The following is a 132,551-nucleotide window of genomic DNA, read 5'->3' as shown; positions in this document are numbered from 1 at the left end:
AAGCCAAGCAGGAACAACAAACAAGACAATAGAAGGAGCTGCTGGGCAAGTCCCGACATGCAGGGGAAGACAGTGTACAGGGAGAAATGTGTGAGCTTTTCTCATCAAATGTCCATACATATGTATCATTCTGCTTTAAATTGATCCTTTCCCCCCCCTTTCTTTATGCTAAGCTAACTAGCTGCCGCCTCATATTTACCGCACAGACATGAGATTGGTATTCATCTTCCCATCTCAACTCTCACCAAGAAAGCGGATAAGCAAATTCAAAATTCAAAAATGCAACAGGTCGGTACTTGGAGTATCTTCACACTAGATGGGGGTGGTGAAAGCAGTAGATTCCAAAATGCCTCGTCAGGATATTTAAATGGGCAAGTGTCTGTAGTCAGTTTGGTTTCCCAAAACCGTCCAATTAATGGGCAGATAGTGATACCATGTGACTTTGTTTACAAGCCCTGGTCTCAAACTCAAATCCAAGAAATTGCACTTCCCCCCCATATGGTTCTGTGCAAGGACAACATGCAGGAGTGTTTGTGCCCAGAGAAGAATTCTGGCAGAGTGGAAGAGTATTTTAATACCAGGTGCAGATGTAATCCAGATGAATGCAACGGTCTGCAAAGGAGGTAAATGTTGATATCAGGTGAGCAGATGATTTCGTTTTTCCACTTTTGTGCGCTCCACGGCACGCTGACAGAGAGCCGAGCCGCTCTGTAGAAGAGCTGTCTGTCTCTGTGTGTTTAATTGGTTTGTTGGGAGGAATTTTAACTGAATTCCAGTTGGGCTTCATCTCAATTGAATTGTGGCCGGGCTTCAGGGGGCGGAGCAGCAGCAGCAGACGCAAGGGAGGGTGGGAAGGAGAGAGAGAGAGAGAGAGAGAGAGAGAGGGAAAATGGTTTGGCTCTGGAGCCTTACAACAAGCTCCAACAGGAAGTCATTCAATGGGAAAACACACACCCAGAACAAAACAACCATGCACAGACACACACATATGAACACACACGTGTGTGTATACAAGCCAAAACACAAAAGAGAGACGGCCAATTTGGAATGCATTCCTCCTCCTCCTCCCCCCTGCATGAGTCAGTGTGTGTGTGTGTGTGTGTGTGTGTGTCATTTGATGGGCCTTCAGTAGACTGCAACAGCATCTCAGCAACAGATGAGTATCAGGTAGAAAAGTGAGAAGTTGAAGAGACCGAATGAAGAAAAGCCATGTGGAGGAGGACATGGTGATGAGGAAGGGGGTGAAAAGAGAGAGAGACGGGGTCAAAAGTGGGGTTTTCATGTAAACAAACTGCACTGCCCTCGGGCACTTTCTGTGCGTGTGTGTGCGTCCTAATTCTTTTCTCACTTTGCCAAATCCTTAAAGCGGTACGCCACTTCTTTGGGACAGTAGGCCGATGGTCAACTCCCCTGTTAAAACACAGACACTTAAATGATCCACGTGTCCTCGGCAGACTGCTATTTCTGAGCTCCAGAAAACTTTTGATGCCACGGCTTTGAGGCGAGCCGCTCTTTTGATAGATTACAGTTGGATTCATCGTTTGTCCGGCTAATCAATAAATCTCAACTATAAAACTTAAACAAATTCCAAGCAACTCCCTGCGGTTCAGCAGCGCGGCGCATTTTCTTTGATTCCCATCCAACCGAGGCCAAATTGAGTCATGCTGCATTTGACGTGGATTACCTTCAGAGTCCCAAGAGTCTGTTCTCAACTTGTAAAAGAAAAGTGCGTGTACGCCGGCTTTGGAATCATTTGCAAGATTTGGAAACACTGCCTTTGTACCAGGCAATCAAATGCCTTATTTCTTTTTTAAAAGTTGCATTTAGCAAAATTAAAACAGAGTGAACTTTGAGCTGCAACAAGTTCTTATTTTCTCATGTTTGGGACATCGGCATGCTTAGGTGTTATGATGGAGCCCAGGAGCAAATGATCGTCTGCCTTAAAGCTCTAAATTATTCAGCTATACAAGTCATTAATCGTCATTATGACACTAGTCAGTAAATAAGGTCATCGGGAAGACGTTCAGGCAGTCTTGCTTTGCTTTTGTGGAAGAAAAGAGGAAACTATGCCGTTTCTTCAATGACTTTGTGACAGGTTGGGGTTCAGTAGAGGGATCCCTTGGTGACAGTATTATTAGACGATGTGAAGCCTGTCTCACTAAGCAGTGTTGGATAACTGCACCGTGGGGGCTGCAATTAACAACGGCCTGTTATCGCTGATTAATCCATCGGTAAGTTGCTCGTTTTGTCCGACTCGTAGTTCCAACAACGAAAGATGTTCCGATTCACAAGGATAGCAAACGGAGAAACGCAGCAAATCCTCACATTAGCAAAGCTGGAACGAGACAGCGTTTCACATTTTACCTCAATAAACAAACTGAGATGATTTATGAATTATAAAAATGCAAACTTACAGCTAATTTTCTGTGGATCTGCAATCAAATGACTGATTAACGATTCAGCGGTCCCTTGATGTGCAGAGAAGAAGCCTGAGCCCAGTGACGCCATACTACAGCATATTTATTTAAACAGTCATTTATTAACGAGGACTTACTTGTCTTCCGCAGCATTTATTTATGGATTTGGCAGCATATCTGAACGATTGTTTTCATATTCCTGTCCCGTAAGGCTAACTGATTGAAGATGGAATGCGTACCGTCTCAACCATGGACTCATTTTATTATATTGATGTTTAACAATGGAGCATCTTTGACATCGCGTCCTCAAATACAAAAGCATTCCTGCAACTATTCCGAATCCACATCCCTCCTCTCCCAGATGTGTTCGCTCTCTCCATCTCGCCTCCATGAGTCACATGTTGATGTCGGTGGGCAATAGCAAATAGACGGGATTGAAATATACACAAACAAGCACATGTTTTTGAGTGTTCGCACACTTTATCGCCGGAGTAACCATTTCCTGGGAATTCCCTTTAAGAGGGAGAGACAGAGCGAGACAGTGTGTCTGAGACTGAGGGAGGGCATGGTATGCACTGTTTGCGTGACAAGACCCTTCTTGCTAACCCAAACACACACACACACACACACACACACACACACACACACACACACACACACCACTGCAGTGTGAAGCTCTGCTGCTAATAAGTGGTTTTACATTAAAAACTGGTGTTGTCCATTTTTTTGTTTGCGTGTGTGCAAGTACCACCAACACCTGACCTCATATCTGCAAAGTGCACCTATGATGAAAGCCATATTGGAACTATGGACTTCTATGTGCAAGAATTCGATGATCACCACACGCACACACTTGCAACTGTTGGAAGACACAGGCCTTCAGTCAGTGCCAGATCAGTCAGCAACTCGGTTAATCATTGATGGCCGCTCAGACACACACACACACACACACACACCTTCTTTCTCTGTCGAGGAGATTGCAGAATGGCCCTGCACTCTGCCACAGAAAACCCCAACACACACACACACACACACACACACAGAATAATTATGGTTGCTGCCGATATGGGCAGGCGCATGTCAGGGTTGCCAGACAGACCACCACAGAAACACAGTTGGAAAAATGGAGCCGTAGGAAGAATGAAATCCTTTGTGTCGACATGATTTATGTTGTCATCGAAACAAAAACAACAACGTTTAGCAACTTTTAACAAAAACATAACTTCTTTCAGCTCACGGTGTGCTCAAATCTCTCATATGGAGACAGCTTCTGTGGGATTCCCACTCAGACAGGTGCTTTCTCCACTAACCCGCTGGGGGGGGGGGGGGGGGGGGGGGGAGTACAGGAAGAGAGAGAAACAGCAGGGTGAAAGAATGAGTCTGAACTGAACCTGAGCCCGAAGAAAACCGGCTTGACAAGAATGCAACACAACACACACACACACACTGATGCCTGCTAGTATACAGGGGAGTTTTCTACTAGTCTCTGATTAACGCCGCTTGCACACATAGTGGGCTTCTGTGTTCGGAGCATTTTTTTTTTTTTTGGTGAGGCTGTGTGCACACACCTGCACACATTGTCCGTGTGTAACTTTCACGCACGCGCACACACAAACACACACACCAGTCTCGTGTGTCCCTTCACAACAGTGGGCCTACACTGTCAAAAGCAGGTTGTCATGTCGCGTGTCGTCTGTCGCTTGTCTTTTAGTCAAAGCCGATCACATCAGGAGGAACTTGAAGGAACTTTTTTTTTTTTTTTTAAGTCAACAAACAAAGATTTGGTCTCACTTGGAGGCTTTAAGAGCTGTCCGAGCATTGGGACACGTTTCATTCTCACCTCGTCCCATTTGATGAATTTGCCCCCCTTCTTCAGCGCTTCGTGGACGGACACGGGTTTGAGCTGCAGCGCGTGGACTCCCGGCTTGGCCCCGGCCATGGCGAGGGACTCCCTGCCCGGGTGCCAACGCCTAAACCCCGGCTACGGCGACTCCTTTGGAAGGCACAAAAAAAACCCCACTCTTCCGTCCTCCTCTTCCACCCCGGAGCGTGTTCTTCTTTTCCGGGGAGAGAGTGAACTGCAAGTGCGCGGCGAGAGGGAACTTTTTTTTGTTCAGACCCTGACCTCAACAGTTGGGAAACGTCATCGAGAGTTTGAAGAACATGAGGAGTAAAATCCAGAGAGAGAAAGAGAAAGACAGGACTGAGAGTTTCGGCGCGCACCGCCGCTGTCTTGTCCGCGTCCACGCAACGCGGTGGCGCGCCTTCAACCCCCGCTTTTTATTATGAGCTTTGATTGTTATATTTGTTTATTTATGCCGAATCCTTCAATCGCGCACTTGAGCCCGCAAAGAGATCCCTTCCTTCCTTCCTTCCTCCCATCTGGTCGACCTCTCTCCTCTCCTCTCGCTCTTCCAAACTTTCTCTGCTTCCTCCCTCTCTCTCTCTCTCTCTCTCTCTCTCTCTCTCTCTCTCTCTCTCTCTCTCTCTCTCTCTCTCTCTCTCTCTCTCTCTCTCTCTCTCTCTCTCTCTCTCCTGTCGCCTCCGACGCGTTTCTTCTTCTCTACTCTCTTCCCTGCATGTTTTCTGTGGGGGGGGGAGAACAAAAAAAAAGAGAAGATTCCGAGAGGAGAGAGAGAGAGAGAGGGACGAGGGCAGCGTCAGACAGCGCTGAGTGAACGCTCGTGAGAGAGCAGGAGGGAAGTCAGAGATTGTGTGTTTTAGGGTGTGTTTTAATTCAATTCCTCTGACTGCCTGTCCGTCCGCATGTTTCCTTAAATATACAGTGTGCATGTATTGTCATGAACACGATTGCGTCCGTGTATTCTTTTGTCTGAAATAATGTTTATTTCCCCCAATAGTCTATTTGCTCATCTACCCACCCTTTATGTTGACTTCATCACAACTCCAAATCTCCCTGAACTTAAAGGTGCGCAGTGATTTAGTATTGTGCGTTCATAAAGTTTGGGGACTTGAAAGAGGCAGCTTAAAAAAAAAAAAATGAATTGTCCAATTGAAAGCAGCAGAGGCTGAGATATCCTGCCTTTTTGAACCTCAGAAGACAAGCTCCGAAAGTCTTTCATCCACTCCTGGTAAACGTTTTTGCCACTTTGTAAGACAGGCTTTCAGTTGGACATTTGTCGCCTCCCAACCCAAGTGGAGATGACCTTTTGTGACATTACGTGGGGTCATTTGCTTTTTTTAACTTTGTAAAGCTTTTCTGGAGCCAAAGAGGACTTAAACAACTGTTTTAACTTCCCCTCTATACATTGACCGTGATGTGTAAAATGTCCCCTTTAATGAGCCATCTAGTTCATTGTAACAGTATACATCCACAGACTGGCAACACCACACGACAGCCAGGACTAATCTAAGGAGGCACAAGAAGATAAAAGGCTTCAGAATGTGGGGGGGGGGGTTAATTCTCAAAATGTTCCTGTTTTATGTGATGAAATACTAGATACCTTCACCTCTTCAGGCATCGAAACACCCATGGTTTAAAAGAACCTGTGAGCAACTCTTTGGTTTCTCTGAGTCTGTAAGGCCTCGATGACGGGACACAAGAAGACGCTGCTGTTTTAAAGGGAGGGTGGAACATTTTGGGAAATATGCACATTGGCTTTGATGGCGATAGACGATAGGATGAACAGCACTCCCGTGTCTGTGCGCTGAATGTGAAGCTAAAAACAGCTGCTGCTTAGCTTAGCATTGCTTAGAGGCTGGGAGCAGGGGACAGTAAGACAGCTGGCCCGGATGAAACTACAGCTGTGTGTTTAAAAGTAAAGCTCCTTATATGTTTTGCATGTAAAATCTTCATCTGTAATCACTAATTTAAGATGTCAAACAAATGTAGTGGAGTAAAAAGTAGGTATAACATTTCTCTCTGAAACGTTGTGGAGTCGTATAAGGAAAATTAAAACAGTCGAGTCAAGTGCAAGTTCCTCAAAACAGTCAAATATAATTATAGGTTGTTTTTGCCTTTAATTGCTTGCAATTGATTTCCTTGGTGTTGACAGTGACAGATTGCATGTGCCAGTAATATTATTAAAAACATGGTGGCAGTTATTAGAAATACACAGTAATCAGTTCAGAGGTCGTTCTGAAGCAACAGGGTGCTACTCGGCCAGTCAGGTTGTGAGAATAAGGCTACATTTTGGAACTGATGATGTTAAATCTGCAACCGATACAACCGCTGCAAATCATTTAGAGGGGTTCGGAGGAAAGGTAATGGAAGCCACTGGAAGTCATCAGATAACTGATCCGTGGTATCGTGTTTTAAGGAGCGTGAGAGCATAGTGGCTGCACAGTTCAATCCCGTCCAAATCCCGCTGCCAAGCAACATTGGACTGCTCATAATAAAAAAAAAAACACCCTACAGAGCAACTGATTTTTTTTGGCAATTGTTGCCATTCTCCAACTCCCTAACTACACCCGGCAGGAATGTCTGCTATGCTGCAGCCCGCTGACTGACTGATTCAGTGGAAGGTGCTGTGTTTTTCCTTGACCAAAACCAAGAGAATCCAAAGGAATCAATCAGAGATCATCCGTCATGAACAGAACATTTTAAAAAATGCTGGTGTCAGCGTTACATACACACACACACACACACACACACACACACACACACGACCTCTCAAATGACAACAAATAAATGATGGACACATGCATTCTTTCAACAGTGCAGCACACATGCATAAGAAGGGATATTGTGTTTCTCTGCTGCATAATAAAAATGCACACACGCTACCTTTCCCCTCCATTCAGACAAATTCATTTCTTTTTAGCCGGACGGCATGATGTTGAACGCTGCGTTTGAAGTGCAGGCACCTGTGGTGTCAATAGACGGCCTCCTCCCTCCATTCAGCCCTCGTTTTCTTTCTCTCGCCAATAAGACCGCCCTGTGGTGAGGGTGCTCTGGTCTTACTCTCTAGAGCAAAGTGCCGTATGACCTGAAATCGATCTCACATGTAAATGAGTTATAGTTTGGCTCTGTGCTTTTTGTCAGTCAGTCCACTACTTAATTCCAGACGCTGCTCTGCATACGACGGTTTCTCTGGTTTCCCCTCATGTAAACACTGTCAGCTCTATCACCACTTTTGTCATAGTTTGCACTGTTAGCACGGTTAGCACTGTTTGCCGAGAGCCACCGACTCTGCCATTGCCATGTTGAGAGCCAATAAAAAATACCCCCAATCTTGTGTAAAGCACCTTTAAACGACCCCCTGGCGTATAGCACCACCAGCAGGTTAATGTTGAGTGATGTAAGAAATTTGAGTAAAAAACTGTAGTTAGTAGATATAATAAAAGTGTTTAATAATTCATAATTAATAATTCATAGTTAGTCATAATCATAAGGGTTTTGAGAATGCATAATTAAGATAAACATAAACATAAACATAAACATGCAGAAGCATGAAGCTTCTGCCAAGTTGCAGAATACACTCCTGGAAGGTAGCCAATAGCAATTGAGATAGACGGAAGGGGAGGTGTGTCGAACAGGGGTGGGAGGTTTAATTCAAAGTCTTTTTTCCTCGCTCTCTCTGACATGGCCCCCGGACGACAGACGTGTTTTCTTCACCGGAGGAGCCGAGTGAGGTTTTTGCAAATGGGGTTTTATTGTTTTAATATTTCATAGGAGTATATACTCCAATGTATAACTGTAATCGTACTTACATCAGTGGAATTAAATTCCTTATAATTGTAAACCAGTCTTGGTAGCGTTATTATTGCAGCGTGTCGTCGGCAAAGAGCAGACACATGTGCTCCGGCCTCCTCTTTGTTGTGAGGTAACTTCTACCCTAACAGTGACGTGTCCTGATAACTATTCAATGGCATGCCATGAAACAGCTGCAGTGTCCTCACAAGCCCCCCCTTCATAGGACCACAAAAGACAGGGATAGAAGCTGAAAGAGGACACGCAGACCATGAGGAATTGTGAATGAGACACAGAAAAGAGGACGATTTAAAGGGAATGTAAGGGGTATCGATAAATCACGGGAAATATAACTGGAGCGAATGTAAGATCGAATCATGTTTCGGTATTGACTCTTTTGTGTGAGTTTAACGGGATCTTTCCTATTTGCTGTGTCACATTCAGGAAAATACAAGTGTTAGAAAGAAGGAAGGTCAGTAAGAAAGACGGAAAGCATGAAAGAAGGAGGACCGGGGTAGAGCTCGGAATGAGTATAGGCTGTCAGAAACATTGTCATGGCCTGTTAATAAAGAGGGTTATGAAAAGAGAACAAAGGGTGACAACAGAGGTTAAAAATGGAACAAAGTGAGGGAAGAGTTTGCAGAGGAAAGGAAGACCCACAACCATATCTCTCTCGCTCTCTCTCTCTTTCTCTCTCTCGCTCTAACAGCCAGATCTTTCTCTCCAACGCAAAGCCATGGACTCACAAAGACACATTGTATAAAGACACACAGGCATATTCACTGTCTTGCCACACACTGCCCCCCCCCCCCCCCACACACACACACACACACACAGAAACACACACATAAGCATGTACAGTACACACACTAGCTTTAATAAGAAAGGCCTGGCTCAGTCAACAGCAATAAAAAGTTGATGAGATTCCTCTCCGCAGCGCTGCAGAGATTTTTTGGGCCTGAAGTCGCTGACAGTTCACTTGAGACCAACCCCATCATGTCTCCATGACACCGTGCGGTTATTGTCTAGAAAAGCTATCGCGTGGGCTCGTGAGCAAAGTGATGATTACGGTTTTCCCCAGAACAGGCATTCATATACAATGGATAGTTCCATTCATCACTGTCCACTCGGTCCAAATGAGTTGAGCTCCTTCCCCTGCAGCCTCAGCATGCTCCAAATGTGGGACTGCACCCTGGACTTCTGCTCCTGCATCACCGTCGCGTCTGCAAAGTGATCCTGTACTGCCATCCGGTGGCTGCACGGTGACACTACCGTCCCCTAAAGTGGATTGTGCAACAGTTAAGAATGTGGACGCACTAGTTTCAGCTCTGCATCTCCTGTGCTGTGAGAACCATGGGTGTGTGTAGCCTACCTGTGTGTGTGTGTGTGTGTGTGTGTGTGTGTGTGTGTGTGTGTGTGTGTGTGTGTGTGCGCACCAATCACAGCGATCTGCGTTAAGTGTATTTGCTCAAGTGAATCCGGGACAAAGCCATTGTGTGTACAATAGCTGAAGCAGGACACTCGAGCACATTTGAGAGAGACTGATTGGGATTCCAAACTGAAAATCTGTAAATAAAATGCAAACCATAGAATACAATATGATGGATTCAAATGATGTCACAGTACGCCTCCATGGTGACTTCATATGCTTGTGTTTTGGCTTCATTTTGTTCCGTGCATCATGTGATATATGTCAGTCAATAGTTCCACTTGATGTAAGATGCTCTGGATGTGTTGATCTGACTTAAGTAGGTCTCCTGGAGTGTAGTTGACTCTGACCTCGAGAAGAGCATGTGTTTATAATCATAAATAAAGTGTCGCCTTATTCTTCCCGAGTAGCTGCAGATCAGTGACAGGCGTTAGTATTCATGAAGCTTTCTGTGTAAACAAATAAAGTGCAATGAATGGCCAGAAACAAATGAACTGATGTATGGATAAGTGAATGGGTGCAGGCCCAGGGGCCCAAAGTGTCCTCCTCCTCCTCCCCAGCCTTCAGCTACAACATGTTACTCAATGAGCCACGTAACAACCAGGAAGAGACTCAAGAGGACGACAGAGAATCCTATAATACCAGGAGACACATGCGTGAGCCCAGCGGCCCTTTGTCACGAGATCCGCCCATGAGTGAGCTCAGTGGAAAGGGCTCAACAGTTCCCCCCTGTGGGTGGATGACTTCCTAAACGTCTGGCTCTTCTGTAAGAGGCAAAGGAGAGAGGTCTGCATTACTGAGAGCAGTCCCCCAAATGAAGCGTGTGTCCGTCTGTGTCCGTCTGACATGAAGTGGAAACACCCAAATATCACAAACAGCTCAAGTCCACTTGTGCAGATGTGCACAACTAGTTTGCGTCCGCATTTTCTTCTTTTACCAGGTGACACATTTGTATGTTTTTGTTTTTTTTGCACAATACTGACTACAAGTCTGTCTTGTGTGAAGTGTGTGTTCAAGTTACCGTGTGTGTACGAGTGTGTGTTGTCCTGGCTGTGCTTACTCAACTGTAAGTTTCATGCTCACTGAATTATTCAGGTTTCTTGTTGCCATGGTTGTCTCAAACAACACACACACACACACACCAATATGAGCATGTTGACAGATGTGAACACCCCCATACACGCTAAAAAGGAGAGAGAGAGGAGACATGAATTAGCTCCCTCTCTTTACCTCCCCCTACACCTCACACTCCTATGATTATTAAAACTCTTCCTATCAACCGGCCCAGCCGGTGTGGGGTTCCCTGCTGTGACAACACAATGGACAGACTGTGAAAGCTCGGGACTGGTTTCCTGTTAATGGAACACTTCCAGTGTAGTTTTCTTTTTCAAATCTCTGTTGAAGCTTTCGGATGAAACGTAAAAGTTCCAAAACTGAACCCAAACTAGAAAATCCAGCTGCTCCAGCTGCTTTCCAGCTGCAGCAGCGCGTGTAACATCAGGAGAGAAAACATTGAGCAAACATGGAATATTTAATCATATTTTGTGTACACTGTAATCTTATCTTTTCATAAACTGTGAAATGTAGGTGTGAAATTTTGTCTGTGTACACTTCACACATTCCAGAGGAGACGAGTGTCTGAACTAGTCAAAGCAGCATCAAATACCATCTCAGGCCCCTAAATTCTAACGAGCAATTTGCGCAAATACTGGAATAGTGAGGAGGGGTCACACGCGACAGTTAAGGGAAAGAGGGGGTGAGAAGGAAACGAGAAACAGGGGGAGTGAAGATGTTTTCAAAGTAGGAAGAGAGAGGGAGAGAGAGAGAGCGAGAGAGGGAGAGAGAGAGAGAGAGAGAGAGCGAGAGAGAGAGAGAGAGAGAGAGAGAGAGAGAGCGAGAGAGAGCGAGAGAGAGCGAGAGAGAGCGAGAGAGAGAGAGGGAGAGAGAGAGAGCGAGAGAGAGAGAGAGAGAGGGAGAGGGGTGTGATTTCTCTTTGTACTGAATGAGGAGTTGAGACCGGCGCTGCTTCTGCTCACCTCTCTCTTTTTTATATAAGCAGAGTTTGCATGCTGTAAATAGCCCAATAAGCCGGTTAACGTTACACTTTACGTTTCACGGTAACCGTCGGTCCCGTTTGTTTTTGTGGAAGCGATTTTTGGACAACAAAAGCATCAGGTCCAACGTTGTTTCTTCGGGGGATTCCAAGTCTCACATTCATCAGTCGGGATTCTTTCCAGTGCGGAAAAGCGAGCGGCCGCGCGTCCACAGACCGCTTCGACTCCTTGCTGTCGCCACTTCCACACTTCCACATATCCGTGGGGGGATTTTTTTAAATTTGTACAACCAAACCGAGCGATCATGGCTGCTGTAACAAGCCCGGAGACGAGCCCTCAACCCCGGGTGTATTTCCAGACGCCGGGCGGCACCACGGAGGAACCGGAGATCCCCGTTCGGAAGCAGGGACGCGTAACCGTCAAATACGATCGTAAGGAGCTGAGGAAGAGACTGAACCTGGAGGAGTGGATTATCAACCAGCTAACGGACCTATACGACTGTGAGGTAAAGACCCGAACAACATAACCGGTCTCACAAAACCCGATCGAACGTATCGATCAGGCGGCTCTGCTAAGTAATAGGGCTCCGTAAATCAGTTGATCAGCTCCGGGGATTGTCCGTCCGTCCAGTCCGAGAGCAAACTGTTGATAAAGAAACAATTACAGGCCCTTTGTCATTGCTTTTGGCCTAGCCTCGCGTGTTCTACAACCTATAGGATCTGGGCCATATGCTAGGATGAGGTAATGAAGATGGCAAACTAGGAGTGAGAGGAAGCTGAACATCAGCTGCAAGAAACAATGAATTCATGTCAGACATTTCTACCAGTCAGAGTCAGATAAAGCCGCTGTGGTTTTACTTCAGTCCCCCTCCACCCACATGCACAGGCTAAATGTAGCTGATACAGCTTTATTACCTGATGAAATAGACAGCCTCTGCTGTTCTCCCTTCTGATTGGCTGGAGCTGTTTTAAAGCACACCTGTGAATTATTTTAATAAAGTCTTAATAGCTTACTGGAAATCATGCTTTTGTCATTAAAGACATTGTTTGGCGGCTGTTTGGGGTGGAACAATTATCATGTTTCTTTTTTTTTTATTATAAAATATGGAAATTTAAAAAATGTGTGGCTGTGTCTTTGGTTACACTGTGGCCCCTGGTGCATGCGGGAAGACATGAGGGCCGTGGTGACGCATGGAGAGCCGCGCAGCTCTAATGTAACCCGGTGGCGGCTGTGGGTGGAGCTGCTGGCGTCGGTAGTTGGTAAACTCATGTCAACTCTACTGAGCTGGCATTGACCCACATTCTATTCCCAGTAGTGCGAGGAATACAATGACACAGGCAGGCGGCTGGAAGACAATTCACACATATTAGCACAAGGTCAGGCTGGTCTTTGGGGATAAAATGTCATTTAACAACAGCCTCTTCTGGCTGTTTCCACGTGTGCACCTGGAAGTCCAAAATGCAATCCACTGACAAACTATAACTTATTGTAACAATATTATTACAAGCCAATGTTAAACAAGAGCGTAAATCAGTTTCCAACCCTCCTGGAGTGCCGAGGAGGGTCAGACACCGATACCTATCTCATGTGAAAACCAGATTGCATCGCACTTTCATTGATGATTTTAACGGCGGTTACTGGGATATCCCGTGACATGAGGATAGTCATAATAAAGTAGCAGGGATACTACAGAGGCTCACGTGCCAGCAGAGGCGATTAAATGGCCTGGAGAGGATTTGAAAATCAATGAGCTGTGATTGTGTGCCAATGATGGCTTCAGAAGCTATGGATTAAAACCTTGCAGAGTAAAAAAAAAGAAAAAAAAGGTAGATTTTCAGGAGAAAGTAGGACTGTGTTCTGGGTAGACAGTGGACAGGGATGAGTATTTCTCTCTCTTAATGAAGATTTTTATTCGTTCACCCATCTCTCATTCACTCCACCTTTCAGTCATGCATGTTTTAATGCACGGATGCTTTATTGTTGTTAATTATCTGGGTTTTTTTGTGGTTTTTATGCCCCACAAATGCATGTTGTCGCCATGACAGTGAGCCTGAGATTGTAATGATTCATTATTGTCAGATCACAGATACAGATGGGACATGTTGATTTAATTCCCATTTTTTTGGCCGCATATCACTCGTTCATCGCGAATGGCGAAGCCTATTTTGTGCTTTTCCATCCACAGTGTTTCCCCCGGCTTTTCATTGTCCCGATCCCGTCTCTGCCTCGGCTGTGATAGACAACAAAGAGATTAATTTACAGTCGGTTGGCTGATGGAGACACATTGGGCTCATTTAGACGAGATGGGGAGCACGTGCTGCTAAACAGTGTAACTGGAGAGGCAGCTTGAGGGAGCAGAGTGGGAGAACCCTGTTCGATGTCACAAGACATGGAGAGATATGTTACTCCTCTTCTTCCACCTCCCTGTGTCCCTCTTTTTTTAACCTTTCACTCCTTTTCCTGCCGTGTCCGTCTTTTTGTTCTGATTCATGCCGTATTCCACATTGTCATTCCCGCCCCCTTCATTATTTCCCCTCTCTCTATTTCTCTCCTGTCTTGGATGCTTATTTCTTCGAATAATAAAACCGGCATGGAGTTTCTTCAACAGGGAATTCATAATGAGCTATTTTCCCCACTCATATAATTCCTTTAAAACATGCTACAAGCAGTCATTCCTGCCAGACAGCTTGTCAGATATTCATCCAGCAGCTCAGTCCGTCTATCAGTCACAGTCGCTGTGGGTAATAGTGAGGAGCCAAGCCTTGATATGGCTCCATGGCAACGAGGCTTCAATGTTTACGTTGGTTAACCACACAGTGGGAAAAGAAAGGTTGTGTCCATTTGGTGGAAGAAAAGCTTGGTGAAATTATCATTTCCCAAAAGCCCCCGTTTTCATTCTTTTCTTTCAATGCAGGATTATAATTCGAGCCATTCAGTCATTATATTAGCAGGGCCTTTGTCAATTCCTGCAGTCGGGTGTTAATGTGGCATTTGCATTGCTGATGAAACACACCTGGTTTCGACAGGCTGCTCAGTGATAGTGAAGGGGTGGCTTGAGTTCATCTGATATAGCGCTCTGGGGGTAATTTAGACAACAAAGGGTGGGAACCGCACCGCAATAGAGCCTCCAAATCCTCCAATTCCCACTCATCGCACAGGTTATGTTAGAAACCCAACTGTAAACTGTATTAGGTGGAAAACATAAACACTGAACCGCCAGGAAGTGTTTGGATTGAAGGGCGTTAGGGTGTTTCTTTAAGGTTAACTGCCTTTTACGCCGTCTTTGTTGTTGTTGCGCCTCCAATCTGGCTCTGTATGCAAGGTGCTAAGTGACTTCAGGGACACTCTAGGCCTAGGGACAGAGAAAGTGTGTGTGTGTGTGTGTGTGTGTGTGTGTGTGGGGGGGGGGGGGTTACACTCGTGTCCACAACGCCACTCCTTTTTTTTTTAAATGATAGAATTTCACACCAGCCCTCGCATCATTTCCATGGCAACTGTGCTGTTATAATCTGAATTTGTCAGTAAAGACTCGCACTGCCTCAGTTTGCGTTGTTGTTTTTGCAGCCAGTACTCTGGAGCTGACCAGTAGCTACATAGTTAACAGTGGGGCGAGTGGGCGGTCCAATCCCCAAACTCTAGGGCCCTACGTGGCCACACACACACACACACACATAAACACAGATGGGGATACGAGTGAGAACAGAGGCAGGATTGGTGAACAGGAATGCAATAAAGGGGGAAGAGAAGGAAAAACAACTGGAGGGGATGGCAAGAGGAGAAGGAAAAAGTATCGGAGGAGGCAGGGATTTCGGAGTGTTCTTCTAACACGTGTCCTCTGGCACTGCTGTGATATAACAGGAGTGCTCATAAAGTCCCTTTCTTTTTTGACTGTGCTGAAAACAATCCAGTGACTTCTGACTTTTTTCAATCTGCAACAACACACAATGAAATAGAGCAATAAGAAAACACGACATGCTCATCCTGGCATGTTTGTTTCAGTCAGTCATTCCGGTTGACGGCCACAAATGCACAAAAACACACACCACATTTGCTTAAACCTCACACGTAAAGGTCTGAATACCAATCAGCATTACCCTGTTGCACTCGGTGTGCGTAAGAGGGCGACTACAAAGAGCGGTTGTTACACAGCGGGAGTGAAAGACTCCAGTGTGTCTTTGTAAACCCCCCCCCCCCCCCACACACACACACACACAGACACGGACATGCACACATCGTGTTAATAGCTTACATGTGGTTCTACGTACTGAACAGTCCTTTTCCTGTTTGATGTGGGGGGGGGTGAGTCAGCATGTACTGTAGGCTGACCCACTCACTGACCATGTGAGCCTTTTTTCTGAGATGCGGAGTGACGAAATCAACCGTGATGGAGACCAAGCGTGCATTTTGGTGAGAGTGTGAGCAAGATCGGAAGCGCCAGGCGAGCGGAGGCCTGGATGAAGAGAGAGAGAGAGAGAGAGAGAGAGAGAGAGAGAGAGAGAGAGAGAGAGAGAGAGAGAGAGAGAGAGATGTGAGTCATCCAGCGGAATGGTTATGCATGTTATCAAAGGAAGTGTGTGAGAGTCATAAACACATGGTTCATAGGAACATCATAGACAACATTAGCACACAACTTTCCCCAAAAAGTGTAATCAATGCACACCTGTTGATTCACACACTCACTCTCTCACTCACACACACACACACACACCAAATTCGCACAATCACTTTGAAGAGTTAAAGGAATGTAATCAACACACTTGTGGGGGACATGTCTGTCAGCCAAGTTGTCTTTTTGTACCTCAGGTTGTCAAAATACTCCGTAGTGGGTCATTTCTTTCAGCGCAGTGTTTAAACATCCTTTTAACAAAATGGCCTGCTTCAATTCCAAGAAAGCAACAGATCATGCTCGTCGCCTGTCCCTCATCATTTATTCCAGTGCGTAAGCACGGACGGTAAACAATAAGCGAGCACCCACTGACATATTGTGAATATCTTTGCGTCGACGTGACTTTTTCCGATTCTTTTGCTGTTGCCGTCCGCCTCTCTGTTGTTTGTCACAACCCTTTCGGCCCATGTGCTCCGTCACGTGTCAGCCAGCGTGGCCCGCTCATCCAGTGCTGATCGTCTGACACCTTTGTTGTGGGACAGTTTACAGACTCGAGAGCCAGTTATTCATACACATCTTCCTGCTTAAACAGCTGTGTGTGTATCGTGTGTGCACATTTAACAGCCGTCCAGTAAATACTCAAGCCGTTAAGTTCTTTGTTTCCATAAATATGACTGTGATGTGTTACAGACCCCTTTTGCTCTCCTGCTTCTTATTTTCAAGCAGCTGCAATGCCGTTTCAGACAAGCACTGTTCTCGGTCCTAACCAGAGTGCTGTTCACTGTCCCTTCATGCATTTGAAGACTGTACAAATGCTTTTGATAGCCGTCCTGTGAAAGCTCCCGCACCCCGAGGATGTTTTTTAAAGTGAGAATGGGTACAATGGTGACATCGTTTGGTACACAGGCCAGTGTTCTTACTATACGTGGCTCCAGGGTGTTGTAGCTGTAATAATGCTTTTAAATGAGATGAATATGAGGTTTTTGGTTGTTTTATTTTAGTTTTATTCGCCTGAATGCAGAGACCATGTTGAAATAATAAAAGAAAAGCCATTGTCCCGATATGCAGCAGTTGCAACAAGAGTTGGCAGCAGCTTTGGTCTGGAGTCGTTATAATCGTGAAGTGTCTTTGTAAGTAAAGCCAACTGCCTGCAGGTTGGGTGAGGTAAGATCCACTCGGGAGGGTATTTTAGTCCCACGAGGTGCAGTAGAGCCAGTTGAGCTGTTGGTTAACTGCAGGGAAGCATGTGTCAGTCTATGGCTTTAGTTACTGTCTCTACCTCATTGTAAGCCAATAACAGACTGTACAGTAGCTGCGCACAATGTCTGTCCTGTTAATACCGTATTCAGAGAAGTTGATGGGTCTTTGGTCAGATTGGTTGTTCAGGGCTGTGGCACTCGGTTAGCAGACGCCGATTGTTAGGACGGAGCACCGGTGGCATGTTGGCCTCGTATGTCCGCCATGATGTCACCGCCGCGTGAAACCGAACTTGGTTATCGCAACGTGGAAGTCATGTGACGGGATTCTCGTGCGATTAATAAAAGTGCTCTGGTTTGAAATGTCCTTGGGAAGAAACGGATGGATGAGAGATGTGTGGACAGATGGACAGACAGCTGGGAGGCAGACAGACACATAATTAAATTCAAATTATATTTTTAATAGATTGGCAATAGAGATGACAGTCAAACTGATGAATGGAGGAGGAGGAATACGGTCCCTTCTGTTATTTACCATAACATATTAAAATAATGATTGATGTGGTTTGATATTGTTTAGTATCAAAACTCGTATTTTAGCTTTCCACACTCATCGTTTGCTCCATGTGTGACACACAAAACTTTGAGACACAAGTTTATTTAAAGTTGCATTTCATTGAGAAGAAAGGAACAACTGACCATGTTTGGGCAAATAGTCTGATGAAGAAATGACTGAGTCATCAGGGAGGGAGTCAGGCTTTTACTCACTCACTCACACACACTCTCATTATGTTGGAATTAAGAGCATTAAATGAACAAATCAAGTGCCATGAAATCCTAAAAAACAGTTTGATCCTGCTACTGAACAGACTTCAGAGAATAAATGATTTGCCTAAAAGAATAAATCAGTTCGTGAAAGAAATGAATGACGATGTTGGGACATCCACTTTATTATCAGGGTTGTTGTTGCTTCAGACCATGTCATGTCATGTCTCTTTGTCTTGTTTTTGTTTCGACGTGATAATCTGCCGGAATAATCTGTAACTGACCCAATATGGAATTCAGCCGAAGCCTTTACTTATTAGCGTGTCGCCAGTGTTCAAGAAGTCAGAGGTTGTGTTGCTGATCGATCTGTATGAAAGCATTGTAACGTTGTCTCATCCCTGTAGTCTCAATAGTGGCAAGAAACATCTCAGCAAAGCGGGTGAAAATAAACGGACGAAGTATTTCAATAGAACTTGAACTGTAGCGCGTTAGGATTGCCAAACACTCCTGCCTGAAACTACCAGAATGACATCATAAATCATTCAATGAGCAAAGTGTTGGGCCCCTTTCATTGTCTTAGTAGTGTTTGCCAAGAGTGACATAATAATAATCTGCTGTAATCCTTAGTATGCGCTCTTAATCTAATCTGCACGTAATCTCATGTTTCAGTCCAATTGTAGTGGTCATGGCTTGTAGAGGAGGTGTGTGTGTGTCTGTGTGGCCTTTCTGCATGTTGAGTTTTTTTTATTTTTACTTGTTTGCTCTCATGGTAATTAACAATTGATGGTAAAACTGGAAAAATCAATTCAGAGCACCTCAGGCTACTTATCTTTCTCCAGTGTTCCCAAGATGCACACGCACACACACACACACACACACACACACACACACGTCGATATCAGTCGGCGTGTGAGTTTGTGGAGCGCCGTCATCTCAGAAATCGCAGAAAGGACAGGCTCAAGAGGAGACGTGGAGGGTGCAAGTGGGCAATTGAGATGCTGCCTGGATCACGTATTTCAGACGAATGCACGAGGCATCTTGTAATTGGAGTGCGCTGAAGAGAGAGAGAGAGAGAGAGAGAGAGAGAGAGAGAGAGAGAGAGAGATGTTTTGAGTGAGGAAAGCTGCATTGGTTTATGCTTCACTATAGCTTCACTACTAATACTACGCTTATGCTGTGTTAAACAGCAAATGGACAACCATTTTTTTGCTCATTTGGGGGAAAATTGGGCAGCAGCGGCAGCGGCAATCTGTTGCCCTGCCGGCACCGCCCAGTACAAGTCTTCCCGAGGCTGGTTGTGACCCCGAGGGACCAGCCGGAGTGTTTTCCCCGGGCAGGCTGCAGCACAGACATGTCCAGTCAACACACACTGAGCCACTGAGGCATACAGTCGGGCCAAGCAAGCCCGTGTGCGATTCATTCAACCGTACTGCGAGCAGATAGGACTTGAGGCAGCTTTTGGAGGGACTAAGGTTGGATGAGATCGATTTTTAGCAATATGGATGTGTGTGTGTGGATGTGTGTGTGCGCTCTGGCGCCTAAGCATGATCCATGTCTATTAGCAGCTCTAGCTTTAGCTAACCATTTTCTTCTTTACAAGATATATTTATATCTTTCAACTCTACTAATGCTAAATACAGTATTGATGATATTGTTGCCTAATTACAGTGTAAGAACGACTGAAACTCCCGCGCTTGCGTCTTAACTACAGTTATGAATGTTTTCCTGGCAGCAGATAAAAGTTGCGTTCTGTGCACTTGGAGCCTGTTTGGTTTGGCTCTCTCCTGTCAGAAGCAACACACACACACACACACACACGATGGCATGCCCACATCCCTACCACCAGACTCGGGTTCCCTTTACTTTACATGAGAGAGCCGTCAGATAGCAGGAAGGCTGCCGAGTCCGAACACATGGAGGCTCTGGATGTGCTCAATGAGGGACATGTTTTTAAGAGAACTAAAACATTTAGGAGCTACTTCCACAGAGGTGCATGTAGAGTTAAAATATATATATATATCTATGACGGATAAAACAATTAAGCTGTATTCACTGGTCTCCATCCTGGTTGCAAGCAGGCTGAAGCGGTTCGTTCAGTTCGACTGTTTCGCCAGCGGCTCTTTCTCTTTTGTTTTTCTTAAGATTCAAAACAGGACATCGTATTCTTCCTGGGAGGAAGTACATTCAACTGATTTGCAGCGCAATCGAGATGACGATCAGCCACACAGACACACAAACGAATGGTGCACAATAACACACCCATGTGCCGTTACATGCCCACTGCAGACTGGAGTAAGTACATGGCATTGTATTGATTCTGGATTGTTGTAGTTTATGGTTTATGGCTGTGTGTAAAGGCCACATATTCATTTAAGCACCACTTACATTAATTGCACACACACATTCCGTCAACTCCGTCCTCAACGGATTCTGTTAACTCTCACCACACACACACACACACTGTCAGCCGGCCACTTCCCACAGATATCGCTCTACCTCCCCTCCCCCTCGCTATCTCCCAAGGCCACGGGGCCTGACAGGAAGTCGCTGTGCGTGCTGGTGTTTTTAACCCCTTCTTCGCATCAAGAGAAGAACAGATCCTATCTTATGTTCTGGGGGTCACACGTTTGTGTGAGCCAATCTGCTTCTGGGGGGGGAAGGAAAAGGACGTGTTGGAGAGGGAGAGCCAACAATGTCTGTTGTTCAAAGAGCTGCAGAGTCCTGATAAGCAATCGGGTGAGGGAGACAGAAAGAAGATGGAAAGCAGCAGGCGACGACTGACACAATGCATCCCGAATCCCCACACCCTTGTCGAAACCCTCTGTGACGCCATCGCTCTCATTTCCTCTCTCGTGTTCTCCCGTAAGTGGCCCGCAGCAAGGTCCAAACGCTGTGAATGGCTCTGGTGCAGAGTGATTTGTAGGAGAGCAGTGAGCGGTGATGCCAACCAGACAGGAAGGGCATCAAAGGAGACCTGAAGATAAAGGGACAGAGGGGGAGAGCATGACAGGAAGTGGGTTCGAGCCCAGTATTTTTCCACTATTGCCATGCTGGGTTTTATCCCGTGTGTGTGTGTGTGTGTGTGTTCATCAGATGATGGAAGACCAAATTAGATCAGTCCCAAGGGTGTCATGAATTACCACCTTGAGATGGCTTGCAGGCAAATGTATGGCTCAGTTTCAACTTTAAATATTTGTTGTTATTTTGACAATGAAGGGGTTTGGCACCTTCTGTAGGGTCCTTTATTTCTGAATCACATTCGTATTGCCTGCAGATATTTGCACATTATCGATCAGCACATCCTTAACTTCTCCACAGTCTTAAGTTCGGGAAAGGAAGATAAACAATGACAAATAAATCACAAAATGCCTCCGTCCTTTCGTTTAAATCTTTCAGCTCCATTTGTTGCTGTGACTTTTATCCCTGATAATAATTTGTGGCTCAATCCATCGGTGTTTACTGAAGAAACAGGCCTGAGCACGCATACGACGTGTGAATTTGAAGGTGTGCTTATCGGCTCATCTGAGAGGCTCTGCACCCTGAGTCAAATATAATTATGTGAATCTTTGCAGAAGCACGTTGTATCCAGAAGCCAATCTTTTTGAACCTGAGCAATGCACGGATATGTTTTTTTTTTTTTATGTGGGTTAAACAGGACCACACTTATCCTTAGCATTGCACGCTGTTCTGCTACTATCTCTTCTCTTCCGGTTATCTCTTTTTTCCACCGGCCTTCAGCCACACTTCTGTTTCACCCTCCTCCTTTGTTCTCTCAACCCGAGAGAGCCCAAAAACACACACCGACAGCCAAACCATCTCAGCTATGCCTGTGCTCACACCGCCTGCAGAGTGGTCGTGTGAATCTGCAACTCGTCATTGTCGGCGTTCGCACATATTTTGTACCTGTGTCGCGGTGCCAAGTCGACCAGCGTGGGGTAATAGATTTAATGGACTCGCTCACCCACTCCGTTATGCAAACACGTCGAAACACTCAGCAAAAGCACTCTCCTGCTTGGACTGACCTCGATACGGTCAACACAGAGTGGATAGAATTGGAAAGGAGAGGCACATGGTGTTAGCGTAGCATGTCATTTATTAGTGTAAATTAGTTCCATGTAGATCGCACGTCAGCCTTAGTCAATAAAGCGGATTAGCAAGTAAAGATCATAAAAGTAGGAGTAAATGTGTCATAAAGGAGTCTGGTTCATTCAGTCAAAACAAACTTGGAGTAAGTGGCGACATTGTTCGGCGCCACGCGGCCTACTTTTCCTACTCCATCCTCCTTCCTCCAGCCTGCCTGCTCCAGCCATCGCTTCCCTCTGTCTCTAACCTCCTTGCCCCCCCCCCCATATCCTTCATCCCTGCATTCATCTCTGATTTGAAGCCAGAGTCCTGTGAAATCAAATCAGTCTAAAATAAAAGCCGTTGCCACGTGACGTCTCGTTCATCACTTCCCTTTCCAGAGATATTTACAGAAGCCACGATGGGCCTTTTTGCTGTACATACGAGGGCACTGACCTACTTGTGTGTGTGTAGCTTGTTTTGTCCTGCGAGGAAGCTGTATCTGGTATTTGGAATCGTATTCGCAAGCTTGTCAGGAAGAGACTAATTAAATTCAAGGACCACAATAAAAATTGGGTCTGCATGCTAGTTTGTTTCTCAGAGGACGCTAGTGGTTCAGACTGAAAAGGGCAGACATCTTGCTGACATGCAACATCAACAGAAGCACGAGGGGAGTGCTCAACGCGACGGGATGGAGCTGTGAACATGTTATTCACGATATAGTCACACTCAGAAGTCAAACATCACAGTCACGGCTTTAAATACGCGTGGGAATTATAATAAGAGGAATGGATTATTCATTGGTGATCCTTCATAGGGACAAACTCATGAATAGACCCTTTTACAGCCGACCTCACTATAAATATGCGACCGCATGTTGGCAACTGGACGTAGCGTTGTCGCCCCCAGTCATCCACACGAGACAGCAAGCTTTAAACGTTGAATTGAAAAGCGTTACCAGCATCAAAATGTCTGGTTGTTGCATGTTTTGGGGGATTTAGAATTGATATTCCAACAGCGGACTCCCGTTCTACAAAATTCCGACAGGCTCCCGGCCGCTTCAGAGCAACAGGTGTTGCAGTTTATTGAGCGACCGTGCTTACCTACGTGTTCTTTTCGTGTTTTCAACAGCTGCCGTCACTTCGCGCAACCACGGACACATTCGGCGGAGAGCCACCAGTTGACATGGTCGCTCGCTAAAATGCCATTTTCCTCCAGAGCTATTCTACATGTTGACTTCCACTGGACTGTTGACAGGCTCATGTTTGTGGGTCAATAAAGTCAAAACTCTGAGTCCATGTCCTTCTGTACCACGGATAATGTAATTGGAAGCATCTAGTGACTTGCTTGCTCGTGATTTCTCGCTGGTGTAACGTTTGCCCACTATATGCTCATGTCGTCTACCCACTCGCACTCTTCCGTACTTCATCGTTGTTTACAAACAGAAGTCATTTCCTGTGGAAGATCATTCCTCCAGTAAACTTGAACGAGATGTGCAATCTTGTAGAGGTGCTGAAGAAGTCTCCTGGTTGATTTGCCTCTTTTGAATAGTTCCACACTGCGCTGCTTTGTTCGCCGTCCTGCGGCGTGTGCCAATACCTTGTAGGCACCTTTCAGTCCAGATCACATCTGCGGCCAACAGTAAAACCCCCTCCAGACTCCAGACTAGTCCAGTCAGTCAGTCTGGAGGATTGTTTTGGGAATCCTCCCTCGTGATTCCCTGCTTTCTTTGTGTCTCCTCTCTGAAGCCTGTCTTCCGGCCTTTTTCAAAATCCCTCCCTCCCTGCTCTCCCTGCTCTCCCCCTCAGCTGCTCCCTCTTCTCGATATGCTCCTTAACCTCTTACCTTCCTTCCTCTTTCCGTTCCCTTCCCCCCCTTTCAGATTTAACAGAGCGTCTCTCAAATTATTTCCAAGTAGCTGTAGCAAATGGAAGTGTGTCGCTTACGCTTTTCAGGAGCAATCCGTGCGTTACATTTACCTTGAGACTACGTCGAGGAGACAGAGTAGAACTACACTGCTGTTAATGTCAGAAATGAATTGTTCGGGAGTTAAAAATAATGTCGATTTATTCTTTTATCTTGAATGCGCGGTTCCTTATCTATTCGTTTCCTTTGTGTTCTCGCCTTTCTCACGTTGTCTGTCGTAGCTTTCTTTACTAGCCGCACATGGAGCCCACATGTGCAGATCAGTCTTTGTGTCAGACTTCACTCCCTGTGTGTGTGTGTGTGTGTGTGTGTGTTAGCAACATACATAGCCAGTATGTCTGCAGTGTAAGAATTCGTGCACCTTTGTGTCCGTCTTTCAGAGCTTAAATTTGGAAATTCTGTAAGAGACCAGCTTGTGTCTGTGTGTGAAAGAGTGTTAATAGTGCACCATGTGTGTGTGTGTGTCAGTATTTTTGCACTTTTTTGCCGGCGTTGCTGGTTTCAGCTTGTGTGTAATGTCAACCTGGGTGTGTGTGTGTGTGTGTGCGTTTCTCTGCTGACAGTAAGTCTGGTTGTCACCTCCAGTCTATCTCACACACACACAGGCTGTCCTGCTCAGAACTAAATCCTCATACCCCGCCTTTTACACACACACACACACACACACACACACACACACACACACACACACACACACACACACACACACACACACACACACACACACACACACACACTTATTAATGCTAATTTTATAATTCTTTAATCCATGTGTGTGTGTAACAGAAAGGATGTGTGTGATGTTAAGGGGGGAAAAAAAAGTGCCATTTGGTAAATGTGACACACAAATGTGCACACACAGCATGCTGTGCCTGCCTGTCTGTGAGAGTGTGTGTGTGTGTGTGTGTGTGTGTGTGTGTGTGTGTGTGTGTGTGTGTGTGTGTGTGTGTGTGTGTTGGAGTAGGGGGCAGTTGGGCAGGTGCAGAGACAGCTGGTGTGGGCAACTCTAACCGAGGGGGAGGACGAGAGATTCCTAGAGAATGACATGAATATAGGGTAGCAACTGAGCTGCAAAAGAGGGGGAAACGAGTGTTTGTACGAGAGTGTGTGTGTGTGTGTGTGTGTGTTGCTGCCAGTGGTGAACCGCTTTGATAGCACACACTGAGCTAGTGTGCTTGAGTGGCACAGATGGAGAAAGAGAGGGAGACCAGTGAAGCACTTTCCATGGAGCGACTGATTAATGAGAAGAAAAAGTATTGATTAGCCTCGTGGCGAGAAAGGGAAAGAAAGGAACGAAGATGAACTCACAGCGAACTCAGTTTCTACTTTCACTCATTTACTGAGCCGAACATCTCTGAGCTAGAAGGCAAGAGTGCTCTTAACCTCCTTATTAGAGGGCAGCTTATCAGTATCAGGCCTTAATTGCGTTTGCTTGAATTAAAAGTCTGCATTTTCATTTGTTTCAAATTGAATTACAAGCCACATTATTTTGAGGGGGATAAAGTTGTTCTCTAACTTTCCCTGCAGTTTCTAAACATCAACGCTGATTCAAAGGAGCCAATTCTAAGATCTGCAGCGGCGTCTTTTCTCTTTAGACGGGACAGTCAGCAGTTTACGGGCCAGCTTCCAGCAATGCACTCGCTGCAGATATGAGCTGGCGTCAAAGCAATGCTTCCACGATTCCAAAACACAGGCTGACATTTGACATTGATTTGTCGACTGTGCGATAAGCGAAAGTGTTTCACTTGCTGATACTTGTGTGTAAATGAATGCACACACAGAGTTGAGTGTGTGAGTATTGGACATATATACACACACGTTTGTGCTCTTCTGCTGTCTTCACTGTTACCTGTTCATGTTTCCGTCTCCTTGCCTGTTTCTTTGTCTCTCTTCTGTCCCCCGTGTGCAATGCTACGAGGTGGACGGACGGCGCCCTCTAGTGTTCACATGCAGCCGGACAGAAATGCCAGTGGCATTGCAGACAGCCGCATGACATAAACACAGGGAAAGAAACCCTCATCAACCGTTCTATTCTTAGCCCATGTCCAATGAAAAGAGGTTGACTGATGGGTGTGTCTTAACTTTTACTCAACTTCATGCCACGTGCTACAGGAGGAGGCCATCCCAGAGCTGGAGATAGATGTGGATGAGCTGCTGGATATGCCCAGTGACGTTGAGCGGGGAGCCAGGGTCAAGGTAAGGAAACCAACATGCTTATGTCAAAGCGTGCAAGGACACCCACCCACGCAAAAGACAAGATACATATTCAGACTGTCTTTTATCGTTTTACAGGACTTACTGGTTGAGTGTTTTAAACCTACTGAGGTAAGATTTTTTTATCTCTCTTCCATCCTCCTACCCGCTGACACTTCACCCCCAGATTAACGCACTGTGCATTTTTTGTATTTCAGAATTCCCCTCATGTGTTTTGTCCCTCCTGTCTCCCCGTAGGTCTTCGTCTCAGAGCTGCTCGACAAGATCCGAGGGATGCAGAAGCTCTCCACGCCTCAGAAGAAATGATGGCGTCCTTCCTCTTCCTCCCACATCCCCCCTCCACCTCAGCCCTCACCTCTCGTCTTCCTACTGTGCTTTCCATCTTAATATCAGTTGTTTTCTTACATTGAGTATTTTCATGAAATACTTCAACTAAACCTTGTTTCCTCTTTTTTCGATACACCCTCCGCTCTAAACCCCCGTTCCTGTTATTCCCCCTCCTTGCCTGGTTCCGGCCTCCATAGTTCGCTTTTACCCTTCAGCGAAGAAGAAGAAGAAGTAAAGAATGCATAATAGCAAGCAGGGGAAAACAACAAGTGAGTCATTGGTCTTTATCCAGGCACTCTCCTTCTGTCTCTTTTTCCACTCCTGCTCCTCCTTCGCCCTTTGTTTGGCTTCACTCCTCTTCCTCATTCCGCCCTCGTACCACCCTCCATCTGTCTGAGGAGGAAGAGAAGAGGAGCAGAGACGAGACGAGACCCATAATTACCGAGAGATGGGCGGCCGCGAGGTGGGAAGAGGAATGAGAGTCTGCAACAGCCAAGAGAAGGGTGGAAGGGTGAACGGCGGAGTTGGAAACAGCCAATCAGCTTGGAGCAGGGCCTAATCATTGCGTTTGTCTCGACCAATGAGATTCCTTATTTGTGAGGGGGTTATTAAACTTGTCCAGCTACCAACCACGGTTCTTTTGATACTTTCTAGTTCAGTTTGAGGGCACGGGGATATTCACTTGACTTTAGTTTTTCTGTAACTTTTTTTTGTTGGGGGCGGGTCAGTACAGTCGGAGACATTTGCTACAGTGGTGCATTTAAAGACTGTCCTTTTTTGTATGTGTGTGTGTTTGTATGTCATTTTGGTAAGAAAATCTGAACCTCTGACCACGAAGAATAATGTGTGCTACATCTTTAGTCCAACAAAGGAAAATTTGATCCCTGGAATTAGCGGTTGAATCTTAAAATAAATAGTATGTTTGTCTTTCCTCAAATGCGTAGTGCAGAGTCGTAAGAGCGGCTCTTTAGAAGCCTACGCTGTCCAGCCTGCACAGGCAGACGTCTGTGTGTTGCTACATGCTACGTGCGCGTGTTGCTACATAATGTACAGCAACATTCATAATAGGAGTGTTTTTCCTGGCCTGTATATTCTGCTGTTCTGTTTGACAATTCAGATTTTTAGTGTAGGACTGGTTCCTGTTTTGTTTTTTTTGGATGCATTTTGTCACACACACACACACACACACACACACTGACAGTCCGACAAGGGGACCCAGAACAAAGCTGCCTTTTCTTGTTTCATAGCCCCTTTCTATGGCAGACGTCATTTCAGAGCAGTCGCACGTGGGAACTGAAAATGTCTTTGGAGCTCCGTGTTGGTGGCAAGACTTTGTAATGTCCTCTGCCTGTCAGTAGACCCACCAATGAGATGTCTGAATGGGAGGGATTGAGGCCACTGTTTTACATTGAAGCTGTCTAAAAGCATTCACCCTTCCTTTTTCTTCTTTCTTTCTCTCACTCACACACACACACACACACACAGGCCACCCTTGGGGGCGGAGAAAACGGAAACGTATTAGAAAACACAGCTGCCTCTCACGCAGATGTGCGCACACACACACACCAAGTGCTGAGAGAGAAAGGGGGAGAGTGGAGAGAGAGAGAGAGACAGGTCCGTTGCTGTCACAAGATCTGTTTCCCTGCCAATCATCTCTGAGAATAAGCCATCTGTGTCTCATCCCGAGCCAATCGGATGAGAGACTGAAGCCAGCCGGCCTATTGGAGAAGCAAAAGCATTTGCTGCGAGTCCTGTGACCAATTGTGAACACCTGCGGTGGCAGCAGACCTCCGCTGTCCGTCTCCTTCTCTGTGACTGCCAACACACACACACACACACACACTGGTCCATTTCTATCTTGCTGCTCTGTCATTACTCCCCGGCATCCCCTCTTTCCTCCTCCTCCCACCCATTTCCATCCCTTTTGTCCACCCTCCCTCCACCCTTTCTTCAGTTTACTTCCTTTTTGGTTTTTTTAAAACAGATGTTGCCTTAGGTATTATTTATGTTACACAAACCAAATAAACGGGAGACATTCATTTTTAAAAAGGTTACGCAAACTGCTAAACGCGCGCGTTACCGAGCGTGTGGAGAACCTTGGATTTTCTGTCGCTCCTTTTCTTTCGTTTTTGAAAAACAAAATGGGATTGTTGTTTTTTTGTGGGTTCTTTTTTTTTTAGAAGTGAGTGTTTAATACTTAGGCCTTGATACAGTGATTTTGATTCGATAAAACAATGTTCTTTACATTTACCATTTGAATACTGGTCTGTTTTTATTGTGATCATGACACTTCTTGATGCCCCGGCCTTGGATTACCACGTAGTAGAACAAAAAATCCATTCAGATACATTTTGGTGCGATTGCTTTTGCCCTCCTGGTGGGGTTTCCAAACCGTTGGCTTTTTTTGGAGGCATCGGATTGTACCAGGCAAGCTCAATCAGTAGGTGAATTTGAGTGGATTTTAATTCCTAAATCCGGGTTTGGATTATATCTTCTTAGACTGTTATTGAGAAGTCTGGTTTTTTTTTTACTGTTGGGGAAAATTGCAAAAAATATATATTCCGATTATCATAATTGAGGCTAAATACAAGAGCTAAACCATGCAGATTGAAGGAGCGGAGATGTTTTTTGGACAATGATTAGATTAAACCAACAAACAAATGTAGCAATATCAACAACAGGTCTTGTGTTTGCCCAATTTTGTTACACTTTTATGCAACTTTAATAAAAACATGTAAAATGGACTTGTTTGTCTTTGTTTATCGTTTGTCAATTCTCTGATTCAGAAAACCCAGAGAGCTGATACAGATGATTGACAGTATATTAGCTTGTATTTAGTTCAATCAAGCCTCTAAATTTGATGTTCGTTAGTGCGTGCTTTTTTAATTTGTAAATATATAGCAGGTAAATCATTTAAACTTTTAACAATGCCTCTGTTCCATTAAGTGTCCCTGAAACTCAGTGACCAGCATACACAATATGAGGAAATGGAGTGCAGACATAATTAATGGTATTAGTTCCACCTGTTTTCCTTCAATGACATGCCAAAATGTCTGCCATAAAAAATGCCTTTTGTCCAAATTATGTGAATTCCACTATTATCATTTCAATGGCTCTCTGGACGTTTTGTGTTACGTTGGTGCCATCTTGCGGTTGATTGCAGTATGCATTTATATCACGACGCAAGAGTGGGTCTGTATATTGTGTTCTAATTACAGGGTGGTTAGATGGAGAGATAGAGGGGCACTCTATTGATCCCGCAAGGGGACTTTTTTTTTTGCTACAGCAGCATTTATAGGTACAGGGAAATTGTAAAGCAAAGCAATAAAAACAGAGTAAAAATATTAAATATAAAAAAGTAAGAATGATGCTCAACACCAGTAGAATGATGGCTGAGTCTCATAAGCTAATGATGCTTCCAACAGTCAAGACTTTATACAAACTCAACTAAAACGATACACATTCAAAATGTGTATCGTTTTAGTTGCGTTTTTATTTCAGCCTGTAATCATTGTATTTGTTGTAATGCATGTGTAATATGACCTGAGAAGTCTGGGCAGCAGCATTATATTATATAGTATATTATATGATATCATATTTTACGATATTATATGAGTAATATTGAGATTGAGATTGAAAAAAGGGAGCTACGCGGTACTTTTTATAAAGTCCAGCCTATTTGTTAATTCTGATAGTTAGCAACACTAAACTGGATTATGATTGGTCCACTAAACCTGCTTTAGCGTTTTGATTGGACACGCGACGTCTGGGGGGAGGGGCTCCTGTCGGTCATCCCGGGTCCTGCATTACGGCTCGACGCTGATTGGTTGGATTCGCGGGTTGTAGAGTCCGGCAAAGTGTCGAACTAAAGACTTGAAGTGAAGAGGAAGTACTTTTTTTTTATTGGAAATATAGAAAATGATGCTTTAACTTTCTAGTGCCGAGCAGCGGGAGAAGGTGAGCAGACTCGTGTGGTCACTGTCATGTCCGGTGAAAAAGAGGGTTTTCTGTTTACAAACAGCGTCGCCTACACGGACGGATAACGTTACTTATAATCCATGTACATTTGGAAGATACGGTCAGAATGAAAGCTACGTTGGCGGTGCTTCAACGTACTTCCTGGCATTTAAACGCTGATTATATTGTTAACTCCCAAACGCACAGAGAACATATTCGTGAATGAATCAACTTGAACGGTGTTCACAGTGTGCGGAGTCGTTTCGTCGCTGTGTGCTTTCAATGGTTAGCTAGTGATGCACTTGACTTCACGGTGCTTTTTATGCCGGTAATTTGACGTGAAAAGAGGCACCGAGTCTCGTTAAATTAATTTGGGGTTGTAAGTAAAAGACACCGGAGGTATAACAGCTTCGGACTGAGTTCGGCTCGTTATTTTTAGTGTAAACACCGCCGTCGAGTTCATAACGTTCACTGTTTTACTGTATGACATCACGGAAGCTACCAGTGGTCAAGAGAGGCTCAACTGAAACAGCACTTCCGGTGGGTAACAAAATAAAAGTCCTGTTAATGAACGTAGAAAAAGTTGATAGAAAAAGTTTAGGCTCCGTTTGGAGTTATTTTCCATAACGCGCTACTAACAGCAGTGTGAGGTGAATAATTTTAATTGTGTCTTTTTTTTGCCTTCCGCCAAACAAAATATTTAAAATGTCCCGTCTTGTGCTGTTTTTCTAGTTTGCTTGACAGATCCCCGGAAGTCACACGGCAGCTCGATGTGCCACGGGCTTCACAATGTTATTCTATTCAAATTATTTTCCAACTGCACAGTAAGCTACAATCCACAACCAAACCACGGACACGTCTCTGTTTTACCAACAGAGTTGTATCCCTTTGTCTCCTCTCTGTTCTCTTCTTTGTGGCTTACTATAATCAACCCATCTGCAGTGTCGTCATTCGTCAACATCGCCCATATTGAGCAAAATAACACAAGTGAATGATAACAGTGTGCAGCAGAAGTGAAAGCTAAAATAGCTATTTTAAACCTATTGCCCACAATATTTCTATATTTAGTTATCTGTCATTTTAAATGCGAGTACATTTACTTCTTCAGTCGTGGATGCATAAGATGTGTTGTTTATAGTCCAAGTATTGCAATTGTGATACTTTTGACGATAAGCCTTTTTACATGTTTCTTTTGCAAATTAGGACATGAGACACCTTTGCAGTTGTTCGTGTAATTTTTAGTTAACTCTTAAGAAAAAAGCAAAATAAATAAATTCATGTAATGGTGCTATTTAACTTAGAATATTTTGACTTTTGGTGGTGGGAAACATGTTCATACAGAACCAGAGACCTCACCAGCATTCAACAAATACACAATAATGTGTAAATAAATGAACAAACGTCAGAACACATGAGTAACCCAGTTTACCAAATGACAATCACTGATCAATGAAGCAGCTCAACAAGAGAAGGAGAGGTCAACACACCGTGGTATAGTCTGTGTGTGTCTCTGCATGTGTCTCAGCCAGCCAATGCCCGCCCAACCCCATGTGAGGGAGCCGGAGGAGGAGATGGAGGCAGAAGGAGAGTCGCAACTTCCCGAGGCCAACGGAGAGGTGGAGCAACCGCGAGAGGATGACAGAGGAGGAGGAGAGGACACCATGGAGGACAGCGCAGAGGAGCGGGACAGCGACTTGGACGATAGTGAAGATGAGGAGGAGAGTTCAGGTAAAGCGAAGTGAAATGTTGTCTGATTGAAGGCAATGCCACTTTTGTTTTTTCACCATTTCTGTGTCTCTCCCTGTCCTCTGTGAAGAGATGGATGATGAAGACTGTGAGCGGAGGAGAGGAGAATGTCTGGATGAGATGCTGGATCTGGAAAAACAATTTCAAGAGCTGAAAGACAAGTAAGTGGAAACAGGAGGGGTGAAGAAACTTGACACAGCGTCCCCACCCGGTGTGAAGAATGGAAGGAAAAGAAAGAACGGAAGACTGACTTCACCGTGTGATTGCAGGTTGTTTCGGGAGCGGCAGAACCAGGTGAAAGTGAAGCTGGACGAGGTGCTGACAGGGAAGGCTGGAGAATACAGAGAGCCACTGGTCGCACTCCAGGAAAGCATGCAGATACAAACACAAGTGGCTGGTAAGTTAAAACACACAAGGACGCACTGCAAGTCACTTTGACCACAGTGGAGTGATGCTCACAATATGGGCCAATATTAGGACACACGGCACAATGAGCAACATGTGTTTTCCAGCAGAGATAATCGTGTGTCGGGTATAGACAGGAGTTTCCTTAATTTAATTCAATGTGGCTTTCTTGGCATGGAAGTTTAAAAAACAAAACGAGATATATATATATATATATATATATATATATATATATATATATATATATATATATATATATATATATAAAAAAAGATAGATAGATAGATATCAAGTATTTTTTTAAATATTCTCAATGTCTCAACTAGCATGATACAACACCTGGCCACTGGGTGGGGCTGTTTAACAAACATTAACCTCTGTAGCAGAGTGAAGGGAGTTAGGAGGACCCACTGTGCTATGTGTAAATATAATCTACGGATTGAAGGGTGAATGTGGTATAAACTTAGGGAATGTCTTACTTCGACACATAAAATAATGTCTTGTTGGTAAGTTACCTATTCTGCCAATTTACAGTTCCTTTAGCTGTGTTCAATAGGAAGCGGTCTGTGTCGGGCATCTTGAAATCTTTGCTTCATTAGTGAGTGGGTGTTAAATTACAGCCAGTAATACAAAGGTGGTTTAAAAGATTGACATGCAGTCAAACGCGATAATAACAAAATAATCTAAAAGTCGCCCCACTCTGTCTTTAACTGCAGGAGTGTACAGAGAGCTGTGTCTCCAGGTGATCCAACACAAGTACGAGTGTGAACAACAAGGAGCAAGGCAGCACCTGGAGGTAATACACACACAAATACACTATGTACTGCACACGGACACTCGCACAATGCTATTGGAGAAAATCACTGCAAACCTAAAAACTGTGTCTGGATTTCTGCCTGCGGGTTACAGAGTGAGCGGACGCTGCTGTTTGATGCCATGAAGTCCGAACTGCTGGAGAAGATAAGAAGACTGGACGAGGACAGACAGAATATAGACATCACCTCGGGTACAGGCGACAATGTCATCGGTATCAGTCTTGTTGATTTCGAAAAAGCTACCGTATACTTTAATTGCCATTACTAATGTTTGGACAAAACACTGTTGATATCTTGCTGAACATTAGAACCGTGGTTACATACATTCTGCAAAGTTACGAGATCAATAAAAACAGTGGGATGTAATGAAAAATATATTTTCTTATCCCAGAGTGGAGCGATGAGATGAGGGGCAAGAAGTGTAAAAGGAAGAACCTGCTGAGTGGGTCGGAGAGGAAAAAGAAAGTAGCTCTGGTTTCAGGTAAAACTTCACCTTTTCTGATTTATTCGTCACCTGCCGACCTCATCGTTCTCCCGTCAGCTTCTATTCTGACACAAGCAGTATGTGTAAGTCTATTTGCCTCCTGCGGACAGGCGGCTCAACTCGACTCTCTCTGTCTCACAGGGCCGTTCATCGTCTACATGTTGAGAGACATCGACATCCTTGAAGACTGGGCCGCCATCAAGAAGGTAAAACATGAGAAGCTATTTCAGCTCCCACTTTTCTTCACCTTAATTGAGTGTAAGTAAGGTCAACACTGAAATTACACTCAGGTAACCAGCTAAATGAATCATAGTTACATATATATTATGGTCAATTTGTCTCCGTGTGTTTTTCAGGCCAAAGCAGCACTGGCACCATTAAAGAAGAAAGTTGAAAGTGAGTCTGCCCGTCCACTCGTTTGCATGAATATACAAACTCCATTTCTTTCTTCCTGTAAGCCCTTTCTCATTTTCTCTTTCAGAACGGTGATAACAGGAGGATCTAACTGAAGACCAGCGGCAAAAACCAAACTTCACACACACATTCCCAGCTACTTCCACGAACAGTGTTGTCTCCACGAGACCCAGAAGATGGTTGTGTTGTTATTTTCCACGCTTTTGACCCTCAGCGACCGACCACCCACCCGACTGCTTGTTTGTTATCTATTGCTATTTAAAATAAGTTCTTAATGATGTGACAACCATGTATTTATAGAATGATTTATAACGGTAATTAAAATTGTAATCTTTTGTGACACAAGGTTTCGCGTGTTCTTGCAATCGATTCCTGCTCCAGGTTTGCAGGCTGTAAAAACGGGACCACAGCCAGGATTTTACAATTACTGACGCCCACCTAAAAAAATGTTTTGAACTTTTTTTAAATCACACTATATATATTATACAGGAGTCCGCTCAGCAGAATGGCCCCGAGTCTGGTGGACCTCTCACTTCTGCCAGGCTCAGAGCAGTTACACTATTAGATTAGATTTGACCTAATTATAACTTGACACAAATACATCACTGACTGGAATGATGTCACACGCTCACCACACAAACCACAAACATAGCTGGCACTAAGAAAAGAAAAGTACACAGATGCAAACTACCCAACCACAGTGAGTGATTGGACTCTGAAAGACAATGTGTGACCATAACCACAGTCTGGAAATAGAGAAGGACAGGTTCACATTTTCTAACACAATGTCAAAACTACAGAAATATTAAATTTGAAAAAAGACCTGAAGTCTGACAGAAAGGGCGAAATCCCCCCTCGTTCTGGAGGAAAAGAGTGTGCAGTGTTGGCCTGTTATCTGGAGGGATTAAAGGTGTTGTTGTGGGCTACTCACCTGTCTGGACCTCGTTCTGCGAGCCTCGTGCTCCTCAGTCTGGTCCAGCTTCTCTGCTCGTTCATTCTAAAAACACATAACCGTTCCACTCAAGCCTCTCTGGTCCTGTTATAACCAGTCCCGGCTTCTCTGTCCCAGTTCAACATGTTTCCAACTAAATGAGAATCCATAGTGACACCAGGGACCATCCTTAAAAAACAGCAAGGCCCCACACACACACACACACGTCACTGGAGATATACAAAGTTGCAAAGTTCCGAAAATAAAAGCAGAAGTCACTTCTGAAGGATCCGCCATTGTAGCATGTAGCATGTAGCATGTTAGCTAGACACAGCTAACACATGTACCTGCACGGGTGTTTGATTTGCGTCACTTAGCGCGCTCACCTGGTCGTGCAGTCCACCAGTGATGTATTAAGGCAGATGCAACATTGTTTTAGTGCGCCAAGGTACCATAACTCACAAGGACGTGATATTTAATTTGACTGCGGTGGTGTTGTTGTTTTTGTACTATATTCACAAACTGCTGGCACCCCACTACCCAGGCTATTAAATGAAGACCGGGACACGTGCCTGAGCTGTGGCGTAGGACACATGCGCAGTGCAGTAACTGGAGCTGCGATGTCGGAGGGTTACAACAGATGGCGCTGGACATGAAGGTGTCTGCTCAGGCGCTGTCTAGGTACTCTAATTTAATTATGTCTCACCCACAAAGAAGGCTACTATGACAATCTCCCTGCAGACGCCTCAGTGACATTAAGCAGTCCTTTGCACAGGTGCAGACCAGATTTCACTGCGCATGTGTTGTACCCATAGACTGTAGGTTCTACCCCATGCACACATGTAATATCTAGGCACAGCTCCAGCACTGGGGGAGAATCTCAACTCCTGACATGCACTTCTTCATAAACTGACCGGAAAATGTGGATAGACAGGTACTAAGAATTGGTTAAGAAAAATAAAAATGAACCGAAATTCTGTTAATTGATCATTAACTTACATTTAGATCATACGGTAGAACAGTATATCTGGAGAGATCACTTGAAGCTCTTCAGGCACATCAAGTGGCTGCAGGATTTTCTGTACAGTGAGTGTGCAGAGATGGTTTTTGGTATGGTTTCTCTCGTGTGAATTATTTGATGCGTCCTGAGACATCCGCGATGAAGCTCTTCCAGCAGAGCCCACAGTGGTACAGTGTTTGTAACCCACATGGAGCGTTTGCCACCCTTATCGCATCTGTACGGTTTCTCTGCCGCACACCAACACATCGGTGGGATTTCAACTCTGCCTGCAAAGTGAAGCTTTGTCTGCGGTCGTCCCCTGGTGTGACTCCAGTGATATGACTTCTGTTGGTCTGGTCGCTTGCGAGACCGTTGTCTCTGTAGCAGCACTTCCCTCACTGGCTGCATGTACAAGTGAGGCCTGTCTTAATTTTCTCCAAGGTGATTAGCTGAGAAATTATTCTCCTTCTTCTTAATAGTGAATTTGCTGCTGTTCTAGGTGACAAGACTGGAAAGCCTTTCTCACACAGGTTGCATTGGTATGGTTTCTCTCCTTTCTGAGAGAACTGGTGTGGCTTCAGTTCAGACAGCTGGCTGAAGCTCGTCTTGCGGAAGCTGCAGTTGTAGGGTTTCTCCCCCTTGTGGATGCTGTTGTGTTCTCTGCTGCAGCACGAGGCTAAGGCTGTTCCCCCCCAAGGGTCACATTGGTACGGCTTCTTCACTGTTTGAGCATGCAAGCAATGCTATTTAACTAGAAAATGCATTTCTCATTTAGAGATTGTACGATGTTTTATCTTTTACAGCTTACATCATTTGTTAACAGCATTAACAGCATTCCAACAATGAGAGAGAAATACCTCTAAAGATCCCTAAGACCTGAATGACTGTATGAGAGAGACACACAGAGAGAGCGAGGGAGAGAGGAGTGAGTCTGTGTTTATCAACATCACTAATGAAGGAGAAGAAGAGGTGCGACGGAAGAAATAGAAGTTGAATAAAGAAACAGGATAACAATAGTTGGAATGCTGTTGTTGGAATGCTTAACAGCATTCCAACAATTACTGAGCTGGTAGCAGGACGGCTCTTTAAGAGGAAAAGAGAGACAAACAAGACGAGAGGAGAAACCGTTCACAATAGAGGAACACTTTTTCGACAACAAAATCAATAAAATAGGAAAGCAGGAACGGCATCAAACAAAGGCAACAGGGGGGAAAAGTTAACATGCATGTAACTGCGAAATGGAATTATTAGAAGAATGCGTAAATAACTGATTACTAAACACATTGAAAACACTTTTACATACAGTACTGGTCCCAGTTATATGATAAAGCTGCGATGATGACGAGCCAGGTTCTTTGGAAATTCTATTAAACAATATTTTACTTGCTGAAATGTTTTTACTGTAGTATACGTACTGAATCAAAATGTCACATTTAGGGAAACACATATTTGACACAATTAGACAAACTTTTATTCATACCATGTCAACACAAAGGGAGAACTTATGCTGCAGAATAGCAAGAGACAAGCATGTATTTGGACGTGGTTTATTTGACATTAAAGGGGAGAAAGAGGAGAGGGATTACATTATTGTGCATATTCACACGTGTATGTTTCACATGCAGCAAAAAGGCTAAGAAGAAGATGAAAGAACTGTCAATATCGATAAAGTGCTTTTTTTCCAACCATTGCTCCGACAAAAGCAAAAAGTAACTATATTCTGGGAACTATAACTATAAACTCTTCTCGTTTCCTCCTGAAACCTTCTCTCTTTCTCTCCCCTCATCCAGCGGTTTCAATGAGCGCCTGCATACCAGTTCATGACGTCACCACCCGCCCCCCCCCCCCCTCTTCCTCGTGTCCTCACAGATACCTGCTGAGTTTGCTCGCCTGCCCCTCCCTGGCTTCGAAGGCTGATTTGGTGTCCATCAGGTCGTCCAGCTGCCGGCGGATGTGGGCCATGTCGAGCTGTGCGGACTCGCACTGCTCCCTCAGGGCGGCCGACTCCACCCTCAGCTGCGTGGCGGCCGTGGACAGCTGCTCGCTGCGTTCCCGGCACTGCATCTGCATCCTCTTGGCGTCGCTCAAGAGGGACTCCACGCTCACCGCCACGGATTCACACTGATTGAGAGACATGTTCTGGACAGAGGTAGAGGGATGGAGGTCAGAGGTCAAAACAGGAGCTGAACATCAAACGAGGATTAGTTCATGGACCTTTAAGCAGTCAGATGCTTGAAAACAGACTTAAATACATGTTTGTATTACTTGGCTGTAAACTACAGCTATCCTGCCAACAGCTACAGTCAGAAGTCCAGCAGATCACCAGGTTTGATCTGTAGAGAGTGAAGTAGCTTAAAGAGGCTTATCACGGTTTAGCTCAGTCTACAGTGGCCACTGCTCTTGTCCCTTTCCTACCATCAGTCTCTATCAGTGTTTCACTCTGTTGTTTCTTCTTCGTTTGTATCCACACAGACTCTTTTTCCGATCAGTAGCCCAATATAACAGGATGGGAAAAGGTCTTACCAGACACTCCAAAGTCAAATTAATCACAAGCTTTGTGGTTTTCTTCTGAGACTCGAGTGTGAGAAAGTCCTCAACGTTCTCCAGACTTCTCTCTCCTCTCAGCTGTCCTTTTGTGTCGGTTGGAAATTGACTTACAGAACCAGCGAAGTTCCTCCCAGAGTGCTGCTGTCTTCCCGATATTCTTCTATTATCACTTTCCGTTCTCCGTCAGCATCCGTCTCTCTCTCTCTCTCTCTCTCTCTCCAATGAATTTAGTCTTCTACCTTGCGGCTCAAGATAGGTCAGTTAATCCACAGAGATTAGACAGTTAAGGAAAGAGAGGAGTCATGTCGTAATAGCAGGAGTAAAGTCTTTATTTTGACCTGGTAACTGCTGGTGACACTAGTTTGTACCTTGTTCTGTTTCAAAATAAGAAATAAAATCGTTTTTTGTTGTTCATTTAGAAATATCTTGAGTCTGGTGGCCAAACAATTGTTCTATATTTCAGGGTATGCAGTTACAATACCAGTGCAAAAATTGACTCTTCTTAATGTATATTCATAATCTTTATTTTGAACAATAATACCAATATCATTTTAAGGGCTGACTTTATTTTTGGGCTTGCTGATATATTCTGAACTCAGAACTACCTTTAGTTTTGTCATAAATTCCTGCTGTTCATCACTTTGATGGGATGGCAGAATAAATACAGTATTCTTGTTGTGATTAGAACTTATCTCATGTTGTAATCTCTTTCTGTCTTTTGTGTAGAACCATGAGAATCAGACGCAATCAGCGTCTCCATTCACACATGAAACAAAACATGACAAAGGTACAGGTGAGTACTTGTTACGGACCAGCAGAGGGAGACACAGTTCAACACTAATGCATCAAGAGAAAGCACATTTGAGTCACTGTGTTTTAACTCTTTGGTTTATTTGTTTAAAAAGTGGCACCATGTGTCAGGTAAAAACCAGCCTTGAATTATTGTCACATAACGTTTCGAGCCGTAGCAAGTGTTTCTTTTTCTCACACAGTTAGACTGAACTATCTGAGATCACATGACAATTGGCCTCAATGTCAAATGAAACAATTCATTATAAATAAAGAATAAAGATACAGACGTGAAACTGCTGGGCTCATCGTAGAGACACAAAGCACAAACTTCTGAAATGGTAAAAAGACAAAAAAACATTCATCAAAAAAATAAAAAGTACCTGCAAAAAAACACTCTTCCATTTCTGGTGATGTAAACAGAAACACCGCCTGAATGAAGAAACGCACGTCTGTGTGATCCAGTGATCACACATTTGACGTGGCTTTCGTGAGTAGATGTGAGTAACGGGAACATGTCAGCAGGTCAAGCCTCTGGATCTTGTGGTCAAACAGCGGCTTGAGATGGAGTTCTATTCCATTGCGTGTTTCTGTAAGTCCTCCGTGTCGCCCGTCCTTCATTGTGGCCTTGCGGGCTGGTTGAAAAATGGCTCCGTCTCTGCGTTGCGGGGCAAGCGACGGCGGCCCCGCCTGCGTCTGTGCCCTCCTCTGATCACCTTTGACCCTGAATCCTCGAGCCTCTGGACGATCACTAACAGCAAGATGATGAGCCAGAGGAAGAAGTTGACCCACACTGCCGTCTGAGGGGGGGGGGGGGGAGTCATTTTAAAGTCAATTTGATGTGTGTGAGAGAGAGATAGACCCGCAGTGCTGCAACTAAAGCTGCGTTCACACCGGTCGCGTTGATTTTTTGACGCGCGTCGAGATTACATACAAAGTCTATGCACAGACGCGATGAGACTGGTGCGCCGCGATTTTGCGATGGCGCGGCGCGTTGGACGTGTTTCTGCGTTGGACGCCGCAAAATCGCCAACGCGCGAGTTGAAATTTTTCAACTTCTGCGAAATAATCGCGTGACGCTGTGGCGCGATAGCCTATCAGCGTTGAGTTGCTCGCCCTGTCATCACTGGCTTCCTGCCGTTGTTGAATCAGGAAATAAATCCTGTAGCCGTCTGTGTTCACCCAGAGCGCTACGATACCTCATATCAACAGAGACCGGACCAAACTATGTGTATACATGTGTGTGTGTGTAAACCATACGGTACAAACAATGAATAGACGCTGCCGTATTTACGTCTACGTGACGTTATTGAGTGCTGGTGGAGCTGCTACGATGTTAGCATAGCCTAGCACCGATCCATCAGAGCTCCATTGAGAAGACCAGTAACCTACAAATCGGTATCATTACGTAGTTATTTCGGAGTCCCTTTTTGTCGGAGAAGACAAGTACAAATCGGCATCATTACGTAGTTATTTCGGAGTCCCTTTTTGTCGGTTTATTTTCCGTTGAATCACAGCCAAATCAGTTTATTTTGTGTTCCTACAGCTGTAGTAAACAGCGACCTGTGGCTTGCTAGACACAGTGAATACAGCTCGATACAATCCACGGAGCTCCTCTGAACAATATTATGAACCAGACATGACGGCGTTTGGCATTCCGATGTTTGAGGGACTTCCACAACACGTACAAAGCAGCAATTGTCCTTATTCCTTTCATGGTTGACAGCGGAAAGAAATGGCGGCCAGGTGAACGGCTTCCAGGACGCGATTGTGCAGTGCGTCAAAAAATCAACGGGACCGGTGTGAACGCAGCATAAGTCTGAAAAATAAAACTTCTAAAACTTTCCACGAAGTGTGTCTGTTTGTGTTTATAGAGGAAGATCTTAAGTATCAAACACGACCTTTCATTGTTAAAGACTACTTTATTACTCTGTCGTATATTTTTACCTAAGGAACCAATCTACTTCCTGTTTACACCGGCACCCACCTGCATGCCCGGTGTACGTGAACAGTCACGTGATATTCGTTTTCAGACGTTTTAGTCTGGACGGAGGTCATTTTGAAAACGATGCTGAAACGCTGCGTGGATGGAGATCGTTTTAAAACAAAAACGTATGAGTGTGGCTGTGGCCTAAGTGATACTTTACAGCAGCCGCCACTATATCAGCAAGATCATTTTGTGTTGTAGATGAATAAAAGGGAACGTTTGAGCTGAACATGAAAATATTGTAAAATGTATTTTCCCTAGTTTGTAATCACAGTAGATTGGGTATGTTGACTGGTACTTTGTCAACATAATGAAAAGAGTTATGAGAAGTGCATAATATATCCATTCAAGACATTAAATCAAACACGGAATGAGTCTTACTGACCCCGGCATCGTGTAGACCGATGTAGAATCGTCCCCCTCTAATCGGACTGACCCATTTTCTGGTCTGGGCCTCCTCACAGCTTGCGAGACAAAAGATTACATGTTAGAAAGTGACAGATATTTCAGTTTGAACGCATCTTTTGTGTCCTGGTAAATATGTGTCAACAGCAGCTAAATATATTAAGCATCCACTTAGATTCCAAAGTTATACAGTTAGCCATCGGTATATGCATTTATATGCCAAGGGAAAAGAGTGTGTGTGTGTGTGTGTGTGTGTGTGTGTGCCACCTGGTGATGTTGGGAACGCTCTGTATGACCGAGTTGCAGAGCGAGTCCCGTCCGATCTTCACCACGCACCCCGTGATGAGCAGGAAGAAGAGGAAGACGCCGCTCACAGCAATCATCAGGTTCATACGCATCCGCCCCCTGTGGAGAAGAGAAGGGACAGAAAGGAAAATTAAACCTCTGAACAAATGAGGAAATTAAGTCAAACGCACATATGACTGCGTTACAACAGCACACCTATGGCTCATGTTCTCTTTTTGATCCGTTTTTGATTCTACTTCAATGTTTTTTTCCGCCTCCTCACCAGCTCTGCAGCGTGTACTGTTAGACCTTCAGAAACGCTATTCTGTCCGGATTTTAAGTCTGGGTTGAGTTTCCCTTCATGCTGCTTCACTGTGTCACGCCAACAAGAATACAACTCTGGCCAATAATAGATTTAATAAGCAATATTACAATAAGTCAAGCTTTGATAGTTGACAGTTTGGCATGTTGTGGTATTGCTAGAATTGGGTCTTTGTTTTGGTAGCAATCTGCAAAGTGTTTTTGTTGGGGTGCACGTCTTTTGTACACGCATTTGTAGTACAATTCTTTAACACATGAATACCTGTAGTGGGTTAAATGGGTGGAGAAATACCATATGGGATATTGGTATCAGCTTTAACATCATATTGCGTTGCTATTTTGAGTGGCAACATTGATGTGTGCCAAATTAAAAAATTTGCATCAGCTTAGATATTCTTGCATGAAAAGCCGTGTAACATAAGCTTCCACAGGGCTAAGCAGTAGAGCTGGAGAACAAGATGCTCACAGAGTTATAAAGTAAGTTTCACAACACGTGCCACTACCTTGTGATTTCCCCGCACATGCACAACGTGTACAGCCAGTACAGAGTCACAGGGAAACACACCACTACTACCATGACCGATATGGTCGTCACGAAGTAGCACAGAGACGGGGAGCTGGGCGACTCGATCCCGATAAGGCCGGCTTTAACATTGTAGTTGACAAGTCCATACAGCATGCACCGGCCTCCAAAGTTACCCTGAGAGACAAGAGATTTTATTTTGAAATTTCAATTTGGCTCCATTTACATGCAGGCTAATAGTCTCATTTTCATTACATTGTTTCAATAACTTCATATTCGTTACTGGTGGAATTGCAAAAACTAAATAGAACACACACACACACACACGAGCTGCAGCATCTGACCTCTATAAAGAAGTAGAGAGAATAGTTGGGCACGAGGATCATCTGGTCACATGACGCCTTTCTCAATATGTGTTCTTGTCTGTACTTGTGAAACGTCATCAGTCTCAGCCCAAAGTACTGTTCCTATTCGAAAGTCTGCATCGAGCCAAGCACGGTCCAAATGCCCGGATGTGGCTTGCTCTGCCCATTTTACCGGGGATGCATTGGAGGTGACTTGTGTGTACTTGGGACAGACAAATATCCCAGAATGCATTTGCACCAGCAACAGGGAACAATAGCGGAGGAGAAATCATACAACTATATGTATACACACCATTTTATGTATATATATATATATATATATATATATATATATATACACACACAATTATAGATATATACAATAATATGTATAATCATATAATTATATATATATATTCTTTTTTTATTTTAAATGAAAACGAAAAAATCAGGGTTGTCATATTTAGTTTGATTGTAAAAAAATACGTAACAGTAAAAAACCGGATTAAACTCATTAGCACCACCAGCTGAGGTGGAATTGCAGACTGACTACTTGTGTCCTCCCGTCCTCGGGATTCTGGACGTTGAGCCTCAACAAATGAACTTGTGGGCGTCTGTAGCCTCATTCTCTCTGAGGGACTGTAGTGTGTTTGATGAGGGAAACGTACTGAACGTTGTGATGTTTAGCTCGATCCTTGGCTGGGACGTGTCCTGTGTCGAAGTGTCCCTGAGCAAGACACTGAACCCCTGCCGGCTCCCCGGGCGCCTGTCATGGGCAGCCCACTGCTCCCGATACAGGGATGCGTCAAATGCAGAGACAAATGTCCCCCTTACCGGGACGAATATAGTAATAGAAGGAAAAAAAACAAGAAAAAAAACACGAGGGGGTGTGTCCGAGACTTGCAACAACACTCACCATTTACAGAGAAACGAAAGTCATGTTATTTTTAGTTATTTATCTGATTGCGCTCTGGTTTTGACAGTGACCGATACGTAATAAGTAGGCAATAACGCAAATAAATCAAAAAACGTCGTTAAGTACAGAATTAAACAGATGAAAACGTGCCACTGTCTCTTTGGTGAAGTTGAAACTTTGTAGCACCAACACGCGCACTGGAAAAGTGAGTTTATCCGGAAGAGGGTTGCGATAAAAGAAGCACAAAGATGAAGTTAGTTGATTCATTTCTGGGTGAAGTCACCTGCACTATGGTGATGGATGCGGCGGTAACCATCCCACAGAAGAAGCTGCTGGCGTACAGACCCAGCTCCAGCAGCAGCAGCGGCAGCGCCATCGTCCTGCGGGTCAGGCTCCTGACTGAGAAGAGACCCGCATAAAGGCAGCCACGGTAAGAGGAAATGAACTTCCGGAGAGCTGGGTTTCAAAATAAGATCCTGCGCGCAGTCGCAACGGTCCCTTTCCCTCGAGTCAGTGCTGAGTTGTGAAACAGCCGGGGCGGACCAGCGTCAAGTACGACTGGATAAATCAACTGAAATCTCCATTAATGTTTTATATTAAGATAAAAAGCAAACAGAATGATGTGATTTACAAAAAAGGAAAATCAAAAACTCCAGAAAGTGCCTACCGACTTAAACCGTGTCATATGTTGCAAAAATGAAAAAATAAATTTTGAGATCATTTTGAAAGAACTGTCGATATCGATAAAGTGCTTTTTTTCCTTCCATTGCGCCGACTAAAGCAAAAAGTAACTAGGCCTACATTATGGGAACTATTTAAGTCGACCCCAAATCTCTCCCTTGAGTCTCTCTTCTCTCCCCTCATCCAGCGGTTTCAATGGGAGCCTGCATACCAGTTCATGTTGTCACCACCCGCTCCACGCTGCCACGGATTCACACTGATAGAGAGACATGTTCTGGACAGAGGTAGAGGGATGGAGGTCAGAGGTCAAAACAGGAGCTGGACATCAAACGAGGATTAGTTCATGGACCTTTAAGCAGTCAGATGCTTGAAAACAGACTTAAATACATGTTTGTATTACTTGGCTGTAAACTACAGCTATCCTGCCAACAGCTACAGTCAGAAGTCCAGCAGATCACCAGGTTTTAAACAGAACATTTGATCTGTAGAGAGTGAAGTAGCTTAAAGAGGCTTATCACGGTTTAGCTCAGTCTACAGTGGCCACTGCTCTTGTCCCTTTCCTACCATCAGTCTCTATCAGTGTTTCACTCTGTTGTTTCTTCTTCGTTTGTATCCACACAGACTCTTTTTCCGATCAGTAGCCCAATGTAACAGGATGGGAAAAGGTCTTACCAGACACTCCAAAGTCAAATTAATCACAAGCTTTGTGGTTTTCTTCTGAGACTCGAGTGTGAGAAAGTCCTCAACGTTCTCCAGACTTCTCTCTCCTCTCAGCTGTCCTTTTCAGACTCAGACAGTAACTCAAGGGGCTTTAGGTGACGATGGTGGAAGTGTCGGTTGGAAATTGATTTTCAGAACCCACAGAGTGCTGCTGTGTCTTCCCGATCCTCTCTCTCTCTTTGTTAATCCACAGAGATTAGACAGTGGAAGTGAGATGAGTCATGATGTATTGGCAGCAGTAAACTGTTCATGTTGACCTGTCGGGTCACACTAGTTCATGGCTTGTTCTGTGTGAGGGACCAGGGTACGCATAAAGCTGGGAGAGCAGGTAAAGTGGGACAAATAGGGATTTTATTCACCCAAAGTATGTACATTAATTAGGACGGGTAAAAAAATCAAGGCAAAGTGACAAATCAGAATAACTATATAAACTTAACAGACTTCCACGAAAGTCTAAAGCCAACATCATCAAACAGAGCTTAGTTTAAGACAACATAGCGAGTGCTCGTCTGAACACGGTGTGATGCAGCTGCTCAGTCTTTTGCCAGAAGGATGCCCGGCTGCAAAGCACTGACAGGAAAGTGAACACTTTTATCAACCGTAACTTAATATTACTTGATAGCGTGCACTCAATCTAGAAATATAAAGCCAGTCAAAACAAGTGTCTTTATGTCTCGCATCATAATTTAAAGAACAGTGAAACAGTTCACGATGCCTGGTTGATGGTTCGACTAGTGCAGCCGCCACATTCTGTTTCTAAATAAGAAATTCAGTTGTTTATTTAGAAATATCTTGAGTCTGGTGGACACACAATTGTTCTATATTTCAGGGTATACAGTATGCACAATAATACCAATATAATTATAAGGGCTGACTTTATTTTTGGGCTTGCTGATATTGTCAGATTCCTCGCTCTGTGTGGTGAAACTGATCATGAATAAATTTCACAGGCAGGTTCAGCTGTCCGGGACAAAACCAGAAACAGGCTTCTAGAGGAAGGAAAGGAGCTAAAGCAAAGTAACTACATTTAGTTCCGTCATAAATCCTTGCTGTTTATTACTTGGATGGGATGGCAGAATACATACAGTATTTGTGTCCCTTCAGTGTTCATACAGCCACAATAATAAGATTATGTCTCATGACGCAACGTACAACTTTATCCAGATACTCAGAAATAATTGCCTTTGTTATCGTAAGACTTTCCTCCATTCACACATGCAGCAAGACATGACAACGGTACAAGTGAGTACTTGATACGGAGCAGCAGAGGGAGACACAGTTCAACACTAACACATTCACAGAAAGCACATTTCAGTCACTGTGTTTGAACTCTTTGGTTTATTGGTTTAAAAAGTGGCGCACCATGTGGCAAGCAGCATCACTTCAAACTGTGTGGTGAATACAATGTTATTGCCGCCGTTTCGAGGCGTAGCAAGTGTTTCTTTTCCTCACACAGTTAGACTGAACTATCTGAGATCACATGACAAACACTTTGAGAGAAAAATGAAGAGAAATGACAATTGGCCTCAACGTCAAATGAAACAATTCATTATAAATAAAGATACAGAAGTAAAACTGCTGGGCCCATCGTAGAAACACAAAGCACAAACTTCTCAAAGGATTTTAAAAAAAAAGAGAAAAAAAAAACTTTTACAAAAGGACACATGTGCCAGTCACATCAAAAAATACAAAATCTGAGCACATTAAATAAAAAAAGAAATGGCTGAAAAAACACTTCCATTTCTGGTGATGTAAACAGAAACACCGCCTGAATGAAGAAACACACGTCTGTGTGATCCAGTGATCACACATTTGACGCGGCTTTCGTGAGCAGATGTGGGGAACGGATACATGAACATGTCAGCAGGTGAAGCCTCTGGATCGTGTGGTCAAAAGTTGGCTTGAGAGCATTGTTGGTTATGAAAACTCTTTACCTGACCAGGTGCCAGAGTGGTTAAGGCGACGGACTCCATTGTGCTGTGCTCGCGTGGGTTCGAATCCCATCCTCATCAGGGTGCGATGAATCTTCTATTATATGAATCTAAGAGCCGCAACACCCTAAAGCAAACTAAGATCAAACTATTGTAACTACTTGCATACAATATCTCACAGTGTGTTCACTGGACAAACCTGCAAACGGCAGCGTAGTGCTCACTAAACGCGTTTACCCTTTTCCCACATCTACTCCCACATTGTCATGCTGTGCTCGCGTGCGTGTTTCTGTAAGTCCTCCGTCCTTCACTGTGGCCTTGGGGGCTGGTTTAAAAATGGCTCCGTCTCTTCGGCCCTCACCCCGGCGTCGCCGAAAAGCCCTCCGGCCGGCCCGCCTACGATCACATTTGACCCTGAACCCTGGCGCCTCTGGATGATCACCAGACCCCCGATGATGAGCCAGAGGAAGAGGTTGACCCACACTGCCGTCTGAGGAGAGGGGGAGACAACACGTGACACACGGGAGGCACATGAAGCTCTTTCATCTTGAGTCAGAGCAGTTAGTAATGGACACACCCTCTATATGTAGTTTGTAATCACAGTAGATTGGGTATGTTGACTGGTACTTTGTCAACATAATGCAAAGAGTTCGGAGAAGTGCATCATATATCCATTCAAGACATTAAATCAAACACGGAATGAGTTCTACTGACCTCAGCTTTGTAGAGACTGTTGTAGAATCGTCCCCCTCTAATCGGACTGACCCATTTTCTGGTCTGGGCCTCCTCACAGCTTGCGAGACAAAAGATTACATGTTAGAAAGTGACAGATATTTCAGTTTGAACGCATCTTGTGTGTCCTGATAAATATGTGTTAACAGCAGCTAAATATATTAAGCATCCACTTAGATTCCAAAGTTATACAGTTAGCCATCGGTATATGCATTTATATGCCAAGGGAAAAGAGTGTGTGTGTGTGTGTGTGTGTGTGCCACCTGGTGATGTTGGGAACCTTCTGTATGACCGAGTTGCAGAGCGAGTCCCGTCCGATCTTCACCACGCACCCCGTGATGAGCAGGAAGAAGAGGAAGACGCCGCTCACAACTATCATCATGTTCATCCACATGTGATCCCTGTGGAGATCAGAAGGGACAGAAGGAAGAATGAAACCTCTGACCGAATGAGGAAATGACATGTTTGCATCAGCACCATATTCCTGTGTGTGATCAATAAAGTTCATCATCTAAAAGTCAGCTGTCAAACGTTGATATAACCCGAGTTGAACAACAATTCAAGTTGTCTGAAAAGCCGTGCAACATAAGCTTCCACAGGGCTAAGCAGTAGAGTAGGAGAACAAGATGCTCACAGAGTTATAAAGTCAGTTTGATGACACATGCCGCTACCTTCTCATTTCCCCGTCGATGTAGAACGTGTACAGCCAGTACAGAGTCACAGAGAAACACACCACTGCTACCGTGACCGATATGGCCGACACGAAGTAGCACAGAGACGGGGAGCTGGGCGACTCGATCCCGATAAGGCCGGCTGTAACATTGTAGTTGACAAGTCCATACAGCATGCACCGGCCTCCAAAGTTACCCTGAGAGACAAGAGATTTTATTTTGAAATTTCAATTTGGCTCCATTTACATGCAGGCTAATAGTCTCATTTTCATTACATTGTTTCAATAACTTCATCACTGGTAGAATTGCAACAACAAAACAGAACGCACACACGAGCCGCAGCATCTGACTTCTATGACGAAGTAGAGAGAATAATTGGGCACGAGGATCATCTGGTCACATGACGAGGGGAGCGCACATCCACGGTCACGCGCATATTTTCCCATGCCCGCATTTCCTGGTTTAATCGAAGAGAAAGTGGACTTTTAAGCCTTAAAAAAAGAACCTCGTCTTTTTTTACAAATCATTTAGACAGCAGCGTAAAAGGAGCGCAGCTAATTACATGAATGGAATGTGTGACTTTATATATAGTATAATATACTGGAGCCTCATGCTCTCTGGGTGTGTTTGATGAGGGAAAACGTACTAAACGTTGCGATGTTTTTAGACCGACAGACTTGCAACAACACTCACCATAGACAGGCAACCAGGATAAAAGTGCGTGTTTTTTCGCGCTCTGGTTTTCACAATTAACGATACGTAAAAAGTTGGACATAATTATGCTGTTGAAAATAAAATAATCTGAAAAAATTATTTTGATTTCAAATTTTTTTTTTTTTAAAACAGACAACTTAAATAAATGAATAAACGTCGTTAAGTACAGAATTAAACAGATGAAAACGTGCCACGAAAGAGATTTTTCTTTTTGTCTGTCTCTTTGGTGAAGTTGAAACTTTGTAGCACCAACACGCGCACTGGAAAAGTGAGTTTATCCGGAAGAGGGTTGCGATAAAAGAAGCACAAAGATGAAGTTAGTTGATTCATTTCTGGGTGAAGTCACCTGCACTATGGTGATGGTTGCGGCGGTAACAATCCCACAGACGAAACAGCTGGCGTACAGACCCAGCTCCAGCAGCAGCAGCAGCAGCAGCAGCGGTAGCGCCATCGTCCTGCGGGTCAGGTTCCTGACTGAGAAGAGACCCGCATAAAGGCAGCCACGGTAAGAGGAAATGAACTTCCGGAGAGCTGGGTTTCAAAATAAGATCCTAGGTTAAGTGCACAGAATGGAAGTAAAGGGGAAGATAATCAGCATTTATTGAAGAATGAGTTGTAGAAACAGCCAGGGCGGACCAGCGTCGAGTACAACTGAATAAATCAACTGAAATCTCCATTAATGTTTTATATTAAGATAAAAAGCAAACAGAATGATGTCATTTACAAAATAGGAAAATCAAAAACTCCAGAAACATCCTACAGACTTAAACAGTCATATGTTGCAAAAATGAAAAGAATAATGTTGAGATCATTTTGATCCCCCACAACTCACCTGTCTCCTATTTGCGCAATGTACCAAATGCCACGCTTAGATTTTTACGCACAAACTGTTTGACTTCCGGCGTTATTTCGGTACTTTTCCGTGGGCTTGACTCAGTTCTCTCTCACAGCTCAGTTAGCAAAAGTAGTTTGATTCCCTTCTGATTTACTTTCAATAAGCTACTGCTTCTCCTGAGCTCCACCAGATACGCTTATACATGCGTACAAACCGTTCATTTGTCACACCGATGGGCTGTGGAACTTCAACACTGGCTGTCATACAGAGAAATTCTCTCCGGGTCAGGAACCAGAACGATAAACATAACGCTGTGGGAAGCAGAAAGAAGGGCTGATGAACGGATGATCAATCTGCTTTTTAATGATGTAAATGTTAAAGATATTCACGATAAAATCCTTTAATCCACGATGATAAACTAGCGGCAGTTTTACGCACATGTAGTTTGTGTGATACTTCCCATTTAGTATTTCATCAGGTGGCAAGACTGAGTCAAAGTTTGAGCTACTGCAGGATTTAAAGGCATGTCGGCCAGTGTGTGTGTGTGTGTGTGTGTGTTTGGCTGCCAGTGGCACTCAATTCAATGCTTCAGCAAACCTTGTGACTTAGGTCATATGACCATGCAATTCCTGTTCTTATAGTCGAGAGAGACTTGTCATATGATGTAAAAAAAAAAAGGTTCTGCAAGTGAAATAAAGCTAGATGGAGTTTCCCTTCAGAGCTAATCACTTTTAGTTTCATGTGATTTACACAAATCTGCTGTATACCGTCTGTAGTTCCGCTTTAAGTTGCCTGTCAATGTAAATCATAAATAGATAGCAGCGAACAACAGCGAGAGCATGTTGATAGTTAACGGCTGACAAAGAAAATCCCAAAATAACTTAATTAGGGAATATTGGCGTTTATATGTGTGCTCTGTGCAACCTCTTGCTTCAAAATGTCAAACTAAAACTAGTATGTGGAGCCTTTGTCCAGCTTGTTGGTCAAAGAACAGGAGCTCTTTCTGCAAGACTTCTGTGGTTTGGATATATTGCTAGCATACCAAACTGTGTGTGTGTGTGTGTGTGTGTGTGTGTGTGCTGTCTCAGGTGGCTAGACTTAGTCCAGGGCTGAGCCTCTTACAAAGCCATCATCCAAATATTAGTGTCAGTGTGTATGTGTGTGTTTTAGTGTTGTTAGATTAAAGGCTTAAAGTATGATGGTATTAGTGTTGGCTAACAGGCCCTGAACACCAACGAGAGAGCGAGAGAGCGAGAGAGCGAGAGAGAGAGAGAGAGAGAGAATGCAGACATCACAACACAAGCCTGGTATCACTTTAATTCACTGATAAATTCAAACACCCAAAAATCACCAAAGTCTGCATGAGGCACAGATCTAAATATGTACAGTATAAAAGAGAAACCAATGAAAGCAACGAGAAATAAAAGGGATTACAATACGAAATGTAATGCAAATATAGGAAACATGCAGTTGAAAACACGTCACGAATAGTTTACATACTCTGGTCTCACAGAGGCGTGATTAAGCTAGAGGAGGACTTTATCTGCAGCTGTCAATCAACACTTTTTTATGAACAGAAACCGCACGTTTCCTCTCGATATAAGAGTCATGATGTACAGTAGACAGAGTGAAAGTTACTGCGATGCCTTTGGGAGACGAATGTCGATGTATGCTGACTGTACAACCGGCTTATTTAGTTTAGCATCACGTTAAAGGAATACAAAAACAGAAGTGAATATTTCAACAACAGCAGTACATCAAGGAAACAACAAAACATTCATTTGTACGATTTGAAATTCAATATATTGTCCCTCTTTGCAGAATTTTAATTACATTTTCATTACATTGTGCCATCATGTACAAAAGTTATATAATAATGCAATATTGAACAAAGAGATGGATATACAGGCAATAATACATCCACTGACTGAAACCATTGCCCCGGTAGTTTTCTAAAATAAGGGCAACGTCATGTTTTAAAAATCTTACAATAAACCAAAAAAGCTACAATATATAATTAACATTAATTACGATTGGTCCTCACGTTCTCTTTAAATATTTCCCCAGCCTGATTTCTTAAGTGGGTATAAAAAAACAACAACTTTGGATTAATGCAAACATGACAGCTTTCTGTTGGTGGAGAAAAAAGAAAGAGAAAAGCGTCCTCACAGCCAGGGAAAATGTGTTTAAAATGTAGAAGCTGTGGGGTGCACTGAACAAACAAGGTATGTCTGACGCTCCAGAGAACACAAGGCAACAATAACCGCTTCTAGCAAACAATCATATTCAACGTTTTGACTGGTCTCTAATGTAAAACGGCTTCCTCTGAAAGAAAGGAAGCTGGGTTTTTAAAACGCTGCTCACAGTGAAGGTGACGAGGAGGAAGATGGGGCGACTAATCTAAGTACTTCATATAAGTGCTCAGGTTGTTGGCTCTTTGTCTGAAAATATCTGAAACGTGTTACAGATCATATTATAGTAAATGATGTGTTTGTGTGGTGCCCATGCTTGGTAAACAGTATATTTGATCACTGAGATAGAATGCATCTTATATTTTCAGGTGAGTGAACGACGCTTGAAGCGGTGCCAATCTCACGGCAACACACCACGCGCAGCAAGTATATGCATATCTCCATGACATTGTCACTAAAATCAGTCGGTCTATTGCATCTCTGTGGCTGCAGCGACTTTGTTTTCACAAGTCGGCTGAATGGTGAAGAATGTTTGGAGAGGGAATTCCTGTCCTGCCCTGTGTTCATTCAATGGTACGGTCACGTTCTTCAATAAGTGCAGTCACAAGACTCCCATCACTGCACTGCTATGCCTGTGTGTGTGTGTGTGTGTGTGTGTCCATTTAAGCATGCATGTCTTTACCTGGAAACTATGTGAAACAAAATACATCCAAACGAATGAATTATGAGTGAACCGAATAGTAGAATTGAGTGGATTTCCTCGTGCCAGTTCTCACAGTGTGGGATTGTACGGTTTGTGAACGCTTTAATAAAATCCCCTTCTTTCAGTGAGTTTGTGTTTTGTGCATGCATGTGTGTACATGTTACCAGATGAACGGGATTCAATTATCAGCCAACAGGACAACCGGGCAGCCTGAAGGCATCTGGGACAGGACTGTCGAGTTTACAGATAATCTTATATATCCCTTTCTTCCAGCAGGGGTCGCTGTCTCTCCCAGTCCAAATGGCGGAGTGAAACTCCCTCAGAGCCACATCTGATACCTCGATGAACCTCTCTGGCACCTGCAGACAGAAATGTGAACGTCAAGGGATACAATACTTCAGAATATGCCTTGATATTTCCCTGATTCTCCTGTTGGATACAACCCCTACCATTTCATAACAGTGCATTGAGTTTGTAATAACAGTATTTTTTTGACATCTCATTCTGTTGTAAATAATAACATTGATGATGACTCTACTCCGTGAAGTCACACTTAGATATGTCTGTGCACACTCTGCAGCAGTAGCTCCCAGTTTCAACCCGAGCACGAGACTAATCAGCCAGTCAACTCCAAACAGCTGTGTAGTGAAGCGAGCACTTGTTCAGATTCATAATGAGCTGAGTGGATTCTCTTTCACTACTGAGGGGGTTTAGGGTTTCAGTTTTGGCCAAGCCTCGAATTTGTGAAAGACATCAAGATTTTATTTCTTAACAGTGTTTCATTTGTTATCATAGAGAGCTGAATAATTGTCCGCATCTTTCTTTCCAAGCACAGTATCGCCTCCTGTATGGCGATATCTGTCATCAATCATTAACAAGTGACAGGTCATCTTAAACCCTGGAAAACATGGCCGGTTAGCTCAGTTGGTTAGAGCGTGGTGCTAATAACGCCAAGGTCGCGGGTTCGATACCCGTACTGGCCAAACATTTTATATAAGAAATGTGAGACGATTGGGGAAAACATTCTAACTTTGTCATAAATATGACGTATTATGTAACTCTGTATAACAAAACCATCCTCATATGTTGTTGTAAAATCCTTAATATTACATTGAAAGTACTGTGAGTAATCCTATCAGTGAAGTAATTTCATCACAATGGACCTTGCTCTACCTCCAGTTTAGAGCTCAGTTTGTGAGTTCAAGTTAAAATACTGCCTTCACTTTGATCTATTGCTTATTGAGAGTATCAGTACTGGTTATGGAGGGATTGTCTTTACAAGCAAATATAAATATACATACTTCTGTAGGTTGCATACACTTGAAAAACAGTTTCCAAATTGTAAAATGTCCTAAATGTTATGTTACTTTATACTTTCACTTCACTACATTTCAGAGGGAAATACTTTTTTTTAAAAGTATTTTTACTTCACTTCTTTCGCTGTAACCAACCATTTTTGACATTAACTGAGGTTACGAGAAAATCCACAAAGGATACATTTTTCTAACCATTGTGGAAATGTTATTGCTGATATTATAATTATTTTACCAATATTAATATTATTGCATTCCCATTCATTCTATTTATCCCTGTGCCATAACGATTCACCACTGTAATCGCCATTTTACATCCAAGCATGGCATCTATTCATCTGTAACAATATCCGTCATCCATCACCAATCATCAGCCAATCACAGGCGATCCTAGACACTGAATTATATGGCCGGTTAGCTCAGTTGGTTAGAGCGTGGTGCTAATAATAATAATAATAGCTCTTATACTGTGATTATTTAAGACTAATGACAACCAGGAGAATGATTAAAACACAACAACTTCAGTTTCCTTTTCAATCAATGAAAATAAAAGAGATGGTATGTCGAAATGAATCCTCACAGTAGTTCGGTAACAACTTATAAAAGTGCAATATTTTCCATCTTGTTGGTATTACAATCTTCAGCAAGGCATTCCCTGACATCAAGTATGTCACACAGCTCTTATCCGACAGACACAAGTCCTCCTGCATCGGACAAACCAAGGCCATGTCATTATAGACAGCAGTTACGGTTTGAGATCTGCGGTTTGTATATTACTTCATACATTATGCAACAGGGATGACTTAACATAAGTGTAACCTTGGGGCGCTCCTGTGTTTACAAAAACTACTCTAACTATTGCAGTTAAAGAAAACATGGAGGCAACCAGACTCAAGGTCCTTAATCTATAAAAGACACACTCTCCTCACCTGGTAGACGTTACTTTTATTGTAGTGCATGTTCAGTATGCGGTAAAGCTCCGTGTCGCGGCCCACTCGCAGCTGACTCTCTCGGCCCAGACGAGGTGCACCGTCCCTGGATCACAGACGGGACGAACAGACTCGTTTACATACACACTCACGACGTAAACTCGTGTTTATGATGCATAAATCAGTGTCAGCTCATGTCAAAAAAAATCCGGCGGCCACATGCTAGCTCCTATTAAAAACCACAGTCAAACAAAAGTTTTGCGGCACAATGAGTTTAAGGTGAAGCGGTGCCAACTCAAACCAACCGGGTGAGAGCCTCGCGGACAGCCTGACGTGCAAAGCGCTCCATCTGGATGTAGAAGAACTCTCTGAAGTTACTGAACCATTTAATCATCTGGGAGGTCACACAGCGGTTGAACTAGACGGTGGACAGGAAACACAGCAGGACAGGATGTGAGCAAAGTGTGCACAGCAGGCGAGGGGTGCTTATTAAAAAAAATAATTTAACACTAATAATTCATATTATGAATGAGAGTTCAAAGACCAGCTTTAATCAGTGGCTCAAAGAAAGAGAGGGATTGTTATGGTGCTTCATAAAGGAACGTGTTAATACTCACAAATTAATATCTAACATATGAGAGCAACATTTAGCATTGTCTTTTCACCACAATACCACATTGCTGTTATTTTTAATCGTAAAGGTTACTGTTACACTGTAAAATATCCTCCCTCTGTGTATTTTTGTCTTCAATGACCAAACTGAAGTGATCCTTGCCATGAAATAATCTTACTTCTATGTTGATGTCACTAATGTTAAAACATGAACATCGCCTGATGTGTCATCATCAAAAGTTGAGCCATGACACACCTTGACATCAGGGAAGTAGGTCTTGAGCGTGTTGGAGCTGGGATAGCGTGCGTAGAAGAACATGAGCTTGGCTTTCTTCAGATGGCAGGGAGACAAGCCCTCCTGGGTGTATACATGAGGCCAGTTAAGGAGATACACATGTCCTTTTACACTCATGAACAAACACATATCCCTCCCTCATTCCTCCCCCCTTTGCTGACAAAAGGATATTCCCCCAGCAGTCAGGTAGAGGTCTCCTCCGTCCATCCCTCCTCCTCCTCTCATTCCCCCGTCTCCCCTCATCCCTCTCTCTCGGCCTCCGTGAGCGTAGCGCGCCAGGGAGGGGTCGAGGTGACCGAGCAGGGAGAGCGGCGGGAAAGACGGGTGAGACGAGGGGTGAGAGGAGAACTCCAGGAAGGGGTCGGAGTTCAAATAGTCCTTGCGGGACGGGGGGAGGTGGGCCAGCTGAGGGTGGTGAAGGGAGCGGGAGAATAGCTGCTGCATGGAGTAGTGGAGCAGGGGGAGAGTGAGCGGGGGAGGAGGCGGAGGGGGAGGAGGCGGGGGCACGGGGAAGGAAGAGGAGGACGAGGAGGAGGAGGAGGAGGACAGGTGGAAGGAGGAGGAGGAGAGGTCCTTGGGTTGGGAAGCGGGAGGCAGGAGTGAGGGGTGAGACAGAGGGGGAGGGCGAGGTAGAGAAGGGTGATGAAGGGAGAGGTTCGGGTGAGAGGGGTTGAGGTGAGCGGAGAGAGGCGGGCCGAGGAGTGGGTGGGCTTTTCGTATGTCAGGTGACCTTTGGATGACCAATGACATCGCCAGATCTGTCGGCTCAGCGAGATGAGGCGGTCCAGGAGGCGGGGCGCTCCCGTTGCTCCTTTTCTGGACCTGCTTCTCTCTTTCGCCGTCCTGCCTCCCCGTCTTTTCCTCCTCACCTCTCCCTTTGTCCTCCCCTCTTCCTCTCGTCAATAGCCCCATCCACACTCCCCTCTCCCTCCCGCCGTCGTTCCCCGTGTCGGACGGGAGGAAGGAGATGGCGGCGGGGGGAGAGGAGGGAGCGGCGTCCGTCGTCTCGGTGTAAAGGCGGAGAACTCGGTCTATGACTCGAGCCACGGCGCTGCCCAGCTCCACCTTCAGCGCCTGAGCGAACTTCTGCCCTCCCTCCTCACCCTCGTCTTCCATCCCTCCGTGCCAATCGCCCCTCACCAGCCCGCCACAGTCCAACCACAACCCCGCTCCCTCCATCACGCCCTCCAAGTGCAACCCTCCTCCTCTTCCTCGCTCTATACTCCCCTCTCTGTCTTTTTGCCTCTCCTCCCTCTGTTTGTGGAAGTTGTCAAAAGGGGAAACGGAAAGAAGGGAGAAAGTTTCCTTTTCCATCTCTCCGCCATCGATGTCCTCCTCATCATACATCCCTTCTGTGATGTCCTCCTCCTCTGTCATCCCAGTATCTCCTCCTCCTCCATCTCCTCCTCCTCCTCCTCCTCTGTTTCTGCACCTCATCTCCTTCTCCTCCTCTGCCATGTGCTTTTCCCCAAAGGCCCTCCACACCTTCTCCTGCAGGGCCTGCAGTCTCTCTCTCGCCTCCTCCAGCTGTTCTTTCAGCTCCTCCCTCTCTCTCCTCTTCCCCTCCCTCCCTCCCTCGCGCCTCCTGCCTCCCACCTCAGCTTCTCCGTCTCTCGGCCGGCTCTCTAGCTTCATCCGCTTCACTTTCAGGACGTCCTGACTCCACTCGGCCGCGAGGGCGGCGTCGCTGTGCCTCTTCTTAACCCCCAGCAAGCCGTCCTCCCCCTCCATCACTCCGTCCTCTCCTCCGTCCATCCCTTGCTCCACCTGTCCATCCCTCTCTCCCCTGTCTTCCTCCAAATCTCTGTCTTCCAGGTGTCTGTGCGTGCTCGCGTTGAGTTGCCCTCCAATCCTCCTGGGGGCTCCGCCTGGCTGGAGGAGGTGGTGGATGAGGGGGAATCCGGGGGGTCTAAAGGCTGGAGGAGGGCGCCCGGCACTGGGCAGAGGGTGAACTCCAGGGAGATCTGTGGAGCTGTGGGTGGGAGCAAATGCGTGCATCTGGGGAGCGGAGTCATCGAAAAGATCTGTGGGGGAATCCATCACTGGGGAGACAGAGGAGGAGAGAGGCAGACAGAATTACTGCTTTTGCTGATGTGCAGAAGAAGGGGGTGGACCAGAGAGAACACATGAATACAGTAATTCAGTCGGGTTCCTTTGGGTTCATATTAGAAGAACAAAACAAAGCATTGTGAAGGTGTCACTTTTTTCACTATTTTAGATTTTTTTACAAACCAAACAATCCATCTTTTAATCCAAAAAAAATCACCATTCATCTAGAATAAAAATTATCATTTTCTGCCTAAACAACAGTAAAACCCTTCCTCTATGTTAATGCATGAGCAATAATAATCTGATGATATATTATAATTCAGTACTTTAAATGCAGTTTCCATATTACACTTAAATACTTAGGTAACATTTCAATACAGGACTTTTATTTGTATGTTATATTATTCTTACTTTTACTTCAGTATAAGAATCTGAATACTTTTTCCACCACTTTTGTAATTTCAGTGAAAGGACCATTGAACTAGCTTTTAACACCTAAGTGCACTTTAGGGCTTATGTTATCTATATCACTTAGAAATCATGCTCCATGTTTCTGTTTGGCACTTGTGACGACACCGTGTTTTTGTTTTTTTATTATTGTGTAGACTGAGGAGTATAAAAGTGAGAGGCGGAGGTCCAGCAAAAAGATGTATATGGATTACATAGAGCTGCAAAATATAAACATTGGGACAGTTTTGAGTACGTTTAGCTATAAGCACATAGAAGATGAATTTCCAAACGGTCCAAACAGTTCTTCAAAGGGTTGCTATTCCCCTCCATGGCTTCCTAACATGTCATAGCAGGAAACAGTACACTGCGGAACTGACCATGGAAGTCAACAGACTGTGGGCCGGGGCTATGCGCTGGTGCTGCAGTGGGTTAACATCTGGCTCACCATCTCTGTTACGCATTACTTGTCGTCAAACAATTTTTCCTGTTTCTCTCAAATGTGTGCTGAAGCACAAACCTCGTAAAAACACTAAATGGAGGGGCGTGATGGTGCAGGACAAGGACCTTGGCGAGGAGCACAATAACAAAACAGGAAAATCTATTTTTTGAAAAAGCTGGAAAATAATGACCTGAGTAGGTACTCCTGCATGAACCTTCCTACAACACCTGGAAACGCTAGAACAGAATAGAGAATGCTGGGTTTGTGAATAACAGTACATCTCACTGTTTAATCCAGATCAAAAACACACATCTCCATTCCTTCTTTTTTTTCCCAGTACGTAACCTCCTCTCCGTCCCGAAGCCCCTTTCCCCCTTTTTCCTTCCTCTCTATTCCTCTCTCGTCCTCTCTTCCTCTCCCTCTCTGTTATCAGTGCAGGCAGCTTGTTAAGTACTGTTTGATCAGAGTGTTTACCGTCAAACACTCACACACACACACACACACACACACAAAAAAAAGAGAAAGAGGCTTGAGAGAGGGCTGACAATGGTCAATGGTCCTTGGGGAGTGAAATAGAGTGAGAGTAGCATATATGTATCTGTGTGTATCTGTGCGTGTGTGTGCGTGCGTGCACGTGCCAGAGTGTGTGTGTGTGTGTGTGTGTGTGTGTGTGTGTGTGTGAACAGCAGTCCTACTTTGCATTGATAACACCGCTAATCCACTTCAGATGGATACACTACCGCTCACTGAACAGAAAGATGGATGGATGATAAATGGACAGATGTAAGGACGGACTAAAGGAGGTAGAGGAGGCAGACAAAATGTGAACACAGACCGTATTTAGCATTTTAGGCTTTACTTGATTGTCAATGGTTAGAATAGATATAGATCGATCGATAGATAGATAGATAGAGGGATAGATGGATAGTTGACCAGTGCATAGGTCCCTCGGTACAACATGAAGGGAATAATCCTACTATAAATAGCTAAATATCAATTATTCAAATGCGCTGTCCTCTCTACTATAATACAGCCCAGATGGCGAACCAGTAATGCGCTTATATCAGGGACAGATTAGCTTTTCAAATCCAACGGAAAGCTGCATAAAATATGAACACTGAGCAATGAAAATGAAAGCTATTAACCACTAGATTAGACTTAAGAATGGTACACTGTTGGACTGCTGTAGCTGTCACTGGGAAAACTGACAAGCGAGGGAACTCACACTGGATAAAGCACACACACACACACACACACACACACACACACACACACACACACACACACCATTACTGTAAATAATGTTGTAAATTCTTATCTGGGTGTATATGTTGACAGCATGTGTTAACAGGAAATTATCATATAATCCAACAGGTTATCCCTCTAATTCTCAAATATTAGGCTAGACGGCCTACTGCATTCAAGCGGTTGACATTTACTCAAAATTATAATTTTGTGGTGAAACTATTGCTTTATATAGCCTACCGTCATAGGGTCTGTGTGTTTTAACAAAAACTAAAATGTCTGAAATGTACAGTTTTAAAATAGATTCAATTAGGAGCAACATTATTTGTGTCGATTGTTTTTGTTTTTATTTGACCTGGCTTACACAGGTTATACGACTTTGTCCTAAAAAAGACATATATGTAAAATATGTTGCTGAGCCTTTATAATGTTTCATCTATCTATCTATTCATCTCTCCCTCTATCTGTCTGTTCATCTATCCATCTATCTATCTATTCATCTATCTATTCATCAATTCATCAATTATCTACGCTGTTCAAATAACGTTACTTTGAATAATTTATATAATGTTTGAAGCCACCGCGTGGCAACATCTGCCGGTTCTGCCACGCGAGAGGAATCCGCTTTGACCATTTGGACGCACGAGCTGTCAGTTTATCCGTGTGTATGTGTGCGCGCGCTCGTGTCGCGTCCTGTGACTAATTGGCAGCGATGGACTAATGTCGCAGTGTGAAAGGAAAAAACAATAAAACACACACAGAGCGAGACCAGTAGAGCAGACACTCGTAGCTTATTCAACGTGTAAAAAATGTCAAACAATATGTTGTGTTTGAAGTTTAAAAATGAACTTACTCTCAGTCACAGAGAAGAGCTCCAGCGGTGTCCGTTCCCCCCTCGACGCGTTCCGCTCCAGTGGCCGTTCCTAAGTGCTCTCCCTCGGTCGACTCTCTTCAGCTGGCACCCGGCGGGCCTCGGACATCGGTGCGGGCAGAAAAAGAACCAGCGAGTTTCCGGCTTTTTCCTGTTCCCCTCCGCTCTATTATTTGTCCTTTGTTCCGCAACTCTCGCAGTTTTACTCTCACGCACCAACCAGCCTCCTCTTTACTCTATAGTTGTGTCACTGTGCAGGTTTTTTTTTCTCCCCCTCCCTCGCCAATCCATCTATATCTCTGGTTGGCATCATCCTCACGCGCTGCTCCCGGTGTGGAGTAGCGCGCGGTGGGCGGGCGGCCGGGCTCGAGAGCTGGCCACTTGACGGTCCGGTCCCTCCCATGTTGGCATGACCCCGCCGAGAACGTGCACGCGCACGCACGCACGCGCACACACACACACACACACACACACACACACACACACACACACACACACAGACATACACGAGAGAGAGGCTGGTTTAAATGATCAGAAGTAATGCTAACTGATTTCAAATTAATGGCATTAGCTTTTTTTTTTGATAATTCATGATAGCAACAGTTTGTTGCAGATGGCTTCTTAGCACACATCCACAGATTGGAAGTCTACCTTGACCAAGAAGACTGAAGAGCATTTTCTAAAGGCCTGTAATGCTGAAACCACATCACAAAAGTGGAGTCACAGATTTGTTTAGTCTTTTTGCAGCATATTCTCAGCTACACAAGGTTACAGTGAAAGTCATTCATTCACAGTTTTATCTCATCACAGGAATTTTCTTTGAACGCCACACAGAACGGACATCATCACACAGTTTGTAACCATATGAGCTTTATTCAATTTAACAGGTTCAAATTACAGGTTAAATATATTCGAATGAACCTACTGTAGACCAAATCTGATTACAAAATAACCTGTAAACAAAAATACTTAATTTAAGTTTAAAAAAATGCACCAAAAAAAGTGATGGAAAATTTGGTGAATTTAAAAGTGCAAATATTATGTTGTATATGAGCTGCCATCAAATTTACGTTCAGCTTTTGATGTCATATTGTTGAAATTCAACCATGTGTTGGACTCTTGATGACTGACAGTAAACAGTAGTGTGTGGCAGTATTGTGAGAGTAAATGGACCATGTTAATCACAGCCTTTCAGGTGCACCACACATTTCTTCTTTTTATTGAAGTCTCATCTGAACTATCCGCAATGATTTACCTCAGCCTTGCCGCTTTCATCGCACGGAGACATTTAGTTTCCACAAAAACATGAATGTAGATGCCTGACCTTGGGCAGCAATCTGTTACCTGTTGCTGGGAATGTTGCCCAACCTGAGCCTCCAAACGGAGACCATGGGCCAGTTTATAACTTTGTTCAGCGATACCTCCTATTATCTCTTTTTGAGAAAGATGTATTCTTCTCCCTCTCTCACTCTCTGTCTGTCTCATCTCGCTTCTGTCTGTTTTCTACTTCTGATTAAAAATGGTTAGGCACTGACTGAAAGGTCGCAGTTGTTATGGAAACGAGGCTGGTAACAAAAGCTGGACACGGGTACAGAGGGAGGGGGGGAGTAAAGAGAGAAAAAGAGGGAGATGTGTCTGAATAAACATGCAGAGAAGAGGAGAGGGTATATGGAAAGAGAGAAAGTGAGTCTGAATAAATAAAAACATATGCAGGGGGAGAAGGGCGAGAGACGGCGAGGTCACGGAATGATGGCTCCACCTGCAATAATAAATAACAAAAGATAATACCAGGTTTTGTCATTCTGGGAAGCAGAAGTGTGTGTGTGTGTGTGTGTGTGTGTGCGTGTGTGTGTGTGTGTGTGTGTGTGTGTGTGTGTGTGTGTGTGTGCATTGGACAGAGTGGTGGACTGGGAGAATGCAATTGATGGATAATACATGGATCTGCTGCACAGGCTAGAGAATACTAAAAAGCACAAATTGTTCACAGAAAAGCCTCCCAAAAAGCCTGAAATTGTGCGTGAGTGTGTGTGTGTGTGTGTGTGTGTGTGTGTGTGTGTGTGTGAGTGCGGTAACGTCATCTCTCCGAGGGCTCGTATTATGTTAACCACTTAGACCAACATCAAACACTCTCTAAATCACACACACACACACACACACACACACACACACACACACACACACACACACACACACACACACACACACACACTTCAGTGCAAGAGTGAAGGTGCCAGCCATATAAATAGGACGTCCCAGAGCGAGAGATATAAAGAGAAAGGGACTGACAGAGAGAGAGAGAAAGAGAGAGAGAGAGAGAGAGAGAGAGGGGATAGATTATAAATTCAAAGGGGTGAGAAAAAGATTGGGGGAAGAGTAGAGTGAAAAACTGAGAGAAATAGAGAGGGCAAGAACAGGAGGGGGTGAGGACGGATAGATATGAAAGGATCAATAGATGGCATAAAGTGTATGTTCATTGATTTACGTACAGGGAGAGAGCAATGGGGTGAGAGGGAAGGGGAAAGAGAGCATCGAAAAAGCGGGGAGCAGAGAGAAGCGGGAATAGGGGGGAGGAAGGGAGAGAGAGAGAGGGTGGGGGAGAGAGTAAGCCATAATAAAGAGGAAGCAATAAACAAGTCAGAGCAATAACATAAAGCAAGGGACTATGTGAGCGATAGAGGCCTAATTAAAGCTGCATCGATCAATATATTTCTATCACCACTGGGTCAAATGACTATGTGTAATGTGAAAGGGGTCGCTCATTGAGACAAACCCACACAGATTCTGTGGTTCCCCTCAGCTCGCAACTGTATCATCGTATAATCCACGACAGAAGACGTTTCCCTCGAAACGCAATTCACAGCACCAATAAGGCAACTTTAAACAAACAGCACTAAGTATTTCAATGTTTTTGTGGCCCACCCTCGATTACTACATCCACATTTGATGTACATATGGTAATCTTCTTTGTATTCTTTGGGACCCAACCTGAATTACATTATCATTTGATCATGTTTGAGCAACATCGAAGCAGCCAGAGGCTGAGATATCCTCACTTTTAGTCCCGAGTGTGGGACATGCTCCAAAAAACTTTGGATCCTACATTTCCCACAATGCAACTCGACAGACACTTCTCGCCCCCTAAAGGCCTTCTTGTTTGAAAAATCCCACCCAAAGTTTGCAATACGGGTTTTCTGAATAAAGTTTCGTCTCAAGTCCTATAGTCAAAATATCCCTGATGACATCACTACGACGTCATTATTTTTTCAGACTTTGGTCTTCAATGATTAAACTGTACTGTTGATTTACTTCATTCAGTTCTATTAGGATGATTTTGGCGAGACTGTTCACCGAACAATACGGCCCTGATGTGAAGTGAACGAAACACAAAGAGACACATGACATATGTGAAGACTGACAACAACAGAAAGAGACAGACAGGTTGGAGCAGAGCACGGGGGTGAGACAGAAAGAGAATGGGTGTGTTTGTGTGCGAGGGAGATGGGAGTGCGAGAGAGAGACAGAAGTGTACTCAAATAGCTCAGGGCAAGGTGACACAGAGAAACGAACGGACAGAGAGGGATAACAAGCTCATAGAGGGGGGATTGTGTGTGTGTGTGTGTGTGTGTGTGTGTGTTAGAGAATGAGAGAAAAAGGAAGAGACAGAGGGGGCGGAAGGGAAGAGGGATAGAGGAAGTTGAGGGAACAAAAACAAAAGCGGGGAGAGAGTGTGTGAGAGAGTGTGTGTGTGTGTGTGTGTGTGTGTGTGTGTGTGTGTGTGTGTGTGTGTGTGTGTGTGTGCGTGCGTGTGTGTGGACAGCCGAAGGTGTCAGAGTGTGCTGTTTGGCTTAATGATGACCCACTGGGCATGTAGGTCATAACGGTTTGTGTCTCAAAGCCATGACTGTGTGCATCCATTAGTGTGTGAGTGTGTGTACGTGTCTCTCTGTGTGTGTGTGTGTGTATGTGAAAATAGAAACTCACTAGACACACGCATGTAAAGTGGGTCTCTTAGCATGCGTTTTAAGAGTGTGTTTGGTCAGAGGTTGGAGAAGCAGTTTTTCTAGCTGTTAGGACTCAATAGATACTTACACACACAAACACACACACTCACACACACACACACACACACACACACACTCTTGTGCACCCACACATGCTGCAAAGCCAGTTGGCATCCGCACACCAACAGCTGCCCTTCATGTCATACATGCACATGTAATGCACCATGCATGGCACTAAATTATGCACAAATACATACACACACACATCTCTTTCTTTTGATCTCTCATGACAACACACATTCGCTCGCTCCCACACACACACACACACACACACACACACACACACACACACACAGGGGGAAGCTATTATGCTCTCAGGCTGGAGTGTTTTGATGGTATAATTGCAGTGACCAGTGAGGAGAAAGAGACAGAGGGAGGGATGGAAAGAGGGATGGGGATGGAGGGAGAAAAAAAGAGGAGTGCTGACACTCTCAGCATGCTAATGTTGCGTGGCTCTACCCCTGATTTCATCCCTCCCTCCCTCCCTCCATCCGTCTCTTTGTCTCTCTATCTTCTCTCTCTCTCTATCTCACGTCCTCTGCATTTCACAGGTGCAGCACTACAAAGCGGGAGAGATGGAGGGAAAGGTAGAGAGGTGGAGAGATGAGAGGAAAAGAGGGATGTATAACAGGATGGAGCAATGTTATCTCTTGCTTTTCTCTGCCATCCCTCCATCCTCTTCAAGCTCCCCACAATGCTCATAACAAAGCATGCACAAAAAAAAAAGAGGTACGGGAGGATGAAAATAGAGGAAGAGGGAGGGTCAGTTTTTCCATCCCTTCAACAATGGAGGGATGATCTCTGCTTATCCTCTAATCACGTCCCTTCTTTTTTCCCCCTCTCCTCCGTCCTCTCTCGCTACCCCTCTTCTTCTCATCTGGTGAGAGAAAGGGTAGCCTTTTCCTCGCGCCGGCCTCCCTTTTTTTTGTTTTTGTCGCCTCTCCATCTGTTTGTCCTTCCAGTCCTCCCTCCATCCCTCTCTCCTCTCCAGAGAAGGGATTCTGCTGCATGGCACTGATCTCTTCCCGCTTTTTCGCATCCCACTTCCTCTCCTCTCTCAATCAACCCCTCTCCTCTTTTGCGTAGATAGGCGAAAGTACCAAACTTTTTAAAGGAGGTTAGTCTGATTCTTGAGGAAATTGTTAAAAAGAGCAGATTGAAACTCCTGCAGAAGACATACAAAAACAATATGGTCGCCTATTGGGTATGATGTATTCAGGTAATCAAAAAATGAAATCCATTACTGCTCAAATGTATCTTGTAACTATTCTTTAAAGAGCTACATCATTGGGCCTGGAAGGAGGACATATATAGTGACAGGGAATTGTGGGAAATAAAGCACAAGTGCAACAATAAATAGCATACACAACTATCAGTAATGGCAAGATAGCAGCCGCTCTGATGGAGACGTTTGTGATGTTATTTTCCCGACAAAGTGAGTTATGAGTCACATCACCTCTTCAGCTGTCCACTTAACAGCACTGGAGGGCTTTCATTCAGCACTTTGCTTCAGCACATTCAGTGTTGTGTAACATAAGGAAAAGAAAACACAATCAGTTCGCGTTTCATATCAGGAGCCGTCGACGAAGTTCATCCGCAGTGCGAGTCCTGTCCTGCAAACAGCCTGTTTTAGTGAGCGCTAAGCTTTGCCGCTGCTTTCGCCGTCGAAATTGCTCAGCTGAGGAAAATGAAATGTGAGATGTAGCTGCTCTACGGGTGGAGAACACGGGGAATGAGGAGTCTGTGCACTGGAGCGTAATTGATGCGATCTAACATCAAACAGCGCCTCTCGGAGGTACCGCCTCGCTACTGCAAACCTTCAGACCGGCAACTCTTCTGATACTGTTGAGCAGCCGCTGTGAACCACGGAAACATTCCACACTTATTTTGACCATCTGATGATGTAAAAGAAAACAGAATATCTTACAGACTTAAATTAAAATCATATTTATTCATCATGACATTGTTTGTGCAAAAAGCAAACTGTATTTAACAAGAACACATTATAAAAGGAGGGTAAGAATCACACAAGAGAAAGAGATGAAGCATTATATGTCCATTTCCGTTTACAGTTTCGTTATATTTATATTTTAGCAAATCACACATTTTTCACTCCACAAAGGCAACTGAAGTAGCAGTCTGCTGTGTAGTGTGTACCTCAGGAGTGTGTGTGTGTGTGTGTGTGTGTGTTGGTATGTCACGACCCTGAGCTTCTTTGTCTTTGAGCTGTCTTCATGAGTGTGAACGGTGTGAATATAAACGTGCGTGTGTGCATCTAAGGGTCCTGTGGATGTGTGTGTGTAGGCGTGTGGGTGTGTGTGGGCGAGGAGTGCCTGTCGACCAACATCTCCGTGTGCTTTAAATACTGGGCCGTCCTTCTCATCACAGACTCCCTGCGTATCAGATCTTGGTCTCCTGGACAGACAGACAGACAGGAAGACAGACACATAGACAGGAAGACGTGAGGGATTATTCGCAGAGTATGACAAAATCTTCCCTGAACCTTGTTATCTAACAATTGAAACAGCAGCGCTTAAAGAACAACAGCAAGCCATCGAGGATATTTGCACTGAAATAGTTTCCTGGCACAGTGGGATTCGAACTCATGCCCCCGAAAAAGACTTACACCTTGATCCAGCACTTTGGAACACTCAGCTCCGCTACTTCAACACCAGATCAAATTCGCTCTCGTACAACTCATGGGGGCAGGTGGGCCAATGTTTCCACCGGCCCAAAAATAGATGTGGGACACATGTTGAAGGCACAAAGTAACCATAGATAACCCAACGTCACATGTTAGCACAGTACACACATACTTATGCTCGTCTGGGAAGCTAATTTAGATCTGTGACTGACTGACTAAAGTATCCCTTTGTATTTAATTATCATGAGTATCAAATATAATAATAAATGATATTATTTTTGGCTTTAGTTTTTAGTTACACTGCGTCCCTCCAAACCTCTCTAACCCGTCACTGTGCATTGTTAAGGTAGTGAGGCGAAGGTAATTAGCGCTGATGTCTCATCTTTTCTTCTTGTTAAAAACAAAAAACTGGAAAACATTCATGTATCTTCCACTTCATATCTAATCTTTTATTCTATAAAAGTAAAAAAGGAATCATCACCTGAGAATCTGGGTCTGGAGATGTTTTAGATTATTTAACTGCGCATAATTCATTACTTTTGTCCTAGAATAGTATAAAATCAAAACCTCTACTCTGTCTTTCATATTTACTCACTGCCCAATTGTCTATGACATGGTACTTCATACATCATGATCTGCATTTTTCAATCACAAATCAGAAGTTGGAAATGACTTCTTGTGTTGTGCTTTAACACAATCAGCATAAATCCTTCAGCTTTGCTCAGAAAGCACCTAGAGCTGAAAAACAAAATCACTGGCAGCGGTGGGATTTGAACCCACGCCTCCAGAGGAGACTGGAGCCTTAATCCAGCGCCTTAGACCGCTCGGCCACGCTACCCATAGAGCTCAGTGACCACTAGAGACAACTCAGCGAATAGGTTATCCATTAATGACAAACTAGATTTACAGCAGGGCAACAAACAGTTCATCTTTGCTAAAGCAGGAGAGTAAATACGGGAACGAAATAGCAATGTTGATTTCACAATGAGGTCACTTGCTGCACATGCTCAGCTGTGCGGTGTCCTCTGGCCTGCGTGCGTATCAGCTGTGTACATGGCATTTGTCAGTGTGGTGACGTGTGAGCCGCACATCAGAGTATGTAGCACAGAATGAATAAGGTATACAAGATGTAGGAGTTAAATGCACGATGCGATTAACTTATTTGCACACAAAGCTGGCCTCATGCCTCATGCAGGAATGGGCACGACAGAGTGCATTCAGGTAAAGAGCCAAATTGAAATGGGTGAATTGGACTGTGAAAGTGCTCCAGTGCTACATGCTGAACTGAATACTTTAGCACCACCCTATCTCCTCACCCTGTACTCCAGTGATCAGGATATCCACCGCCGTCCTGTATGCACGAATGGCAGAACTGAACTCTCCCTCCTTCTCCCTCCGCATTGCAGCTGTCAGCTCAGCGGCAGCTTGGTTTAAGTAACCCACGTCCGCTCCGTCCAGACTGGTGGGCGGCAGCGAGAACAATTCTGAGTGGTCTCCGGAGGAAACGGATTTATCTGCAATGGAGAGAGAGCGAGAGAGAGAGACCAGAAGAAGTTATTTACTCGTACAGAAATGCAGAGCAAAAACTGTGGTTTAAAAAAAAATATCACAAAAAAAAAGGGGGGGAAAACATTGTTTGGTTCCAGCTTCTTACACGAAATAATGTGCTGATCTAATATGATAGCCAACGTAAATATTTTGGTTTTGGGGCTGTTAGTCGAACAAAGCAAGCACCGTGTAATAGTCAAAGCGGGCTCTGGAAAATGTCAGACATATTATAGCTAGAAACGTACCAAAGACTGAAGAAGCAGGCGGTAATTAGATTAAGATAGATTTGAGAAGGCTGTGAGCAGTGGTATTGTGTTATGTGTATTCATTCACATGTATGTTCACCTTGTTTGTAGCAGGGATCAAAGACAGCCAAGTCATTATCGGTCAGAGGAGGTGGACGTTCCTCTTTTGGGGACGGGACTTGCTCTTCTGCCCCGGAGTCAAACAGTGAATCAAATTCTTCCTGGGACTCTTGTGATTGGCGGTCTCTGGCTGGGCATTGGTCAGGAGACGGAACTGGAGGTGGAAACATGGACCAAAAGGACAAAACAAGAATAATAAGGAAAAGAAAAGTACACATCATTGTTAAATGTTGGCTGTTTCTTTGTTGTCTCCTCCGTACCTCTGTCATCCAGCTCTGCATCGCAAAGCTCCTCTTCTTCTTCTTCTTCTTCGTCTCTCGGAGAGCCTCCCATCTCGCTGTAAGCCTCAGCCGCCACCTCCGGTTCTCCCACGTCTAAGCCCAGGTTGGTGCCCAGGTCCTGGGGTAAGGTGGGAGCCTCCCTCCCAACCTCCTCCTCCGCTGGTTCACAGTCCGAGTCCCTCCGCTTGGGGAGGGGGATGAGCGGGGGAGGCAGAGGCCCGGCAGAGGACAGAGGGGGGGCGTCCAGAGGCCTCGTGACTTCACCACTCTGAGAGCGGGGAGGGAGAAAGAGAGGAGAAGGTGGTAGATGTAGGAAGACAGCGAGAGAGGGAGGTGGATAGAGAAAATGAAAAGGAAGCGAGTAACACTAGGACTCTTGGTCCGGCGTATTTGTTTTGTGTTTCACTTCCTGTATGTGTGTATGTGAGTGCGTCTCACCCTGAAGAAGTCCTTGAGCTGTGGACTGTTGTAGAGTGCAGGTATGTTGGTAGTAAACAGAAGCATGGCCTCGGTGGCATTCCGCCTTTCTTCAATCACGGCCTCCTCAAACCTCCCTGAAACAGAGGCAGAACATTTAATAACGACAATGTGGATGAGGATGCGAGGACTTTGCATGGGACACACAACAGGTGGAAGATAAACTGGGCAACCTTACAATGTTTGTTTTTGGGGGAGACTTTTAGATGCGTTTGTTCGAATTGATTGTCATTTGTCAGGATATAGTTCACAGTGTAGCACAGCAGCTCAAGACTCACAGGAGACTGTCTCTTGGTATTTGACTCAACTGCGTTGCTGCCTTTGCGGTAACCGCCAAAAAAATGAGGTAATAGGCCGAGGGGAAATGTCACAGGAGTCATGACGAAACGCTAAAAGCTGCCAAAGTAAGTCCTCACCACAAATGACTGAGAGGACACTGAACAGGACAATTCTCTGGCAGTGTGACAACGTATGTAGCGTGGAATGAGTTATTTCTGATATTTAACAACCCAGTTAGTCTTAGCACTTGGCCACCATGCTGGAATTGGGAGCATCTACAATGCACCGCCATCTTCGCCCCCGTACCAAACACTTGCGCGCGGGGAAAAGACGGAAACTCCTCCTGTCGTCTGAACAGGTTCCTGTGAGTGTAGGCCAGCTCCCCGTGGAGCTTCTTCAGCTCGGAGAACCTCCTCCACACCACCACCTCCTTCACGTCTTCCGGATGACGCTTGGACACAAACTACAGAGGACAGAGGAGGACAGGGTGTTTCACGAAACTGCATGTTGATCATCAAGTTTCAAAAAGTCATGGATCAGTAGTTCTGCGCAAGTATGTTTGTGTATAAATAGAAGGGTTAGGGTGATAAAGGCTCAGGTCTGTGAAGATGTGGTCTTCATATGGATTGTGTGTGCAGACCACGGGGCATTAGTGTGGTCATGCTGGGCTGAAAACACATGAACTGAGTCACAAGTTCGCCCCTGCTACACCGCCTCAAATAATAGGCTCGTTGTGTGTTCATCTCTCTGCCTACAGAGCCTTTGTTTCTTCATGACTAGCAACGCTACTGATGTTACTCACTTCATTGTGTTGTAAACCAATAACAGTACGAAGTCTGACCGAAGAGCACGACACGCGAAACAATGTTTGTGTATTGAAGAGAAAGAAAACATGACAAACCACATGAGCTTAATTATGAGTATGAGTGACAACGTAAGTATTACAACGTCAGCTAAAGAGAGATAAAGAGTGTACACCAACCCTCGCTGTCACTTTGTACTCGGTGTGTCCCTTCTCGTGTGTGCGCGGGTCGGTAACGGTAAAGAAACGGTAGTATTCATCTTTGGGTTTTCGTGACATGTCCGTTCTCGGTGGCGACAGAAAGAAAGAAAACAAGCAAGAGTGTGTTTCAGTGGCTCAAAACACAAGTGTCAACGCTGCCGCTGCTCTGTTGTGATTCCTCGCTCCCTCCTCTCCGCTCACTTCCTGTCTGGTGACGTTGACCAATGCGTGACGACGTTCTGTGGCGTCAAATTCAACGTCAGTTTTTTTTTATTTTATTTTGTCCAATTTAAAAATATTTTAATTTCTTATAATCTCATTCTTATTAATAGTAGCAGTAAATGTTGTAAAATGTTATTATACATATATGAGGTACAACTAAATATTTACTATTTAATTATTATTTTTTATTTATTTATTGAAATATTTACATTTTTATAATATTGACTCTTAAGTTGCAATATTATTTTCGAACACTTTTTTTTACCTAATTAATGCAGTTTATTTATTTACTAATTATTTTCCGTCACTGAAATCTTCAAAGTAGCATAAGACTTCTTCTCTTTTAGTCTGTGTGTTTTTGCAATTCAGGTGCTGTTGAAATTAGGATCATCTCTTTGCAAACAATAGCTATTATTAACATTTTAATCAGACAGTTATTTTATATCATCCACTAATATGGGTAAATCGAGACCAACGAATCAAGCCCTGACACATTGCATTTACCAGTGTAATCAGGTGTAAGAACTGTATTTAAATATCTCTGAAATAGACGGATAGAACGTCAAAATGCTTGTTTAAATGCCACATGAAATTGAAGGTCTATGTTTGAGTACAGAGAATTAATGTAAAACCAGTAATTACCTCCTGAATGTGTGTGATATAAGAACGATGGTTGATTTGAATGGAAGTCAAAGTCACAAAAATGTGCAAAATGTATCATAATGTGTAATCATCAGTGCTGTCTTTGCACCACTTTTATTATCAATGTAGGAACCACTGGAATCCTGCAGGGGGCACTAAAGCTTCATATAATGTACTCCACTAGAGTGTACGAGGGACTTAACAGCAAATACATCAAATATATATTTTAATGACTTTTGTTTGATGATACCTTTCTGATGTTGATCTGCATTCATATCGTCTCTGTGACAAAGATGCTAAATTAAGAAGCAAACATGAAGGTCTAGACTAGAGGCCTTACCCTGTTTGAGACAATACAACAAAGAGAGCAACCACAGACATCACTGTAACGCTGAGGAAGTTCCTGCTGTGCATTCAGCAAACCTTTCCCATGCTGTGATACATTCCCCAGCCCTTTCTTATCACACAATCGTTTAGAGATCAAAGACACTAGACACTATTCCCTTTACTTTATGAATTAATTATTGATTAAACTACTCCTCACATCAGCGTTTTATGTTGCCTTGAACGAGATGCAGCCTGAGTTCACACCCAACAACTGGAGCTCAAAGGTCACTGGTGCTGCTTTCTTTTCCGGTGATTGCCTGTTAAATTGAACGGAACACGTGTAGCACACACAAATGAGGGAAATGTTTGATTTGAGATAACCTGAACGGCTGGTTTGGCATTTACAGGCGAAAACCTGACAAGCTCATTTGCGGACGCAAAAACCGCTTCATGTGTGTTCAGCCTACAGCTTTTATTTACCAGTGGTGGAAGTACTCTGACTAAAGAAGTGTAGCCTACTGAAGTACAATATACTTGTACAATACTGTATATACATGTGTACAAGTGTAAATATTGTTCTTTTTACACATGTTTTTGATCATTTAGGTTACTCTGCAGATTCAGATTAATAATACTAAATTGTTTCATCAAAGGACACGAGAAATTCACAAGCTCCTCCCAGCTGTACATAAAGTAATTCAATTAAAGATTGAAGCCATGAAATGATTATATTGCAGTTATATTCTGAAGTGGTAAATCATTTTACTGACTGTAAAGAACATTCTGAACGCAGGACTTCCACCAATATTTCTGTAACATGACACAAAGAGGGGGATAGGCGTTGAGTTAACGTTAAATGGGCGATATAGGGATTTATAAATAGTATATAGCGCTGTCGCTTTGCCACGGTAATATTGTCAAAATAGCAGAGAATGGTTTCGATCCATCGACCTCTGGGTTATGGGCCCAGCACGCTTCCGCTGCGCCACTCTGCTCGTACGCATCGACAGACAGAACGAGCATTTCATCGCTGAATGGAACTGTTTGGTATTCTTCTCACGTGGACGTGCGTTCTTACACAACGTGCGGCCATTGTTTCCCGGCTGAAAGAGGCGGTGGTAGGGGGGAGAGTCAGAGAGAACATGCGGTAACAGAGCAGGCCAGTGTGAAGGACAGGGAAGAGTTTGTGAATGAGAAGATGTATCTGTGATATACTGGGAGAGAGAGGGAGATATGAAATGCAGAGAGAGATCATTACAATATGCTGATATAAGACAAAATATCAGAGTGCAATTTTCAGAAATACTCTTTCATTTGTCATGACAATTGCTGATTAACTCCTTTATATATTTTTGACATATGTCTGCGGTGAATGTAGGAATGTGATGAACTAATTAGTGTCTGGTCTGTTCATATCAGCTCTCCATTCACGCCAGCAGAGTGTAAGAGAGGGAGGCTTTCCACATTGAACTGTCCCCCCTTTGTCTGTGGGAGAAAACTAGGCCACGCATGGGGAACAAAGAAGGAAAAAAAGAACAGGAGGGAATATATTACAGAGAGGACGAACAAACGGAGAGATTAGAGGTAGAAAAGTTGTTAAAATTTACAAGCAAGGCATAGTGTGTGTAGGATTATTTTAATGTGCTGTATAATGATACCAGTGGAATAAAACACTACAGCAATGTCATCACACAACATGGCAAAGTCCCTGTGAAGTACACCCAACATGACTGAGTGTGTTTCAACCAGCAACTGTCTCTGTAAATGATTCACTAGATATCAGTGCAACATTGATCTATAGATTTCTCTTGAACTGTTTTGGACTGAACGTTGCTGTGAGCCCGAGACAATGAGATGAAAGCACAAGACCTCAGCCTAACTGGTCGAAACTGGTCCAGGTCTGCTTTGCAGTGTTTTTTTTAGTTTTTTTTCAAGCTCACGCTGTCTTGCAAAATAAACTCTCTGAGAGGGATCAGACAGGGATTTATAGTGATGCCCTGTGTGTGTATTCATGTGTGTGTATTCATGTGTGTGTGTGTCCCTCCAGCACTGCAGACAGTACATTTGTTCCAGATCAAAACAGGGGCCAGCAGGCCACACTAAAAGTTGAACTCTTAGGGATTTTAGAGTAGTTCACTACTCATATTTTCGATTGTTCATCCCCACGACATTGTTGTGTTTGTCTCAGTTAACATTCCACAGGCCTGCATTGGAAGTGTAATCTAAAACTGCGTATCAAGCCACGTTTGTGTTAAGAATTTGGTCAAATTCCACTTTTAATACTATAAAATAACGACTTACTTATTCAATCTGCTTGTGTAAAACCACATACAACAAAATAAATAAATGTAACTGATATCTGCAATAAGCTGTTGTGTCTTCATGAAACTGCGACCCTGAACCACCAGTGTGCTGTAATGCACAGTAATCCCCCTGCTGCCTACCAAACTATGCAGAAACCATGCCCTCCTTTCCCCTCTCTCTCTCTCTCTCTCTCTCTCTCTCTCTCTCTCTCTCTCTCTCTCTCTCTCTCTCTCTCTCTGTCTCTCTTGCTGATGGCTTTAGGGATACTGTCCCCTCCTCCACTGCCAAATGCACAAACAAAGCACACTGGCTTTGCAGTAGAACAAGTCTTGGAGTGAATTGTAAGAGACGTGAAGACTCAACGAGACTCGGACAACATGTGGGAAAAGAAGGTTTTGCCACAGCTAAGTGTTGTGTTTCCTTAAATAATCATGGCCATGTTGTTACAAATTTTGTTCCGAGTTTTGTAACACCCCCAACTCACAAACATGTTTTCACATCCTTACCCCGGCCTCGCTCTCTGTCTGTCCTTTCTCTTCTTTCTTCTGGTCCCTCCTCCTTGTTTCCTGAGTCACTGCTCTGTCTCTTCTGCTTTCCTTGTATTTTTTCCCTCAAATCTCCAACTCTTTAACATGAATGTCAATCCAAACATTGCTTCTTTAATCGTCTTTAGTCGATGAAAGCAGATAAGTTAGGGGGGGAAAAGAGAAGGGATGATTAATGACATAGAAACAGAGAGTGTCCCTTGACTGTTCCTTCCTCCACCATCCTCCCTGGATCAACAGCACAGCGTGTTCATATCAGCCTGCAGTCAACATCTCTATTACTACCTCACTTTGCCAAACACACATGCTCATACAGGCCGAGCTAAAAACAGAAACAGATGGTGTGTGATTGCGTCTGTTTGAGGAGAGAGCTACGATATAATAAGATAGAGCTTCCACACACATGTTTTGGACCAATTTTTACTTCTGGGCTATATTCAAATGGTCATAACATGATGTATTTTCTAAGTTTCCAGTTCTAAATTTTGGAGGAACTGCGAGTGGCATCATGTTGTTACAATAAATGAGGTTAAATGGAGGGTTATGACAGCCGGTTATGACAGGTTTAAATGTCACAGGTCCATAAAGAGACACACAGCAGCACATAAACCCCCACTGAAGAAGATTTTATCCCAGGCCCAAATATAGATAAATATGGTTTTCTGTGAATTTTGTTTGCAAGTTTTTTTGTCATACAAGATCATTTCATACACAACCCTTCAAGGCAATAGGATGGAGACTGAACACAAACACAGAGGTGCACAAAACAAGCACACACAATGCAAACATACATGAGAGCAAAGTGGTGGAGCGTGCTCCTGAAGGTACCCGTCACATAAAGACGTTTACTCACAAGAGTTTGAAAATATGACCGTCTCAATATTTACAACAGATGGACCTCACCGGAATATGAGCATTATCAACACAAGGCTTATGTTTCTTTCTCATCATGAACCATGTGGCATTTTGGCATTTTGATTGGCTCTCAGGTTGCTGACTGAGATAAACAAAATATCAACTGCAGTGCATACTGCAACCTGTACAAAATTGGCCTGGAACATACCGCGGCGCTTTATGTACATGACATAGAGGATCTGTGGATGCTTTTCAAGTCTGCTGTTTATGAAGGTCAGCGACAGCTGGGAAAGGCCTGAGAGCACAAAACAAAACAAAAGGAAATGAAACCATCAGCAATGTCAACAACAACCTGATGTCTGATTTCCATCAAATGCTCCAAAATCAATCGCTTCTAATGCTAATCATCCAATGCAAATATTTTACAACACACATGTAACAGTAAAATAAACCTTTTAAGAAAAAAATGGAAGGCCATGCAAATCCTATTCATTCTAGAAGGGATTTTTTACTTTATTGTCGTATTGGTTATCACACTAGTGAGAGCACGATCATATCAGACTGAATAGATTACGCAGGGAGTGAGCAGATGAAGTCTGTGTGTTGAAACTGAAGGAGGGAATGGGTGGGAAGTAGAAGGGGGAACAGAGTGGCACTCTCCACTACTCAAAAGAAGAAAGGCCTCAGAATGAGCCCCATGCAGTATCAACCCATTAATCAGTCGGTCCTCAGCGTGGCTTATGCAACTGATTATATTATCTTCAGGAAACGTTTGCATAACCAAACTGAATCATAAACACATTTAGTTTGTCAGTACTTGCTTAATTACTTTCCACATTAACACACACCTCCATGTCATCTCCATTAGCTCTTATAGTCTGAGGACAATGGTACTTCAGCCTAAAATGAAAACATACAAAGAGACAAACAGAAAAGTTCTGCTCTGTTTCACTTGCAAACTGGGACGAGGGCTGAAACCGTGTAAAGAATACATGGAAGTGGGTTTTGTATAGAACAAAACAGTGCACGTTTGACAGAAACGTGGTCCAAATAAGGGGTCGAATATGTTGGAGGCCTGGTATTAAAATGAATTCAAGGAGCATGGGATTATGTCTGTGTGTGAGAGAGAGAGAGAGAGAGAGAGAGAGAGAGAGAGAGAGAGAGAGAGAGAGAGAGAGAGAGAGAGAGAGAGAGAGAGCGAGAGAGAGATTATTGGGTCGTCCCCCGGTAGGCGGAGAAACCAGGGCAGCTACAAATACCGAGCAGCCTCTCTCCCGCTACATTATCAGAGACCATAGGATTAACGCCTGAAAAAGACAAGGAAAACACGGACGGCTTTTACGTTGCTTTTTAAACAGGTAATGTTGAATCTAACGTTATTTTGCGGCCACATAACAAACTCAACGCGGTGTAATTATAATGTCACTATAATGCCTTGTGTACCAGTTGATGACGTCGCGATGGGCTTGATTTCATCATCTTTATAGACGGTTATAGTATATCGTTTTTGGGGAGGCCGTTGATTGGGTCATATCATTTTTTACTTGAATCAGCCGTTGACTTCGATGCACAATTTGGGCAGACATTTCAGTCAAACAAATATTGAAACGTTCACGTTCCTGGAACAAAACAGCGGCCAACTATACTTCCGGTGTTTCGGCTTATCCAGTGACCCTGTTAACTGGAGACTCTCAGCCGAACAAAACCTTCTCATCTTTGGTCAGTCTTTGGTCTAAAACATACCGGATACCTTTTTTAAAGAAACGAGTCCACTCGCGTTTGAAACGTCGCTTGTTGTTTTATGTGTTGAAACAGGAAGTGGCCCTTTCTTTAGAAATATTAAAGTTATTAAATACACATAATCGTTTTTGGAGCCTGTTTTGGCTAAACACGCGTCATGTAGAACTCTGTAGCATTTTAAAAAGTAAATACATAACTCCTTTTCTGTCAAACATTGCAACTTATTTTTTTAATGTAGCTAGCTAAAGCACACATTTAATAAATGATGCAATCCCGTTTTATTGTGACAGTTTCCTTTGATATGCCGCTGTTAGTTTATTGCTGACGGTTGCTCTTTCGTCACTCAACTATCGGACATGTGACTCGTGACAAACCTTTTCATGAGTTGTCTGCCCATTTTAATTTTTGTTAGAGCAACAATATAATAATGTAAATACAGGTCACTTGCTCTAAAAACGGAGCTAACATTAACTGAAATAAAGTCTATCTATTAACATATTTCTCCCCTCCTCCCCTTCTGTTATCCACCCCGCTGCACACCTCCCCATCTCTAAAAAGAAATCCTCTTGATCCCACCATGAGTAAGGACTCTGAGGTCGACATGAAGGACGTGGAGCTCAATGAGCTGGACCCGGAGAAGCATCCCATGACGGGCGAGGTCCAGGCCGCAGGAGGGGAGAAGAACGGCAGCGTCAAGCTGAAGGTCCCAGTGGACAATGTTACATTCACCGGCCTGTCCAAGGAGGAGCTGATGAAGGTGGCTGGCACCCCAGGGTAAGAAGAGTTGCTATGAACACCTTTTTATATAAACATCAAAAACAGGGTCATTGTAACTTTTTCTTTCTTTCTTTCTGTGTCTAGGTGGGTGCGAACCCGTTGGGTGTTTCTCGTCCTGTTCTGGCTGGGCTGGTTGGGCATGCTGGCTGGAGCCATAGTGATCATAGTCCAGGCCCCTCGCTGCAAACCCATCCCTGAGATGAACTGGTGGAACGAAGGGCCGCTGTACCAGATCGATGATCTTGAAGCTTTCTCTGATGGACTTGCAGGTAGAATACTTTTGTGTTTTCAGGGTTAATCTCAGACTTTTAATGGCTAAGGCCTTTCTTGCTGTTCTTTTTTTTTTTTTTTTTTTTTGCTCCTCCCTATTCCCAAAATGGATGTGAGATTCTCTTCACAGCGTGGTCTGGCCTGTGATAACACACACTTATTCACACGGGAGGGATCTTGTGACAAGGTCATGTGTTTCCTGAATTCTGCGTGGCCTGTTTCAGCTGGCCAGATGCCGAACTGCTGACAAGGCCCGACAACAAGTGACTCAAGGTCTAACGGGCCTAAAAAGTCTACGAGTCGTTTCTTTCATATCTCTCCTGCTCAGATTTAAGGTCAAAGTTGAGCAACCCGACACATTTATTTTCCCCAGTGGTTTGCAGAATCAGATAGAAGTAGAAATGTAACTTTAATTTCAGGCTTTTAGTTTTTTTTCCAAATGCCGCTTAACTCAGCAGTCACGATTATAAGCCTTCATTTTCCAATTTAGCTTTTAACCATATATGTTTTTACGAGGCGGACGGGTTATACTGCTGCTCTTAAAGTGAATTACTCGGGAGCACTCAGGTTTCCAACAGGCCTTGGGCAGAATTCCAACAACCGCACGTGACTTGGTGGTGCTTACATAACAGACTTCCTTGTGCTCAGACTCGACATGGCCGGGGGGGGGGCACTCGCATGCCTTGAGTCAATACCAAGCAAAAAGAGCAGTATTTATTTACCTAAATGTCTCTCCAGCCGTTTGCCCTCGCCCCCCCCCCCCTTCTGATCCTGCAACCTTTCACACATAAACTCTCTGTTGTCTTTTCCCTGATTGTGAACTCCACTCTGACTCTACCTCCCCCGTGTCTCCGTTTGTCTCTAAGGCGTTGAGGGAAAGCTGGACGAAATCAACAAGCTCAAGGTGAAAGGCCTGGTTCTGGGCCCTCTTCACACCGGCCAGGCCGACAAACCGGATGCCCTGGATCTTCAACTGATCGACCCGACCCAGGGAAAAGAGGAAGCCCTGGTCGCTGTGCTGGAAAAGGCCCACAAGAAGGGTAGGTCTTCATACAATTCGTATCAGGGTTTTTTTGTCACAGTAAGAGTAGGATGGTTGATGGTGTTTTAGACTGCTTAATCAGCCCAGATGGTGTTTTCTCACTGTTTCTGTTTACTTCTCCTCTCAGGCATTTATGTGGTGCTTGACCTGACTCCAAACTACCAAGGAGCTTCTTCCTGGTTTGGATCTGGTGATGTTGATAACGTGATGGAGAAAGTCATGGTAGGACGCACACATTTATCTTCTGTGATCCTTTCTTCACTCACTAACTTTTAATCGTGTTAAAGTGAGTCCATGTCATCAAGCTGACCCTGAAGCCCCTACAGTCCGTCTATAAGCAGGCTATCAAGGTACTTGACATCAAGCCCAGACACTACCACATTTGCAACATCTTGCCCAAATACCATCTTCTGTGTTGGGATAGTCTTGTCAAATTCCATAACAGCTGCTTAACCTTTAAAATTCTTAATGGCCTTGCACCTCCCCCGTTGAGCACTTTCATAACACAAAAGACCAATAGCAGACTAACCAGAGCAACAGCTCGCGGGGACCTAGTGGTCCCAGGCAGGAGAAGCAAGTTCAGCCAGCTATCATACTCTGTCACAGCTTCCGTCACCTGGAACACTCTCCCATCACACATAAGACAGAGCACCACATACAGGTTCTTCACACACAACCTCAAAGCCTGGCTCATTAACAACCAGGTGTGTCAGCACTAACAGTCTCATGCCTGCCATGTCCGTATGTAGCCTGCCTGTCTGCCTGTCTGCCTGTCTGCCTGTCTGCCTGTCTGCCTGTCTGCCTGTCTGTCTGTCTGTCTATCTGTCTGTCTGCCTGCCTGCTTGTCTGTCATGTTTGATCCTGTGTCTGCAGGATTGTATTGCACAGCTCTGTTTGCTTGTTTTTGTGTTGTTGTCTTTTTAAACAGTTTTTAAATGTTTAAATGTTTTTAGCGGCTTCTAACACCGTGCCCAGGGACAACGGTTGAAAATTAGCTTTTTTAGCTAACACTGTCACATTTACAGTCATGTTTTTATTAATGTGTGCTGTCGATTAATGTGAACTGTCCCTGTACAAATAAAATCTTAATAATAAAAAAAAAGCTGTTGTGGCTAACGCGCTCGTCTTCTCTTCCAGGCCGCCGCCGAGTATTGGCTGAATTTAGATGTCGATGGCATCAAGGTATCTGACCTCACCGTTGCCACCAGCTCTGTTGATTGGTCCAAGCTGCAGTCTGCCGTCCAGATCAACGGCACCGACAACCCCAGGAAGAGGTAACTGTGGCGGAGGTTTTCTCACTCTCTTTTGTTCTGCTTACGTAGACGATCTGTGAGAGAAGGTGGAGATTAAAAGCATTCCAGTGCTGCGGGGAGCTGTGGGTGGGGTCAGAGAGATCAAAGAGAAAGGCTCTCTCTCTCTTTCACACTTTCTCATGGCGAAGCGACACCTTGTGGAGGGTTTGAGGAATGACTTCAATCGACTTTTCAAAAAAAACGAGGGCGTATTCCAAGATGCGGATCGGAATTCTATGCTACTCCTAGAACAACCTATTGTACTTTTCAAAGGCTAAAAACCAGTGTAATTACACCACCTTCTCTTTCCCCCAGGCTGCTGATGGGTGTGGTTGAAGGTATTTCGGCTGACGCGGTGTCTCAGCTCGTCAACACGACTGGTGTCGATCTGGTTCTGTCTGACCTGCTCAGCACCAAAACTGGAGGTAGGCTGAAGTGCCTTCGTCATACTTTCATGCGTGTCGGGTGAACGCGGTAGCATAATATTCTGGACACAACGCATCCATTATTCATTTTTACTTCATCTCTCCTTATTCTGTGGTTTTATTGATCTTTCTGTTTTTTTTCCTCCTGTCTGTGCAGGTGTGGAGCGCATCATGGCCATGGACATGCTCAACTCTCAGCAGAGAAGCCTCGGCTGGGGTCTGGGCGCCGCCCAACGCGACCAGCTGTCCAAACAGGCGACGACTCCGGGCCTGATCCGCCTCTACCAGCTGCTGCTGTTCACCATGCCCGGAACCCCAGTGTTTACCTACGGGGATGAGATCGGCCTCCAGGCAGCAGACGTAAGCCGCAAAAACCCATTTTTCAAATGTTTCAGTGACCTGACAGCTGTCCCAGGTTGTAACCGGTGTCTCTCCCCTCTTTGTTTCCTCATCAGGGTGCCGGATCGCCCAAGATGGTTTGGGACATAGAGAAGGAACTTGCTGAAGGAGCTGCTGTCAACGAAACAGAGGAGGTACGAGTGTGTTCACAGCGACTGTTGGCGTAGAAAAGGAGTCTTTGACAAAATAAAGATTTCAGTGTTTTTAAAACATTTCCCCCCTTAATCCTCACATTTACAGGCTGAGCGGACGGAGCGCGTCGCCGTAAGGAATTGGTTCAAAGACCTCAGCGAACTGCGAGGAAAGGAGCGCTCCCTCCTCCACGGAGACTACTACTCTCTCTTCTCCTCCACCTCCTCCCTCTCTTTCCTGCGAGTGTGGGACCAGAGCGAGAGATACATCACGGCTGTCAACTGGGGCTCGGCGTCCGAGCTGCTCGCACTCAAACTGGCACCCACGGGCAAGTTCACCAGAAAGATCTAGCGTCCCGGGCCAGTGACGCTCATTAGCAGCAGTTGGTTGTTTTTTAACACCGTGATCTTTGTTCCTGCAGAAGGACTGGAGCTGCCAGAGAAGGCCACGGTGAAGCTGTCGACTGATGCGGACCTGAAGGTAGACTCCACGATCAGCCTGGACAAAATCACCCTGAAACCCGGAGAGGCCATCCTGCTGCAGTTCCCCTATACAGGCTAAAGATGGAGCCAAAGTATAAGGAACGCTACCTACAGATTAGACTTGTTTAAAAAAAGAAACTGCAGTCTGTCCTAATCCTTAGGAATAAGGTGGCATATTCAAAAGACACAGGATTTTTAGAAAACCTTTTTAATAGAAAGGACTGTTCAGGTTATTTAGTCCGAAAATAACTTAATTGGGTCGAATTTTAAACCTGCCATACAAATACAGACTGTTGGCCAGTACAAGCTCCGTTCAATTCTTTTTGTTTTCAAAATGTTTAAAACACCATTTCATTTTTTTTTGTTCACTGTTGTGTTTTGTGCGAGGAAAAGACCGCAGCCAACTCAGACACACTCGTGTTCATTTGTGATCTTTTATTGTTGACTATCTGCATTGTCCAAAATATGTGAAAGAAATTCCATTTTTTTTATTTTTTTTTATTCGATGGGCTTTAGCAGTCCTCCTCTTTGTTTTTATTTGTCAGAACTTTTAAGATTCTGTTTGAGTGAAAATCTTGACTTTCTTTCATGGACTTTCTTTTAAGTTAACTCTGAACGTGTGTGTCGACTCTGTTTGAAGTCTTCTGAGAGTTTTAGTAAACAAAATAGTTGCGAATGCCATCAAGTCCGTCAGGTGAACTGAATTCGAAATGAATAAACGGAAAGTTCTGTCCCGACTCCTGCGCACTCGTGTTTCTGTGTGTGACAACATTCCTCTGAGAGTGGGTTCTGTGTTTAAGGATGCTTCTTTTTTTTTTTTTTCGTGCCAAAGATAATATCAGATGAGACGTTCTCGGTACGTACAGGTGTCTAAGTGTGTCACAGATGTTAACAGAGGAAGCGCGTCTATATTTAATCAACGTGTTATCGGCTGATTATACTTGACTAAAATGTACGCTGTGCACATACCTACGGGTTTCTCTAAATGGGTCATACACTGTCTTTAAGTGACTACAGTCATACACCTCCATCCTTATGTCACGTTTCAGAAATGGCAGAGAAGATGTGTTGCTGTTTAACACTAAGCGACATCACCGCTTGTTTCACAGTGGTCCCTGAGACCGCTCTGGTTAATATAGTGATCTATAGAAGAAGAAAAACCTTCCTGTGTTAAGATGAAGCAGCGTTGACAAAATCAGGAAGAAATATCAGACACAAATCTATCCTCTCTGTGCGTACTTCCCAATTGCGTTTTGTATATGAATACTTTATCTTGTGAATAAAAGGTGGAATTCACCAGTAAACCTGCCATCTTTCCTCAACAGTATTGCTTGAGTTTAGCTTTAGTTGTTGGGTTCATATAGAGTAGCCTTCCATTACACACTGTCTAAAGATGTCACCAAGAGAAACACTGTAAAGCATCACGGTTTTATCGCAATCAACCAACAGTCTGTTTTGCTTTTTACGTTGTCTGGCATTCTTTGCTTGACCTGATTTTACAGTTTTACATCAGAAAAACGCCAGATTATGATCAAACGATTCCTTTTCGTCCTGTATGAGTCCAGCCTGACGTCTTTGGCATGCTGTCGACATAAAACAGCAAAGTCTGACTTCATTCAGCCGAGGGAAAAGCAATCAAGTACATTTACTGAAGTACAATTTGAAGGTACCTACACTGCTCTTCAGAGAGTACTATACTCATGTTTTTATCTGGCAGCTGCAGTTATTTGGTACATTATAATTTTTAGTTACGAACCAGCTTTTGAGATGCACTGTTTTTATTTAAACAACCCGACAGAATATAAAGTAGGTAAAACTAGCTCCACCTCGACCACCGAAAACATTGAATTGTCGAGTCACACATTCAGCAGTGAAATATCCAAATACATCACTCTGAAAGGGGCATTTCTGCCTAATGAGTACTTTTAATTACGATACTGTATTTATGTATGTCATTTATATCATTTTATTTTTCTATGGATTCTTTTGGTTGTGAAAATGTGTTTGTTTAATCTTTAAAGGTGTCTTGTAATGTGTCTTGTAACCTCATGTCGGATGGGCAAAATGTTTGACCCGCATGAAATATACAAATCAGCAAACTGTAATCTAACTTTAAAAGTGTATTCATGAAATGCTGACATCTTATGCTGTCTCTTTTCCATTTAGAAAGTGTTCATTCTCTGAACCGGTTTCATTTACACCGCCACGGTAATCTACAGTAAACCTGTCAATTTCCCATTCAAAAATCCAAAAACCATCCTTTTGATGAAAATGTCAAACAGTCCCTTTAACAGCTGAAAGTCACATCAACTCTCAGGGTCTCGGCCCAATACGGAGCCGCCGTGGTGCTGTGGTCTCACAGGGGAGGTTTGAAGTTGATGATACCGGGAATCAGAGCCCGTCTCGGCACCTCTCTGCTCACCCCACGCCGCTGCGAAACCCAACCACCGTCTCATCCACCGCCATGCACACTCATGACTGACTCTCAGTCTGAGTCTGACACACACACACACACACACACATTCACCGTTTACATCACAGTGACATGAAGCTACATGACCTTTCATCAGCTTTCATGGAGCGCTGCATCGACCCAAACGTTGCTTCACACTGAAATACAGCAGTGTAATCTGCTCCAACCTGACACTTTAAAATGGAAATCCCTGTGAGTGAAAGGAAGATACTGTACATTCAGAAAGCACATCACTCCTCTCAATATACGGACGTTAACTTCACCATATATACCGCCAGATCTTAGCATGAAGCGTATAAAAATACTTCTTTCTACAGCTCATTTTGGTAAGCTTCATATTGATGTTTTGAGTGTTTCAAGTTGTACCTTGTTTTTAAACTTCTAGCCCTCTCCTCTACCACAACGCTGGAGAAGCAGGAATGCTCTGATGGACAAACTTGAGCATTTTAGAAAAAGTTAGTGTTTTTTCTCCAATACGTTTGTATGATCATTTTCATTTTCCATCAGACGGCTCTTAGAAGATCAGTCCAGAGTGGCGACTGGCTGTGTTCTCCTCTCCTGAACGTATGAAGTCTTCAGTTGATTTTCTGTTTCTTTAGAGGACAACACTCTTACGTTCATCTCGTGTTATTGTGGGTTCAACGTGTTCTGTGTTCTGTTGAACTGTGTACAGTTTCATAATGCTTGAACAATATCTGGTCTCGGATTAGCTTTGTGGTTATTTTGTTAAACCCAAATGAATTGAGGAACATATTAAATATAAGCATAAAACTGAAACAGCATAATTAACATCTTTATTTGGACACAAGGACTTGTTTCAGAACAAGTCCTCAAGATCAAACGAAGCAAGTAACGCAAGAAACTCATCCTCACAGCAATTGTTCAACATTTTGTGGTAAATTCTCATTTGCTTCCTTGTCGACAAGTAAGATGAGAGCTGAAAGCCCTCTCACCGCGAGGCTATAGCTTCCCGCTTGTTAGCTTAGCATAAAGACTTTAGCTATCCTAATCAATGGTTCCTTCTGTCCAAACATCTGTCCAATCCAAACATCCACATGCTTACTTATTCTCCGACTTTGGAGCCGAAGCTGAAGGTATTTCTGAACTTAACATGCTTTTCTTGCTGTGACGTGGATGAGAAGCTTAGCATGAGAAGATGACATCTTCAGCACAAAGACTGGATACAGTTTAACAGCTCGCATGGCTCCGTCCAAAGGTAACACAATGTGCCTATCAGTTTGCTTGTGGACGGAGCCAGGTTAGTTGTTATTCCCTACTTATAGTCTTTATGCTAAGCTAACCCGCCTGCTTACTGTAGCTACATATTTATATATATATATATATATTACTGTATTAGCTACCATGAAAGTTGTATTGATCTTCTCATCTAACTCTCAGCAAGGAATCAAATACATTTTCAGTTTCCCTCCAAAACTAGGACAGGACTCCACAACAACAGTGTCCGAGACTGCAAATGTTCACTTTACTTTCCAAGTTTTCAAAATGATGTGCTGGTTATGAGCAGTGTCCTGTGTGTGTGTGTGTGTGTGTGTGTGTGTGTGTGTGTGTCAGTCTGACATTAGGATGTGTGTGTGTGTGTGTGTGTGTGTGTGTGTATGTGTGTGTGTGTGTGTGTGTGTGTGTGTTGCCCTTTAAATACAAACAGACCAAAAGAGACCATAAGAAAAAATGAGGGATAAGAGGGGAGAAAATGAAACGCTCAAACTGAAAGTGTGTGTATATGTGCATGTACTGTGTGTGTGTGTGTGTGCGTGTGTGTGTGTGTGCGTGTGTGTGAGTGTGAGGTTGAAGCCGCACACAAGGGTGTTTTTCTATTGTTTCCAGCATCACTATGACACAGCTTGTAACACACTCACGCACACATACACACACACACACGCACATGCACGCACACACACACACACACACACACACACACTGCCATTATGACAAAGTGGATGAGCGGCTGAAAGATCAACTGAAAGAGCGACAGTGGCCGACCATCTCTGGTGAAACTACATCTCTCTCTCTTTCTCTTTCTCTTGTTCGCCGTCTCTCTCTCTCTCTCTCCTCCCCCTTTCTCACACACATGTCAACCTACCAGCAGACCACACACACACACACATGCACCTCACTGCCACGGGCACATCTCTCATCGTAATGACAACTTAACAGGTAAGAAGACTCTTTCTCCTTACTTTCCTTCTCCTGTTTCAGCCCACTATGAGGCAGGAGCTGTTTGATTTAGCATAGAGACCGTTTAACCCAACATTAGCACCATTAGCATTATCTCACACTACTAAAACACACTTAGTTCTCATCATTTAACAGTTACTTTTATCCGAGGGAGCCATTTAAAACAAAAAAACACCTTCGGCAGTGAAATTTAAAAAACCACAGGTGCATAATGTGCTCCCGAAGAACATGCAATCAGCATTGATAAGTCCATGTACAGATGCATGCTGTGATGTTCATGCAGTTGTAGCATGGCAGTGTTTTATTCGCAAACATGTTGGCGTGTACACCAAACGTGGTCTTACACAGAGAGGCTTTAAACCGCAAGCTTGACTTTCTCCATTGTGACCACTTTATGTGATGATACAGGATCTGGGTCCGCTTAGATGTACCAAGGGTGTGATGTATGAAGATGTATGAAGGGTGAAGAGTGTGAATCTATACTTAGGGAGCCGTGCAGTTGTTCCCCCTCACTAAAACAAGTATAAAATCCCTGTATTTACTTCTACAGGTCAGTTTTTATCTAAATGGTTTCAGATGTTTATTCAACTTCACAGTCATTGTTGAGACGACTGTGTAAAAAGAGGTGTTCACACCGATTTAAAATGAGGCGGACAAAACACTAGAAGAAGATGTCGTGTTGTTGCTATTTTCGACCTCCTTCGAGTGTGTGACCTCCTTTGACATCTGCACACAGAACGGGGGCAACGACCGCTTTTACGTTTTGTTCGCCGTCAAGTGAAAGCTCTTCTTCTGTGCCGACAAAGGCCCCGAATGAAAAGACATCTGTTCTGAACATTTACCCACCTGAAAATCAAGGCCCGAAGAAAAGAGAACGAAGTCGCTTGCGTGTTGCAGCGGTGTTCATCGTTAAATGGCTTTGGCATTGTTCATGGACGTCCACACTGTATGTGTGGAAGAAGGGGCGAGACGAGGAAACGGAAGAAGTTCGCAGCACATTTCGTGTCCATCCAGAGACGCACTACGATCAAAGACATATTCCACTGTCATTGTTTCATCAAGTTAGTGATTGGGCCTCTGATATACAATGCTTATACGTGTTTAAAACACCCCTAATGAAATCCCTTCAGTCTTGATGCTGCAATCGTTCCTCTCTCCTTCTTGAAAGAAGTGTTTAAGATGTATTAAGCAGCATTACGGCCGTGGGTTGAACAGCAAATTGAAGTTCTGCCACGTGTTCTGGATTGGACTGAGGTCTGAATTCGGCTTTATGTTTCACAGGGCTCGCTCTAGAGAAGCATCCGCCACAGCATGATGCCGCCAAACCAATGCGTCAGGGTGGAGATGCCGTGGCTTTATGCTGACGTGCAACGTTTGGCATTTAGTAGGATGTCCAAAAAGCAACATTTTAGTCCCATCGGGCCATTTACACTTTTCCTGGCTGTGTTTGCTTTGCGAAGAATCAGTGTCTCCCTTCTCAACCATGGAAACATGTTTCCTCATGGTCGCTTTAGGGCCCTTTTAGTGGTTTCCCTCACTCCTTAGCTTGAAAATGTTCCGATATTCTTCCCCTGACTGCGTAACGTCATCGCTGATGAGCCTACAACGTTCCTTCATCTTTACGGTGCAGCTTTTGCACCCAAAACCGCTTCTCTTGTTGACTACAAACATTCGACCGCCATTCAAATTAGCACGCAACCTCCGATCAATCGGCTGCACCAGTGATGAATTAGGCGTGTCAAAGTGAAGGAGCTGGGTGTTTGTTGAATCTCGTGTTTTGTGCTTTATATTTACATTTAATTACATCCAGTGTGATTTAGAGATGCAAAAATGCAGGCACTCTATTTTAACTTAATATTTATTTGCTATTTGACTTGGTCATAGAACGCTACAGTATAGCGAGGACAGAGGTCAATTGTATAATGCAAGACATCCGTCTAATTAGCAGCAGACTGTGTAGAGGTGAGAACAGGGTGCTGTGCATCAACACCGTTGATCTTATTTAATATGAATACACAGATTATTGCCTTATCAGTGCTCACATAACAGTGTTCAAGAGCGGTAAGGCTAATAACCATATGTTTACGCTTCACAGAAAGAAATCCTTCAGATTATTCAGAAATTCTTCTGAGTTTGTTGCAGTGCATTTGGCTGGATCATAGCAGCATATGCTCATTAGTTTGATCATTTGTTGGCTCAAGGGAGGCATGGCGCCCTCAAGTTTCCTCAGGTAAATTACTTTGTACATATTTCTTTTCTATTATAGTGAAGTAGTGTGGAAAACATTTTTTTTAAATAAATGTTTTTCTCAGTGTGCCATAGCACAAACAGCCATGAAAACATGACATGAAACAATTTGAACGTAGTTCAGATTTCGAGTTGCTTTGGTTAGTGGGAGTATTGTATGTGTGTGTGTGAAAGTGTGAAAGTGTGTCGTCTAAGTGTGTCATATATGTCAATATATGAAAAACTACGACAAGAGGAATGTACAGATTGGTCCGAGAACGAGGAGGGATAAATAATAAATAAATAAATGTGTAAATAAATGGTAGTAATAATAATATTGGTAAGTAGGTTCAATAAATAAGTGCTAATAATAATAATAATAATAATATAAATAATGATAATGATAATAAAAAAGTAGATGAATCAATAAATAAATAATTATATTTGATCTATTTTATTTTAATCTTTTACAGTATCTTATCTTTAGCTCATGGTGTCGTTGCCTGTTGCCGCCCACAGACCTTGAGGAGGGAGAAGGCCCACTGCGGGTTATAGAATAATGTTCAGGGTCAAGGGTCGCTGACTTTTAACATTAAATACAAAACAAACTCAATGATCCTCATGGAGAACTGAGTTATGATTATGGGATGGCCCCCATGCATTGAATGTAATCGCGTACATCAGAAAGTGTCTAACTCTTGTTTTTCCAGGAGCTGTGATCAGGTTTATGTTGAAGTAATATAATCAAACTAAGTTTTTTGAGTTGATACATCACAACCAAAATGACAAAAATTAGTTTTTTTTAAATTTGGAGAATAAATCGACTGTAATTAATTTTATGCTAAAGAATGTAAAAAAATACAACAGCTAGTGGCACTATTTATTTCCTCCACTCACCAGAATTACAGTTTGTTCAGAAGTGCATCAGCGGCAAATTCATTTCTATTCATATAGGAAATATGTTTTTCCAAGTGCAAAAACACATAATGTCATTTCAAAATCCAAGAGAAAGAAGAAACCCTCGAATAGAGATATCACATGCATTCTCTTTATATATTCATACAATGTGCTGAGGACTTCTTTCAGGTCACCTGCAGTTGACCTTTCTGATCTGAATCGATTCATGTATTTGAAATTCAGCACTTTGCAGTTATGAAATAGAATTACAATTGTTGGTATTTTTATCCATGTGTGGAGTATCATATTATCATATTATCAGCATTACTGTACTGTGCTAGCAGTGTGTGTGTGTGTGTGTGTGTGTGTGTGTGTGTGTGTGTGTGTGTGTGTGTGTGTGTGTGTGTGTGTGTGTGTGTGTGTGTGTTTGTGATCAGATTTAAAGTTACGGACTTTAACAGATGGACACAATCATAAAGTTGCCATTCATTTGTACTGTACTTATCCACACAACAAGATGCTGCAGAAAATGTTCCTTTTTCTGCATGAAAAAGTTCCTTTTCAATAGGATTGTGTATACCGGTAAATTGTTTTGCCACTGGATAACTTTCTCAGGTGACTCATGGGTCACCTGAGAAAACAGCTTCGGACCGTTTTAATCAAACCCTTTGTATTGAGCTGCAGCTTGAACACTGTCGTCTCTTTTGCACTCGGCTTTTGGCACGTTTTATAAAACGTGCGTTGATAAATAAAAGTCCATCATGTGAAAGTGACAACATCAGAATGTCCCAAAAACAAATGGCGCACTGTGTTGTAGTAGCTGTATTCCATCATGTTATTCAGGTGGGCCCTCCTGTGGTGAACACTGTTGACTTTACATGAAAGACGCCTGTAGCAGTCTTAAGAAGTGCAGCATTGCAGTCACATGTGTGCACAGCGGGGTCTCCGCACATTCTTTTGGCCTGTGTGATCTTGTTTTAGATGCAAACGCTCTTGTCAAGCTGTCATGTGATTTCCAGGCTCCTATGTGAGAGCATCAAACGTGAAAAAGGGCTCCGAATATTTCCAACCTAATTTTTTTCGAACACATCAAATAGCAATGTCGCCGTTTTAGAACCCTCCTGCAGCTCTTTCTGAGCTCGCCGTCTTTGCTTATGTTTGTGTTTACGACTGAAATACTGATCCTAAATGACCAAAAAGCACCAGACACAGAATGGGATTTTTACTTGAAAATGTACACAAAACAACGTCCGCACACACACAGTTTTCGTGATCATTTCTTTCACAAATGGGCGGCATTTTGAGACACTGTCTTTGGGGTAAACCTATTAGCTTTAAATGTTTGCATAAAATGACGTTAAAGGACAAAGTACCTTCTTGTGTGAAGAGCAGTTTGGCAGCAGTTGGACCTCTGTGTGTTCAGTATTTCATCATGCTTTTTAGGTGATGCTACATGCTTTCTTCTATACCATCTGTTACAGTGTTAACATGGGCCATCATACATAATAACAGGGTTATTGTTATGTTAAGTCACATGCTGATAGTCGGCAATGCTAACCTGAGCAGCATGGCCTGTTTCTCCGTGTTTTTTACGATACACACTGATTTTAATTTGTCCCTCGTCCACTCGGTTACTCTCTTCCCGCCAAACGGCACTTCTTTTCTCAGTGACGAAAAGACAGACGAAGAGGCCGCTCGGAGAAAAAAAAAAAAAAAAGTCCAGAAGCGCTTCTCTCGTTCCCCCTCCTCTGCTCCCGCAGCTTTTTATGGTGAATTTGAGAGAAAACCAAAGAAGCGTCTCCCCCGTACACACTCCTCCGCACTCCCCTTCCATCCTCTCGCATCCTTTTCATTCACACGTTTCTTCATTCGCCCCGGGTTTCTCAAGGTTACAAACACGCATGTGGGGAAATGCGTACACGCAGGATACACGGGCAAATATAGCAGAGCATGTCTGAATCACTGGTTGAAAGAAGGTTGGATGCGTTTTAGATATTTTACCAAAAAGTCAAAAAAACTGTAGACTTTTGAAGGCTAAACTGAACGTCCTATTGGGCGCAGAAGCCATGCAAGAATGCATTTGAAGACGTTTTTATTTCTTCTTTCCTTTCATCCTGTTGTATATCTTTTTCTTCCCCGCACCGAATGATCAAATATCTTGAAAGCACAACATTTTGTCCTAAAATGTGAGACTAAATGGCAACGAGAAGGGTTAAAGCACATGTCAAATTCCATGTTTGGTGAGCGCCAACGACGTAAAAAGATGCTCGGAAATACTGTGTGTTGATTCCCTTTCACTGTACGTTTTTCAGGAATCTCATTCATTCTGGTGAATCTCACTGTCAGAAAAAGCGCATGTCGTTTGGCTGGAAGTGTAAGGATAGAAAGTCGTCTTCCTGGATCTCGACTCCTTCCCGCTGCAGCAGCATGAAGATGACTCAGACGATCGACATTGACCGTAGTCTTTATAATGATCTCGGAACATTTTTCTTCAACAGCTGAAACTCCTCGCATTGACCATGGACCCTTTAGATTTAACATGTTTGCATGAGGTGTAATGTAATGCAGTGAGGTTATCTGAACGCGCGTAAATCGATCAAAGATCATTGCCGAAGATATCGCGTATGCTAATGTTGAGGTTATCGGGTCAGACAGGTCGTGTAGATACCACATCATTGTCTACTCTCCATGTTAATGCTGAGGTTTCCAGCTATGAGAAGTAGTCACACTGTATCAGTGACCTCAGCATTAACATGATCACCTACACACACACACACACACACACACCGACACACGTACACACACCTGCTCCTTTTCTCTTTACGCTCTCTGGCAGGTGATGGAGTTTCATGCTCTACTTGTAACAGTTGTTGTTAATGTATTACTGATACATGATCTGTTCGAGGGATTGCACACGTTTCATTGCACGCAGATTATTTACACATTCCACATTTGTGCGTCCTGCAGGGTCTTGCGAGCATGCTGTTGGTTTTGATGAGTGAAAATGTCTCAGGAAGAAAATGATCTTGTGTTACAAATTTGATAAAGCGTGCCGCACGAGTGACTGAATGGACCGCAATCTGCTGGCAAGTTTATCATCAACTCAACAAGTGACACAAGTTTCAGAATGGGTTGTCATGTCTGAGGGAAAAATGGTGTAAAGAACAGGATATACGATCTGCTATCAGAAATATACGTACGTCCCTGAATTCATGCGCGTGATGCAGTTGTTTAGCTGCTGTCATTTCTGGTACAATATTCACATAGTTTTCCACATTTAGAAAGTGATGAAAGCAAATTCAAGTGGCAGTTGGGAGCCAGTGGCAGTTCCTTCGGGCACTTCTATTTTGTGAGATTTTATAAGTTTGATTTGTACATTTTAACGTTGGCCATTAGTATTCAGCATAATATTATACGACTGAATATACAACTCATATATACAACTTATAGATTTACTCCACTACATTTCAGAGGGAAATATTGTACTTTTCAGTGCTTTGCATTTATGCTGCGTGAAGGAGAAAGACCGAGCATCACACAGGTTACAAAATAAAAATACTGCCGTTAATGTTAATGAATAATTCATGTCCCATTCTTTCGGGTGAGTTTTGTTATACTGGATGTTAATACAATTTTTTTCCCCACTGATAGAAAGCCAGGTAAAGATGCTCAATGTTGACGCAAATAATTAGTCTTCTCTTATTTAAACTGCTTGATTACTTCCTGTCTTGTCTGTACTTAACAGCCGTGTGTGTGTGTGTGTGTGTGTGTGTGCGTGCGCGTGCGTAGGTTTTTGAAGTTGCTCACAGACTTGTGGACCTGCCAGCGGTCGTGTTTGAGGTTACGTGCGCATGTGTGAGGCGGTGTTTTAAAAATATATGACATAACAAAGCTAGAAAACAGCTTACTGGCCCGTTAAAAGTGCATCTACCGGTATATGTGTGTGTGTGTGTGTGTGTGTGTGTGTGTGTGTGTGTGTGGTGGGTGAGTGGGTGGGTGGGGCGGCAGGGTGATTAGAGGGTTCCCTGAACCTCATCATTTGTCGCCGTTTTCCTTCCTGTTTCATTCTCTCTCATTTCCTGTCAGCTGACTCAGCCGGAGAATCTTGATCTGGTAAACATCGACGCTACCGCTTATGCATGCACACACACACACACACACAGAAAACACACACACACACACACACACACACACACCACACACACACACACTTACAAAATGCACTGTAGCCACACAACTATGTACATTCACACATTCAACACTCATGTACAGACACTTTATTCTTTACAGCCTATAAAAAAAAGTGGGTTTAGTAACTCAACATCAGCATATGCCTTTAAAAATAAAATGCAGAAAAAATAACTACAAAAAGGATGAGAGTGCCACAAAGGCAGTGGGACACTAAGAGAACTTACAAGTACACCAAAAAGAAGCGAGTGCACAGAGACTGGGGGAAGCAGAGAGATAAAACACAAGTCGGAGACATAAGAAGAAAGGTAGGACAAAGTTAGACGCATGGTGAGATAGAGAGAGAGAATGAGAGACACACAGAGACAGACAAGGATGGGCAGAGAGACGGAAAGAGAGATGGAGGAGGGGGGCAGAGAGATAAAGATAGCTAAAAGGAGGGAGATCCGTCAGCGTTTGTTTCCTCAGGATGTGGTTACCACGACGACGAAAAGGCAGCGAGGCAACATCACTACTCGCTGGTCCCTTCTGACACCTGCAAGAGTGTGTGTGTGTGTGTGTGTGTGTGTGTGTGTGTGTATCTGTGTGAGCTTGGTTATGTGTGTGTCCATTTTACTTTAGATGTAAGACAGACCGTGTAAGTATGTGTGTGTGTGTGTGTCTGAAAAAGACAGTGTATCTGTGTGTCATAGGCTATGTGTGTGTGTGTCCATTTATTTGACTGTGTGTGTGTGTGTGTGCAGTCAAAGGAGAGAGAGAGTGAGACAGATAGGAAGGACTAAGTGAGGTGCTGAACATCTGAAGGGGGAAATAATTATTCAAACACTCGAGACGAAGCCAGAGTGAACGATGAAGACAATCAGAAGAAGATCCAGGACCAGAAAACATGAACAACAGAGGAGGAACATATTTGAAAAGGAAATTAAGCGCCAAGAACTGGTAAAAAAAAACCCCAACACGAACCCTTAGAACATAGCGAGTGTATCTGTCTCTTCATCTCGTCTTCCTTCGTTCTTTCTCTTTCTGACTCACTCGCCGTCCTATTTAGAGCAGAATGTGGTTTCGAGAAAGAGAAAAAGAAAAACCAAGAAAGACTTCAAGACGCAATGTACAAGTCTGTACTCAAAGTGATTTTCTAGCAAGCTAACTTGTGTTTAATCTGACGGCAAACAAAAATCAAATGGCATCAGTCGAGGCAGACTTTGTAAGCGTGCTCGACAGGAATAAAAACTGCTAATCTGAGCTTGATTCGGAATGAAAAAAGGCGCCATTGCTTTGAACTGACAGCCTGCGTAGCCTGCACGGTTAATTTCAGGTAATGACATTTCAGGATAATTCATAGGACAAAGAACAGTTGGTAATGTGCATTACTTATCAAATAAATTACCCCCAAAACCTGCAGGGGTCTGTACAAACGACTTATGGACAGGGGATTTTGGAGACGTGACAACTCTTGCTTGACTCTCGTTACTTGAATCCGGTGTTTGAAGCCTGTCGGCATGTGCTCCCGATAGCAAGATGTGCTACTTAGCGGTTCTGCACATGTGGGGAGCATTTTTCTCGATAAGGCATACTGGTCTGTATACGACGTTCCCTTTGGAGGGGCTCACAGCTGTGACTTCAGTGTGTGAGCTCATCTGAACACTATGGACGCCTCACGTTTGGTAACAAGGGCGAGTCTGTGTTTAGTACTTGAGCTAAAGTGAACTAATGTTGTGGCTGTTCATTTATAATTACACTGTGTTTCTGTTTGTCTCATGGAGGCACTCTAGCTACACCCAGCGAGCCATCATGGACGACCCTTCATCTACCCAATCCTTCCCCAACCTCCACCACCATCGCCACCGCCCATCCTTTCACCTCACCCTGCCCAGCCTTCAAAGCCCTGAAGTGGGATACCAGTCCTCTCAGCCCAACCTGGACCCTCAGGAGCCATACGGAAGTAGAGGGGAAGACTCCACAAACTCCTTCCCGACTTCAAGCACCTCCTCTGGGGAAAGAAGGGAGAGCGGTGGAGGTGACAGAGGCTTCCCAAACACAAGCGGCAGCTGTTTGGACGGAGATGCTAACTTGGGAGGCCATCTTGACGGAGAAAGCGGGATAGGCAGCCATTTTTCTGACACTTGGTACGTCGGTAGCAAAAAAGAGGAGGCTTGGGAGGACGGGGAGAACAGTGAAAGCGCTGCAGACACTTTTTATAGAAGAGGTGATTGCTACAGTAACGCAAATGATGTTTTTTACACCGTGAATTGTGGCAGTGAGGAGGGAGTCAGGCGTAAACTCAGAGCGGACTACAACAACTATACACATGTTAGCGGCGAGGCTAAAGGCGATGCAGTTTACCACAGGGAGGCTAACGTTGGCCACTTTACGAAGCAAACTACTTCTTACGCCAGACCTGCGACGGGGAGCTTCAGTGACAGCAGCGTTGACTATTCAAGAGTGAGTGATAATTATTTAGGAAGAGAAGAGGATTACGGGTCCAGCTGTGGCTCAGGTGAGGACCAGCTTCAACCAGCAGAGGTCAAGGGGCCCTGGCTCAGTGCCTCTCCCTCCAGTCAGACCGGAGAGGCCAGGTGGAGAGGAACAGCGGACGCCATCGGTTTTGCCTCAGGGTGCCTACCGCAGAGATCGCCCATCGGCGTCAGCGGCGTGGCGTACACTCAGAAACTGGACTCCTTCTCTGAGGCTTTCCTCTCCCAGCGAAAGAGACGATTCCCGATGATTCCCGGCGGAGATTGTCCTGGACAGTTCTGGGAATTCGGCGTTGGGAGAGGAGAAAGCCCTGGATTGGTCAATTCAAGGCACAGCTGCGCTTTCGATTCAGACTCCTACCTGCCTCCCTCCTCCTCTTCCCCACCCACTCACCCCTCTCTCCTGTCCTTCCCCTCTCCCCCCACATCATCTCACATCATGTCTTCAGTTCTTAGTCCTCCTCCCACACCTCTGCCTCCTCCTTCCCACTCACCCTCCAAAATGGACTCTCCCGGTGCATTTGGGGGCACCGGGCATTCAGTGTCCCAGGGGGGTGAATCGCTGGGTGCGCTCCAGTTTTTCGCTTCGCACCTTCAGTCTCTCCCATCCGTCCATTCCTCCGGGATGATATGGAAGTTTCCATCGCTGACGCACAGCTTCCCACAGTCGGCAGGCGACCCCGGCATCATCGACAGCAACCTGAGGCCTTCTCACGGCACTGACTATGGCAACATCACAGGTAAGGCATGGCGGCATTTTTGTGAACGAACATATGACTGTAAATTTTCTCCGGAGACTGTCATACCTTTTTGAGAAAGGAGAAAACAACCTGAAATGATTTAAATGAACTTAATTTCCCCCCTTGGACAAAAAAAAAACCACAGGTTTAAACCCACATGTAAATTTACGGGACATGTGGGTTTTTCGTAGGTGAGCGACGCATTTCCTATTTCCCGTATGCAAATTCCATTTTCACTTTTCACATTTTGTAACAGACATCTTTGCACTATTTTACACCATGTCAAGAACTTTTTTCTTCTTCCCATTTGACGACCAGCATATAGTCCAGAATGTATGTGCGCTTTGAGTTCATATGTGGGTTTTCACAAGAATTGATTCGTGTTTCCGAATAAGAAACTTATTCTGTCAGTGCGTGGTGTAAGACTTTCCTGTCTGCACAGATAACAATGATGTTTCTGTCTTGTTTTGTCTGACTGTCTGTCATACTCACAATGATCAAGCAGTTCAACAGTTCATCATGGAGCATTGACTTCCACTGTTTATTGTCCTTCCTCTCATTTTCCCAGCCTCCCACGTTCAGTCTCCAGAAGCGGCATTCCTCTCTTCCACATCCCATCCTTCATCCCTCCATCCCTCCAGAGTCCTCTGTCCCTCCAGCACTCCATCCCTTCATCCATCCTTCCATCTTCCCTCTCATCCAACTCACTTTTCCAGCCACCATTATGAGGCAGCAGAAAAGATCGCCCCATACATTGTGACCCAGAATGTAAAGAATGAACAAACCAATCTGAACCAATCACAGCTACAGGTACAGTTTTTTTAACCACTGGAAACAATTTGAGCAAATTTAAAAAATGTTTGACATTTGGGAATATGTGCTATTTCCTCCTGGTGAGTTTGGGACAAGACAAGTAAGAGCAAGTTTGTGTTTGTGCATCCAGGATAGTTGGGTCCATTATGGGTTAAAACCATAGATAATCTGGTTGCTACATTTAAGAGAAGAAAACCTTCAGTTTTTATTTTATTTGATTGATTGTAGCCACAAAACAACATTTTGTTGTGTACTTTGGTTTATTGTCCAACAACTAATTGGTGTTTAGAGCTAATTAGTACATATTAGCATGCTAATACGCTAAACTAAGATGGTGAATATGTTAAACAATACACCTTACAGAAGCCCAAAACGGACAATTTTCAAACATTTTTATGATACCGCTATCTAGATAACGATGTTCTTTTAAAAAAGTCTAGGGTTTCCGTAATACCTGCAAAAGAGCATGTTAGCATTGTCTTTGTTATCAGTGTGTTAGCATACTGTCTTTAGCCCTGTGCTAGTCCTGTGCCCAAGTAGGCTACAGCCTCACAGAGCCGCTAGCATGGCTTTAGACTCTTTTAGCTCTTTTTGTTTCGCTTTTATCGATATCAGTCCGGCAGGACTATTCTGTTAACTGCTGGAACCTCTGGATTTCATTGGAAGTATCCTGGGCCAAAGTCATCTGTTCATGTAAAAACAAGACAAGCTCTTCGTCATGAACAACCACTGCATCTCAGAAGCCACATTTTCACAGTGGGGTTGCCAGTTTGGCACAGTATCGTCACTCTTCCGTCAACATAGATAGTTTTTGAGGGTGGCGGGGGGGGTAACACTCGCTTCAGCTGGAGAAGCTGTGCATAAGCGGTGGGCTGACACGTAAATGGTTGTTTGTCGAAAGATTACGTAAGCTCCAACTGCATTTCGGTTTCTAAAACCACAGTCTTCACCTTGGTTTGTATTTTTAGACTCGTTGAATGGTTGTAGTGTATACATGTGACAGATCTGGAGTTGGTGAAAGGCATGTTATTCACCTTCGACAGAGCTAGGTAAGCTTCTCATGGACCTATCTCTGTATTTGATGCACAGAAATGAAATGGAAAAGTGGCTACCAGTGTGGCAAATGCAAACGGCCAATACTTTTTTAGGTCGCCGACTAAATACTTCAGCTTTGAGAACGTTAATTGTTCATACCCTACATTTTGCTTTCTCACTTTTGTCTTTCCTTGTGCACCTACAGCAACAAGCCACGCCAATCTTCACTGGAACTCCATTTCCCAGCATCCTTCACTCCAGCAGAGGTCAGAAGAGGGGTCGGTACACTCCTCGACCGCTCCTCAATCCCGTTCGTAGGGGGACGGGTCTCTACTCCTCCATATCATCTCTCAATCACAGAAAGGAGGAAACCACATGTGGAGCAGAGGAAGAGGAGTGTGTTGTGTTACCGTGAGTAAAATGTTGCTTTAAACCTTGATTGCTTATTACCTTAGCATTGGTTACCATGACATCTCAAAAACAGGGTGAAGAGTTAAGCTATGGGCCGAGACATTTTGTTCACGTTTTTTTGTTGTAGATCTGGATCCATGGTATTGGTTATTACCCTTCCCACCCTCACCCTTTCCTTCTGTCCAGGTATGTCAACGTGGGTGATGATTTCCAGGCAGAGCTTCCTCCGTGCTTTGTGGATGTGGAAGGGTCAAGGGTGTGGTCACCGGAGGAGGAATCTCCTCGGGAACAGTTGCTCTGGAAACCGTGGGACAAGCTGGAGGAGGCTACCAACTTACAAGACCAAGGTAAAGGGCATGCTAAAATATTTATTTACAACCCAAAACTTTTATAACAGAACAGCTTTGGAGTAATAATTGCACAGACAATATTCTAGTGTACCTATAATAATGTGTACGAGGGAGACATTTTTAATTGGCCCCAGAAGGAAGATAGACCCTGAAAATAAAAACAAAAGTCAGTTCATTACTCATTGTTCCCTGCTGAAAAGGCTCATAAATGTGTGTGTGTGTGTGTGTGTGTGTGCGTGCACAGTGGCGCTGCTGTTGTCCATGTGTAGTTCCAGCTGTGTACCAGGAGGGGGCAGTAACACAGAGCTGACTCTGCACTGTCTGCACTACTGTCAGGGCAACGCGATGGTAAGCTGTGCAGAGGGGAATATTTCCGCCCCGTCATTTCTTTAATCTTCACTAATTATCTTACCATGCACTCCTTTCAATCCCTTTCATCATTCCTCCATCCATCGCGACCCACTTCCACGCATCCCTACTCACCTACTCATTCTCTGTCGTTTCTTTCTACCTGCCTTTGTTCCTCACTCATCCATATCCAGTTCATTCTCTTCACAGCCATTGCATGACTCTTCTGTCTGTTCTGTGCCTCCTCCGTCCCTCTCTCCTGCTCAGGCCACACTGGACATGCTGCTGTTCTCACAGCCCTCGCCAACAGGAGACTACCACTACTCTGGTAACCTTTGACCTTTGGCTTCTCTCTTGACTCTTGGGGTTCCCTATGCATGTTGAGGGATCGCTCCTAAATCACCACCTGCTGTTCAGACCGCTCGTTGGCTTGATTATGGCTCTTCAAACAGAGTTAACGTCACTCGCAAATTCAACCAGGACAGAAATAGGAAGGGAAGTGGGATAAACTTAAATGTGCAGTGAAGGCAGATTGGTGTTTCTCTGCAACAGCCAACAGTTGTATGAATCTCAAAATGTGACTCAGCAAAGGACTAACCGTTCCTAGTGCTCTGTATGCACAATAGTAGGCTTTGTAGAAGCCCAAACCTCCTGCCACTTTCATCACGTGCAACCTCCACTCTCTCTCTCTCTTTTTGTTTCTTTGGTGCATTCAAGTCCCCCAAGAATCACGTAAAGTACAGAGTACACATTGTCCTGCATACAGTGTTCACTTCGGTGGGTTTATTCCTGCAGTCAGGGGTAGTGTTCAAGGACTTGGGCCCCCTGACAACAATTTTAACAACATTCTAGATGTCTTATGTCCCAGGTATGTTTGTGTGTTGTCCTCAAACAACCTGTCTATCTGTATTTATCAACTCTTCCCCCTCCCCCACCCTCTTCTCGCTCTCTCTCTCTCTCTCTCTCTCTCTCTGTAGGTAGTGATTGTTGGACAGACAGTGAAAAGAGTCTCTTCAGTGCAACTCTGGGAACTTCTGGAAAAGACTTTTCACTCATACGGAAAATGGTATTCCTGTTTTCCCCTGCTTGTGCTTACACAGCATTTATTGTACACCGCATTATAGGTTGACATGGGACAAGTTACACTGTCAGGATGTTGTTTTTAGTGCCAAGTATTCACTATGTGTGTGTGTGTATGTTGCAGGTGAGGACTAAGACCGTGTGCCAGTGTGTTGAATTTTACTACATGAGAAAAAAGCTCCAGGACAAACAGAAGAAACAGAGGGAGGAGGAGAACAGAGAAGCATTGATGGAGCAGCAGAAAAATGTAAGAAACACCTGAAAGTCATCTTGTCAAGATGTCCCAGCTGATCCAGGGAGTCTGGTTCCCCACTGACGTTTCTTTTAGTTTGCATTTTAATGTCAGCCTTCTGCTTTAGTTATCGTCCTCTTTCTATCCTTCTCTTGTTTCCTGTTGTTGTCGTCCTGCAGTTATTGGTCTATTCCCATGATACTCTGTGGCCTCCACTGGGCTATGCATCCGGATCTCTGACTAATAAGACTAACAGATTAGAAACAGAAGTAAAACAGAAACGTGGGCTATTGGGGTATTTGGAGTCTTGTGTAATCCGTTAAATGCTTTAAATGTTTATCCGGCGTGGAATGCAGCTCAGCAGCATAGTTTCTTATAGTTGGTCTTGTTCTCATAGATGGCGCCCATCTGTCAGCCAGTAGACAGACAGTTTGGCCTCGAGGCGGCAGTTCCTGTGCCCTCATTGGCCAGCTTCTTCCCCTGCAAGCTGTGTGGCAAGTGAGTAGGACCAATTACACTACGCTCTCTGCGTTTGGCTTCAGAGCGCGCCAAAAGGTAGTCTCGATTTTCAAGTCTTCTTTTCAAACCAGTCTTCCCTCTCTCCTCGCTCCAGAATGTTCTATAAAATCAAGTCCCGTAACGCTCACATGAAGATCCACCGCCAGCCTCAGGAGGATTGGACCGACAGGCGGCTGCAGCACCAGCTCCTCACCCAGCGTCTGGCTCTCAGTCGCCCCACCAACCTCATGCCCTCCCCAGGCAGTAACCTGCTCCCGCCCCTGGCAGCCGCTCTGACCTTTCCCTCTTCTGGCCTCGCTGGCAGCCACAACGCAAATGCAGACAATGTCCTTAACCTGGTAACCAATAGCAATGCCATCACTCCCAGTAATGGCAGAGTCCTAGATCCCAGCGCTGTGGTAACATACAGCAACATCGCCGCTACAAACTCTCGTGTAATCAGCAATATCGACGGCGGTGACTCAAACCAAAGAGAGCCCACCACTGTCTTACCTCTCCACCAATCATGGGGCTCATATGGACATGGCCCCGACCCCACGATCTTCTACTGCAACACAGAAGAGAAAGACACTGTAGGAGCTGGGACAGTGGGGGGGAAAGAGCCAATCAACTGGCAGTAGTGTTTAACTCTCCCAAAGGCATTACCACCACTGAGACTCACCGAAGGTGTGTTCTTTTTTGATTCAAACAAAATCTAAACAAAAACGTCAGTACTTTTTCAAATATTTCAAGGAAACATCATCACAATTTGTGTATGTATCGTTGTAAATTGTGTTGCATATTGAAATGTTTCTGATGCATTTTACATTTGAATTAAATCTGTAACCTCATGGTAGTTTTTGGCGTTTCTTACTTCTGTAAAACCACAATTACATGGATTAAACAAACAAGATAAAACATAATGTTCAGCGAGAGCCAGGTCTTTTTGCTAACCTAAGCTAACTGTCTTCTGGGCGGTATAGCTTCAAATTAACAGTTTTTTAAGACATTAAAATCTCCTAAACTAGGGCCCTCTTTGTCGAAACTCTGCACACACAAATTAAAAGCATACAAAAAACACATTACATCTCAAGCAAAAGCAAACACTTCATTCAGACAAAATAAGAGAGAGTTTTTCATCTTCTCATCTATCTTTCAGGAAGAAAGTGAAAGTGTATTTTCCAAGACATGAAACTATTCCTTTTAACTGCCACACAGCCCTTTGGAAAAGTGAGGTTGAGCCAAATTGTCCTCACTTTCCAATAATGTCCACGTTCGGAAAACGGTCCTCACAAAGGTAGGCAAACATGAGCACACACACACACTCACGTAGTTTGCACAACGAGTTCAACACAGCTTGTTGAAAGCTTTTGATATAACACCATAATGGGCTAATATTGACCTTGGTAGACCATCTCCTCTCTTACAGCTGTCTGTGTACTCGTGTGCCCAGAATCCACCTGTTGATGGTTAACTACTGTGACTGTGTGTGTTTTTGTGACTGTGTCCTGGAAGATGGCAGGAAAGAGGCATTGTGACAGTGTGTGGGAAGCCTCTACAGCGGCTGTAAGGAGAGTAGGCCTGTTAAATTCATTAGGAGGTTGATCTAAAATACAGAAAATAAACAAAAGCACACTTAAGGATGATTTGTGTTGACAAAAAACAGAAACAAACATCAAAAAAAAATTACAAAAGATGCATAAACAGCATCCTGAGGTGCAATTCTCAAGGCGGTGCGTATTCTTTGGTCCGGTATCTTTATGGGTGTTACTGCCACTGTGATAGCAATAACAGTGTTTGTATGGGTGTGTGTGTGTATGTACGTCTTTTTGTTCATGCTCATATAATGTGCCACATGTCCTTCAAGGTGTCCTTTTTTTTCTTTTTAAAGTAAACCTGTAAGTAAACAGATCCATTGATATGTGTTTGACTGTTTTATGCATTTGTGTGTAAGCACGTCCCTGATCAAAGTTCACAATGACCTATAAATGGTTCCTCTCCTTGACAAAAGTCCACCATGTCTGGCACAGTTTGTCAGCCCTCTTTTCTCTGTCCGACACTTGTTTTCTGATTCTTTTAAATATAGAGCATGAGGCATGTCGAGATGACATACATGCTCAAAGAGTGTCAGATTTGTCTGCTCTGGGGTCCACATGCTCCTGTTTTAGTGGTTTTAACTTCCCAGAGCTATGATGAGCTGTGACATTCTTGTTTTCATGCTTTAGTCGGAAAGTCTTTCTGCTCTTTTGGCAGCCGGCAACAGTCCTGAATGTTGGGCTTTTTTTCAGCGAGCACATGCGCGTAGATAAAGGGGGAGTGGAAGAACAGACCAATCGGGGTAAGGGAAAGGGGGGAACGGACAGAGAATAAACAGAGACGTTACTGAGCAGCTCTTTGCCAGTTCACTGAGCTCATGCCCTGCACCAGAGCCCCCCCCCCCCCCCCCTCTCGCTCATTTGCTACTTTTCCTTTTTTTCCCATCGGCAAGAGGGGTCCCATTATTGTAGTATTATAGTATTGTTGACAATGACTACTGTACATTCTTATCCAATATATTATCTCATTCCTTCCTAATGCTACACTGCGTGTACAATTGCAGGATGGCAATGATGGGAAACCTGGAACTATAAAGTTAATTCACTGTGCCTCTGCTCACTCTTGATGTCTTGTGGTGTGAAAAAGCATCTGCAAAAGCTATGCAAGGCCTAATATGTGATATATAAGTGTGTGCACTCATAGGTTGGTACATGCAGTAGCATTTATGCTCTCAGCTGACTTATTTGCATACTAGGTCAGGCACTGATAAACATTTTATCACTGTGTCTTAGCTTTTGTTTCACTTTATATAGTGGCTTGTTTTAATCACAGCAATTATTATTGAGGAACAGGCATAAAAAGCTGAATTAGCATGCTAGAAATCAGTGTCATAGCGGAACACTGTTCTGTTCTACAGGTCCCTGGAGGAGGTTAAAGGTCACTTGGATGGTAAATGTTGAGAGAGCAGCATGATTAAACTTCAAACAAAATCTTCAAGGTAATCGGTGAGGTAATCGGAAAAATAAATAGGTCAAAGTGAGGACAAATTGTAGGGCATTTGAACTGATCAGCAATCCCAATACTGCAACTAAGATTAGGTCTGTGTGTCCAACTGTCTCTTTTAAATACACCACCGACCCCTGCCATAAGTCTGGTTGATTTCGAACTCGTCCTCTTAGGACTGTCATTGACACAGGCTCTGTTATCTGGATGCGATAAGTGAACAAACAAGTTGAGAAACAATCAGAGTGTACCTGTGTCATGTGTGTGATTGTGTCTGCGCGTCTCACTGACGTCTGTCATTACGCCACGACATGTAAAAAGAGAATTGATGTTCTGTTTTCCAGCTTGAGGATGTGCAAATTTCTTTCTGGCTTAACTGTCGTTTTGTTTTCACTGAATTATCAGAATAATAATACGGTGTAATAGGGTGTGTTTCCCCTTTAAATTAGGGAAGGATCGAGTGCTTATTTGCAGGTTAGGAGCCGATGAAAGTATAGTTGTCTATTGTCCACTTTACAAAGCAGGACTACAAAGAACCATTTGAAGAGCCAGTAATCAAATCCTGTCCTTTTCAGCTGTTCCCTGCACCCGTTTTCTTTCTTTCTTTCACACTGTGCTCCACAAAATGTACTTTAACTACTCACTTTTCCTCTCTTCTCTTCAGTGCGTTTCACTTTAAGTCTCTTGTTGAGGAGTTTACACAATCCAGGATAAATGTTTAGGATTAAGTTCATATCGGTTATTCTGATGTAGTATTCTCCTTTCCCCCTCTAATCAATATCAGTTGACAGCAGACATTTTGTCATAACATAAAAAGCACTGATGGTGCTGTTTACCAGATTGGGAGCATTTCAATTGCCTCTCAATGGCTCTCAACATGGCGACAGCTGAGCCGGCGGCTCTCAGCTAACAGTGCTGACAGCGCTAACAGTGCATCAGTTGGGATGGCATTATCAGCTGTAATCGCCAAAGGATCGCAGTATTGCGGTGGGGCAGTAGGGCATGCTTTCATCCAATAACAGGCACTAAAAGCACACACAGCCAGCCCAGCTATGTCAATAATGCAAGGAGAAGTTTGGAATACAACACACACACAGCGAGAGTGACTTCATTCTCTGGTAGACATTACTCCACTATGCCTTTACATAGCTAATAGTTATTTGCTGCTTCATCAACTCTCCCATTCCCATATTGCGCCTTTCAATGATGTCTCATTCATCACACCTGCAATAACTGACTCTGAGGGCAGCGTGAGCTGTTAACACAACGGTGACACATTATCACCTCTTAAGTTGATGTTGTGAATTTGTTAGCAAACTAGTTTTCATACATACTCATATTTCATATTTACACACATTATATTTACGCACACAATACTGAACAACATCGACATTCATTTGGAGTCCTGTTTCTGGCCACCTGGGGAATGTAAGTCCAATATTCACTGTCCTTTTTGCTCTATTTTGGTCTCCCAAAATAAAAGGTATTTTAGCTGCTCAATGCGCCAGCCAGTGGCTTACTGTGTCTTTCTTTCATTTGGTACTGGGCAGGTAGCTAGCACCTGGGTAGTGCTTTTTTGCTATGAAATGAAAATATTCACACCTGTGCTTACCCAGCTGTCAATATCTGAAATGTGAGTTTGTAGATATCTTGAAATACAATGTCAAGTAAGAATGTGGATATCTATAATTACCATATTTGAGACACATATGACAATACCATTTTGCATAACAGAAATGCTATAATGGATATCTAAAATGTATTGAGTGTGTCTCTAATAAATGTTAAACCAGCTTGCCATAAATGGGGTTATGTTGGTCTCGAGCTCTTTAAATACTGCCGCTCGATGCGCGCTGTCATGCTCTCTTCCGTGATTGGCTGAGAGCAGAAGGGGCGGGCCTGATTGCGTCATGTCAAGGAGCGGGATGAAGTTTGTGTGTGTGTGTGAGAGAGAGAGCGAGAGAGATTACTAGGGAGTATGAGGCAGGCGCAGTAGAAGACTTCCATATCCAGCAGACGGAGACAGACGGTGCCAGCTGCTAGCAACTAGCTTCAGAGTCCTAGCGCCTTTGCAACGTATGAGGGACTGAGCGAGTGTGTGCGTGACAGCGTGCGCTCGGCCGTCCCGAAGTCACTCCGTGTGCTTGTGTGCGCGTGTATATATATATATAAACTCCCCTATCTCTCTCTTCGGAGCAGCAGCGTGTCGCGTTAGCAAACGCACACACAAACACTACTCGACTGTTTACATTCGGTGTCCAGTTACTTTCCAGCGGATTCACATCATTTACTGACACAGACGGAGCACCAGCATGTGAGTACTGATGGGTAGCGCGTGCGTGTGCGTACGAGTCCTGTATGTATGTGTGTGTGGCTGTCATTGAGTGCATTTGAAAGACAAACCCTTTCCTTCCGGGAGTGTATGAACGGCTACACGCCTAGCCTCGCTTGTGTCTGTCTGTCAACGTGCATGCTGACAGATGTTGTGTTAGCGTGGCGAGTCCTGTCACAGCAGCTACAGAGAGACGTTTACAACATGGTGTGCACGGAGAACTTGTTTAGAAAGTGGCTTAATAACTTTAGCTAGCTCCACTTTTTTTTCATTAATTAGTTTTAGCTGCATTGTGCACACGTGGAACTTTGTTACTAATCATAGCAGAATGTATAAGTGGGGTCACGAGGCTCTCAGGTCGCTGAAGGACACTCTTAAAACTTTTCAATGTACTTTTCTGTGAGTTTGCAGCAATGACTGCTTCTGTCACGGTTTACCCACGGCTACTTTTAATAACTTTAATATGGATGGTGAGGTAAAATAAAATGGGGCTCCTATTTACATGAAAATCCTGGCATTGAAGAGAGTAGAAGGCCAACGTGATAGGACCAACACTTATTTTTATAAAAAGGCATAAAATGTCTGTTTACATGTTGGAACTTGTACTTTGCAGAACATGCTTTGTTTTCTTGTAAGATGCACACCCAAGGAGCTTGTAGCTGAGTGCAATGGCCTGATTTCCCCCCCCCCCCCCACAGGTTTTCTGTGTTGCAGATTCAATCTTCACCTTTGAACCCGTGTGTGTGTTTGTTGTGTCAGAATCACGTGACTGTACAGTTTGTCCCATCACAGAGCAGGGGGAGGCCCAGTGGGAGCGCTGTAGTGATCAAGCAAAGGACATGTTATTCACAGTTTTACACTAAATCCTCCAGCACGGATGTGATCGGCAGGAGAACAACGCTGTAGTCTGCTCTCTTGAAGTGACTGTAGCGGCCTTGAGTGCTTGATGGACATGTGCCGTTCACTCATTCACCTTGATGTTATTACTTGTTGCAGTAATGCCAAGGTAATAGACTGAAAAGGCTCAAGGCAACTGGGACACATCCGTCATAGTTTTATAACAATGATACAGAGGTGTCATGGCTCCCTTTTACAAGAACTTACACTTCACACCAGTGGTGAGAATAAATGGCTGCGTCCTCTGCACTTTCACTTTACAAATGACCCTCTAAAGGGCCCGACACAAAGATTATTTTTGTACACTTTGTTGCACTTTTGCTCAAGTTTAGGTGAAGGATACTGCCAGCAGTGCATCTGTGCTTGCAGGCATAAATAAAAAGACTTCTCCGTTATGTGAAATGGTCCTTCAGCTGCGTCGTCTCTCAAGGTTTCGTGAGGTCAAAGATAGGGTTGGGTACCGAAACTCGGTGCCAATATGGCACCGGTTCCTATACATCCGGTATCTACCGGACCGAAACGTAACGCAGATTTCGGTGCCTCCTTTCGGTGCCTGAGCCGATTGAAATACTTTTTTTACACTTCTCTGATGACTCCGTCCTGGCAGCAGGACTCGGTCCTCCGCTCCTCAGTATTATTACAACGGGGTACTTAGCGCTGCCGCTCATAAGCACAACAACACAGGCATGCGAAAGCTGCTTCTTCTCCTCCTCTGAGGTGTACTTGGCGGTTGGCAAAATAATTGCTGAAGTTTGAAGCTGTAGTGTGTGTACAGAGAGTGTGTGTTAGGGCTGGGCGATATGGCCTAAAAAAAAAATCTCCGATTTTTTTACAAAAAATCCGATTCACGATTTAAATCGATTTTTTTCCCCCAAAATTTTTTGCAGATGACAGAAGCTGTTGAAAACAATTTTTTCTTTTATTTTGTGATGATTTTCCCAAGTAGGTTGATAAAAATAAAGTGCAAACAAAACCTGAACATTGTAGAAAGGTGCCTGTAGTATACAAAAAGTATTTGGTCACTCTTTTGTTTGCCTGAATCATTTAAATATAAAATTAAATTAAACATAACATTAAATGGCATTAAATAGTAGCCTTCCATTGTAAACAACTGTGCAAATGTAACTTTTTACAGTAAGCTTTTCTAACTGAATACACTGATACAAACACAGCATGAAATAAAATGTATATGACCCTTTAACATTCACATTTTCAAAAGTGCAACATCTGATCTAACATCAACATAACATATTTTGCACAGTAAATAAGTGCATGTAAACAAAATCAAGTGCATTCACAACATAACCAACAGTATTAAACAGTAGTGCATGTTTTTTCTAAATATTTTTTGCCAGGAAGACAAGCCTGTCTACTACCTCTGGCTTCAGGCATGCACGGTGGCATGTAACAATGCCCCCCCACACACTGAAAAGCCTCTCAGAGGGGGCACTTGTAGCTGGCACAGAGAGGTATTTCTTTGCTAAAGTACTTAGCCTTGGAAAGTTAAGTTGGTGACGCTTCCACCAGTCAAGTGGATCGGTGTCTGGGTCAACCTGCTGGACCACAGGTCAGTTGTTGCGGAGTAGAATGACATCCCCTCCAGCTCCGCAGAGATCCTTTGGCGTGTACTATTGTACAGCCGAGGCAAGGCAACGTCAGAAAAATGTTTACGGCTTGGTAGCACGTACCTGGGGTCCAAAGCTTTGAGACGGTGAATAAACCCCGGCTTTTCCACGGTGTATATGGGCACCATATCTTTTGCGATATACATCGCGACTGCATCCGTGATGGCTTTCCACCGTGTGGAAAGCAGTGAAGCTGCTGGCCGCCATTGTTTTAGTTTGTAAACAATGCGCGCGCACTCTACTACGGGAAAAAGGGGTGGGGGCGATTTTCTCGATTTTCAATAAAACACATCGCCTTAAAGCACACATTCGAATTAATCGATTAAATCGATTTATCGCCCAGCCCTAGTGTGTGTGTGTGTTTGGTATTTATTTATATTTATTTAAGTATACTGTAAACTGGTAACAGTTAATATATTGTTCATAGTTAAAAAGTTTGAAGCTGTAGTTTGAAGCCAAGTGTTTTGTATTTATTTATATTTATAGTGTACTTTAAACAGTTAATATATTGTTCAATTTGAAGAAAAAAATATCGGTTCAGGCACCGTTTAGGTATCGTTTTAGCACCGGTATCGGAAAACACCCAAACGATACCCAACCCCAGTCAAAGATGGTCTGGTAGTAATATGTCACTTGGGAAGCTCTCGTGCTCTTTGCAGCCCCTCACCCACATTAGCGCATGAGAACTGCAGCATGTACAAGAAATGTCCAAGTGTTGAAAATCAGCTACACATGGACCCCTCTTGGTAACCTCCAGTTATACAGAGAGCAAATATTTTCACAGACGAAAGGTGAATCCAAAGCAAGCTTTTTTTTTTTATTTTTTATTAACAATTGACATTTTAAGCGTTCCTTTTTACAGAGGAAGTACCGTTTGGCCAGTGGTGTATAAAGTACCCGAAAGCCATACTTAAGTAAAAGTAAAGATACCTTACTGGGAAATGACTCCAGTAAAAGTCACCTATTAGAATACTACTTGAGTAAAAGTCTTAAAGTATCTGATATTTATTGTACTTAAGTATCAAAAGTAATTTTCTGGCATTAAATGTACTTAAGTATTGAAAGTAAAAGTACAAGTAAATGCTGTTAATAAAAAAGCAAAGGGTCAGAATTCTGAGAATGATGAAGTTTATTCTTTTAAGTGCTGTGGCACCATGACCAAGGACATGGAGCTGTGTTGAACATAATTGGGTTGGCTGTGATCCATTCAGGAGCAACAATGTTCAACATAATATATTGTACACAAGTATACTTTTGCATCTACTATGAACTTATCATCATAATTCTCCGAAAAGCAATATGACACTATGAAGGAGTTGTAACAGTGCGTTTATAAGTCTGCTCATTCCGACCAGAGGATGTAGAGGGCAAATGCATAATATTATGTTCAGCAAAAAATATCCACTTGATGCATCAGGTCAGTGTTTAGAGAAAGGACGCCTGCCTTGTGAACTCCTATGGGCCTGATTTGAACACAATAGATAAAGGTTTTGCTCAAGCTGAATCTGCAATTGGGCGACTGCTACCATCATAACTCCATCTGATCATCCACAAAATGACTCAAATATCAAAACATGATCAATACTAAAGCAGCACCCCAGTCATTACTTGAAACTGAAAAATGTTCTGTTCATCTTCAAAAGACAATTTTATTAGACTGTAAAGAAGTTACATTGTACATGTATTTATTTGTACATATGGGTACAAATAAAGGTGAACCTGTAGCAGTTTCATCTGACGTCAATGATCCTGTAACTTGTACTTTGTTACAGTTCTTTTTTTTTTTACAGTTGCTGACCTTGCGATGTTCAAATGAGTAACAGCTTCTGTTTATTTCTATTGAGAGTTGAAAACAGGGGAATGTCTTTTGAATGGTTAATGATTTAATGACATTTGTTGCAGTAAGAAATGGTAATTTTCCAGGTCCTTTTCACTATTTCTTGTTTCGGTCTTTTCAGCAGAGTTTCCCAGACTGCTTGTGAATCCGATCTACCTTTCCACAAGCTCGACGTTCTAACCTTTGTTCCACCGCTCCCACTTTTTAGTCCATTCACAAGCTTTTGATTTTGTCTACACAACCGCCGTCATCCACGGGAACCTTGTTCCTGCTATCTGAGCATGTCCTGCTGCTGATAATTGGCAACCCGAACCGAATTCCTGCACTCTTCCGTGCAAGGAATGACTTCAGGTTTCTAGTTTCTGACAGTCTGGCTTGTACTACTTTACTCAGTCTATTGTTGCATAGTCTCGGAGGGACTTTATTCATCTTAAAGGAACTTTAAGGAGGACAGAAGCTGATCTTTGCTGATCTCCTGTTTGGTTTGTTTACATTTCGATGACAACTCACTGGAAATTATTGCAATTAGCACAGAAGGAATGATGCGTTTTGGCTGCAGTGAGTGCAAGGACAGTGATGGAGGTTAGCGACGGTAAAGTGTTTGATGAAACACTATAATTAGCTTAGTGGAGTAATGTTGTTCACCCGCGAGCCATGCTTCGTATTGTTACCTCACCTAAAATATATATGTTGATACAGTAAAAATGCCCTGTCATACAAGAGAATTCACTTGCTTTTAAAGCGATTTGTTCTCCTGCAGTTTGGTGCTTGGCAAGACTCTCCCAGCTCTAGTTTTAATGCCGGACTCGAGCATTAAGGAATGTCAGTTATCCCGAGAATTAACTTTAAAGTGACAGAGAAATCTCTACAAAAGCAGTGTGCTTCCTACCCTTGATAGTACACGATGCAGGGGACATCAACAGGGAAGGGGCTACTTCGACAAAATATCAAAGTCCATTTATCTTAACTTCTTGGCAGTCCTGTGTTTTCAGGAGGGTGTTTCACAATAATACTCACCCCTTAGTCATAGAGAGAGTGTCATCTCATGCTCGTCATTTGGTGCAAAGAATGAAAAAGCTAGATCCTCTGTTGCACAAATGCTGGCAGATAGCCGGTGTATTGATTTGCCCCGAGATCAGTCAATGAAGGCAAAGTAAATGTGGGAGCTGTGTGTGTTTTTGTGTGTCAGAACGAAACTTTGATCTCCAGATTAATGTGTGAACCAGAAGTCACCTCTGTTCTTTGACGCCTCCCAACACACACGCCGGTCTCGGTGACCTATGGCCTTTAGGTGGAGACTGAGGACGGTCTGATGTGTGCACGCGCGAGTGCATGTGTGTCAGACAGATATACACTGAAGGCTGAGCACGGTTTTGGTTATTTAGGAACTTTAGTTTAACTTTTTCACAGTGCTCTGCCTGTAACGTAGACAGTCAGACAGTGTGGTTTGTTGCCCACCGATTCAAATAGCGACTTGTTGAGAAACAGCCAAGCCCTGAACATAATTTACATTAAGTGTCTCTACTTGAGGTTCATACCTAAACGTTAACAATGAGGGGTCTGCAGCTGGTTTTAAGCCTCCAGATTGAATGTTGTGTGACTAAATGCTGTTGCTGAATAACTTGGGCCAGACTTCTGCCCTCTGGTTTGAATTGTTTCTGTTTCCTGGGAGGCGGAGGGAGCTGCGGTGCTCCATGATCACGGTGACATAACTCTTTGAAAGAGATGTTTTAGTACCTTTTTATGGTATGAGGTAAATCATTGATTTAAATGGGCTGGTTTGAACTGGGATGGGTCATTGGTGTCTGATAAAGAAGACAACCCCGTCTCACCCCGTCTCACCCTGTTTATCCTTTTCTAGACTCGCTCAAACACAAAGGTCACAGGTAATAGGGACCCTTTGAAAGGTCTCGTTAGGGAAACGCAGGGTTCTGGCCTTAACATATCAGATGGATGTTACTTCACAAATATCTCTGCTTAGGAAGTCTTGATGCTCATTACATAAAACAAGTGCTTTACAATCGGACTAACTGCGATATTAATTTAGATTTGTGACTGAAAAGATACCAGTTGATGATTGGCATGCTTCTGTGTTGGATCAGTCCATATCGGGGTGAAAAGACGATGACTGATGGAGTTGTATCTGCTCAGCACGACATAATAAAGCTACTGTAGTTGAGGCGGCAGCCACTAGGCGGCTGATAAGGTGGATATTTATGGCAGTAGCCACCGAGCAAGTTGAATTTTATCGCATTGTCACTCAAGTGATATTGATTTTGTTTTTAGTAAAAATGCGCGATGCTGATGTGGACGGTGATCTGAGAGCATGAGCACTGAGCCGTGAGTGGAGTTTAGTGCTGGTTTTTTTTCCGTAGTGGTCCGTGTTGCTGTGCTTGCCATGAGTCAGCAACAAATGGGGGGGGTGTGTCACCGATCACATGTTCATTTGTTGTGGCTCAGTAAGAAAACTTTCCATCATTGTGAAGGCCGAGATAGGAGCGGCTTTATCTTCGTTCCTTTATCTTTAAGGCTAAATCCCGATTAACAGTTTTATTTCTGAAGCATTCTCCAAATACACAAAAGGAGATGAACCAGCAGGAAGGGAGGTAGTGAGCTACATTTCAGAACCGTTAAAGGGTTTCAAAAAGGGAGAAATGACCGAGAAATAGAGGAGGATATGCTGAGGACAGAGTAGTAGTATTAAGAAAGGTAGCGATAGTTTGTCACATTTCAAGTCGCCTGTTCAACAGCATCACCGTCTAGAAGTTTGTCCCCAACAATCATTGAACATTAGGAATGCTGTACTTCCTCTTTCTGGGTGGATTTCTAGTCTTTCGATCAGCTGTTTACAACATCAGCATATTACGAATGTGAGAGTCATCACTGCCCAGCAAGTCTGTCTCCACTTTGTCCCAGCTTTGAGGAGATCAAAGAGCATTTTCGATTACAGGCCACATCTTGAATGAACCATCATCACGCTACATGCTGCTAATCATTTATGACTGAACTCGATGCATGCTGGTGCCGTGACTATTCTGTTATTAGACGCGTTTCTGCAGAATGTCACCTTTTTTATAAACCGATTTTAAAGGATTGCTCGTTTGAATTTGACACCCAAACAGGAGTTCTGCTTGATTGTAGTAGAGCTGTTCAACATTCATCATGTGCTAGAACACTTGGTTATTGTAATACGTAGATAAATATGTCGTCTTTATCGGGGCTTTAAGACTGTTACAACTAAGAGTCTGGTCCCCATATCCACTGCTAATATAGTGTGTATCTGTTTTTTCTTTAAATCAGAGACCATATCACTCACCAGTTTATAACGGGTATACTTCTCTGGTAAGAAGCTGTGCTTCAGCTTTATTTGAGAGAATTGAATGCAGGACTCAGGTGGTATTTGACCTGTTTTTGCCCGTCTGCCTTGTCCTGTCCTTTGTTTCCGGTCTGATGCGGTCTCCCTGTCTTATTCAGGCCTTGGGAAACTGTATCGGTTACAAAGTGTGACGCTGTTGCTGTTGTGTGGATGCAAGATACTGTTTCAGCCTGAGCTTCCACTGCGATCAGGCTTCAGACGGTCGTTAACGTGTGATCCGTAGCTAATTCTTCATTCATTCCGTCATTTACCGAGATTATAAGTCACGCATCGTCATATAAGACTCACCAATCTAGATTTTAAAAAGTTCTCACTGTAAAGGACATTTTGAGTGAAAAGATTACCTTTGCCATCCAATCAGGCTGATCTAGTTTCGCAACAGTCGGTCCACATTCTTTACCCAACTTCCCCTGGACACCTCTTGCAATGTGAGGTATTGAAAATGCTTTGGCAGACATGTTTCAGTGGGTGATTAATAGGAGCCTTTTCTGTGGGATTTAAAGCATTAAAGCAGCCATCCTGCTTCACACGCATGAAACGGGTGAATTGAGTTGTGCTGTTAGCTTTAATGCACTCATGTAGGTCACTGTTACAGTTTGTACAGCACTGACACCGCTGTTCATTATCTTTACATCTATACAGGACACGTGTGGTAATTCACCTTTAAGTGAAACCCTGCAACCACGGGTAACAAACAGGAAGTGATTGTGCAGAATGAGACTTCATTTGGCTCAAAGAAATTGAGTTATTTATTTTTTTTGTCTGGGTCCACGTTACCGTGTAAAGTTTGGAGAAGATGCCGGCACTCGTTGTGATCTGAGGCTCTTCAGATTAATGTTTATATATAATAGATATAATTTATATGAAAGTCTATGATGTGGCATTTGCAGTTGGTAGTGGTCTCCATTGGTTGCATTGCTGTTGTTTGACCACAGTGTGGCAGCAAAGCACTGTCTGTGAGGTGTAGCCTCGTCATCAGAGAAGAAGAAGAAGAAGAAGAAGAAGAAGCCTCCACCTCTGCAGGGTCGCCATCAAACAGCTCCAGCACCAGTAAAGCTGCCTGTCTCCACACAGTGAACGAGCCACGCGCTAGGCTACAGTTGACTGTGTGTTTGGTGATTGTTGAGAGTGAATGCAGCCATCAAAGTGTTGGGTGCAGTTTGTTTGTTGTGTTGTCTCCCTCATGCTGGATAGTTGGATGGTTCTTTTTGTTTGAGTGCAGTCGTTCTAATCAAGTGAGGGCAACAGATTCTCATCTGAGACAGACTTTGGAGTGTCTTTATTTAACATTTATTCATGTGACTGTTCCACTTTAATGGCCATAGTTGCCGTTTAATTTTTGTGATTTGAAGAAAGAAACCTCACCACAAACGCACCGTGAACTTGCTGTCTTTAATTTGATGCAGCTGATTGGCTAACTTCCTCCTTCCTTTTATGGAAATCAAATCTTTTTGAAAGATGTTTTGATCTGCGAGCTGTCATTCCAAGATTTATGCGATTGTGCTGTTTTTCTTATTAACGACTACTTTATAATGTCAATTGTTACTTGATCCTTTTATTGTATTTCAATGTTCTCTTTTCCCAAACTGTCACATCAACAGAAGTCGGGCTCACAGCTCTACAATTCTTCCCTCGTAACACTTTTTCTTCCCGAGTACTGGAATTATCCAAGATTCCTACTGAATGTCAGGATGCGAATTAAAATGTCTGAAGAAAATGCCATGAAAGGAACACGCAACCCTCGGCAACAACTTAATAGGGCTCGGCACTTTAGTGGATTTAATCTCTGTAAGCAAGGCTCACTCCTCTTGTTTAAACACTTTCAAAGCATTATCGTCTTTTTTAATTATTCCTGAAAGCATCTTTCTTTTTCATCAGAGACCGCACGTAGCAAATGTTTTCTAGATGGAGACTGTAAGACAATAAGAGTTCTTCCCTTCACGTATTGCTGTTGTATAGAGACTGTGTGTATGTTTAAACATTCTCTCTCTCTCTCTTCCTTCAGGATGTTGAGGTACACCGTGGTCCGAGGCGGCCTCGGCCTGCTGGCCGTGAGGAGGGCGTGCCTCTCCCCCCGCTTCTCCCACTCTACCCCGCGGAGCGAGTATCGACCGATCAAGAAAGTCATGGTGGCCAACAGAGGTAAGACCGCCTCCGCGTCCCATCGGCGCTAAATCACCACTGAATGAGACGAGCCATTCAGATAGCACCATTAAAGTCAACATGGTTTAAATTATAAAGTTACGGCATTTACAATCTTCTCCAGGCAAAATAACAGACTCTCAGACTCTTTAATATTTCATGGCCAACATTTTACTTGGCACGTGCTAATATTTAAGCACACATTGTATGTGGGCGGCTTCACAAGTTAACTTTGTTTGCTTTGACCATAAAGCGCTCATTTCTTTTGTTAGAATATTGGAAACGGAGGTAGAACTGCACCCACAACCCTCGCTGTTTGCTAGGAAGTTGAGTTTAAGGGTGTATGTATTAATCCGTTTTTTGAATTTATTGTTATAAGTACACAACGTCACAGATGTTTTCTATTTATTTAAATATTACTGTTCATATATCAGTGAGACCTGTTTTATTATGTTAATGTTTTTTTTTCTTTTCCTTCATGTTCCTTTCCAAGCTGCTAGAAATGTCCGTCAGTGGGGTCTGAATGGAAATATAATTCTAGAGAATCCAAGAGTTTTCGAAACACTAAGCAGTCACCAGCAGCGTCGTTGCATGCAGCGTCCGCATGACTGACGTGCTTTGGTAATGCTTGTAATCACCGGACCGCTAGCCTGTTGATGCTGTCGCATGAGGCTGTCGCATGACGCTGTCACATGTGCAATTACAGTGACTCCGCCAGGCGACGTGCAGGATTAGAGTTACAATTAAATGCTTTTTATTCTAATTGCCTTTCAGAGCCTCCCACTATGTTCATACCTGCGGACACATTTAAAGTGCTTGATTCGGTTCAGTTTTATTATTTCATATATATATATATATATATATATATATATATATATATATATATATATATATATATATATATATATATATATGCCATATATATATATATATATATATATATATGCCATATATATATATATATATATATATATATATATATATATATATATATATATATGCCACTCACACACTTTCTGAGACACAGCAGGGCTTTCCGTCAATCTCTCTCCCTCACATCGGCGTGACGCGATATCAACACCGCATTAGATCACACTGCAGCGCACCGGACCGTGCTCGGCTTCGGTGTGTGTGCACGTGTGATGAAAAGAGAGGCTGGACCATCACATCATATCAGGATTCCACTTCACCAAGCACATCTCCTCTCTCTGCTTCTCTGGTCTTTTCACTAATATTCTCCTTTCCTTTCTGCTCTCCTCGTCCCCTCTTACCTCCTCTCTCCTCATGTCCTCTCTCCTTCCTCCCTTCGCTTGCTCTCCCTGTCTTCTTCCGCACTTGTCGGATGTGATTTTCCTCTGAGCCCCTTGCTGTCTTTCTTTCAGAGTTAGCTCCTGTTTGCTGTCTTTTTTGCAATCCTTACTTGGTATCCCTCCTCTTGGTTGTCCTCCAGAATTCACTTTCTTTCTTGCACTCTGTTTCCAATGCAGTCCTCAATCATTTGAATGCTGTCCTCCCTTTCAAGCAACACATCTTACTAGTCTTCAGTGACGAAACTTTTTTTTTTCTCTCCCCCGGAATGTGTGTTGTTTAATAAAACCAGTATTTGGCTCCAGTGACAGCAAGATGAAAGGCAGACAAGTGTTTTGTTTGTCTAGAGCAGAGATTCTACACTGTTCTCAAACTTTAGAAGAAACGGCAGACTTATTGCAGTGGCGGTTGATATTTTGCACGGTTTGATGAAGAGCACCAGATGGATTTGTCTTGTTTTCATGTGTGGCGTAAAGAAAATCAAAGTTTATTTTATTCTCTCAGTGGAAGCTGTTTGTCGCGAAATAGGGCCAATGCCACAGTATGTTGATAAAAGTCATGTAAAGTGTGTGCTTATGAAAAATAGATGAGAGAATATGAACTACAACCTCCCGCTACACACAATCTGCTAAACTGTGGATCAAAAGTAAAGACTCATCTAAACATTCTGGAGAATAAGAGAGGAAGAGCAACATTCAGGGAGGAAGAGGAAACCGCTTTGGCAAAATGAAGCAGAGCAAATGAGTAAAATGACCACGTCCTGCACCGTCCGCTCACCACGTTTTGTCCTCCTCTTCTTCCAGGTGAAATCGCCATCCGCGTGTTCAGAGCCTGCACCGAACTGGGGATTCGAACCGTGGCCGTCTACTCCGAGCAAGACACCGGACAAATGCACAGGTGCTGAGCTCTGCTACATTGGAGCCCAATGTGGTCCGCACAAGGTTTAAGTAAAAGGAAGCGTAACCGACAGATGTCTCGGTAAACTGCTGCGGCATATCGACCGGTTGATTAGAGCCAACTGCAATTAAAGGGAAGCTTGAGGCAGCATTTCTCTCCTCTCCAGCGCCTTGGGCCAGTTCACTGTTTGGCGCTCTGTATTAAGCAGCGACATAAGTATAATTGTATTGACATTCAGGCGATCGCTCTGCTTAGTTTACATGCACAACATTGTAATCTGCCCCACTGTCGGCTTTCTCCATTCCGCCCTGACTTTCTAATGCCTCGCGTCTTTTAAAATGCCTTTCTTTGACTAATAAAGCTCGTTATGTGCCTGCACCACCTGGTTCTGCCGATCCTCCCGCCTCCTTATGAAACATAAGCCCAAAGAAGGCTGATTGGAGGACTCATTTGAGTAATTAAAACAGGCTTCATTTGACTAAGTACCGGTGCCCACTCCCGACTGAGCTCGGATATGCCGCCTAATGGTTGTGTGCTTGAGAGCTGGTGCACATCTGTGTGTTTTGTTTGCTTTTGCTGCCCCCCCCCCCCCCCCCCCCCCCACCCCCACACCGCCTTCCCCATCGCACTGAAATTACATCCTTCGCCCTTGTCTTCACAGGCAGAAGGCAGACGAGGCTTACCTGATTGGAAAAGGTCTGGCACCTGTTGCGGCATACCTGGACATTCCAAACATCATCCAAGTAGCCAAGGTAACAGATTGTTGTTAAGAAGTGTTTTTCCTTCCTAAATGTCACCACGGTAAGCGTAGGATCCAGCATTTCCTCAAAGATGTTGTTGAATGCCTTTGCCAGGTCCCCCCAAGCCTTTTAACACTCGTCTCTTAGAATGGAAACATGGGTCACAAGTATTCATGGAGGTCAATAATGCGGGCCATCTTCATACAATGAAAAGCTTGTGCCTTGGCTGATCTCAGGACAACATTTACACGCAGCATACACTTCACTTCGTTGGCTCCATCTTTCACGGTGGAGTGGTGCCAATTGTAGCCTTCAGATTTTGATGAGATGGAGTCTCTCCACGTTCAAAAACTTAACCAAAATATAATATGTCTTGATTTAGCATTGAAGGAAAAGTGCAACACTTTGCTTATTTGCTTTCAGTCTCTTGTCTGTGCGTTCATTGCAGTGCTGGAGTAGTCAATTATGTAACTTAGCATAATAATAATACAATGTAATAATAAGCTTTATTTACACAGCACTTTTAAGTGCTTCATATACTTCAACCAGGATATGAACTAGATTTTATTTTCTCTACCTAGGTTTTTCCAGCAGGTGAAATACTCTGTGCTGGTTCACCTTACTTTTGATCTTTTAGGAGAACCCATCTCCCTTCCTGAAGTTGGAAGCTGTCATTGAGGCAGTACAAATTACAGTGGCATCAAAGTAGACTGACAAGAGACGGGCAGATCCCTTTTACTCCTTTCTGTTCACCCTAGGTCTATATTTAGCCTGGTTGGAAGGAAAATAAAACGACTTCTCTCCGTCCATCCCTCAAACACTGTTCATCTCTTCCTTGTCTCCTTCCCTTTGCCCATCGTTCCTTGGCCCCTCTTTTCCCTTTCCTCCTGTTCCTTGTTGCGAACTCCCTCTTCCGTCATTCCCTTTCTCTCTCCTTCTCTCCCCTCTGCCACTTTTCACTGCGTTAGATCGGATCTGCTCCCTTCTTACCTCCGATCCTCTCCGACCCGTCTTCCCTCCTTCCTCCAGGACGAGCTGCCAGTTGTTCGTTATCACTTTTTTCAGATCAATTTCTCATGGTTCATCATTTGCTGCATGGGCATGTGGTCAGCTAGCCAAGTCGGGAGCCGCCCGCCATCTAACTCATTTCTCAAAAATCCTTCTGCATATCTGGGAGCCCAGCCACCCCATGCCAGCAAAGTGTGTGTGTGTGTGTTCTTCCTGCTCGCACTCTTTCACATTCGGCGTATGTGTACCTCTTCTTCACACTGTCTGTCACTCTGTAACTGTGTGACCAAAATAACCATCTATGCCTCCCAGTACCTTCTGTGAGTAACCTTGCATGTGAAAACGTGTGTGTGTGTGTGTGTGGCTTCATGCCTCCTCTGGCCTGCCAGTAACAGCTCCCTTAACAACGGGACAGCCCATAATTATAGTCCGCCTCGTATCCAAGAGCAGATGGCACATACTGATCTAAAGATGGCTCTATCTGTCACGCTCGGCAGCTACTGTATCTGTCTGCTACCCTGTGTGTGTGTGTGTGTGTTCCTCTCAGTACCTTCCCCCTGACCCTCAGATTATGTGTGCCTGTCTACTCGCTCAGTTTCCCGCTGGCGTCCATTGAGTAGATGATGATTAAGGCGATTGCAGCCGAGATGGAATGAGAATGAAGTGTCATTAGCTCACAGTCCCTCTGCCGTAACTGATGCGTACGTCCTTTTCGCTGGCCAGCAGACAGCGTGTGGTTAAAGCGCGCAGGTAGGTGCATGTGTGATGACTCATCATTTCCCTCACCGGTAGGCAGCCAAGTGTTAACCGGGGCCCCGCGGTGGCGCTGTATTTACCAGAACTCCCATTGCTTAGCTGGGCAAAATTTCCTTTCTCTGGGTTCCAACGGCAAATAGTTTTGCACAAAACCTGAGAATAAATGTGAATTACAAAAAAAATAATGTGTTAAAGCAAGTAGGTGTTGAATATTGGACTCAGTTTAATTATCTTCAGTGGGATGTGTTTATAAGCAGTCATGCCAAAGCCAAAAGGTCAAACAATGTAATGTATGTGAGCATGTATCCCTCTCTCACTTCTCAGGACAACAACGTGGACGCCATCCACCCAGGCTACGGTTTCCTGTCCGAGCGGTCAGACTTTGCGCAGGCCTGCCAGGACGCAGGGGTGAGGTTTATCGGACCGAGCCCGGAAACGGTCCGCAAGATGGGCGACAAGGTGGAGGCTCGCTCCCTGGCCATCAGCGCAGGTACGGAAACACCTGCCGCGACGAGGGTCGTGTTTTGGTAACGTCAAATAATTGTAGCACTGAGACCGAAGACGAGATGATTGCTGGAGTCTGACGCCGGAAGGCTTTTACTCTGCAAGCATTAATTATGTCTGTCGGGGATGTACATTTTTAGATCATATTTTTCAGCCTGTAACTCGTTCCATCTGCCACGGCGAGAAAAGGTGAAAAATTCAGCTCTATTCATATTCAGCCCTCATTTTGAGCTATAAAGCAGTTTCCTGCTGCTGCCGTAAAACACAATTTGACCTTATCAGACTCAAATGCGGTGTGAAAGTAGTTGCTGTTCTCGCATGATATGACTTATAAATCCCTCTAAATGAATGCGCTGAGCATTTACTGCTATAAAGCACAGCTTTCAGAATCTTTAAAATAACATGTTTCTCACTTGTGTTTCCTTTTACTTCGTCCAGGTGTACCTGTGGTCCCAGGAACAGATGCCCCCATCTCCTGCCTGCAGGATGCGCAGGTGTTCGCCGAAACGTACGGCTTCCCCGTCATCTTCAAAGCGGCCTACGGGGGAGGCGGTCGTGGCATGAGGGTGGTCCGAGAGTACGAGGTGAGCTGCACAACGTCACTTCTGTGAGAGATTCAATGTAACGGCTTACTCTAACGTCCCGGCGCGTGTCCAGAGAAGAGAAAACAAACCCGATTCCGACGCCCGGCCTGCCCGCCTCATGAAAAGTCTTCCTTCTCATATTCATTTCAACCTGGTCGTCCATCTATCTGGCTGCCAATCACCCTGTGTGTTTTGGTGTGTGTACTCTGGGTTGACGGAAGCAATTTCAGAGAGATTTCCGTGTGATGGAGGCCCATTCTCAGAGGACGTTAAGAAAATAATGTCTTTCAATGTTGTAGCTGTCCATGGGCCACTTTTCAAACAGCGTCTCAATGTATATGATCGTAAAAAGCTAATCTAATGCGTCTTACATGTGCGTCAAGTGTCCAACATGAGCAATCGTTATGTCATAAAATACCCTGACATATAAAAAAAACATTGCACTGCATAAATAAATAGGATCAGGAGATGAAAAGCAGTAGGGAGGAAACTCACCATCCTCCTCGTCTCCCGCCTCTCGGCCATGGGCGATGATGGGCTGGCACAATAGCTGTCCCAGTGATGGCCGCACAGCATCATCACCAACGCCAAAACCTGGACCTTTTTGGGTCATGTTACTCTAGAGTTGACCTAGTAATAATTTAGTGTTGCTGTTAAATGACGCAAATATGAAACTGGATTAATTCCACCTGGTCGACGTGACACTTTTAATACCGGCTTCTTCAATTTTAAGTTCCCATGTCTTCCTATTCGTTTGCTGGTTATAGTTTGTGTAAGTAGGTCTTGGTTATAAGATGTCTGGTTTCTGATGCAAGTTTCTCATGGAATAAACTATTTCATGGCTGACTCGCACGCTGTTGAAGTCTGTGTGATCTGTCACCTCCAGATTGCAGGTTTGCGCTACCTTTTTTTTCCGGCGTCTACTCCAAACAAGAGCAAGAAGGAGAAAGGCACACGTGGTCTCTTTTAAACCAAAAAAAACACAGTTTTAGAGGCTACCTCATAAATTATGCACAACAATTTTCATTATGCTCGTTTCATCTATGTATCTATATTTAATCGTACTGCTTACAGATGGTTAAATAAGTAGCGCATTGGGAGAAGCTTGTGAAAAATAAACGTTTGAATACGTCAAACCTCCGAGGAAAACGCTCTTAAATCTGTGATTGTTATTGGAAAACTGGGCCAAGTAGGTCCAACAATACCATTTCACCTTCCATGGTTAGGATTTTCTATTACAAAATGTTGCAAATTATTAATTGTGAAATCGTGAAACCGGAAATCTCTCCAGAATACCGATACACGAGAAAGGGGTTTAATGTCCTTGTGTGGATGATTTCATAAAAAATGTGTCTCAAAGGGAAAATTAACTGCCGCAGGCTCAAAGACACCAGGAAGTGGCAAGTTTTCACTTCTGTTTACTTCAGCGGAGGCCTGGAGGCAGCTTTGCTACTCGTGCCAGCAGTGGTGGAGGCCCCCCTCAGAAAAACCTGCTGATGTAGTGCTTTTTCAGGCAGCCGCATAAGCGCTCTCATTGAAACAATTGTAAAAAAAAAAAAAAAGGTGCTAATGCTCCGAAAAAACCCGCTGTATGGAAACTCAGCCTTACTCACTGATCTGCGCACGCAATAGCTGTTGTACTGCAGTCACTGAGCCTCACGAGTCAACAAACTATTTGAAAGCGTGACCTTTTCTGAGTCGCTCCGGTCTAATTAATTAGTTGTTGACATTTCTAGTCGTTGAGCTGAGTCACAGGGGCCTCGGCGGCTCCTGCTAATGCGATGTGAGGAAATTGTGAAGAGGTTTCTCTGCACTGCCGGGACCAACAATGCGTAGGTTGCCTTTGTATTCCATTAAGGCCAGCTCGTGGGGTCATTTGTATGCAGAATAACCAGAGTGAGCTTGACTATCCGCAACATGTTGTAGGTGGAGAGGTGTATGTTTACTGATAAGCAAGGCGCAATTAAAGGTTTTTCTGTTTAGGGTTTGACCCAAAAGGTTTCCCAAAGAGTAGGAGAACAAGAGAACGGCACGTATCAGAGCTCCAGTGGCCAAAGCTGACAGATGGACCATGTGGAGGGAGTGCAAATGGAATTCAGTGAACTTTAGTCTTTCAAAAAGTAATTTACAGAGATAGAGCTGCATCAGTGCTTTGACACGTTTACGACTTCAAATTACATCTCCGACACTTGTAATTTAGTGCAAGTTGTAAGTTTTGTTTCAAGTTGCTTTTTATAAATGGCCATTTCATTGTGAGGGTTATTTCTTTATTCGTTGTAGAAGCCATTGTTTTCTGACCGTAAACTGACCACTGTAGACATTCTACTTTGTCAAGTGCTTCTGTAACTGAACACTAGTTTGTGTTGCTTTAGGTTAGCACTTTGCAAACTCGTTCACTCATGAATCCAGACGATGGGAGAAAGGAACGGAGGGATTAAGATTGCACAGTTGATCTGTAGTGTCTCTGAAAGTTAAATATACATAGAGCCCTGTTGGACTGCTCTTCCTGTGTTCATAGACCTAGAATTATAATATAAAAATCATCATTACTTACTGTAAGGTTTGTGAGAAGCTTGTTTTTTGCCTCCCAGAGCATCGTCTCTCCAGGCTCTGAGATGACAAATGAAGATGGGCTCGTGTGTTCTCGCCTGGGGAGTCACTGTGACTGGAGGCTGGATGGGCGTCGTGTCACAGACTTGACAAAAACAGATCGTGTCATGACCCCCAGCGTGCTCGCTCGTGACCTCCCAAAACCGGGTCCCAGAGATGTCGTGTAGGATTTGCTCCCTTAGGGGGGTGTGAACACTTGTGTCAAAAGAAAGGAAACAAAAAAAAAAACCTAAAGACATCTGCACATCACATGTGAATGACAGGGAAAGGAATGTCGGACAATGAATGTGGAAATATAAGTTATTCTAAATGAAACTAACTGACCGCATACCGAGATTTTAAAGGATCTTGAAATCTCGTCTGCTGCACCAAAACCCCCTAAAAACCCCACCGATCCTCTGCGACTCTCTTGCCTCTTGAATAGCAGCACTAAGTCAGACGTGTATGGGTTTCTTTTCTCGTCCGTTTGTCAGGAACTCGAGGAGAATTACCAGCGGGCCTACTCTGAAGCGCTGTCGGCGTTTGGGAACGGAGCCCTGTTTGTTGAGAAGTTCATTGAAAAGTCGAGACACATCGAAGTACAGATCCTCGGTAAGTGCATTTACGACTTCCTCTTGTGTTTGCCTCTAACGATGCGTCCGTTTCTTTTGTTTATGTGAATTGATCTAAGTTCATTACGGAAGCACAGAAGTCCTTGAACTCTGCGCTATTGCAAAGGAAGGAAGAGAGAGACGGCCGAACAATGAGAGTGAAGGAGCTTTATTAGCCAGCAGAGGATTCTCCAGCAGCCATTACTTCTCCTCCACAGCGCCAACGTAACTCTACTGCCGCTCAATATTCTACAACTGAAAGTCAACACTGACTCTGACAGGAAGTGTGTCTGCACTTTGAACGTTGCTGTACGGTGCATGTGAATGCGTTCATGTTGTGGTGTGCATTACTGTAAACGTCTGTCTGTGGGTCGTGTGTTTACGTCTGTGCCTGTTTCAGTGTTCACCGTGTTGTAGTTCTCCGTGTGTGGTCACTGTGAGCAATTATTGTCTTTAGGGCATGTGAGGGATTTTGTGAATTACCTGTTAAAACCGTGTCATTGCCAGCCTTTTTGTTTGCCTTCTCTCTTATCACACCTCCCTCCTTCTCTTTCAGTTCACTGTTTTTTCAATCTTCCCTTGTTGTTTTTGCCCTCCTCTCTCTTGGTCCTCTCTCAACCTCCCTCCCTCTCATTCCGTCTCCTATGTCTTTGCGTTTTCTCTCAACTTTCCTTCAGCCTCTTTTTATTTCTGGGCCTTTTTAAACAGTGCTATGTCGGCGGTCTGTCAGGTCAGACTGTGTGAGGCGGGTCTAATAGGTTTTCGGTCGCAATCAGTGTTTGACTGTATATCAATTTTGATGCATGTTAGATTGAGCGTTAAATTGTTGCGCCACAAAGTAAAAGTCATTCACTCGCAATATGACTTTGCCCTGCTGTCGTATTCAACATTCAGCACAAAAAACAGTCTGGCTGTAGTGCTGGCACTGTTTTTAAATTAAGTAAAAAATGGGACACTTACAGTTTGCTGAGAGCATCATTTTTAATAAACACAATGTTTTGTGGGGGCTGTGCTTTTATTTTTTTTCATTATCACACATTTTCCTGGCCAGTCTTTTGCTGGACTCCCGGCACATTAAAGCACTTTTGAAGGGAGCCGTAACTGTGGCTTCTTAAAACGCGATGTACATGTGGTCCAGCTAGCAAGAATGCTACCAACAAGAAGCCCAACGATGCCTCCGTCCGTCACGTGGACGTTGCCTTGCAGGCCGGAGCAGATTGAAGCATCTGTCTTTGCACACTGAAGATGTCTTTTCACGCTCCGTACAGATTGGTCGGTTTGAAGGCGTGGCATGTGTGAATAGGTGCTGCAGGTTGAGTTGTGTTGACAGAGCTCTAAAGCCATCGGTTGGACGTGTACTAGAGTGAATTTAGCACCAATAAATGTTTGTTTTACTCCCCCTTTCGTGAATTCAACCACTCATTTTCTCAACACCCCTGATCATTATCTCGTATTCTTTTGTTATTGTCATTTTCTCACCCGCGCCTCTCTTTGTCTCTCTCCCCAGGCGATAAATACGGTAACGTCGTCCACCTCTACGAGAGAGACTGCTCCATTCAGCGGAGGCACCAAAAGGTGAAGTCCCCGTTTAAAAATAATTCATCATCTTCATTGCATTGCTGCAGTGTTACGTAGATTAGCAGGAAGTGGATGATTAAACAAAGGTCGTAGGGAGGAATCGCACCCTCGAGCTCGGCGGTCTACTGAATACACAAAAGGCCGTAGTGTTTTATTTCCCTTTTTATATTTAGGGAAACAAGCCAATTAAGCGACACATTAATAAATATGCTCGTCCTGATTATAGCGATGATTATTGTGGCACTGGCTGTCATGGATATCCTGAGCAGCAGGGAGGATTACATGCCAATAACAGTTAGCTAATGCTAATGCTGGGGGATTGGGAGTCTCAGCAAAAACTGCAGCAGCTACTTAAATTCCACCAAATTAACAAAAGCTCTTTTTGTTTTTTTCCTTTTTTTTTTTAAGGGCATATAATATGAAATTGATTGTCGTTCATTAGCTGGGGCTATTTGTCCTAGTTTCTTTTGGGTCTGGTTATTCCGGCGTCACCTGAAAATAACAAAAAGGGTCTGAATGCCAAACGAGAGGGAAAATTGAAATCGTCACTCAATATAACAATGCTTTCATCAGAGGAGGTTGATTAACACGTGTACTATTTCATGACGTATTGTCACCCCAAAGCGCTTTCAATCATGTGTTTTCATCACTTTTTTCCTTCCCTTTTAATCAAATTATAGATGATAATCATATTAGCGGCTCTGTTCGTGCCAGAGCTGCTCTTTGATTCTGTGAGACTTAATCTGCCTTTGCCCTTAATCTAAGATCTTTTTGAATCTCAGAAACAAGAATGTTGAAATAGATTAGTGACGGTAGAGTGCAGATATTTTTAGCCTTTCTCTGTCTTGGAAGTGCTATTCATACTTGGAGAGGGTTTTTTTTGGGGGGGGGGGGGATTCAGTTATTTCTTTTGGATGGGTTAACTTGTTGGATGCAGTGGAACGAAACCGATCTGCCTCAAACATGGCCGACCCCTCCCACCCAGCAGCCAATGAAAGGCTGAATGTCACTTCTAATGATTCACTCCATCTGTTTTTCTGAAGCTAACGTGACACGTACTGTATCAAACTGATGGCTGCTTTCGGCAAAATGAAAATAAATGATGGTGTTTACTGAATGTTAGTAGGAAGCCAACTGTAAGTCTGTGGCGCTTTCACTGTCTGTTTTAAGGACCAGCAGTAAACCGGGAGACATTTTGAATAGTTTGCTATATGTGTATATATATTATATCTATTTGTTTTAACCCCCTGTGCTTGACCCGCCCCGTGCCAAATGGCAGACGGAGCAGGTGAACATAATGTATCATGTTCTGCTACAGACAGGCCAATGCACTCAGTGACCATTTTTCCAAATTGTGTTTGCATTGCAGTTACTAATGGCAGGGAGCCCTCAAAGAGTTGCATCCATTAAATGAAAGTGATACAGGGTATCTTAACACACTGTCTATTAGTGATGCGGGTCAGCCAGGTTTGGACGGGCGGGTCAAGGATTGTGGGTGGGTCTCAGGTAGCTGACTAACGCATGTTTCTGTGGGTTGGGGCGGTTCGGATTGGCGCTCATAGAGGGGTCTGGTGAATGCGGGTATTAAAAAGCACTGACCCGCGCTTCACTACTGTCCGTGCCTTTTTTAAAATTCAAGTTTCCTTTCAAGGATCATTTGAGGTCTGGTGTGTTAAAAAAGCAGCACTAACGTCCAAGAGAATTAGTGCATTTCCAGCCTTGGTGTCCAAAGGAATTAAAAACTGACAAGCTGCGTTACCCAGATGCTACCATGATTGTTAACAAAGCTGTTCAAGGGGCAGCATGTGTAGCTGTTGAAATATGTGCGTCTATCTATCCGTGTATTATAAACAGACTGCTGTTGTTTTGAAGGTGGTGGAGATCGCTCCTGCTTTCCAACTGGACCCTCATCTGAGAAACCGACTTCACGCTGACTCAGTCAACCTCGCCAAAATGGTACGTTGGTGTGTTTTTGAGTTGACGCCAATACCAGTCAGCCACAAAGCGCTTGTGATTTCTGCTGCCTCTTGCTCATTTTTATTTTTTATTTCAATGTGATGCAGGCATTTCCCCAAGGTTCAGGATGCACTGAGAAAGGTCCTGAATGAATGGAGAGAACTCCTACTTAATCACGGTTTCATCAATAAGCATACAAACGAATAGCTGTGTATTTAAATATTGTTAAATATTCATGTGGCTGTGGCATGATGGCGAGGAAGCTTTTTCACGAGGAAGCAGTATTTCCTCTTTAAGGTGTCGGCACGTGTCGGCAGGTGTCGGCAGGTTGACTTTGCAGACTTTTGACTACTTGTTTGAAAAATGGCTCACTGCGACTGAATAAAACAAAAAGCCTCTCTGCCGAGGATGCTCGAGCATTGTTGTATTTAGGAACTCTGAGCAAACCCCCCCCCCCCCCCCCCCGATGCGATTCATTTTCTCCGTCTGTAACCGGTCTGCAAAACCACTGGATTCCCCGCAGGAATGTTAATGCGCTGTCTACCTGTGATTCAAATGAAGGGGACATTAGTGTTGTGAAAATGAAAATGCAATTTAGAAAATGGGTGGAAATAGATGTCAACAGTGCAGACAGCAAATGCAATTCTAGAAATGAGTGTTTGAACTGTTTTTGAGTGCATCTGACGAGACCAATTTTATGATGATTGTCACCAATTGTGCACTCTGCTTCGGTTATAAAAAAAAAAGCAAAAACATTCCCCGCGCCGTGAAAGCTCCCCTTGTGTTTAGCCTTCTGAAA

The 132,551-nt window shown here is 43.9% G+C and overlaps 8 protein-coding genes across 10 annotated transcripts in view; 5 read left to right on the top strand and 3 right to left on the bottom strand.

Annotated features, from left to right (window-relative positions):
* Positions 1 to 11,417: 11,417 nt before the first annotated feature.
* ppp1r14bb (protein phosphatase 1, regulatory (inhibitor) subunit 14Bb) lies at positions 11,418 to 29,393 on the top strand. Its single transcript, XM_079295718.1, has 4 exons — positions 11,418 to 12,058; positions 26,221 to 26,304; positions 26,401 to 26,433; positions 26,560 to 29,393. The coding sequence occupies exons 1-4, from the start codon at positions 11,858 to 11,860 to the stop codon at positions 26,626 to 26,628; spliced, it is 387 nt and encodes a 128-aa protein (XP_079151844.1). The 5' UTR covers positions 11,418 to 11,857; the 3' UTR covers positions 26,629 to 29,393.
* A 1,073-nt stretch (positions 29,394 to 30,466) lies between these two features.
* On the top strand, positions 30,467 to 34,772 carry brms1 (BRMS1 transcriptional repressor and anoikis regulator; the record flags this gene model as incomplete). Of its 3 annotated transcripts, XM_079295979.1 has the most annotated exons (10): positions 30,467 to 30,606; positions 32,132 to 32,334; positions 32,423 to 32,513; positions 32,622 to 32,749; positions 33,474 to 33,553; positions 33,667 to 33,784; positions 33,964 to 34,053; positions 34,198 to 34,262; positions 34,413 to 34,452; positions 34,538 to 34,772. In XM_079295979.1, the coding sequence occupies 9 exons, from the start codon at positions 32,139 to 32,141 to the stop codon at positions 34,543 to 34,545; spliced, it is 816 nt and encodes a 271-aa protein (XP_079152105.1). In that variant the 3' UTR covers positions 34,546 to 34,772. The 3 variants fall into 3 exon arrangements, with proteins under 3 accessions (XP_079152105.1, XP_079152106.1, XP_079152104.1); XM_079295980.1 differs by lacking the exon at positions 30,467 to 30,606 and having other exon boundaries at positions 32,121 to 32,334; positions 33,667 to 33,763; XM_079295978.1 differs by lacking the exon at positions 30,467 to 30,606 and having other exon boundaries at positions 32,121 to 32,334.
* A 4,862-nt stretch (positions 34,773 to 39,634) lies between these two features.
* Positions 39,635 to 50,429, bottom strand: tmem179ba (transmembrane protein 179Ba). Its single transcript, XM_079295888.1, has 10 exons — positions 50,314 to 50,429; positions 49,254 to 49,450; positions 48,846 to 48,983; positions 48,565 to 48,643; positions 48,162 to 48,340; positions 44,802 to 44,913; positions 43,239 to 43,435; positions 42,397 to 42,534; positions 42,110 to 42,188; positions 39,635 to 40,537 (listed from the first exon to the last, which is right to left on the bottom strand). The coding sequence occupies exons 1-10, from the start codon at positions 50,416 to 50,418 to the stop codon at positions 40,355 to 40,357; spliced, it is 1,407 nt and encodes a 468-aa protein (XP_079152014.1). The 5' UTR covers positions 50,419 to 50,429; the 3' UTR covers positions 39,635 to 40,354.
* A 1,742-nt stretch (positions 50,430 to 52,171) lies between these two features.
* prox3 (prospero homeobox 3) lies at positions 52,172 to 62,063 on the bottom strand. The gene is made up of 6 exons (XM_079295182.1): positions 61,883 to 62,063; positions 57,012 to 58,888; positions 56,808 to 56,909; positions 56,245 to 56,357; positions 55,940 to 56,045; positions 52,172 to 54,056 (listed from the first exon to the last, which is right to left on the bottom strand). Coding segments are annotated over exons 1-6 (2,373 nt in total). The 5' UTR covers positions 61,884 to 62,063; the 3' UTR covers positions 52,172 to 53,882.
* A 5,872-nt stretch (positions 62,064 to 67,935) lies between these two features.
* snx15 (sorting nexin 15) lies at positions 67,936 to 72,725 on the bottom strand. The gene is made up of 7 exons (XM_079295727.1): positions 72,538 to 72,725; positions 71,862 to 72,018; positions 71,238 to 71,353; positions 70,779 to 71,067; positions 70,499 to 70,672; positions 69,922 to 70,119; positions 67,936 to 68,376 (listed from the first exon to the last, which is right to left on the bottom strand). Exons 1-7 carry the CDS (start codon positions 72,634 to 72,636, stop codon positions 68,237 to 68,239), a joined length of 1,173 nt encoding a protein of 390 aa, XP_079151853.1. The 5' UTR covers positions 72,637 to 72,725; the 3' UTR covers positions 67,936 to 68,236.
* A 5,959-nt stretch (positions 72,726 to 78,684) lies between these two features.
* slc3a2a (solute carrier family 3 member 2a) lies at positions 78,685 to 84,749 on the top strand. The gene is made up of 11 exons (XM_079295220.1): positions 78,685 to 78,811; positions 79,752 to 79,967; positions 80,055 to 80,239; positions 81,107 to 81,280; positions 81,410 to 81,504; positions 82,420 to 82,556; positions 82,890 to 82,999; positions 83,157 to 83,359; positions 83,455 to 83,532; positions 83,639 to 83,858; positions 83,952 to 84,749. The coding sequence occupies exons 2-11, from the start codon at positions 79,771 to 79,773 to the stop codon at positions 84,089 to 84,091; spliced, it is 1,539 nt and encodes a 512-aa protein (XP_079151346.1). The 5' UTR covers positions 78,685 to 78,811; positions 79,752 to 79,770; the 3' UTR covers positions 84,092 to 84,749.
* Positions 84,750 to 97,783: 13,034 nt separating this feature from the next.
* On the top strand, positions 97,784 to 104,614 carry LOC306796822 (uncharacterized protein; the record flags this gene model as incomplete). Its single annotated transcript, XM_079295887.1, has 10 exons — positions 97,784 to 99,206; positions 99,775 to 100,016; positions 101,260 to 101,465; positions 101,652 to 101,812; positions 102,060 to 102,163; positions 102,431 to 102,491; positions 103,141 to 103,229; positions 103,368 to 103,490; positions 103,873 to 103,973; positions 104,089 to 104,614. 10 exons carry the CDS (start codon positions 97,784 to 97,786, stop codon positions 104,612 to 104,614), a joined length of 3,036 nt encoding a protein of 1,011 aa, XP_079152013.1.
* Positions 104,615 to 109,013: 4,399 nt separating this feature from the next.
* pcxb (pyruvate carboxylase b) overlaps positions 109,014 to 132,551 on the top strand; it is a 219,902-nt gene continuing 196,364 nt past the window's right edge. Inside the window, exons 1-9 of the mRNA XM_079295523.1 lie at positions 109,014 to 109,326; positions 119,085 to 119,221; positions 121,333 to 121,426; positions 122,088 to 122,178; positions 124,255 to 124,420; positions 124,873 to 125,018; positions 128,102 to 128,219; positions 129,726 to 129,793; positions 131,669 to 131,752. Of these exons, the coding sequence (XP_079151649.1) occupies positions 109,325 to 109,326; positions 119,085 to 119,221; positions 121,333 to 121,426; positions 122,088 to 122,178; positions 124,255 to 124,420; positions 124,873 to 125,018; positions 128,102 to 128,219; positions 129,726 to 129,793; positions 131,669 to 131,752 (906 nt within the window). The 5' untranslated portion in view covers positions 109,014 to 109,324. The remainder of the gene's footprint in view (positions 109,327 to 119,084; positions 119,222 to 121,332; positions 121,427 to 122,087; positions 122,179 to 124,254; positions 124,421 to 124,872; positions 125,019 to 128,101; positions 128,220 to 129,725; positions 129,794 to 131,668; positions 131,753 to 132,551) is intronic.

Source organism: Melanostigma gelatinosum (assembly GCF_949748355.1).
Source record: "Melanostigma gelatinosum genome assembly, chromosome: 23".
Taxonomy (NCBI): Eukaryota; Metazoa; Chordata; class Actinopteri; order Perciformes; family Zoarcidae; genus Melanostigma; species Melanostigma gelatinosum.
The sequence above is the reverse complement of the archived record's forward strand: the minus strand, read 5'-3'. Positions and strand labels throughout refer to the sequence as shown.

Coding starts and splice junctions, on each gene's coding strand:
- ppp1r14bb (XM_079295718.1), top strand. CDS start 11,858: ATGGCTGCTGTAACAAGCCCGGAGACGAGCCCTCAACCCCGGGTGTAT. Junction 26,305..26,400: donor AGCGGGGAGCCAGGGTCAAG/GTAAGGAAACCA, acceptor ATCGTTTTACAG/GACTTACTGGTTGAGTGTTT. Junction 26,434..26,559: donor AGTGTTTTAAACCTACTGAG/GTAAGATTTTTT, acceptor GTCTCCCCGTAG/GTCTTCGTCTCAGAGCTGCT.
- tmem179ba (XM_079295888.1), bottom strand. CDS start 50,418: ATGGCGCTACCGCTGCTGCTGCTGCTGCTGCTGCTGGAGCTGGGTCTG. Junction 42,535..43,238: donor ATGTGCGGGGAAATCACAAG/GTAGTGGCACGT, acceptor TCTTCTCCACAG/GGGGCGGATGCGTATGAACC. Junction 42,189..42,396: donor AGCGTTCCCAACATCACCAG/GTGGCACACACA, acceptor TTGTCTCGCAAG/CTGTGAGGAGGCCCAGACCA.
- prox3 (XM_079295182.1), bottom strand. Junction 56,910..57,011: donor TGACTGCTGGGGGAATATCC/TTTTGTCAGCAA, acceptor GTATACACCCAG/GAGGGCTTGTCTCCCTGCCA. Junction 54,057..55,939: donor ATAAAAGTAACGTCTACCAG/GTGAGGAGAGTG, acceptor TTCTGTCTGCAG/GTGCCAGAGAGGTTCATCGA.
- snx15 (XM_079295727.1), bottom strand. CDS start 72,636: ATGTCACGAAAACCCAAAGATGAATACTACCGTTTCTTTACCGTTACC. Junction 72,019..72,537: donor AGTACAAAGTGACAGCGAGG/GTTGGTGTACAC, acceptor TGTCCTCTGTAG/TTTGTGTCCAAGCGTCATCC. Junction 71,068..71,237: donor AGCTCAAGGACTTCTTCAGG/GTGAGACGCACT, acceptor CCCCGCTCTCAG/AGTGGTGAAGTCACGAGGCC.
- slc3a2a (XM_079295220.1), top strand. CDS start 79,771: ATGAGTAAGGACTCTGAGGTCGACATGAAGGACGTGGAGCTCAATGAG. Junction 82,557..82,889: donor ACCGACAACCCCAGGAAGAG/GTAACTGTGGCG, acceptor TCTTTCCCCCAG/GCTGCTGATGGGTGTGGTTG. Junction 83,859..83,951: donor ACTCAAACTGGCACCCACGG/GCAAGTTCACCA, acceptor TTGTTCCTGCAG/AAGGACTGGAGCTGCCAGAG.